The sequence below is a fragment of the Bos indicus genome, chromosome 1, assembly GCF_029378745.1.
Source record: "Bos indicus isolate NIAB-ARS_2022 breed Sahiwal x Tharparkar chromosome 1, NIAB-ARS_B.indTharparkar_mat_pri_1.0, whole genome shotgun sequence".
Lineage (NCBI taxonomy): Eukaryota > Metazoa > Chordata > Mammalia > Artiodactyla > Bovidae > Bos > Bos indicus.
In genome coordinates, this window is record NC_091760.1 from 89977646 (window position 1) to 90121824 (window position 144179).

Genomic DNA, 144179 nt, shown 5'->3' on the forward strand with positions numbered 1-144179 from the left:
ACATCCTTCCTGGTAAATGTCTGTGGAGCAGCGTCGTCCTAAGGGAGGCTCTTAGGGGATTGCTGGCAAGGCTGCATGGGGCAGTGGTGTAGGTTCTATAGGGCATCCTCTGAGGGGCCGGGCAGGGGGCTGAGATGGTGCTCAAGGCACAATGTACCCTGACGAAAGGCTCAATTAGCCTGTAGGAAGGGGACCTTTCCCTACCTGGTCCACAGAAGAGCCACATATCTGCAGTTTGTCTAGAGGGGATACATTTCCTTATCTGCAAAAAGGCACTGTATATGCTAACAGCTTGGGAGCTAGGTAAGAAATGGGATGGATAATGATATATCGTCCACAAACCTGACAATGCTGAGACGAGAGGAACCGTCACTTTTAGGTTATTATTGTTCGGTCAGTCATGTCCGACTCTGCAGCCCCATAGACTGCAGCACGCCAGGCTTCCCTGTCCTTCACTATCTCCCGAAGTTTGCTCAAAATCATGTCCATTGAGTCAATGATGCCATCCAACCATCTCATCCTTTGTCATCCCCTTCTCCTCCTACCCTCCATCTTTTTTAGCATCAGGGTCTTTTCCAATGAGTTGGCCCTTCTCATCAGATGGCCAAAGTATTAGAGCTTCAACTTCAGCATCAGTCCTTCCAATGAATATTCAGAGTTGATTTCCTTTAGGATTGACTGGTTTGATCTCCTTGCTATCCAAGGAACTCTTCAAGAGTCTTCTCCAGCACCACAGTTCAAATCTCTTGTTCACTTTAGCTCCTAAAGCCCCACCCATCTGCAACCCTGGGATATTGGAGCTTTTGGAAAAAGCCAACCAGAGATTTGATGCCAGGTCTAGGTTTCCTTCAGGAGAGGGTAGGAGTATAGAGAAGAGGGGGAAGGGCTGACATGTTTCATGTCTAAACTTTATGACGTTTGAGGGCAGGAACTCTGTATTATTCACTATTGTATTCTTAGTACCGTGCATGCAACAAACCTGTGTGGAAGGAATGCACTCAAAGCCATTTTATTCTTTTATCTTGCTTGTGTTTTCAGTAACAGAGAGATGGTTAAACCTATCTTTATTTATTTATTTTTTAATATCCACAAAATTCAATCCTATGTTAATCTGGCAAATAAGGCACCTATGTGAACATTTTTTTAAATCTTTTAAAGGATCATAGGACCTTAGCGCTAAAAGTGTCTTAGTCTAATCTGCTTAGTTGCAATAAAGGCAGCAGTGGTCTAGAGAGTTTAAGTGGCTTGTCATTGATTTCAAAACCAGTTGGAGGCAAAGCCAGAACTGGAGCTCAGAACAATAGATCCCCAAACCCAAAGTCTTTCTCCAAGATCTCTTGACCTGAGACTAAGAGATCAGCACATATAAGCCTCTAACATGAGTGTTGTCTGCTGTGTTAGGCAGTCAGCCTCCCACACTGAGAAGGTCGCACCTTCGCAAGCACCAGCCCCATTTCCCTAGTGCTAACTCTGACACTACACAATCAGCTGTATGTTTGTGTACTCTACACACTCCTGGACTCAAAAGTGAGTAATCAGATAGCAATCTGAAAACATTTACATAAATGGGCCCCAAAGAAAATACCTACTAGTCTGTCACTTTGAATTTCTTTGTGAAATGAGCCATGGAACTTTGAAAAACGATCAACACTGCAGAGCACGTAAATGTGTCATACACCATCGTTTAACATTGGAAGGGCTAGGTCAGAGCAGTAATAAACTGGGAAGCCCCATGGAGTCATAGGAAAGTGGTCTGGTTTTGCAAATACCATGCATCACAGATACTGAGGAGACCCACCATAAGGTAGCCAGGATGAAACAAGAGTCATTTCTTTCTCGGGCAAAGTATTCCAGTGACTGCCGTAGAACAAGGTGGAAATTGTTCCTAAAGAATGCTGGATTCCAGACAACTAGGGAATAACATTTAAAAGGGTAACTTTGTCTAGGGAGGAAGTACAGATTTTCTGACCTCCATTTCTAATAACTGGAATGGCATGTGTGTCTGGTAACTCAAAAGGGAAGACCATTATAATAGATGGAACATTTTAGTCAAATAATTACAAGCCATCCCTTACTCAGGCAAAGGAACCAACTGGTTGGGTGTGGTAGGAAAGTGAAAATTCAGAATCTCAATCACATGGGGTCACACAGGCATTTTTGGCACAAGATGAACTTGAAAAATATAATAAAGAAAAAATCTACATCAGGCAACAAATTTATGGGCTGAAAATGTCCCTTTGCCCTTAAAAAGACTTCTGGAAATAGATTTTCATTATATTTTGGACAACATGATGTTCTATCTTTTGTATCTAGAAAGTTCAAAATGAACCAGCTATGAAAGAAAATAACTGTCATACCTTTATGTCTCTTGTTTCTATGCAATATTTTCTCAACTGAGAATATTTCATGCCTGGTATTAATTACCATTTCATTTCTATTGAGTGCCAGTGTTAAAGATGCTGCATTGAAGACGTGATGAAAACTAACTAAATTGGCAAAATGGAGTTGAGGGTAGGTGGTTATTCAAGGAGCTTGTGCAGCTTTCTAAAACTTGAAGCTTTTCCATAGCAGGGTTCTATACATAAAGAATTTTTATAAATGGCTAAGATTATGGAAGAGAAAAGAAGGGAAGGACCTGAAAGGAAACCTTGTAAACAGCTGTCTAGAACTGAGTTGATATGGTTTAAACTCTAAACCATACCATCCAGCTTAAAATAATCAAGAATGTTAAGGGAGGGGTACTAACAAAGTATTCTTTAAAGATAAAGTTGGTTCCCCATTTGAGCAACAAAACATAGTAGTGTTGGACTATAACCAAAAATACAAAATGTATAATCATGTATACATACTGATATTAAATTTTAAAATATTAAATAGTGAATGAATGGAGGAAAATAAACCAATCTCCCTTGCAGAAGAATTTCAAATAATTTCCATAGATACTTTACCCTTAAGGAGGCTGAGCATAATTCCCCATTCACTCCTTAAGTATGAGTTGTGCACAGTAACTTCTTTCCAAAGGAAGGAAGAGTATATACTGTGAAAGAAGGGAGGTTGGGGTAGGGAGAAAAACTTTACAGTGGAGAGATCTGGCAAACACTACCTCCATCAGTTAATTAAGGCGAACACCAGTGATAAGTCACATTCACACCATGGACCCTTGGTAAGATGTAATGAGTACAGTGTATTATTTCTCTGTGTGTTTTTCTTGTTTGTTTTGTTTTTATTTTTGCATAAAACTCATAACCTAGTCTACTCATGAGGAAAACAAATACATCCCAATTGAGGGATATTCTACGAAATCCCTAGTAGGACTTTCCAAAAGTGTCAGGATCTTCAAAAACGAGAAGAGCTTTTTTTTTAAAAACAAAACCAAAAAAAAAAACTGTCACAATCAAAGGAGCCTACAGAAACATGATTTCTGAACGTAATGTGGTGTCCTGGAGGGGATTCTGGAATGGGAGAATGACATTAAGAAAAAACTAAGGTCACAGTATGGACTTTAGTTAAAAGTAACATATCAACATGGGTTCAAGTATGCCATAGTAATGTCACATTCTAACAACAGGGGAAACTGGGCCATGGAAACTCCCTGGACCATATTTCTGTTTTTTCTGTATTTTTCTAAAATAACTCTAAAATAAACATTCATTTAAAAAAATAAAACGGAAGTTGGTTTTGGCAAAAAGGACAATAGAAGAGGTGAGGAAATAGAAGTTAATAGTCAAAAAGTAGGAGCTCTCAACCCAATGGAGCCTGATGTGTCAGCATTAGAAAAACACGAAGTCAAAATTCACCTCTGAATGCCAAGGAGAACTGTTTGAAACAATGCATTAAGAAAAGTGGGGAGGTATTCATAAGCACAATGAACACTTTGCCTGAACAGGAGCAAAAAAATAAGCCGCCTGTGGGAAGGCAAACAGGCCAGGGTCACAGACACGTCTTATGTAGCATCTAAAATGAGATAAAGCACCCGATGAGAGGAAAGTGTTAAGCAAACAGGGCCCAAGTTAGCCACAAGAACTCCCATGTTATGTGTTCTCCCTAGTGTTTCTAATTATGAGGAAGTTAAATTCTTTCTACAAAAATATCACATTGACATTTTTTGTCACTTTTACAAAGGTTTTGATGTCTCGATACAGACAGGAACTGCTTCTCACTACTTTGAATTTTGCCTCGTAGGAAAGAACCTGAAAACAACATCTTGCAACACTGGATCTGACCAGCCTTCCATTTCAGCAGCAGGTTCTTAATTTGGAAGGACTGAATCATCCATTTCTCACCTTTCTCACCAGCCAAGTATTTTTAACTTACTGTCAGCTACGGAGTGAACATAGTCTATAAGAGAAAAGATAGCCCATTTTTCACTTTTCCACTTTTGGCTGCTGAACCCAAGAATGCATCACAGCAAAAAGGAGGGTCTTTTATATGAAAATAATATTGGTTTAACATTTTTTTTCCATTTTGTTAAGTACCTAAAATGAGTCCCTGCTACTGACAGGACCCACTTCTTACCTAGAGGCAGCTTTTCTGCACTCTCTGAAGTACAGAAACTGTGGGCAGCAGTCTTGAGCTCCCCAGTGGCCAGGGTAGGAAGGTCATGGGGATGCATCCAGTTCCCCATACCAGAAGGACCTGACCTGGAAGTTGAGCCTCTGTGGACCTGTTCTCCTTGACCTCCAGGTTCTGGAATGGGAAAGAGACAAATCTTGAAGTGTTGCTCAAGAGCCACTGGACACACTGATAGTCAGAAACTCAACTTCATAAAAACACTTAATTTCAACATCTAAAAGAAACAGTTGAGGTTCTATTAGATTCTTAGGTTTAAATTGAGAAAATGAAAGTAGGGAGAGGCCAAATAAAGCAAAACTTTGAATAAGAAGAGAGTGGCATTTTCTCATCATCCGTTTAAGCAGATAAAATGGCAATTAAAAACATTTACGCATGGCTTTTGTTTCTCATTTTGTCTGTTTGCATGACAGATAAAGAATAAAGAATAGATTTCATGGTCAGGGACAGAAAGGCATATGGCAATGACTGGGTGTTGCAGAATGATGAAATTCAGTTCTATTTGGTGCAATGAAGAACAAAGGAATAGATTATACCTTGGAACAGAAAGGCAAGGAGAAATATCAGAGCCAAAGAAGACAATGATGAACAGAGAGGCATGCTGAGCACATACTCCATGCCCAAAAGTGTGGGCACAAAGAAGATGAGGGAATTTAAGATGAGAAAAATTTACCCGATCAGAGTGAGGTGCTAAAGGTGGGGAGGCTTAAAGACAAGTGTTTGGGTAAAAGCCTGCATAGTCCATGCAGAAGGAAATAGTGAAAATGTTTGAAGAAAAGCCCAAAGTATCTGGTTTGTCCTCAGAGTCTTTCAAGACATGGATAGATGAGTCAAACTCAAGTCCATTAAAAAGTAAATAATCATAGCAAACACTTCTATAGCAACTGCTCTATACCAGACACATGTAAAATAATAACTCAATAATACTATGAGGCAGGGACTTAGTTGTCCTACTCTACAAATGCAGAAACTGAGACACGACAGGGTCAGGTGACTTACCCGCGGTTACACAGGTGATCACAGCTGCCATCAGACAAAAGCTGCCTGCCACCTGCAAAGAACATGCATCCTCACCTTAGAACTGTGTTGCCATCTAAAATAATTGTTTCAAAGTGAACTGTTTGGAACCACTGTATTTCTCTTACATTTGTTCTTTCACTCAATGGTGCTATAAATATCTACTGAATGCACTCTATGCACCAAGCACTGTTACAGGTTTTAGGGGTAAGAAACAAAATATCCATGCCTTTCTGAGCATACGCTTTAGTGAGGGACAACAGGTAAATTAATATCCATGAGAATGATATAGTATATTATATGGAAATGAGTATAGCAGAGTCACGCTTCCCTGGTGGCTCAGTGGTAAAGAATTCACCTGCCAATGCAGGAGAGGTGGGTTTGATCCCTTGCTCAGGAAGATCCCCTGGAGAAAGAAATTGCAACCCAGTTCGGTATTCTTGCCTGGAAAATCCCATGAACAGAGGAGTCTGGCCGGCTACCATCCACGGTATCACAAAAGAGTCAAACACAACTTAGCAACTAAACCACAATAATCCCAGGCAGAGGGATCAGCAAGCGTGAGTACCCTCAGGTCAAAATGGCACAAGATGTCCAGGGGGATTCTGTAGCCAGAGTGCATTTATCTCTGGTTAAGTCCCTAGGCCAAGCTTTAAAGTGTCTTTTACTCCATAAAAACGTGAAATACAAGTGGTCTTTAAACTACATGTACTTCACACACTGTTCTCCAGAAGGATTCCCTTCACATATCATTCTTCCAGAAATAACTTGAAGGCCACCAGCTCCTCCCAGAGTCTTCTTTTATCTCTTGCTAGAAGTGGTGCATGCCTTTTCCGAATCCCTTATGTTATGTGCCATTTCCCACCTTGCTTCTGATGAGAGTTGCCTTTCTATCTTATCCTTTCTTTAAATAATACATTCACTGAGGGCAGGAAATGGACCTGGTTAACTGTTTCATTCTCTAGAGTTTAGCCTTGCTCAGAATTAGAATTCAACAAACATTTGAGAAGGTTTGACTGTGTTCAGTTCAGTTCAGTTCAGTTCAGTCGCTCAGTCATGTCCGACTCTTTGCGACCCCATGAATTGAGCACACCAGGCCTCCCTGTCCATTACCAACTCCCAGAGTTCACCCAAACTCATGTCCATCGAGTTGGTGATCCCATCCAGCCATCTCATCCTCTGTCATCCCCTTCCCCTCCTGCCCCCAATCCCTCCCAGCATCAGGGTCTTTTCCATAGAGTCAACTCTTCGCATGCGGTGGCCAAAGTATTGGAATTTCAGCTTTAGCATCATTCCTTCCAAAGAACACCCAGGACTGATCTCCTTTAGAATGGACTGGTTGGATCTCCTTGTAGTCCAGGGGACTCTCAAGAGTCCTCTCCAACACCACAGTTCAAAAGCATCAGTTCTTCAGTGCTCAGCTTTCTTCACAGTCCAACTCTCACAACCATACATGACCACAGGAAAAACCATAGCCTTGACTAGACGAACCTTGGTTGGCAAAATAATGTCTCTGCTTTTGAATATGCTATCTAGGTTGGTCATAACTTTCCTTCCAAGGAGTAAATGTCTTTTAATTTCATGGCTGCAATCACCATGTGCAGTGATTTTGGAGCCCCAAAAAATAAAATCTGACACTGTTTCCACTATTTCCCATGTATTTCCCATGAAGTGATGGGCCCAGATGCCATGATCTTAGTTTTCTGAATGTTGAGCTTTAAGCCAACTTTTTCACTCTCCACTTTCACTTTCATCAAGAGGCTTTTTAGTTCCTCTTCACTTTCTGCCATAAGGGTGGTGTCATCTGCATATCTGAGGTTATTGATATCTCTCCCAGCAATCTTGACTCCAGCTTGTGCTTCTTCCAGCCCAGCATTTCTCATGATGTACTCTACATATAAGTTAAATAAGCAGGGTGACAATATGTTGTCACTCTGTGCTTTCCATCAAATTAAGCTCCAAATTAGAATATCATTAATTTCACATCTGTATTTTATTATAATGATGGAAACATATTGTTAACCATACTTTCTTGAATTTTTAATATTCACAAAGGTTTTTACCAAACTACTGCAACTCATCAACAAAGTTACAAGCTAATATTTTAAGCTTCAATGATCTTAAAGAGTAGCACATCTTTCCCACACAACCATAAAAGAAAAAGATTAGTTTCAACAACTTTGTTGTAAATAAATAAAATGGCAGACTGCAAAATATCTTTGCTTATGTAATCAAAAAGAAAAAAGAATAACATACTTAAATATCTCAAGTAGATAAAACATGTAAAAACTAGACCAAATTTTCTTTTTCTTTTTTTTTTTTTTTTTTTGTCTAATTTGGCATTGACTAGTGGCTTATGACGTACTACTTCCTGACTGGAAAATCAATTACACAAGATGTCTTTTGTAAGGAAATGTAAAAATCTGACATAGGGTTGTTACGATACTATAGCCAATAAGTCACCATCGAACTGCTTTCAAAAACTGAGATGTAGAGAAAAATGTAAGAAGAGCACTACAGAATTTAAAAGAATTTGCACTGAATTTCTCTTTATTCCTCTGGTGTAGAAAGTAGCCTAAAATGTCATATAACAACAACAAAAAAGAGTCATATAACCAATCTGAAGTTGACCAAGCAGACATTTCAGTTCCATGATTATTATTACTTTTAAGAGTAAGAAATAATGAGGGAAATCACGAGAGAAAAAATGCCTCTTTACTTGGGAAAACAACCTTCTTATTTAGGATTGTTTCCCTCTTTTGTGCTTTCTCTCTGTGAGGTGATTTGGGTGACACTAGGCTGGGGTCCATGACCTCTGTAGAGGAGACTCCTTTGGGGAAGCTGGCCCCTGGCTCGAGGAAGGCTATTCCATAGACCCAATCTAATCTCCAGTTGGACGGCAGATGATCACTGCTGATGCTTGGACTGGACAGCCCAGTGCCCACACAGGACTCCGTCTTATTGCAGAGGGACTGAGAGGGGAAAGCAGAGGCAGAGTTCTAGACATTAGACCTTAGAAACTTCTCAGTCCCAAGAAAACATAATTTAACACTCTGGGCCATCCTGGGTTTCAAAATATGAGCCTCTCTAAGTAGAAATCATTTCCCCCTTTCCCCTTCCCTCTTCCTAACCCATAATTGTCTTTCCTTCCAAATCATAATAGCATCACTTCCTTAATTGTCTTGGATACAATTTTTTTCCCAAAGCCAAAGCTAGTTGTCATTCTCACCATCCACAATAAGAATGTTCAGAGTACCTACCACATGACTCACTGCTAAATTTGGAAAATTCATGCTGAGCAAGACAAATATGGTCCTTGTATTCATTAAGGATAGAAGGAAAAAATGAGTGCCCAGAAGTATAGGGAGCAACAACCTTTGATCAACTTGATACAAGAATGTATCACACAATGAAAGATATTTGTAAGCACTGATAGAAAATGAGGCCCTTGGGGCTATGTCAGAATCACAGGGGGAGGCCTGTCAAGCTCCACCACCAACAGTCACCACCACCACCCCACCTCTACCCCAATGCCAGTGCTAACCACCTTTCCAGGTCCTCTCCTACCCAAGATAATGGCAACATTTGTAAATTTCTTCTCAGAATCCTTTCTTCCACCCTCCCACCCCATCCCAGTAGTCTATAGTGGGTAAGCGGGGCTGCATTGGGAAAATAGGGTACTTTTTTCCAAAGTTCATTCATGAAATTAGCAGAGGCAGGCACCCAAGGCAAACAGATAAACAAACAAAACTTCTGGAGATTCTGAAGATTTATCTTTGACTATCAAAAGTCAAATCCTGTAAGACTCAGAACAAGCATTTATAAAATGGGAAAACTTGAGCAGGGAACCGGACAGCCAAAGAGCAGTATTGGGACCACTTGGGGAAGAGCTAAAAGTCTGAGAGGCTCATGTGCCAGAGGACCTGAAGACTCACTGGGCACACTGCCCTCTCTCCGGATTGACATTTGGGAACCACAGTTGTGTCCGCACCAGAAGTCACAGGTGAGAGCAGGGATCTCAGAGCAGAAGAGGCTTTGAGATTTCCTGGCTTCCCACAATGTGTTTCAGACACTTAGCTCACAGAAAAGCCCTGTGTCCAACATGGACTGTAAGTTTCCCAGGGCTGAAGGGAGAAAACACACGGCAGACCCCCCGGTCAGTCTCCAAAGTAATGTCTTCCACAGGGCAGTACATGGAAAACAGCCGGGAGTTTCAGAGGAGGGACACCCCCACCCCCACACTACCAAAAAAACGAGTTATAAAAGTGGCTGAGGGAGGTGATGACTCATGGTTCTGGGGTAAAGGATACAGACGGCATAAACCCGGCATTTGTTACAAATGAAATATCCATAACAAATTCTACTAGAGTCACTAATAGGAGAGTTAGAAACTAAATAGTGTTCGTATCCACACCAGAAGAGGCAACATCACATCTAAATTCACTGCATTTGCCACAAGGAGTTTATAGAGTGTAGTTCTTTGGGAGACCAAAGAGCAAATGGAAGGAGACTCCACTTAGAGGACCAGAGTCATCAGAGGAAGACAGAAAACCTGATGACCTTTCTCCTATGCCATAATAATCTGCCAGCGACTAAGGGAAAGCAGAAAGAAAGGGAGGAAAATTCTGATTAGACCGAATATTAAACCAAAAGAAACAAAGATTTAAACTAGAAGGGAATGTTGTCGAAGTGACAACAGAAAGTTTCAATTAAAAGCAGAGTAAGAGATTCCAGGGTAAATTTCAGATATAAAGAAAAGTTTTGGCTTTGCATATTCAAGCTTGTGGACTTATAACACTCACATCTTTTTTGGGGAGTGTGGCACCAAAGAACAGATACTCCTCAACAAATTTATTAACAGCACATGGCAGGATCAGAGACACACCATAAATCTAAATTATCTTCTTTCTCAACACTGGAAAAATCATGGTAAACTTATAAACAAAGTTAGTAATGGGCAACCAACTGAAGATCATAAGAAACTATAGTGATTAATTAATTCCGCCAAAGACCACTGCATGGTTTTTCTCATTGCAACATTTTGTTATAAATGAATAATCCAGAGCAATTTCTAACAGAGTTACTAAAAGGAGAGTTAGAAACTAATTAATAATTGTGTCTACTCCAGAAGAGGCACTATCACATGTCAACTCACTGGACTTGCCCTGGGGAAGCATAGAGACACAGTGGTTAGAGCATGAGCTCTGGAGTTAGGGATGTGACTTCTAATTCCAACTCTGCACTGATATACACAATAACATGTGTGAATCCCAAATGCATCAATTACAACAAGTGAAAGAAGTCAAATACAAAAGACTATATACCATGTGTGCTAAGTCACTTCAGTTGTGTGCAACTCTCTGTGACCCTATGGACTGTAGCCCTCCAGAGTCCTCTGTCCATGGGTTCTCCAGGCAAGAATACTGGAGTGGGTATAATTCCATGACCTTCTCCAGCGGATCTTCCCAACCCAAAGATCAAACCCACATCTCTTACATCTCCTGCATTGGCAGGTAGATTCTTTACCACTAGCACCACCTGGTAAGCCCTATATACTGTGTGATTATTCCATCTAAATGATATTTTGGAAAAGGCAAGTTTATAAGAGCAAAACAGATCAGTGGTTGCTAGACCTGAATGCAAGAGTACAGGTTGACTAGAAAGGGTCTGGAGAATTTGCAGTGGGGATGGGAAAATTCTACATCCACAAGTCCCTTGTCATTTGTCAAAACTCATATAAATGTATGTCAAAGAAAGTGGAGTCATGTACGGATTTGAGAGTTGGACCATGAAGAAAGCTGAATGCCAAAGAATTGATTCTTTTGAATTGTGATGCTGGAGAAGACTATTGAGAGTCCCTTGGACAGCAAGGAGATCAAACCATCAATCCTAAAAGAAATCAACCCCGAATATTCACTGGAAGGACTGATGCTGAAGCTAACTTCTAATACTTTGGCCACCTGATGTGAAAAGCCAACTCAGTGAAAAAGACCCTGATGCTGCCAAAGAGGTCAGGAGGAGAAGGGGTTGACAGAGGATAAGATGGTTGGATGGCACCACCAACTTAATGTAAGTGAGTTTGAGCCAGCTCCAGGAGATAGTGAAGGACAGGGAAGCCTGGCATGCTGCAGTCCATGGGATCACAAAGAGTTGGACATGACTGAACAATAACAAAGAGAGTGAATTTGACTGGATGTAAATTTAAAAATAGGTGCTTTCTTTAAAAATAAAAAAATCCCCATTTTGCCATTAAATGGCTGTTGCTCCAGTTACCAAATCTTTTTGTGCTTCAGTTTCTTTACTGCAAAAGATTAATAGAAGCACCTTCTACACAGGAGCACTATGAGGATTAATTGAGGTAGTATGAATAAAATATTGAGTTAGCCAAAAAAGTTTGTTCAGGTTTTAGATCTCTGGAAAAAACCAAAACGAACTTCTTGGCCAACTCAGTACTTAGAGTCTGTCACATTGGAAAGCCTTGGTGAACAATCATCGTCATCATCTTCACCATCACTGTCAACACCCTGATCTGCTCTGGGTCTAGTAGATTCTGTGATGCTCTGCTAAGACCCCTCTTCAACCGTGCACCGACCAGTTCCCTAGGTGCTGAGAGTATCGGCTGCTATACCCTCCAGCTGCCTTCCTCACTGGACACTGTCCTCCAGTCCAGGCCTATCAGCCAGTCATCAGCTACTGGTGGTCCCAGGTGTAATCTCGGGTTGATGTACCAACCCCCATTCTCAAAAGTTGGGACAGTTCTGAAGGGCCATCTCAACTCCAGAACTTTCAGTAGGATTGACTTTGGCCTCAACTGCAACCACATGGTGGGTCAAACACTGCTCAGCTGTGACATCTTCTTCACAGTCAGTAAAGAAAATAAGTGTACAGACTCTGGAGACAGACTGCCTGGGTTCATTTCCTGACTTGGCTATCGCCATGGGACCTTGGAAGTCACTTACCTCCTCTGTGGCTAGGTTTCCTCATGGGGTTCTGGCAAGGATAAAATGAGTTAATGCATGTAGCAGCACTTTGAACAGTACCTGGCACATAGCAAACACTGAATTAACTGCTGTTATTACCCAGCTCCCAAGGATCCAGCCTTCATCTGAATCTCTGTGACCTTCACTGTCTGATCATTTTCTCTTAGCTTATTTCAAAACATTACTTATAGATTTTTTTTTCTTTTTTGTGTGCTTTTTTGCTTTATTTTAATTGGAGGATAATTACTTCACAATATTGTGACAGGTTTTGCCATACATGTTATTTACATTTTTAATCCAAATCCATGTTTTATGTTGTTTCATCTCAACTAAAAATATTAGTCCTATATTTTTCAGTTCACAAGATGGGAATTCAGAGAAATGATATGATTTGCCTGAGACCACACAGTCAGACAGTGTGACACCAATTTTTCATCAGAATGTGGGTTTTTCAGGTTATACCTCACTAGTTACATAAGCAGCTGTTGTAAAACCTGCTCCATTATATATATTTAAGTGTATGTGCTATGTAAAATACAGATCTCAATGAGGAGACAGTCATTACGTAAAAGTTGGAAAATATTAAAGCATGATTGTTCAACAGCCTCTCCCAAATACTGCGAAGCCTATTACATTTCCAACAAATCATTGGTTGTCTGGTCTCTGAATATTTTCAGTGACAAGGAGCTCATACTTCCCAAGACAGCTTGGTTTTGTGATGCTCTCTCCATTGGTAGGGAGCTATCTATATTAAGCTGCTTTGACTAACTACTACTTTGCTTCATTGGTTTTAGCTTTGCCTCAGGAGCCACACCAAATAAAATAAATCCTTCATCCATGTACTACCCCTCCAAATACTTGAAAACAGTTATGATATTCCCATTCTTGTTTTCAAGCTCAGTAATGAAGATTATCTTTCCCCAACCCTCCCACCACAAAGTTTTCAGCCACCTTTCCATCCCATGCACATTCCTCTGGACACACTCCAGTTTTCCAACATCCTGAAATATAATGCCTGAATCCAAACATAGATTCCTATCTCTGAATTGAGCAAGTCAGAAAAAAAAAAAAAAAAACAACACTAAAATCCACATTGATATAAATACTATGCTTTCATCAATTCAGCCAAGAAATCCTACCAGTTTTTGGAAGTCATGTCATCCTGGGGACTCGTGTGGAATTTACTTTCAGTTAGACTCACCAATGTTCATTCCAAATCTCTTTCCTGTTCCCACTCTATCCTATCACTGTGCTATTTCATTGTGATCATCCACATAAAATTTTTCTGGTTAGATGTAACTCATTATTTCAATATGCCAGGAACATTTTATTAACTAATCTTCATGTTGATATTTTACATGTTAATATTAACTTCGTCCCAGCAGCCTGCCATTGAGGCAAAACATTTATGAAAACAATGGCCTGCAAATAATGGCAATAACAGAGACCTCCCTCAAGCACGCTATTGGCAATTTATGCCTCCTTGAGGTTCTGTGTTACAAATCTCACTCAGCACTATGATCCAATCTATATCCCTCCATGTTGTTCTCAGAAATGGCCATGAGCGACTTAATCAGATGCCGGCCAAAATCTTAGCGTGCAACATCTATGTCATTCCTGTAATTTCCTGATCTACCAACTCTCTTCTGTTGTCTTGCAAATATTTCCAGCTCAAAGAAAAAATGTATTGAATATTATGCTAAAGGGCAAACAATGACCTTTGGGTGAAATTCACAAGATTTTCTGAAGACTGGCCCTGAGGACTATGAACTACCCAGAGAGAAAACACAGCCTGTGTACAGGGGTTAATGAGAACAGGACACATTTGAAAAACTAAAACAAATTCATATGTTAGAAGGGAAAAGGTACAAGAGAAGAAGAGAAGAGGTTTGAGGATGGAAGGAGAGAAGAGGGGCCAGACCTTGTAAGTCAGGTTAGGAATTTGGACTGTATCCTGAGGGTAATGGGGAGCCACTGATTGACATTAACATGAGGGTGACATGATTGAATTTACATTTTACAAAGATCACAGGTGAAGCTGTTCTGGGGACCTCTGGTTTCTCAGAGAAGTGGGAATAGTCAACAAGGCAAGGAGCCTGTAGCTCCATCACTGAGCTAACCAGGAAACCCAAAGGAGGGTTAGCTTCTTCTTGGAGGAGGCACGCTTCCTCTGTGCTCATATAATTATCTACACTCATCACTCCCACAGAGTGAGGCTGTGCGTGTGTGTGTGTGTGTGTGTGTGTGTGTGTGTGTGTGTGATGGGAGAAGGACGGGAATAGGGGGTGGCTTACATCACAATATTCGAGCATCCTTGCATGTCACTGCAGCGTTAAATTCTTACTGTCACTGAAGGTTCTTCCAGCTCAGCAAGCCAGGTTGCTAAGAGTTGCAAGGTTCAGAGAGCTTAATTCATAAGCTGCAAAGTATACAAGCACCAACTACCAATATTGAAAGAACCAAGGAAGTGACAAAGGGTTGACAGATACTTGATTAAAATGTCATTTTTACCAAGCATCCTGCTGTCAAAAAACTGTAACAGATGATTAGGTGGTAAATTGAGAATTCCTTATGTCACTTGTTAAGAAAAGTCATCCATAACTTGCAAACAAGGACAAGAGGATAAGTGCACATTGTTTCAAAGTCACACTGAAATGGTGTTTAACAAGCCTTTTTGGTCTGGGATTACTTAATTTTCTAAAATAATCTACCATGGTGAGATTTTGGTATTTAAAATCTCAATTAAAGGCCTAGGTTCTATGAAGTTACATGTTACTTTGTAGCCCTGTTTCTGGTACAGAAGCAATAATTTCTGTTTGAGAGAAAAATAACCTCAAATGTTACAGTTTCTTGTACTGTTGATGACTCACAGTTTAATTCTAATGCAGCAGTCTAACTTAACATTCCCTTATTACATTGCCTACAAACAACCAGCTCCTCACAAGTTCTTTGAAGCAGCTTTATGAGTTTACTGTCTTTCTCATTAATTAATGAGCTAGATAATATCTTTAGCATGTGATTATTCTATATTTGCATGAAAGTCATGTTTTAGTTTTTTGAAAATTATACTTTGACATTCTGAGCACTAAACATTTTAGTTGAATGCTTCACTGAACCTAGTTTCACTACTAGATTTTAAATCTGATTGTTGGGGGTGACCTTTTTTTCACTATGGGTCTTTGCTCTATTTTCTTCATTTTGAAATAGTAATTTCAAGTAAACTAATATTGGGTAGACTTTTACATCTTCATTTCTGTCATCTAAGAAAAGACACAACTTATTCGAGAGAGTATTTATACCTGGGGGCAGAAGGAAAGTAAATACCTATCTTTTCTTTTTGACCACTTTCTTTCTTCATTTTTTTACTGCTAAAAATTTTCCCAAGGCAAAAAAAATATATATTTTATAGAAATGTCTTCAAAGTTGTGAGAAAATTCTTATCCATTTGAACGAATGGTATATACATTAAAACCGACTCAAAATGCCCCTTTTTGCTTTATCATTGTGGCAGGGTCTGCAGTCATCCTTATTAGTTAGTCCTACAGAGTTCTTATGCTTAGGGGTTTCCACCTGATACAATAAATATACATGAAAGCAGGTGCTGCTGCAAGAGTATTCGCTCAGTGTTGGTTTTTTACAGATACATGAAAAACAGTAAGAAAAATAAAAGACTGAATTTTGGAAAATCTTCTCAAAATCTACCAGCTGAAAGAATCCAAACCTTTTGCTTCATTTCCTGAGGAGATTAGGCTGTCCAATTAAAATAAAGTGTGGTAGATATATTTATGACCACCACCTGAATTTTCCATGTACTCTGAGCCTGCTGTTTCTCCTCCATGTAAAAAACCATTTATCCCCCAACCACCATATAAAAATTATAGAGAGGAAATGAGCAACCCTGGTTTGGTACCATTATGCCAATTTACAGTTAAATTGCTCTTTTTGTCTAACGTCCTTTAGAATCACTTGGTCTTCTTAAAGCCCGTTTTTTGGGTTCATATGGCTTTTACAAAATATAATATTGGTTTTAATAACCCAGATTTGCAATGGTTTTCATTGTTAGCATAAATTTCGTCTCCTTTGATGCCGGAAGCATGTCTTGCTTCAAAACCATTCAGCCAATAAATTTTATGCTGTTCTGTTTCCGGCTTTTACTGGACCTGACAACTTGAGTTACTACCATCAATGTACATTATGATACCAAGTATGGTTCTCAAACATGGGTACACAGAGGTTGCCTGTTAATACGGCAGCGAGAACCTTTTTTTATTACACTGGTCTCTGAAAATACCTCTGATGGATACTGCTAAGCCAAAGACCCTCCCGCAGCTGTAGCGCTAGTCAAATTCAGGGTGGATGTTTGTCAGCAGCTGTCTGAGTTCCCGTGACAGCACCCACGGATGGCTTGCCAGGCTGGAGCAATGCTCTCAGTAGCAGCAGATGGGAGGCATGGAGGGGGCTCTGAATCAGCCCATGTAGAGTACCCTACCCAGTGCCCCACCCCCCACAGCACGAGGGCTAAGCTGGTAATGGAGAGAAGAGACTGAAAAGAGACTGACTGCCTGGCAATTAGTAAATGAGCTGTCCGAAAATCATTTGTATTGCAAGGAGAAACAGTTTTCCTTCCTCTTGATTTTCTGTGTTTTCATTTATTTACTTAATTACATAAGCCCCACCTCATTTAAAAAATGATAGGGGGAGGCTTGGCGTGATTTAAACAGAGCTCCACGGAACATGCACCCAGGAAACAATTTGCTTCTCACTGTTCCAGGTCTGTTTTTAGCTTCCAAACAATTAAGCAGGAGCCCCATAAGCTCTCCCAGGCTGAGCCTGCACCCACAGCAACCATCAGTTGGCATTTAGGGGGAGGGAGAATGAAGAGAAAGTGAGTTAACCTTTTCCACGCCCCAGACAACAGCTTCATTTCAACGAAGATCCAGGAAGAGCTAAAAGAGGTAGAGACTCCACAGTCCTTCCAAATTTACCCTTCTTCCTTGTAACTCCTGCCCTCTCAGTTCATCTGGAAGGAAAGACTGAGGACCAGGCTTCTCTCTAGAGCACCTTATCATTCTTACTAAGTTAATTAGGAGAGAAGCAGAAGGTGTGGTCAAAGCAAGCATTATATCCAGCTGCACACGTTTAAGGCACTGGTTGGAAGGGGTTAATTATTTCCTGTGGATGAACCTAAAGGGAGCAAATTGCCTGCTCAGAGAGCACAGAGTACAATGCACAAATAGAAGGTCATTTGGGTCAATAACTATCATGAGTCTAAGAGGAAGGTGGGTGAAGGGAGAGCTATTCTGAAGCTATAGAAGAGATGATCTCAGTAATCAGCCAGTGTTAATTATGACTCCTCTGTGCTAGGAGCACAGAACACAAACATGGCCGGTAATAAGGTGTGGTCCCTGCCTGTGAAGCACTCAGCATCTAGTAGATTCCAGCGGAACCGCCTTTAACTTGGGGTTGTTTTCTAGAGCCAGCGTCTACAACAAAAACTGAAACGAAAATGCTATGCGAAATTTCATTTGAAAAAAAAATCATTTAAGAAAGAACTGGGTTTTCCTCCAGTGTTAGAAATGATTATACTTTGGCTTCTTAGTGAAGCAATTCACAGTCCTGTATTCAGGTTCGTAATATGTGGAAAAGTAAATATTAAACACTAGATTCTTTTATAGCACAGAGAGACCACCAATGACAAAAGCCCAGGAAACTCCATCAGCTAACATAGGGTGAGACTCGTGTATCCCAGTGTAAACCCACTCCCCGTTTTGACAGATACACACTTTTCCAGGAGACTTGTCACTATTGCTTTCCCTTTTTCTTATCCTTTTGGTCTGCTCTCTCCCCTCACCTTCTTCCCATGACCTCCTCAAAATGCATAAGTTAAACCCATATAAGATACAACTATTCTGGACCTCACTTTAAACAATGTGAGAAGTGCTAAGGCAGAATAAAAGTTGAACCAAAATGTTGTAAAAGATGGTTTTAATGGCATATCTAGGTGTTAACCCACTCTGGCTTAATGAACCCTCCTTCATTCCAAAGGAGCCCTGTGACTGAGAATGACCCAGAACCTTCCTACCTCACACATCACCTGGAAGACTGCCAACGCCTTACTGAGGAGTCCAGCCCATCCTCTCCGTCACCATGGATGTGGTAGCCCACAGGATCACCACCACTGTGTGCTGGGAATTCCTTCATAATGAGTATTCAGTTATTATAATGCCATATTTAGGGAAAAAAATCATATGTTAATTTTTAAAATCATTTTTGGCATAATTCCAAGATGTAGATGCTTTTGATCTTCTTTATTTTAAAATCTACAGTTCTATTAAAACCTCCAAGGAGCTAGTAGGAAATTCTGCCTGAAGGGTAAGAGAAATCTTCACAGAACAGACAATCTGTGAGCTCAGCCTTGAAGAAATGGGTTGGGGAGGATTCTAGGTGGGCAGAGAAGGATATCATTACTGGAGACAGAAAGAATGGAAGAAAAGTGCAGAGATATTCTTCTTAATTAAAGAAGTACAATCACAAAGTCAAAGAAACCGGCCTTGACCATTCTCTTATCTCCACTTTGTCCCCACTTTGCTTGTCCCTCATCCCTCTTGTCACCTGCCAGAGGCACATGTCTGCATTCCATGGCCCTTCCAGTCAAGAGAAGCCCAAATTTCACAGTTCCTACTATCTCATCATCCTGGTTCAGCTAGCAAACAGTAAAACCATGAACCTAGCTATTCAGCTAAGGTGTTAAAATTAATGCCCTCACTTCTTCCATCAAAGTGTCCTCAATTTGCTGCCAAGTTAATCTTTTCCCTGTCCATAGCCCATAGCACTCTGAAACCCTAATACTACGCTTAGGCCCATAATATACCTATTCATAATGTGCTGCCCTTGTTTGTCTCTCCTACCAGGTACAACTTCCTTTTGGCAACAATGATGTATTCAGCTGAGCTGAATCAGCCTTTTCACAGATGGACTCTTTCTGTGGGAAAGTAGAGAAGAATGAGGAGATGCATTGTTTTTATTAAGTGATGACATGATGAAAATATTGGCTTCAGAAACACACTCTTTCATTAACTTTGTGCTGTCCATGTTTTGAATATCCTCTATTTTCATTTTCAGAGCTGTGTCCTGGTTAAAAATAGAAAGGTTTACAACTTCAAGTATAGAACTTGTTCAAACAACTTGCCTCCACTTTGCAAAGACTTCTGGTTCTCTAATTCATTTTATTGTTGGCAAAAACTGACAAAAATGATTGTATTAAAAAATCCAGAAGTTTCTTTTGACATGGAGCTGTCTTTACAATACCACATTGTAATGACTTAAGTGAAAATCAATTTAGAACAAATGGATTAATTTTTCCTTTATAAAAACATAAAAGGGGGTGGTCCTAAGATGGCAAAGGCAAAAGATGGGGAGACCACTTTCTCCCCCACAAATTCATTGAAAGATCATTTGAACACTGAGCAAATACCACAAAACAACTTTTGAATGCTGGCAGAGGACACCAATCACCCAGAAAGGCAGCCCATTTTCTTCTAAAGGAGGTAGGACAAAATATAAAAGAAAAAAAGAGAGACAAAAGAGTTAGAGATGGAGACCCATCCCAAGGAGGGAGTTGTAAAAGAGAAGTTTCCGAACACCAGGAAACCCTCTCACCAGCGGTTCTGTGGGGTGTTTTGGAATCTAAGAGGGCAACATAACCAGGAGGAAAAAATAAATAAATAAAACCCACAGATTACGCGCCTAACCGCAACTCCCAGCAGAGAAGTAGCCCAGACGCTTCCATCCGCCACCAGCAAGCGGGGGCTAAACAGGGAAGCTCAGGCTGCACTGCTTAGGGTAAGGACCGGGTCTGAATGCCCGGTGGGCAATCTGAAGGAACTAACCTGAGATAGCAACTCAAACTGTGGGCTAGCCAGAGAGAGAGAAAAAAAAAGGGGTGGGGGGAGGGAGGAGAGAGAGACCTTTCCCACGAAAAGCTCTAACCTAAGGCACTGCCAGGCCGCTCACAGAACAAAGGACTGAGAGAGTACCAGAGGAGAGCTAGCCGGCAGCAGACTGGCCCATCCGCCACCAGAGGCAACGCTGGAAGGCAAGGGGCAAACTCGGCCCCAGAGACAGCATCCTCCACCAAACTGCAAGTAGGCTCCCAGTTGCTAACCAAGTCTTCCTGGGATCCTGGATGGTTATCTGCCAGGAGGGTCACAGCCAGAGATCAGCTCCCCAGAGGAGACACACAGCACACCTGAGACAGTACTCCCGCCTTGCACCTGGGAAGCTGAGCAGCCAGGACTGGGGAGGTGATAAGATGCACTCCTCCACCCAGGGAGAGTGTGGTCACCAAGTACCTGGCCACCTGAGCTGCTCTGACCTGAGAAGGGCACAAAACACAGACTCTACTGAGTCTGTGCCTTTGTGGAGTACCTGAGAACCTGAACCTGAGCACGCAACCCAGGGCCTGCTTTAGACAGTTCCCCTACAGAGCAACCTGGAGCCTGAGCAGTGTAGACCAGGAAAGCACACACGCCGTGAGTGGGGGCAAACCCAGTGTGGCCCAGACACTGCAAGCACTCCCCACACATGTCAGTGATATTTGTTTGCAGTGTCCCTCCCTCCCTGCAGCACAATTGAACAAGTTAGCCTAAATAAATAAATGACCACCTTCACCACACTGGTGGCTTAGACGGTAAAGCATCTGCCTGCAATGTGGGAGACCCAGGTTCAATTCCTGGGTCGGGAAGATCCCCTGGAGAAGGAAATGGCAATCCACTCCAGCACTCTTGCCTGGAAAATCCCATGGACGGAGGAGCCTGATAGGCTACAGTCCCTGGGGTTGCAAAGAGTCAGATATGACTGAGTGACTTTACTTTCACTTTCGCCCCCTTATGTCAGGGTAGAAGTTAGATACTGAAGAGACTTGCAAACAGAGGAAGCCAAAATAAACAAAGAAGAGGGAACTGCTTTGGAAATGACAGGTGCAACAGAGTAAAACCCTGTAGTTAGCATTGACTACATTGGAAGGGTCCTATAGACCTTGAGAAGTATAAACTGGAACAAGGGACTATCTGAACTGAACTGACCCCACACTGCCCTCAACCGCTCCAGAGAAATCCCTAGATATATTTTACTATTATCATTTTTTAATTTAAAATTTTTTTTCTATTTTTAAGTTCTTTATTACTCCTTTAATTTTCATTTTTAAAACCTATTACCTTGCCAAAAAAAGACCTTATTTTTAAAGCAAATTTCATATTTTTTAATAACTTTTGCAATTTTGTTTTGTTTTTTAAATATTGTATTTTTGAGAGTCTAACCTCTACTCTAGATGTTTAATCTTTGCCTTTTGGTATCTGTTATCAATTTTGTACCTTTAAGAATCCAATCTTCAGTACCCATTTTTACTTAGGAGTGTGATTACTGGCTTGATTGCTATCTCCCCTTTTGACTCTCCTTTTTCTCCCATAGGTCACCTCTATCTCTTCCCTCCCCCTTCTCTTCTCTGCTTAACTCTGTGAATCTCTTTGGGTGTTCCAGGCTGTGTAGAACACTTAGGGAACTGACCACTGGCTAGATTGGTCTCTCTCCTTTGATTCCCCCTCCTCTGCTCCTGGTCACCTCTATCTCCTTTCTCCCTCTTCTCTTCTCTATGGAACTCCGTGAAACTCTCTGAGTGTTCCAGACTGTGGAGAGAAAACAGGGAATTGATTACTGGCTAGACTGCTCTCTCCCTTTTTGACCCCCACCCCTTCTCCTCCTGGTCATCTCTATCTCCCTCCATCCTCTTCCCTTCTCCATGTAACTTTGTGAACCTCTCTGGGTGTCCCTCACTGTAGAGAATCTTTTCACCATTAACCTAGATGTTTTATCATTGGTGCTGTACGGATGGAGAGGTCTTGAGGCTATTGCAAGAATAAGACTGAAAGCAGGAGGCTTAAATCCAAAACTTGAGAACACCAGAAAACTCCTGACTCCAGGGAACATTAATCAACAAGAGTTCATCCAAAAGCCTCCATACCTGCACTGAAACCAAGCTCCACCCAAGAGCCAACAAGTTTCAGAGCAAGACATACCAAGCTAAATCTCCTACAATGCAGGAACATAACCCTGAGCATTAAAATACAGGCAGCCAAAAGTCACACCAAACCCATAGACACCTCAAAACTCACTACTGGACACTTCATTGCACTCCAGAGAGAAGAGATCCAGCTCTACCAACCAGAACACCAACACAAGCTTCCCTAACCAGGAAACTTTAACAAGACACTTGTCCAACCCCACCCACAGGGAGGAACCTCCACAATAAAGAGGAACCACAAACTTCCAGCATACAGAAAGGCCACCCCAAACACAGCAACCTAAACAAGATGAAAAGGCAGAGAAATATTCAGCAGATAAAAGAACATGATAAAAGCCCACCAAACCAAACAAAAGAGGAGAAGATAGGGAGTCTACCTGAAAAAGAATTCAGAATGATGATAGTAAAAATGATCCAAAATCTTGAAAACAAAATGGAGTTACAGATAAATAGTCTGGAGACAAGGATTGAGAAGATGCAAGAAAAGTTTAAGAAGGACCTAGAAGAAATAAAAAGGAGTAAATCAATAATGAATAATCAAATAACTGAGATCAAAAGCACTCTGGAGGGGACCAACAGTAGAATAACTGAGGCAGAAGATAGGATAAATGAGGTGGAAGATAGAACGGTGGAAATAAATGAAGCAGAGAGGAAAAAAGAAAAAAGAATTTAAAGAAATGAGGAAAACCTCAGAGATCTCTGGGACAGTGTTAAATGCCCCAACATTCGAATCATAGGAGTCCTAGAAGAAAAAGACAAAAAGAAAGGCCATGAGAAAATACTTGAGATAATAGTTGAAAACTTCCATAAAATGGGGAAGGAAATAGCCACCCAAGCCCAAGAAATCCAGAGTCCCAAACAGGATAAACCCAAGGTGAAACACCCCAAGACACATATTAATCAAATTAATGAAGATCAAACACAAAGAACAAATATTAAAAGCAGCAAGGGAAAAACAACAAATAATTCACCAGGGGATTCCCCTAAGGATAACAGCTTATCTTTCAGTAGAAACTCTTCAAGCCAGAAGGGAATGGCAGGACATACTTAAAGTTATGAAAGAGAAAAACCTACAACCCACATTACTGTACCCAGCAAGGATCTCATTCAAATATGAAGGAGAAATCAAAAGCTTTACAGACAAGCAACAGCTGAGAAAATTCGGTACCACCAAACCAGCTCTTCAACAAATGCTAAAGGATCTTCTCTAGACAGGAAACACAGAAAATGTTTATAAACTTGAACCCAAAACAACAATGGGATCATACTTATCAATAATTACCTTAAATGTAAATGGGTTGAATGCCCCAACCAAAAAACAAAGACTGGCTGAATGGATACAAAAACAAGACCCTTATATATGCTGTCTGCAAGACACCCACTTAAAACCTAGGGACACATACAGACTAAAAGTGAAGGGCTGGAAAAAGATATTTCACGCAAATGGAGACCAAAAGAAAGCAGGAGCTACAATATTCATATCTGATAAAATAGACTTTAAAATAAAGGCTGTGAAAAGAGACAAAGAAGGACACTACATAATGATCAAAGGATCAATCCAAGAAGAAGATATAACTAATTATAAATATATATGCACCCAACACAGGAGAACCACAATATGTAAGGCAAATGCTAACAACTACGAAAGGGGAAATTATTATTAACACAATAATAGTGGCAGACTTTAATACCCAACTCACACCTATGGATAGATCAACTAAACAGAAAATTAGCAAGGAAACAAAAACTTTAAATGATACAATGGACCAGTTAGATCTAATTGATATCTATAGGACATCTCACCCCAAAACAATGTATTTCACCTTTTTCTCAAGCACACACAGAACCTTTTCCAAGAGAGATCACATCCTGGGCCATAAATCTAGCCTTGGTAAATTCAAAAAAATTGAAATAATTTCAAACATCTTTTCTGATTACAGTGCAATAAGGTTAGATGTCAACTACAGGAAAAAAAAACTATTAAATACACAAAACATATGGAGGCTAAACAACACACTTCTGAATAACCAATGAATCTCAGAAGAAATAAAAAAAGAAACTAAAATATGCATAGAAACGAATGAAAATGAAAACACAACAACCCAAAACCTATCAGATTCAGTAAAAGCAGTGCTAAGGAGAAAGTTCATAGCAATACAAGCCTACCTCAAGAAACAAGAGAAAAATCAAATAAATAACTTCACTCTACACTGTGTGGATCACACAAAACTGTGGGAAATTCTGAAAGAGATGGGAATACCAGACCACCTGACCTGCCTCTTGAGAAATCTGTATGCAGGTCAGGAAGCAACAGTTAGAACTAGACATGAAACAACAGACTGGTTCCAAATAGGAAAAGGAGTACGTCAAGGCTGTATATTGTCACCCTGCTTATTTAACTTATATGCAGAGTACATCTTGAGAAACGCTGGACTGGAAGAACAAGCTGGAATCAAGATTGCCGGGAGAAATCTCAATAACCTCAGACATGCAGATGACACCACCCTTATGGCAGAAAGTGAAGAGGAACTAAAAACCTCTTGATGAAAGTGAAAGTGGAGAGTGAAAAAGTTGGCTTAAAGCTCTACATTCAGAAAACGAAGATCACAGCATCCGGTCCCATCACTTCATGGAAAATAGATGGGGAAACAGTGGAAACAGTGTCAGACTTTATTTTGGGGGGCTCCAAAATCACTGCAGATGGTGACTGCAGCCATTAAATTAAAAAACGCTTACTCCTTGGAAGGAAAGTTATGTCCAACCTAGATAGCATATTCAAAAGCAGAGACATTACTTTGCCAACAAAGGTCCGTCTAGTCAAAGCTATGGTTTTTCCTGTGGTCATGTATGGATGTGAGAGTTGGACTGTGAAGAAGGCTGAGCACCAAAGAATTAATGCTTTTGAACTCTGGTGTTGGAGAAGACTCTTGAGAGTTCCCGTGGACTGCAAGGAGATCCAACCAGTCCATTCTGAAGGAAATCAGCCCTGGGATTTCTTTGGAAGGAATGATGCTAAAGCTGAAACTCCAATACTTTGACCACCTCATGCAAAGAGTTGACTTGTTGAAAAAGACTCTGATGCTGGGAGTGACTGGGGGCAGGAGAAGAAGGGGACGACAGAGGGTGACATGGCTGGATGGCATCACTGACTCGGTGGACGTGGGTCTGAGTGAACTCCGGGAGTTGGTGATGGACAGGGAGGCCTGGCGTGCTGCGATTCATGGGGTCGCAAAGAGTCAGACACGACTGAGCGACAGATCTGAACTGAACTGAACTGACACCTAAAGCAACTAGAAAAAGAAGAAATGAAGCACCCCAGGGTTAGTAGAAGGAAAGAAATCATAAAAGGGCAGAAATAAATGCAAAAGAATCAAAGGAGACCATAGCCAAAATCAACAAAGCTAAAAGGTGGTTCTTTGAGAAGATAAATAAAATAGACAAACCATTAGCCAGACTCATCAAGAAAAAAAGGAAGAAGAATCAAATCAACAAAATTAGAAATGAAAATGGAGAAATCACAACAGACAACACAGAAATACAAAGGATCATAAGAGACTATTATCAGCAACTATATGCCAATAAAATGGACAACTTGGAAGAAATGGACAAATTCTTAGAAAACTATAACTTGCCAAAACTGAACCAGGAAGAATTAGAAAATCTTAACAAACCCATCACAATCACAGAAATCGAAACTGTAATCAGAAATCTTCTGACAAACAAAAGCCCAGGACCAGATGGCTTCACAGCTGAATTCTACCAGAAATTCAGAGAAGAGCTAACACCTATCCTACTAAAACTCTTCCAGAAAATTGCAGAGGAAGGTAAACTTAAAAACTCATTCTATGAGGCCAGCATCACCTAATACCAAAACCAGACAAAGATGCCACAAAAAAAGAAAACTACAGATCAATATCACTGATGAACAAAGATGCAAAAACCCTTAACAAAATTCTAGCAAACAGAATCCAACAACATATTAAAAAGATCATACATCATGACCAAGTGAGCTTTATCCCAGGGATGCAAGGATTCTTCAATATTCACCAATCAATCAATATGATACACCACATTAACAAATTGAAAGATAAAACCATATGATTATCTCAATAGATGCAGAGAAAGCCTTTGACAAAATTCAACATCCATTTATGATAAAAACCCTCCAGAAAGCAGGCATAGAAGGAACATACCTCAACATAATAAAAGCCATATATGATAAACCCACAGCAAACATAATCTTCAATGGTGAAAAATTGAAAGCATTTTCCCTAAAGTCAGGAACAAGACAAGGATGCACAATCTCATCACTACTATTCAACATAGTTTTGGAAGTTTTAACCACAGCAATGAGAGAAGAAAAAGAAATAAAAGGAATCCAAATTGGAAAAGAAGAAGTAAAACTCTCACTGTTTGAAGATGACATGATCCTCTACATAGAAAACCCTAAGACTCCACCAAAAAGATTACTAGAGCTAATCAATGATTATAGTAAAGTTGAAGGATATAAAATTAACACACAGAAATCCCTTGCATTCCTATACACTAACAATGAGAAAACATAAAGAGAAATTAAGGAAACGATTCCATTCACCATTGCAATGAAAAGAATAAAATATTTAGGAATAAATCTACCTAAAGAAACAAAAGACCTATATATAGAAAACTATAAAACACTGATGGAAGAAATCAAAGATGACACAAATAGATGGAGAAATAATCCATGTTCACGGATTGGAAGAATCAATATAGTGAAAATGAGTATACTACCCAAAGCAATCTATAGATTCAATGCAATCCCTATCAAGCTACCAACGAGGAAGTCAAGAAACACCTGGAATAATAGGCAAATTTGGCGTTGGAATATGGAATGGAGCAGGGCAAAGGCTAATAGAGTTTTTCTAAGAGAACACACTGGTCTGGTCATAGCAAACACCCTCTTCCAACAACACAAGAGAAGACTCTACACATGGACATCACCAGATAGCCAATACTGAAATCAGATTGATTATATTCTTTGCAGCCAAAGATGGAGAAGCTCTATCCAGTCAGCAAAAATAAGACCAGGAGCTGACTGTGGCTCAGATCATGAACTCCTTATTGCCAAAATCAGATTTAAATTGAAGACAGTAGGGAAAACCACTAGATGATTTAGGTATGACCTAAATCAAATCCCTTATTGACTATACAGTGGAAATGACAAATAGATTTAAGGGACTAGATCTGATAGATAGAGTGCCTGATGAACTATGGATGGAGGTTTGTGACATTGTACAGGAGACAGGGATCAAGACCTGGAAAAGAAACGCAAAAAAGCAAAATGGCTGTCTGAGGAGGCCTTACAAATAGCTGTGAAAAGAAGAGAAGTGAAGAGCAAAGGAGAAAAGGAAAGACATTCCCACTTGAATGCAGAGTTCCAAAGAAATCAGGGAGAGATAAGAAAGCCTTGCTCAACGATCAATGCAAAGAAACAGAGGAAAACAACACAATGGAAAAGACTAGAGATTTCTGCAAGAAAATTAGAGATACCAAGGGAAAATTTCATGCAAAGATGGGCTCGATAAAGGACAGAAATGGTATGGACCTAACAGAAAAAGATATTAAGAAGAAGTGGCAAGAATACACAGAAGAACTATACAAAAAAAGATCTTCATGATCCAGATGATCACAATGGTGTGATCACTCACATAGAGCCAGACATCCTGGAATGTGAAGTCAAGTGGGCCTTGGAAAGCATCACTACGAACAAAGCAAGTGGAGATGATGGAATTCCAGTTGAGCTATTTCAAATCCTGAAAGATGATGCTGTGAAAGTGCCGCACTCAATCTGCCAGCAAATTTGGAAAACTCAGCAGTGGCCACAGGACTGGAAAAGTCAGTTTTCATTCCAATCCCAAAGAAAGGCAATGCCAAAGAATGCTCAAACTACTGCAAAATTGCACTCATCTCACATGCTAGTAAAGTGAAAGTGAAATTGAAGTTGCTCAGTCGTGTTCAACTCTTTGCGACCCAATGGTGTGTAGCCTACCAGGCTCCTCAGTCCATGAGATTTTCCAGGCAAGAATATTGGAGTGGGTCCCATTTCCTTCTCCAGGGGATACTCCTGACCCAGGAAACAAACCCGGGTCTCCCACATTGCAGGCAGACGCTTTACCATCTGATATGTGAAGTTGCTCAGTCGTGTCTGACTCTTTGAGACCCCATGGACTGTAGCCCACCAGGCTCCTCCGTCCATGGGATTTTCCAGGCAAGAATACTGGAGTGGGTTGCCATTTCCTATTCTAGGAGATCTTCCCCACCCAGGGATTGAACCCGGGTCTCCCGCATTGTAGACAGACGCTTTACCATCTGAGCCACCAGGGAAGTCTGAACCACCAGGTAAAGTAATGCTCAAAATTCTCCAAGCCAGGCTTCAGCAATACGTGAACCGTGAACTTCCTAATGTTCAAGCTGGTTTTAGAAAAGGCAGAGGAACCAGAGATCAAATTACCAACATCTTCTGGATCATGGAAAAAGCAAGAGAGTTCCAGAAAAACATCTATTTCTGCTTTATTGACTATGCCAAAGCCTTTGACTGTGTGGATCACAATCAACTGGGGAAAATTCTGAAAGAGATAGGAATACCAAAGCACCTGACCTTCCTCTTTAGAAACCTGTATGCAGGTCAGGAAGCAACAGTTAGAACTGGACATGGAACAACAGACAGGTTCCAAATAGGAAAAGGAGTACATCAAGGCTGTATATTGTCACTCTGCTTATTTAACTTCTATGCAGAGTACATCATGAGAAACGCTGGACTGGAAGAAGCACAAGCTGGAATCAAGATTGCTGGGAGAAATATCGATAACCTCAGATATGCAGATGACACCACTTTTATGGTAGAAAGTGAAGAGGAACTAAAAAACCTCTTGATGAAAGTGAAAGTGGAGAGTGAAAAAGTTGGCTTAAAGCTTAACTTTCAGAAAATGAAGATCACAGCATCTGGTCCCATCACTTCATGGCAAATAGTTGGGGGAAACAGGGGAAACAGTGTCAGACTTTATTTTGGGGGGCTCCAAAATCACTACAGATGCTGACTGCAGCCATGAAATTAAAAGACGCTTACTCCTTAGAAGGAAAGTTATGACCAACATAGATAGAATATTAAAAAGAAGAGATACTACTTTGCCAACAAAGGTCCATCTAGTCAAGGCTATGGTTTTTCCAGTGGTCAGGTATGGATGTGAGAGTTGGACTGTGAAGAAAGCTGAGCGATGAACAATTGATGGTTTTGAACTGTGGTGCTGGAGAAGACTCATGAGAGTCCCTTGGACTGCAAGGAGATCCAACTAGTCCATCCTAAAGGAGACCAGTCCTGGGTGTTCATTGGAAGGACTGATGCTGAGGCTGAAACTCCAATAATTTGGCCACTTCATGTGAAGAGTTGACTCACTGGAAAAGACCCTGATGCTGGGAGGGATTGGGGGCAGGAGGAAAAGGGGACAACAGAAGATGAGATGGGTGGATGGCATCACCAACTTGATGCACATGAGTTAGGGTGAACTCCAGAAGTTGGTGATGGACATGGAGGCCTGGCGTGCTGCAATTCATGGGGTCACAAAGAGTCGGACACGACTGAGCAACTGAACTGAATTGAACTGAGACCAAATAATTTCACAACTTGTATGGAAATACAAAAAACCTCAAATAGCCAAAGCAATCTTTGGAAAGAAGAATGGAACTGGAGGAATCAACCTGCCTGACTTCAGGCTCTACTACAAAGCCACAGTCATCAAGACAGTATGGTACTGGCACAAAGACAGAAATATAGATCAATAGAACAAAATAGAAAGCCCAGAGATAAATCCATGCACCTATGGACACCTTATCTTTGACAAAGGTGGCAAGAATATACAATGGAGAAAAGACAATCTCTTTAACAAGTGGTGCTGGGAAAACTGGTCAACCACTTACAAAAGAATGAAACTAGAACATTTTCTAATACCATACACAAAAGTAAACTCAAAATGGATTAAAGATCTAAATGTAAGACCAGAACGTATAAAACTCCTAGAGGAAAACATAGGCAAAACACTCTCTGACATAAATCATAGAAACATAGGCAAAACACTCTCTGACGTAAATCATAGCAGGATCCTCTATGACCCACCTCCCAGAGTAATGGAAATAAAAGCAAAAATAAACAAATGGGACCTAATTAAATTTAAAAGCTTTTGCACAACGAAGGAAATTATAAGCAAAATGAAAAGACAGCCTTCAGAATGGGAGAAAATAATAATAAATGAAGCAACTGACAAACAATTAATCTCAAAAAGTATACAAGCAACTCCTGAAGCTCAATTCCAGAAAAATAAGTGACCCAATCAAAAAATGGGCCAAAGAACTAAACAGACATTCCTCCAAAGAATACATACAGATGGCTAACAAACACATGAAAAGATGCTCAACATCACTCATTATCAGCTCAGTCACTCAGTCATGTCCGACTCTTTGCGACCCCATGAATTGCAGCATGCCAGGCCTCCCTTGTACATCACTAACTCCTGGAGTTCACCCAAACTCATGTCCATCAAGTCAGTGATCCCATCCAGCCATCTCATCCTCTGTCGTCCCATTCTCCTTCTGCCTTCAATTTTTCCCAGTATCAGGGTCTTTTCCAATGAGTCAACTCTTCACATGAGGTGGCCAAAGTACTGGAGTTTCAGCCTCAGCATCAGTCCTTCCAATGAATACGCAGGACTGGTCTCCTTTAGGATGGACTGGCTGGATCTCCTTGCAGTTCACGGGAACTCTCAAGAGTCTTCTCCAACACCACAGTTCAAAAGCATCAATTCTTTGGCGCTCAGCTTTCTTCACAGTCCAACTCTCACATCCACACATGACCACTGGAAAAACCATAGCCTTGACTAGACAGATCTTTGTTGGCAAAGTAATGTCTCTGCTTTTTAATATGCTATCTATGTTGGTCATAACTTTCCTTCCAAGGAGTAAGCGTCTTTTAATTTCATGGCTGCAATCACCATCTGCAGTGATTTTGGAGCCCCCAAAAATAAAGTCTGACAATGTTTCCCCATCTATTTCCCATGAAGTGGGACATTATCAGAGAAATGCAAATTAAAACTGCAACGAGGTACCATCTCATGCTGGTCAGAATGGCTGCTATCAAAAAGTCTACAAACAATAAATGCTGGAGAGGGTGTGGAGAAAAAGAAATGCTCTGACACTATTGGTGGGAATGCAAACTAGTATAGCCACTATGGAGAACTGTGTGGAGATTCCTTTAAAAACTGGAAATAGAACTGCCATATGACCCAGCAATCCCACTGCTGGTCATACACACTAAGAAAACCAGAATTGAAAGAGACACGTGTACCCCAATGTTCACTGCAGCACTGTTTGTAATAACCAGGACACAGAGACAACCTAGATGTCCATTGGCAGATGAATGGCTTAGAAAGCTGTGGTGCATATACACAATGGAATATTACTCAGCTTTTAAAAAGAATGCATTTGAACCAGTTCTAATGAAGTGGATGAACTGGAGCCTATTATGCAGAGTGAAGTAAGTCAGAAAGAAAAACACCACTACAGTATATTAACACATATATATGGAATTTAGAAAGATGGTAACGATGACCCTATATGCGAGACAGTGAAGGAGACACAGATGTAAAGAACAAACTTTTGGACTCTGTGGGAGAAGGCGAGGGTATGATTTGATTTGAGAGAATAGCATTGAAACATGTATATTATCATATGTGAAATAGATCGCCAGTCCAGGTTCGATGTACGAGACAGGGTGCTCAGGGCTGGTCCACTGGGACAATCCTGAGGGATGGGATGGGGAGGGACATGGGAGGGAGGTTCAGAATGGGGAACACATGTACACCCATGGCTGATTCATGTGAATGTGTGGCAGAAAACATCACAATATTGTAAAGTAATCAGCCTCCAATTAAAATTAAATAAATAAATAAAAACAAAACAAGCAAACAAAAAAACATAAAGGTTTGAAATGATATGGTCTTATGTTATTGTACTGTGATTTTCCCATTGAAAACAAAGCAGCCAGACAAAAGATGTTAATGCAGTCTATATAAAACAAGTTTCATTTGGTTTTACCAATTTTTACCTAAAATGAATAAATACTGTTAAAAGTATGATCTTTAGAAACATAAATTAAAAAAAAAGAAACATAAATTAGTTGACTGATATATTCATTAATTTATCCAATAAACCAGTATGAAATGCCTTACATAAAACTTTATCATATTTTATCCCTCAGCCTTCTTTTCTACTAACTGGAAAGGATTAGCTTTCCCTAGCTTTCCTCTTGGCATGCATTTTCATCTCTTTAAGTGTTGTTCTTATTTCTTAACCAGGATCTCTACATTTAAATTGTAGAGCTGAAGACTGATTTCAGAAGACTGACCTGATTGCTCTTTTCTAGCAAAATCATTTTCTGAAACCAAGAACTTTTTCAGAAACTATAAATTCTCCCAGAAATTCATGGTCCCTAATATGAGAAACCAACCTTAGAAATGACTGGGATATATTATTAATGTAGAAAACAGTAAAGTTATAAATCCCAGTTCTGGCAAAGATGCAATGATTCAACCACCTCATTCGTTGGTAGCAGTTATAATTTATTAAGTTCTTTAGAACGAAACATTTGATTTCAAGAACTATAAAAATGTCCAATATAGCTATTTGTTCTATTTCTGAGATATAAACATAACCTGCAAAATTTTTATAAGGATCACTGAATTTAGATTTTACCATGATTGGTCCCAGTTCTGCCCCCAAAAAAGAAAAAAAAAAGTTTTCATTGAATTTTTACAGTACAATTATTTGGAGAGAAGTAAAGACAATAGATTACTTCATTCAAGAGATAAGGATGAAGCTGTTCAAGTATTATTTATTAATAACATTGATTATTTACATCCAGCCTCATTCCCAAAGGGATTTGAGGTTACTTTCAGAGATATGTAAAGTATAAAACCATCTTTAATTAAAAAGTCAAGATTAATTATGTAAAGTATAAAAGCATTTTTAATTTAAAAATCAAGATTAATCAAAAATAAGAATGGGAAAGTAAGATGAAGTCAGAACTAAGTTGAGGACAACATGGTAGAGACTTAAATTTGGAACTAAGCTCCTTAACAGCCAAGCAACAGAAGAAAATATTCAGTGTCTTTGACAGTAGCAATCTGCTTCCTGGAAGAACCACAGCCTTGCCTGACTGAATCCAGAGAGAAATCTGCCCACACTCCTACTATGAACAGAGACTGGGCTATACAACCACAGGCACCTCTTCTGGCCATTATCTGCCCCAATTACTAAGGGAGCGACAACCACTCGGTGGCCCAGGAGCCTTTAGAATATCCACCTTCATGCAGAGATTGAGAGACTGTGAGTAATTGCAGAACTTTGTGTTCCATGGTAATAAAGTAGAACCTTGTCTTCTTTTTGTCCCCTTGATACCCTCAAATGTCTATCTTGTTGAGACGAAAAGAACCAATGTATTCTGCAGGCCAGACAACCTAGGCAGCCCGGGTCTAATTTTTTCATGAGTTAAGCAGTTAAGTTTATAACTGATGAGGAATATAATTCAAGGATTTCTTTATTTTCTGACTTCAAAGAGTGACTGGAAACATAAGCCTGGCTCGAGAAGACCAGAGGTCATCAAGGGATGGTGGAAGTTTCAAAAAAGTATAAGTACTTTCAAAAAAGTAGACTCTTCACTGACATGAACAGGCTTTGTTATTTATATGATTTCCATCAGAATGCACTGGCATTTTCTAACCCTTAATGTTAGATCTGTACCCATTCTCATAAGCCCTTCTACATTAGCCAAACCATGATTCAGAAACTATAATCCAGTCTGTGGTTCTGCCAGGTGGACCATAGTGAAGAGGTAGGAGTGCACATATGTAACAAATGGTACCAGAATGGGGCTCTGCAGAAACAGACTGAGGTCTGAAAGGACCTAGCACAGAGATGATTCTTATCAGTGGAGGACTGTGAGATGAGATGACAACACCCTATGGGTTCAGACAAACTCAAATAAAGTCCAAGTTTGGCCACTCAGTTTTATGGGGAAACTCATTTAGCTTCTTCTCACCCTAGTTTCCTCATATGTAAAACTTGGGTGATATAATACTTACTCTATAGGTGTGCTATAGTCAAAGCTATGGTTTTTGCAGTAGTCATGTATGAATGTGAGAGTTGGACCGTAAAGAAGGCTGAGTGTGGAAGAATTGACGCTTTTGAACTGTGGTGTTGGAGAAGACTCTTGAGAGTCCCTTGGACTACAAGGAGATCCAACCAGTCAATCCTAGAGGAACTCAGTCCTGAATATTCATTGGAAGGACTGATGCTGAAGCTGAAGCTCCAATACTTTGGCCACCTGATGCAAAGAACTGACTCATTGGAAAAGACCCTGATGCTGGGAAAGATTGAAGGTGGGAAGAGAAGGGGACTACAGAGAATGAGATGGCTGGATGGCATCACCGACTTGATGGACATGAGTTTGAGCAAGCTCCAGGAGCTGGTGATAGACAGGGAAACCTGGCGTGCTCCAGTCCAAGTGGTCACAAAGAGTCAGACATGACTTAATGACTGAACAACAATGTGTTATAAAGATAAAGCAATGAAATATGGAAAACATTTAGGAATAAATGCTTAACTGAGTATAAGTGCTCAATAAGTGGGAAAACTTAGGTTTTCTAGAAGAGAATAAGACATACAAAGGCTTCACTTGCAGTGGTAAAAACTTTGGTATGATTAAATGCTAACTTCATAACCAAGTGAGGAGAGGAGAAAATGATGGATTCTGCCTGCTTATTCACCACCATGTACCAACCACATGGTGGGAGTTTAATACATTTTTTTCATTTTAACTTTTCATTCCCTTCACCTGTCTTCTCCTAATGTTGGCATCTTATATCAACATAATCAATTATCAAAACCAGATATTATATATTTTTAAATTATCAAAATAAGGGTATTGTTCCATATATCTGGGCTATCTTTCAGGAAACACAGGAATAAAAAGTCCTTTTGAGTCTTACCTTACTAAAGTATCAGAATTCCAAAATTAATTTTGAGAGGCAAAAACAAATCATTTAACTGAAGTGGTTGTTGTAAAACAGACTCACTGAAGTGGACCTGTATAACTATTATATATAAAGTATAGAAGCTTTGCTCCTCTTTGATCCTTTTGATTCATCAATGTTGGACTCAAGATTCATAGTGAAGAAATGAACTTCAGCTTATTGAGCAAACCAGGATTTACAACAACAAAGTATATAGGTGCAAATTATGTAGAACATGAGTTATTCTTTCTATTGTGAGAAAAGGACATTTTTCAAATCATAATTCTTTTTTATGAATATCTTTACACACCGCATAGACATTTATCACACTCCCACCAGTTCTGTGAAGAGACAGTACATCAGGGAGTTACCTAATTTGTGTCAAGAACAAGGAAAAGATGTGTCAACAGCAGCATTTTTTCCATCCAAATGACAGGTTAGCACTCCAACTGTTGCTTATCCATTGGAATTTCCTGCTTCCCCTTTCACAGAAATGTTTTCTCTTTTCAGTTGAAGTAATAAATTGGAAACAGTGGGGCAGGGCAGGGCATGACAGTTCATAAAAACAGATGGCATCTGAAATAACTGTCCTTGGTGCACTGGATACAGTCAAATCAATCTACCCAGACTCAACAGGGCCAGATTTTCTTAAAGATTCCCAGTAATAATTAGATTTAAAAATAAGATTTTGATAATAATGCAAAATAAATTATGCTCAATTTCATTTTAGTGTTACATGATGTTTTTAAGAATTTTTTGACCATGAATGAGACAAAGGGTAGCTGTTGACCAAAATAAACATTACTAATCATTCTAGATAAACAGACATTTCATCTGTTTATCTTTTTTCTTCTCCCTCTTTGCTTTTCCTGCTCTGCTATTGGCTTTTCTTTTCCTTGTATGAGGGGATTTTCATTGCTCCCACTATCCCAGCCCCTCTGCAGAGATACCTTAATTATTGCTGAAAATCCTGAAAACCACTGGTCCATGGGTAATAATGTGCTCCAGAGAACTGAGACAGTGGAGTTATTCTCCATTGAGTCCAGAACAGGAAAACACACACTGCCCTGGGGAAAAAAAAAAAAAAGAGCTGGGGCTGGCCTCCATTCTTACTCACCTATTATGAAATTATGGGAAAATGTTTAAATGTCTTCAAGTGCTAATTGCTGTTTTTGAAAAATAAGGATAATGATACTAAGTCCAAGCTCATTCTGTGCATCACATGATAGGCAAATAAATTGGAAGAGGAATTGTTGGGGCAAGGAATAACAGCTTTATTCAGAAAGCCAGAGGACTGAGAAGATGGCAGACTAGTGTCTCAAGAACCATCTTCTTCCAGTCAGAATTCAAGCTTCTTTAATATAGAGGAAGGGGAGTGGAAGGGGGCACTGCAATGCCAAAACTGTAGTGGAGCAGGATTTATAACAGCTGTTTGCTAACAGCACCTCGCTAACAGCCGGTGCCCCCTGCCCCTGTTACAATTATATCTCCTCTTCCCAAAGATTACTCTTGACATCTTTACAGTTATAACTAGAAAGGACCACCCCACATCCTCTTTTTTGCACTGACTTTGGCCTCCTAGGGCTTCCCTGATAGCTCAGCTGGTAAAGAATCCACCTGCAATACGGGAGACCTGAGTTCAATCCCTGGGTTGGGAAGATCCCCTGGAGAAGGGAAAGGCTACCCACTCCAATATTCTGGACTGAAGAATTCCATGGATTGTATAGTCCATGGGGTTGCAAAGAGTTGGACATGACTGAGTGACTTTCACTTTCACTTTGGCCACCTAAACTTGTCTTGTCCTGTGAAGCCAACAATGACTAAGCCTGTGATCATTTTGGTTATCATTCAACTAATCATGTGTTTCCAGAAACATACTTTTCATTCAAACACTTATTTAAAGAGAATCTAATTCCAGTTGAGCTATTTCAAATCCTGAAAGATGATGCTGTGAATGTGCTGCACTCAATATGCCAGCAAATTTAGAAAACTCAGCAGTGGCCACAGGACTGGAAAAGGTCAGTTTTCATTTCAATCCCAGAGAAAGGCAATGCCAAAGAATGCTCAAACTACTGCACAATTGCACTCATCTCACACGCTAGTAATGTAATGCTCAAAATTCTCCAAGCCAGGCTTCAGCAATACGTGAACCGTGAACTTCCTAATGTTCAAGCTGGTTTTAGAAAAGGCAGAGGAACCAGAGATCAAATTGCCAACATCTGCTGGATCATCCAAAAAGCAAGAGAGTTCAAGAAAAGCATCTATTTCTGCTTTATTGACTATGCCAAAGCCTTTGACTGTGTGGATCACAATAAACTGTGGAAAATTCTTCAAGAGATGGGAATACCAGACCACCTGACCTGCTTCTTCAGAAATTTGTATGCAGGTCAGGAAGCAACAGTTAGAACTGGACATGGAACAACAGGCTGGTTCCAAATAGGAAAAGGAGTTTGTCAAGGCTATATATTGTCACCCTGCTTATTTAACTTATATGCAGAGTACATCATGAGAAATGCTGGACTGGAAGAAACACAAGCTGGAATCAAGATTGCCGGGAGAAATATCAATAACCTCAGATATGCAGATGACACCACCCTTATGGCAGAAAGTGAAGAGGAATTAAAAAGCCTCTTGATGAAAGTGAAAGTGGACAGGGAAAAAGTTGGCTTAAAGCTCAACATTCAGAAAACGAAGATCATGGCATCCAGTCCCATCACTTCATGGAAAATAGATGGGGAAACAGTGGAAACAGTGTCAGACTTTATTGTTTTGGGCTCCAAAATCACTGCAGATGGTGACTGCAGCCATTAAATTAAAAGACGCTTATCCCTTGGAAGGAAAGTTATGACCAACCTAGATAGCATATTCAAAAGCAGAGACATTACTTTGCCAATAAAGTTTTGTCTAGTCAAGGCTATGGTTTTTCCTGTGGTCATGTATGGATGTGAGAGTTGGACTGTGAAGAAGGCTGAGCACCAAAGAACTGATGCTTTTGAACTGTGGTGTTAGAGAAGACTCTTGAGAGACCCTTGGACTGCAAGGAGATCCAACAAGTCCATTCTGAAGAAGATCAGCCCTGGGATTTCTTTGGAAGGAAAGATGCTAAAGCTGAAACTCCAGTACTTTGGCCACCTCATGCAAAGACTTAACTCATTGGAAAAGACTCTGATGCTGGGAGGATTGGGGGCAGGAGGAGAAGGGGACGACAGAGGATGAGATGGCTGGATGGCATCACTGACTCGATGGGCGTGAGTCTGAGTGAACTCCGGGAGTTGGTGATGGACAGGGAGGCCTGGCATGCTGTGATGCATGGGGTTGCAGAGAGTCAGACATAACTGAGCGACTGAACTGAACTGAACTGAATGGTGAACCAGGTAAATGGAATTCATTTTCCTTGAATGACTCTTTAGGTTTCTTCCTGCTACAAGACAAAACAAAAAACCAATGATTAGGAATAATTTTTTTCTGATGGTTATTTTCTCCTTTACATAAATCCTGCCTCAATCAAATTTGAGTGCTTTAATAATCTGAAAGAAAACATTTTAACATACTTTGCATAGGTGCTGCCCAGTTATTAATTTGACAGAAAATCATTCAAAACAAATAGCAATTGAGCCTCTAAATTGAGAATCCACCAAATAGAGAATCGCTAATCCTGCTTTGTAAAGATACTCAACAAATACAAAACACAGTTCCAAATTTCAACAAATCTACAACTCATTGTGGAAATAATGTTTATTGGATTTTAGAATGAAACAGTTAATCATGTTACAGATGGAAATAGGAAGTAATTCACTGCCTAGAGAATAAAACAAAGAAAAGGATGGTTTGATCACCAGCAAAAATAAAGTAAATCCCTTCCCTGCTTTCTAGAATTGGCAAAGACAGACTGCCTTACATTTGGAAAACTCCAGATGAGTAACCAACAATGACACCACACAGAAAAGATTATCAGTAGGCAACTGCAGAACATCTTAGTACAAGCCTTAGGTAGCTGGTTGGAGGCATATTAAAAATACAAAAATGGAAACAATGGCAGAGTCCCTGAGAGGGGCCTGCTGTATACATTCCAGTATTTGATGCGTGTGATAGATGCAGGAGGAGGCGGAGCAGACACTGTGATACCGAGGTGCCAAAGGGGTCAGAGATCAGCACTTTCAGACAAGACCTGTGACACTTGTGCAGTCTGACTCCTGAATCACAAAATGACACAAAAAGATATGAGGGTGAAGGGTTTTTGCTTGTTTTTCGTTTTTCTCAGATATGGCTGACTCTCAATACTTAACACCGTCAATTCATGATAAATTTATGCATACACGGTGGTGGTGGTGGTGGTGGTGGATTAGTAGCTAAGTCGTGTCTGACTCTTGTGACCCCAAGGACTATAACCCACAGGCTCCTCTGTCCATGGGATTTCCCAGGCAAGAATACTGGAGTGAGTTGCCATTTCCTCCTCCAAGGGATCTTCCTTACCCAGAGATCGAACCCAGGTCTCCTGCATTGCAGATGGATTATTTACCATTATGTCACCAGGGAATTTATGTGTTACATGGTATTTTCTATTAATTAAACTTTTATTACAACTTCACTAAAAGATGTGTGTAGTGCATTTTTTCATATTCCCAGTAATGCAAAAGGAAAACTATGCCAACCCGTGGCAATTTTCATGGGCGAAATTATTATTGGTTGTATAAGGGTGGAAGTTCCACAAGGGATATGACTGCTAGAGGAGTGAAAAGTGGCAGAGAAGCCCCACAGATGAAGGAATACCAGAATGGGACATGACACGATAGGACTCATCTGGAGTATTAAAGGAGAAATACATTGCAACTGAACCACACGAAGATGAGAGGCCAAAAACCACAGAGAAAAACTAAGCATGAAGCAAGTGGCTGCAGCTTTGAATTCAGTGGGTATTGAGAACTGCTTGGGGACAGGAAGGGAGGCAGAGCGGCTACTGGTGAAGAGATGTTCAGTGTAGGTGGAATAGGCAAGGCTCACAGCCCAGGATATTTTTTGCTCATCTCTTGGATGATGCTTAAAATGTCTTTGACTTTAATGTTTAGAGTGCTCAGCCATAAAAAGGAAAGAAATTGGGTCATTTATAGAGATGTGGATGGACCTAGAGTCTGTCATGCAGAGTGAAGTAAGTCAGAAAGAAAAAAAAAAAATATCATATATTGACACATATATGTGGAATCTAGAAAAATGGTACAGAGAAACCTATTTCCAGGGCAGGAATAGAGACACAGACGTAGAGAAGGACATGTGGACATGCCAGGAGGTTGCGGGGGGGGCGGGGGGGGGGGGACAGGGGGCAGGGAGGCAAGGATGAAACAAACAACTGTGAAACTGTGAGAGCAGAATTGCCATATATACACTACCATGTGTAAAACAGATAGCTAGTGGAAACCTGCTATAAAGCACGGGAAGCTCAGCTCAGTGCTCTGTGATGACCTAGAGAGGTAGGATGAGGGGTGGGGATAGCAAGGGAGGTTCATTATTTTTCTGGGCTCCAAAAATCACTGCAGATGGTGACTGCAGCCATGAAATTAAAAGACGCTTACTCCTTGGAAGGAAAATTATGACCAACCTAGATAGCACATTCAAGAGCAGAGACATTACTTTGCCAACAAAGGTTCGTCTAGTCAAGGCTATGGTTTTTCCTGTGGTCATGTATGGATGTGAGAATTGGACTGTGAAGAAGGCTGAGCACCGAAGAATTGATGCTTTTGAACTGTGGTGTTAGAGAAGACTCTTGAGAGTCCCTTGGACTGCAAGGAGATCCAACCAGTCCATTCTGAAGGAGATCAGCCCTGGGATTTCTTTGGAAGGAAAGATGCTAAAGCTGAAACTCCAGTACTTTGGCCACCTCATGCGAAGAGTTGACTCATTGGAAAAGACTCTGATGCTTGGAGGGATTGGGGGCAGGAGGAGAAGGGGACGACAGAGGATGAGATGGCTGGATGGCATCTGACTCCATCTGACTCGATGGACCTGAGTCTGAGTGAACTCCTGGGAGTTGGTGATGGACAGGGAGGCCTGGCGTGCTGTGATTCATGGGGTAGCAAAGAGTCGGACACGACTGAGCAACTGATCTGATCTGATCTGATAGCTGATTCACTTCATTGCACAGCAGCAACCAACACAACACTGTAAAGCAATTATACTCTGATAAAAATACATAAATAAAATATTTAGAGTTTGCTTCAGTGCTTAACCAAGCTCCTATTTGTGTGTGTCAAAGATGCTGCCATTCTTTACCTTTCTACCAAACCGGGAAAAATAGGGTTATCCCATTCAGAAAGAGTACAACCAATCCAATAACTAAACATGTTAATTAGGCTCTAAATAGATTTGGGTATTTTGTTTGTAACTAATACCCTATGATGGTTAATTTTGTGTGTCGCTTTATTTAGGTTACAGTACCCAGACATTTGGTCAAACATCAGTCTGGATGTTGCTATGAAGTTTTCTTTAAGATGAGATTAACATTTGAATTAGAATACTTTGAATAAAGCAGATTACTTTCCATAATGTGGATGGACCTCATTTAATCAGTTAAAGGTCTTAAGAGAAAAAGACCAAGGTCCTACAGGGAAAGGGAATTCTGCCTCCAGGCTGCCATTATACTCAAGCAGCAATATCAACTCGTCACTGGGGCTCCAGTCTGCCAGTCTACCCTGAAGATTTCAGACTTGCTAGCCACACAATCACATGAACCACTTCCTTAAAAAAAATATCTCTTGATAGACAATCTCCTGCTGGTTCTGTCTCTCTGGAAAACCTTGAGTAATATGCACACCTTTAGGGTTTAGCTCCATTAACTTGAAATAAAAAGGAATTTGAGAATAATAACCTCAGACACTCTGGGTAAAGAACAATTTTTTATTAAATAATTTAAATGAAACCTAATAACTGATAACAGAAACATTAAAAACTTCTGGATTCAATTTTTAGCCTTGGATCCTAGGAACCCAATGTTATGGTCTGGATTCATGATTATCCTCTCCTTTTCTTTCATCTGTTTTATTATTTGTCATAGAGTTTTTGAAGTATAACTTGGCGTGTGTGTGTGCTAAGTTGCTTCAGTCGTGCCTAACTCTCTGCAACCCTATGGACTGTAGCCTGCCAGGCTTCTCTGTCCATAGGATTCTCCAGGCAAGAATACTGGAGTGAGTTGCCATGCCCCCTTCCAGGAGATCTTCCTGATGTAGGGATGGAACCTGTGGCTCCTGCCACTCCTGAATCGCAGGTAGATTCTATACCACTGAGCCACCGGTAAAGCCCATAGCCTGGTACCCAGTTATATTTCTTCAAGGTTTTGCTACCAATCCAGAAGAAGTACACTCCTTCTGTGTACACTCTCTGTCTTGACTGCTCTTTTCTTAAAAGGAGCACATTATAGTGAAAATAACATGAACATTGTAGTGGGGAAAAAAAAAATGCAAGTTTTAATCCTGAATCCAAAGCAAACAGTAGCTGTGTGATCCTGTCCATGTTACTTAACCTCTTTGAATCTCAGTTTCTTTATCTCTCAAGATCTTCACAGAGTCAGTGTGTTGAACAAATGAGGTTTAATGAACACCCTGGTCATACTGTTTACAGAGGAAGGGACTGTTGAGAAAACTTGTATCTTTATGTAGCTTCTGTTTTCTTACTTTAAAAGTTGCTGATAGTAAAAAAAAGAAAGAAAGAAATATGTGATTTAGAAATAAATAATGTCCCTGCCCTACTTAGCAGCTGAAGAAGGGCTTAGCTGTCAAAAGGGCTATATTATTCGAGGTAGCCTAACTTCTGTAACAACTCCCAAATGACAGCAGCTTAACATAATGAAATTATACTTCTTGCTCATATCACAGCCCACTGTGGATTAACGGGAGCTGGGGGTGGGGGTATTCCACTTCACAGAGTCATTTATGAACCCAGGTACCTTCAACCTGTGGTTCCACCCTCATATTGACCTTTAAAGTTCTTTCTTTCAAGCCAGCTGACGAGAAAGAAAGGCAGATAAAGAGATATGATCACCCACAGCAGCTTTTATGGGCCATTCCTAGAACAGAACATATCACTCCAACTGGCCAGAACTCCACTGCATGGTCTTACCTAGAAAATGTATTGCCTTGTGTGCAAGGAAATGAAAACAAAAGATGCTGATGAACCTGGATTCACATTTCTATCTCAGAAGTCATAAAAACGTAATAGATTAGTTTTTTTTAGTTAGTTTGCCTTTAACTATTTACTTCCCATTGCTTGGGTATATGCTTTGATCTGTTTCCAGGCTTTCACATCTTATATAAGATCAAATCAGTCAATCCTAAATGAAATCAACCAGGACTATTCACTGGAAGGACTGATGCTGAAGCTGAAGCTCTAGTATTTTGGCCACCAGATGTGAAGAGCCATCTCATTGGAAAAGACCCAGATGCTGGGAAAGATTGAAGGCAAAAAGACGAGAGGGGGGCAGAGGATGAGATGGTTGAACAGCATCACCAACTTAATAAACATGAATTTGAGCAAACTCTGAGAGTAGTGGAGGACAGAGGAGCCTGACATGCTGCAATCCATGGGGTTGCAAAGAGTCAGACACAACTTAGCAAATCAACAACAACAGCAAATAAATTCCTAGGAACACATGTTTTCCTATCAGCAGAATTTAATAATGGAGAAGGAGGTAGGTCATAAGTCCCGTGGTATCTAAAATGGGAAGAAAATACAGCTACCTAGAGGAAAGGAAAAAAAGGGAACTCAGAAAATTATAAATATGTTACTCTAATAAGATCATCAAAAGACTATTCAACCATAAGAACTGAGTATTAGAAATGCTATCCTCTGTGATGATGGTTACCTTGTAAGGGCTAGTAGTCCCCAGATCCTCTCAACTTTTTAAGTCCCACACTGAGAAACAGTAGAGCTGGCCAGAGCATCACAGAACATCTAGAGAAATCAGTCTGCTGGCTGCAAATGCCTATTTTAGATGAAGGCTATGATGAAAGTGCTTTCACCTTCACAGGTGATTTCAAACTCCTCAGACAGGTTGAGGTGGAAATAAACATGAGCCAGACTTCCCAGTTCACTAATGTCTTTTCTTTCTTCTGGATCTTACTCACATTTTATGTCCATGTAAAAGCCCAGATCTTCTCCTGCACCTGCCCTGTGAACTCTATCCCACTCTGTCCCATCAAAGTTGAGGTCTTTACCTGGTGCAAGGCCCCCATGTATACACGGTGGGCAGTGCCAGTGTGACACGAAGTTTGTCTCAAGGTAAGTGGAGACCAAACGATCATCCCCAAATGCCCCTTGCTAAGCTGTCAGCTTTCTGCCTGTATAGCTAAGTGTCAGAGCATTTCAGTATGAGCCGTGCATTCGGTAAGGAAATGGAGGCCTCTGAAATAGTCGAACCACTATCTATTAAGTGGTAACGATGTGTTAGCAACTTTGTATGTATTCTATGATTAATCCTACCACAATCCTAGCAGTATTAGGACCTCTATTTTAAAAAATGAAAACTGAATTTCAGTGAGGTTAAGCAAACAGCTCAAGGCAGCATAGCTAATAAAAGACAGAGCCAGGATTCAAACCTAATTCCAACTGACTCCTCCTACATGAAGGAATTACAGCTAACCTTTGTTGAGAGCTCACTACATGCCAGTCACTGTTATAAGCACTTCATTGGAGTTGGTTCATTTTATCCCCACAACAATCCAACAAAGCTGATACTGTTGCTATCATCATTTTGCTGATGAAGACACTGAGCACAGGCCATAGTGGTTTAACCCTGCTCTTCAAAAAGTACATGGGAGAACTGGGACTACAGCCAAGGGTTTTCTGACCTAAGACTGATTCAGTCTTATAAAGAATTTTATGCTTTTTAATTACAAAAATTTCAAAAATACTGCTGCTGCTGCTAAGTCACTTCAGTCATGTCCGACTCTGTGCGACCCCATAGACGGCAGCCCACCAGGCTCCCCCGTCCCTGGGATTCTCCAGGCAAGAACACTGGAGTGGGTTGCCATTTCCTTCTCCAATGCATGAAAGTGAAAAGTGAAAGTGAAGTCGCTCAGTCGTGTCCGACTCTTAGCGACCCCATGGACTACAGCCTACCAGGCTCCTCCATCCATGGGATTTTCCAGGCAGGAGTACTAGAGTAGGGTGCCATTGTCCTCTCCGTCAAAAATACTAAAAGTATAAAAACTGAATATGTATATATATATGTATGTGTGCATGCTAAGTTGCTTCAGTTGTGTCTGACTCTTTGCAACCCTATGGATTGTAGGTGGGTTGCCATTTCCCCCTCCAGGGGACACCCCTGATCCAGGGATTGAACTCACATCTCTTACACCTCCTGCACTGGCAGGTGGGTTCTTTAACACTAGCACTACCTGGGAAGCCTATGTGTATGTGTATGTATATGTATATGTGTATGTGTATGTGTATGTGTATGTATATGTGTATGTATATGTGTATGTGTATGTGTATGTGTATGTGTATGTGTATGTGTATGTATATGTATATGTGTATGTGTATGTGTATGTGTATGTGTATGTATATGTATATGTGTATGTGTATGTATACGTGTATGTAAATGTATATGTGTATGTGTATGTATATGTATATGTTTCCCAGGTGGCTCAGTAGTAAATAATCTACTTACCAATGCAGGAGATGGGGGTTTGATTCCTGGTTGGGATGATCCCCTGGAGGAGGAAATGGCCACCCACTCTTCTCGCCTGGAGAATCCCATGGACCGAGAAGCCTGGCAGGCTACAGTTCATGGGGTCACAAAGAGTCAGACATGACTGAGAGATTGAACACGCACACATATGTATATGTATACTCATACCATCATCCAGATTTATAAGTTATTAGCAGTTGGCCCTAATTGCTCTAATTTTTTGGTTAAAACATTTTAACTTAGCACACATAATATTTCACTTCCTAATATTTTAGCATGCATATCTAAATAAGGATATTTTCTTATATAAACACAATACCATTATCACACCTGACAAAACTAATTAGTAATTCCCTAACGCCATACTCAAATTTCCCAAACTGTTTCAAAAATATCTTTTCTTATAGCTGGTTTGTCCAAATCAGCATCATTTGAAGGATCATAGATGGTATTTGCTCATTGTGCAATTTTAAAACATCTCCTCCTCTCTTTTTGTAGCATGGCATTAATTGTTGAAAAGTCTACACTAATTATCTACAGAATGAGCTGCCTTTTGGATTTTATTTCCTTTGGTGCTAGTTAAGTTGTTCCTCTAGCTTCTGTATTCCCTTGGAAGTAGAAGTTATATCTGAAGCCTGAATAAATTCACTGTTGGCAAGAATATGTCATAGGTGACACTGCTACTGCATATTGTACCATATCTGGATCTTCACAAAGGCTCAGGCTTTCCATCAAAAGTGGGGTCAAGTGCACCCAGGAAGTCAAGGTGAGGACAGACAGATACCTCTACCGCACAGCCATGTTCCTCCCTTTCAATGAGGAAGCAGTCTGGGGGAGGTGTGGTGATAGTCCCCATGAAAACTTCACTCATTGGTTTCAGCATCCATTGAAGATTCTTGCTCACATTACCTGAGATTTTATTCTGAGCTGTCAAAAAGAATGCTGGGAAACCAGAGCTGAGTGAAGTGTCTCAGATCCTGTTAGAGTGAGAGGTCAGGGCCATTTCTAGGCACCAGGTCACTTGCCTACCTGTTCGACCAGCCCATACCCAAGTTGGCAATGCGGCTGATGGAACAAGCTGCTTGGTTCCTATGAGCCTGTAAGGAGAGCTCACAGATGAGGGGACAGGCTCAACACTACCTTAGAAGAAGAAAGATCATCTGAAACATTAAAAACATGCGTTTTCCTATCAATATCTCCTACATGGACTGAAAACTTTTCTTAAAAATATATATATATAATTCAAAATTTTATTTAATTGAAGTCTCTTCTAATCTAGCATCTCTCAACTGTACTCTGAGAAGTATTGGTCTTCCCACAAACCAAAATGAAAAAAAAAAAAAAACACCTCAATCTGAAACTTCAGAGGAAAATTTTGAAGTTCATGTTATTTTCCTTCAGTGATACAATGTACATTTTATGGTGTGGCTATATTTTTTTTTACAAATGCATAATAATCAAAGATAAAAGTCAGTAGAGGGCTTGGTAATAGGGATTTCTTAAAATTAAAAGCTGTTGCGCCTCCCCACTTTGCCCCCACTTTTCAAATGTTTGCTAGGTTACCTGGCCGCCCCAGACACGGACAATGTGTCATAGCCAAGGACTCATACAAAGACTACTTGTGCTACAAAGCGTGAACATGTGGAGTGTCTGTGTGTGTTGCGTGTATAGAGTGGATGGGAGTCAGTGCTTTCTTTATCTTTTCCTTAATTAAAAAAGAAAAAAGTGCTTTCCTCAGAACTCACCAGGAACAGGCACTGAGGTTTATGGAGATGACCAAAGTTGTATCACTCACCCAAATTATTTCACTGGGGGTGGTACACATAGAAACTCCCAGCCATGCCTCTTTTTAATGTGCATTAAACTTCACTTTGTAATCACATTCAGTGACTAGCATGCCTCAGTAGAATGTTGAGTGACTTAAAAAATATTTGGCTCCCAGACAAGAAAAGTAAAACAAAGCTAAGTGTGTAATGTCTAACAAAGGTACATTCAGAATCTTCCTCCTGGCAGAATCAAAGTGGCAAAGAACACCCTTGTCCTCCTCTCCCAAACACAAATTGGGGAAAACATCCTGGAAAATAAATGCCAAGAGCCAACAGTCAGTTACTATTAAGAAACACGAAGTTTTAAACCATTCATTCTCATGTTGTTCTTCTAAACCAAGGCCATTAATAACCTCTGAAAATACTGACTGATTATCTTCTTTCTGCTTGATTGGTATTTCTGTACCAAAATGTTCACATGGGAGGGAAATAAAGGCCTGGCAGCTTAGATTAAAAAAAAAAAGTTTCAACTGGAACTTATTTATTTGTATTCCAAAATCCTGAGGCAGATTAACTGGAAGACATCCAAAACCTCCAAAGCCCAAAGTTCTGCCAAACATTTTTCGGCTTGGCAATCAGTAATACAATACAGCAAGATCATTAAAGAAATCCTGTTCTGAATTCCCTTGAAGTTTCTAAGGCAAAGTTTAAACAAAAATTATTTCCTTCAGAGACTTGTATGCATGATAAGGTTCCATCTGTGCATAAGGCATTAGCGTGGTAGATTAGACGTTTTGACTGAGATAAAAACAAACACAACAAAAATAAACCTACGTTCATTTCTATCTCTAGACTTGCATGGCTGCACATTCATGAAGAAAAAAATCTGTCTCATAATTTAGAAAGGAGTTGTTTATTACCCATTGCTTTGTCATGGTTATATCATTTGTTTTCAACAATCAGGTATTAAAAACCCAGTATCAATAAGGTCCAGTGTCAGACACAGTGTGAAGAAACAAAGATAAAGATACAAAGATTCTACTTTCACGGGGCATAATATATGGTGATAGGTAGGAAGAAGAGACCCATAAAAAATAAGTTTTAACAAAGTATGGTGCTACATAGCTTACGAAAAGTAAGATAAGGTGCTCTGGGCATTCAGAGAAAGGACATATTAATTGGGAAAGGACATATTAATTACAATCAAGAAGTGAGGACAGATTTCAGGAAGCAGGCAGGATGAGAGCTGAGACTTGAAGGGTATGTGGGATTTGGACAAAGTAGAAAAGATCGCTGAGTATCATGGTGTTTCATATGGTGCCTTACTGTTTAAAATGTTTTCCCAGCTCGTTTCCACTCTGGGTCATATTTAAGTCCACTTAAACTAAAACGGATTACGTAGGAACACATGATTCTTGCCCACATGTTAAAATCAAGTTGGGTGCAATCTCACATTTCTGTGTAATCACAGTTTACTTTGTATGCTGCAGTTTATCTTTTCATCTGAATTCTTTCTAGGCAACATCTCCTTATATCTTACCAGGGCAAGTTAAATGCATGAAACCTAGTGGCATAGCCAGTATTCAACCAACATGGGAACAGGAATCTGACTTATTCAGCCTCATAAGCATATAAACACATTGTCTCTGAAGGGTGCTTACAGAAAGGAATCATCTCTTTGCCACCGTTGTATCACTATGGGAAGATCAAAATCCATTGACTTAATTCAACTTATTTAAATAAGCATTTTCCAAGAATTCACTGCAAAGACTGCAAAGACACCGCGCCAGTTTCTGAGGATAGGGGATGATAACCTACAGGGATCTCCCATTCTGCATGAGAATACATAGCACCTCTAATGCGAAGTAACAGAATAGACACAAGGGACGAGTATGTCTGATACTCACTTTCCACTTGAGAAATACAGGTTTATATATATATGGAAAATTCCCACTCAAGTTTCACAGTCCAATTCAGATATTGCTTCTTCAGTGAGGTTCTAGATTTTCTTCTCTATTTTCACCCAATTTTGTTAAGACCTATAATTTCATTGCTATAACCAAGTCTAAGATACCAATAGCTTGTGCCTTTGTTTCCTCATCTGTAAAATGGGGATTATAACAGATGGTATTTATAAAGATAAAAAGAATTCATAATATTTAAGAACAGCCTGTGAAGCATGGTATCATAAAAGTATATTTTCAGTTACACTATCATTATTGGCCCAAGTAACTGTCATATAAAAAGTCATCAGTATAATATCATTGGATAAACACATACTTTGTTTAATAGATATACCAGGATTAATACATTCCAGAGTGTGTTAGCCTCTTTCATAAAATGATCTATAGTCACAATTCATAAGTGAAAAATAAGCATTCATTGAATCTAAGACATAGCTTTATGCATTGAAAATAATACAAATAACATATTTACATAATACATAGTTTTACAAAGCATAGTGAAGAAATTAATATTATTTCTTTCATACTATGTAATTCAGTTCTAATGCCAATCATAGATGAAAAACATATAATGTATTTGTCCATTTGGCTCCCCCTTCAAATATATCTAAGCATCTAAGTTTTCAATGAAGTCTGCAGTGAGTTTTTCATCAATGAGCTTCTAATGGTCTTTTGATGATTATCAAATGCCTATGCATACATCTCTTCCTCTGAACCACACTACTCTCAGGCTTTCTGCCTCCCAAGGGGACAGATGCAGTTTACTCTTCTCTTTCTACACCAGTTCCAAGAGCTCAGTGGGGAAGGAAGGAGAAAATAAACACACACATTTCTAACTTTCTACCCTTGTGACTAGTCTACCATTCCCCTAACCAAGTAAATGAAGTGGCTTTTGTGACTAAAAGAGCGGGTCCATTTTCCTGGGCCACAGTCAAAAGAGAAAAAGGAGGTATCTACACCCAGAGGCAGTGACTGGTCCCTCTGCGCTATTTCAGGGAACTGAACCGTCTCACCTTACTTATCTGGAAGGCAGTGAAAGGAAGGGCAAAACAAAAGACTTTCCAGGTCGGTTGGCTCTGCGTAGATCCCCCAAGTAGGCTTTAAGCCTATGCTACAATAATCCTCTTTGCCAATAAAATGAAGAGAAGTGTAGGAAAAGACCTAGGCAGAACCAGTCAATCCCATTATCACAAACTCCAAGGAATGTTGAGTTCCTTCACCATTTTTATTTCAGCATATGAGAATGAATGTTAATTTGTGTGTGTGTGTGTGTGCATGTGCACTCACACGTGTGCTCAGTCACTTGGTCATGTCCAACCCTTTGTGACCCCATGGACTGCAGCCTGCCAGGCTGCCTGTCCCTGGGATTCTCCTGGCAAGAACACTGGAGTGGGTTGCCACTTCCTCCTTGGGTCAGGTTTGTCATCATGTTATATAGAGATTTGGTTATAAAGAAATAAGTCAGAGCTGGATTTTCATCTAATGGAAGACTTGGAGAAAAAATGAAAGGACATGTACATTCTAATTATTGTCTACCACTATAAACATAGTAGATGTACAGTGTTGTCACTTTCATTTAAAAACATACAATCATAGGGATCAGAGAGGTCCTCTAATCCAACCCCTCACTGTGAAGAGGAGCAAACTGAAGCCAGAGCCCCTTGCCCAGGGAGGTCTCTGCTTACACTGCCATCTTCAATGGGAATGTGTCTCTCAAGTTCTAGTAAAATTTTCTAAGACTGGTCAAACTTCCATTGAGCAATCTATTTTCTACTTATCTACACCATTTTCATGGGCTTCTCAGGTGGCTCAGTGGTAAAGAATCCACCTGCCAAGCAGCATACAGGGTTCAATCCCTGGGTCAGGAAGATCCCCTCAGGAAGGAAATGGCAACCCACTCTAGTATTATTGCCTGGGAAATCCCACAGACAGAGGAGCCTGGTGGGCTACAATCCATGGGATCGAAAAGAGTCTAACATGACTTAGCAACTAAACAACAACAATACCATTTTCTTTAGATATATCACAAACTTCAGCACATATTTATTGTGTGAATTATTTACAGTGGCTTTATGCAGGTTAGTCCTCTCTTCATATTGTCATAAGCTCCTTGAAAGCTAAAGAATTTTAATCCTCTCCTGGCAACTTCCTGGCAACAGTGCTGAAAATCCAACACTTACTAAGCCCTTTCCCTTACAACAGACCCAGAGGGGACAAAATGAGTGTAACAGGTTCAACAGAGCTCTTGTCCTCCTGAAGTTTAAAATGGAATAGGTAGAGAGTTAAAAGCTCTAATACAGTCTCTGCTGGGGTGGAGGTGTAGACTCAGTTCTTTGTGATGCAGATAACAAGGAGATTAGTTTATCTGAGCGTATCTGATTAAAGCTATTCAAAGTGTGTTCAAGGACAGGTGCTGGTTACATATGAAATAAATTCAGAAATTGAGAAAAAACATTTAGAATCATTCATAGCTATTGACAAAGTAAAATTACATCTGCTGAATCTGACAGTAAAAAATTACAACTTGTACTTTGTATGTCTGTTAAGTAGATTGGAAATTGTAAAAGAAAGGAAAAGAAAGGAGGACAAGAAAAAGAAGGAAATGGGCCTTTCCTCTCACAGACTTTGAGTATCACTGTCTTAGATGCCTCAGGCTTGACCTGGACCCTGCAGAGGGGGAGGACTTCCATAGACAAATACGTGGAAGAAGCTAGAACAAGAACTGTCAGCAGCACCAACTCAGAGGAGAGGCAGTAGGAAGCGAATGAGGAATAACAAACCAGTGAAGTGAGAAGATAGGGCATTCTCCAGCATGTGAGATGAGAACCCAGAATTACTGAATGATACCAGAGGTTGCTCCTGCTGCTGCTGCTGCTGCTAAGTCGCTTCAGTCATGTCCGACTCTGTGGGACCCCAGAGACGGCAGCCCACCAGGCTCCCTCAGCCCTGGGATTCTCCAGGCAAGAACACTGGAGTAGGTTGCCATTTCCTTCTCCAATGCATGAAAGTGAAAAGCGAAAGTGAAGTCGCTCAGTCATGTCTGACTCCTAGCGACCCCATAGACGGCAGCCCACCAGGCTCCCTCGTCCCTGGGATTCTCCAGGCAAGAACACTGGAGTGGGTTGCCATTTCCTTCTCCAATGCATGAAAGTGAAAAGCGAAAGTGAAGTTGCTCAGTCGTGTCCGACTCTCAGCGACCCCATGAACTGCAGCCTACCAGGCTCCTCCGTCCATGGGATTTTCCAAGCAAGAGTACTGGAGTGGGGTGCCATTGCCTCTCCAATACCAAAAGGTAAGAGATTTCATTTCAAACTAAAGGGTTTGGACTTCATTGTATTGGCAACAGAGAACCATGGAAAGCTTTTGACTGGAAACTACCTGGGCTTTCCATGTGGTGCTAATAGTAAAGAACCAGCCTGCCAATGCAGGAGCCATAAGAGACACAGGTTTGATCCTAGTATCAGAAAGATTGCCTGAGGGAGGAAAATGAAAACCCACTCCAGTATTCTTGCCTGGGAAATGCCATGGACAGAGAAACCTGGCGGGCTACAGTCCATAGGGTGGCAAAGAGTCGGACACAACAGAAGAGACTTAGCAGGCATGCACCCTAACAGAATTTGCACACAGGTAAAGGATGCTCAGTAGATCCTTGCTACACAAATTAATTTGCTCCAGTGTCTGTAAAATAAAATGCTTACCTAAGCAGGCAACCCTGTAGGCAGGAAGACTAGGCCTGGCAATCTACCTACCACTTCCCCCACCTGATGGACCTGTTATCTAGATCCAGCAACCAAATTTTCATCTGAAAGTATATACCCCACATGCCAGATAACTAATCTTTCAAGATAAGCTGCAAAGCAGAATTTAAACGGGAATTCCCCAATTTTAAATATTAGCACTTATGTAAAAACTTGTTAAAGGATGCTATTAAGGCCAAACCAAACAGGTCTGAAAATAGGATTTGATGTTCAGAGCCCCCATATGCATCTCTGTTTTCACATATGACAAACAGGTTGATTATGTCTGCTAAAGTGATACACTGCTCCTCACGTACTGTGTGGTCCCCAAAGCCTACAAATACTATTTTTAATACTCATCGTGTAGCGTCCATACTATTCTGTGGTCCTCTGTCTTCAGAAATGATTGCTGGCATTAGTGATTACTGTCCATGTGTGCTGACAGACCCATATCTGATGCATCCCTCAAGTTCCTTCTCTCTTGATCCAGCAGTAAAAAAATTACATGCAATTACAGTCCACCTTTCATATTCCCTGCAAGTACTTACATTACTAAGGGATAGAGTTTTGATTTTTAGTATCTTCATCTCTTAAAACCAGAGCATCCTCAATCCTGGACTGAAACTGGGCTGTTCCACCCAGGCCCTGAGGAAATAGCCTCTTATTCTGCCCAGACCGTTTCCTCTGGGGAATCTCTGCTTAGCTAAGGTTGCCTGGCTCTGGTTTCAGCCAGTGTGAAAGTGTTAGTTGCTCAGTTGTGTCTGACTCCTTTCGACCCCATGGATTGTACCCCACCAGGCTCCTCTGTCCATGGAATTCTCCAGGCAAGAATACTAAAGTGGGTAGCCATTCCCTTCTCTAGATGATCTTGCTGACCCAGGGATCAAACCTGGGTCTCCGGTACTTCAGACAGATTCTTTACCATCTGAGCCATCAGGGACCCAGCCAAAGTAAAAGCAATATCAGGGTGCGGCTCATAGGCCCCCGTTAGGGCACTCAAATTATGAGGCTCTTGGAGAGGGGGAAAGTTTTTATTCCAACAAGTTTCAGAAAATTAAAAAAAAAAAAAAAAAAACACCTGACTGCCAGTAAATTTTAAATGTGTTTGTTAGAAAGGGTGGGGGCAGGGATGAAGAGGAGAGGGAAATAAAAAGAATCAATAAAAAGTCTCTTCCCAGCTGTTCTTTCCACAGCCTGAATAAAGAATGTACATCCTTTTGATTAAAGTGCAGCTTTCATGCCCTGCTCTGGCAGGCTGCCAAAAGCTGCCTTAAGGTGAGTTCTGCTATTTTAAGGTGGAATTGTTTGCATTTGACTTGAAAAAACTTGTTATTCCACACTTAACTTTCCATACTGCTCAGAAGGGAAGCAGCAATCTGAACCTGGAGAGGCAAGATGGAGGAAATGACCCCTGGCTCCCAGGGGAAAAAAAAATTTTTTTTTAATCCAGTGACCACAATTTCAACAGCTTTCATCATTCCCAGGGGTACTTTTTACTGTTCCAAAAAAGCTGAACTAGACTTGATAGGGTTACATCGTAAACTTCCACGGTCAAAGATTAATATTCAATTACAAAAATCACTCCAGTCCCCAATTTACTTAGTTTAGGTGGACATGTATTTGACTCATTTAGCTTATAAATGTATCCATTCAGAAATCCATATAACTGCTCAGAATTTGAATGGCTTCCAAACAAGGGTAAACATTCTGGATTGTTGGCTGAGATGTTATTTTTGCTGTTGTTAGCCTGGTCATTTTTATATTTCTGTAGTAAAAATGTGTTGGTCGTTTAGCCTGGAAAGCCAACTGGGTTTGTGCTTGTGAAACAAACCACTGCCCACCTACACAGGTGGAGGAGCTGTGCAGCTAAATACGGCTCCCTTTCTCTCTGCCCTTCTAGGACACTCGCTACTGGCCCTGCTGTGGTAGGTCAGCTAAGCTCCCCTCCTCAATCCAGATGTGCTCAGTGCACTAGAATTGCCTGAACTGATTATTGTTTTTCTCAACCAACCCCTTTATAATCTGATTATCAGTCTCAGGTTTTTAAAAAATTACTAATAATTTGTCCCTGTGGGCCCAGAGTTGATGATGCATTTAATACAATTCTTGACTACTTCCTAAGAAGATTTTTTCACAAATACAAAGCAAGAATTTTGAGTTTCATTTTTCCTTGTCTTCTGAGTCTTACTTCTTTTGTTATTAGCACTTAGAACATATTGAGGGTTTCCTCATTGTGCTCTAACCATGGGGAAATAGCTGTATATATCTTGTGCAGAGTGATGATTTTCCTAAAACATGAACTTGTCTTATGACATTAAGAAAATAAAGTCAGAAATTGAAATGCCTGTCAAGGTAAACTCCTTAAAGCTACCCAGTAAAATAATACCTCATAGAATTATGTGAGTTCCTTTCCTTGCCCAAATAAGATGTGTTTTCTTTCCCTCCAGCCTCTTTCCATCTCTTCTCTCAATTTCTGGAGTTTCTTTTCATTTTTTTTTAAACTGAACAGTCTGCATTTAACCTAAGCAGGGAGAGCCTGCTCATAGCACAGTAGTGGAATCACTGGGTTTGTGAGGACAGTTCTGTAAAATGTTGCTCCAGGGCATTGGAATAATTTACTTCCTTTAAAAGACTGAATCAAGCCCTTTAGACTCCCAGAAGAGTACAATCTACCTCATCTAAAAGATGTGATAAGATGTGATGAAAGAGTCACTGATAGCTTTGGGCAGAGACTTTCCTGTGTCAGTTTCTGGAAAGAGTCCACTCCAGGCCCAGGTGTGGCCTCAGCTTCAATATGTCAGGAGATCTTCAGCTTTCAGTCTCAGGTCCCTTTTGAGAATTTAAAAAAACCCACAGATTTCTTTCTATGTAAATACATATATGTCTGTCCCCACCCTACCTCACCCCCATGCAGAGTACCTTCCTGGATCCCACTGACTGATGTTTAAGCTTTTCCAGAGATGACACATCTCTGGTGTCAGATTCATGTGAAGGAGACCTAGAGGCTGATTTACTAAACAGGATGCCAATTTATTAATTTAGATCTAGAGACACGGCTTGGTCCAGGAGCGAGACCAACGGTCTGCACACTCCCTTCCGGTAGGTAAAGCTACACAGGAAATCAAATTACAGATCAGAAGGCTCCTGGTGATTTTAGAAATAGGACAAAGGAGGTGGATGTCATTAAGCCAGAGCAGCCTAACCAATTTCCCCCCTCCAGTCCAAGGATATGTGCTTACCCGCCTATCTGAGTCCTCTCTCCTCTAGTCACTATTTCACTCAATTCTAATACACAAACAGGAGAGGGCTTAGAAAACTGGTCTGTCATCCATACACTATCACAAGTTACTCACAACTTAAATCAAATACAGATTCCAGTTACATTCCAATCATTTCTTCTTCAAGATGGATTCTTGTAAGGATCCTTGAACATTTTAAAGACTTAAGAACTACTTCATTAGAAGTGACTGCACAAACTATTTAGGTAGCTATAAGTAGAATGTTTCTTTTACATATCAAAGGGAATTTAACCTGACTTTGTTTTCAAGTTCCGGAAGCACACCACAGGGAGAATTATCAGCTACTACACACCAACTATGGCATTAACGCTATCATTTTTGTGCAGTAAAGCAGGGCAACCCCTGGCAGAGATCATCTAAGCAGTGGTTTAAATGCATGTGTATACTTCCCAAGGATGTTTGCTTCCTTGGGTTTTTCTTAGGTTGTTATTTCTTTATGTTTGCCTTCGATGAGACAATGGAGCTCAGAAACACACTGAGCTAGAAAGAGTATAGTATTCTCTCCTTGCTGCTTCACCAAAAGGAATCATTCCCCCCTCTCTCTCTCCTCACCCTTCATTCCCCCCCACCTCCCATCCCTCCTTCATCCTTCTCTCCCTCTTTCAGTAAATTATATTCAAAGCTAAGAATCTAGAATTTTTTTTTCAGCATATCACCTACCACAGCAGAGTTCTCCATCTCTTTTGGTAACACTCAAAATTTTCTCCTGAATTACGCTATTAAAACCGTTTGTACAGTGTGTGTTGTTTTTTTTTTTTTTTTTTTTTTAAGGCTAGTCTTTTGCTCTTTTCCTAGTAAGGGGCCAGATGAAGCAAGTTGTGGAAGCTTTTCCCAGCACACAATACAGAACGGCAAACATGAGAACTGTGTCTGAGGTAAAGGCCAAACCTGAACCAGAGCAGTCGGCACCACACCACCTGTCAGAACACCAAGGAGCAGACTGTGAGGTGGAGATGAACAAGTCAGAGAACGGGCTAAGGTCACAGCAGACGAAGAGGGGAGAGATTTCAGAAGGCAGGGAGAAGATGCCCTCAGCTGATGAGCTCAACTTTGTGAGAGCTCAGGTGATATGAACAAAGGTAAACTGTGGTTCACAACCGCAAACAAGAAGCACTGCATGAAGTCACACAAGGACAGCGACAGGTGAAACAAAGAATTCCAGTGTGATACGGGTGTTCACAGGAACCAGTAAGCAGCTTTCCTCCCACAAGGCTAAGTGTAAAGTCATTGCCTGGCTTCTTTCTCAACCAGGTGCTTGAGTTGAGACATCTTTAAAATCAGCACAAGGTATCACCAGGGATAACCATTATCTTCAAGTCTCCTGACAAGTTAGATTTCCTTGGAACAAATGAATAGGAAATAAGATAAAAGAGAGCCCAGATTCACAAAAGCTTCACCTTGGCTCCACAGGACTCCTGGGTGATATACTCTTATAGGATTCTGATTTGTTCTGCTTTCTTCTGAAACTAAGTGGAAGCCTCCAGCAGATCCTTCTCTCTGCTTCCAAAACATGCTGAAGTTTGCCAAGAGTTTAATTTCAATTTTGGACAAAATGGCATCACTTAATATTCTTCAAGTAAGTACTGATTAAATATCTGCTCAGGAGAAAATTTCCATTTATATAATACCAGTGAGAAACTTCTTCTGAAGATGAACACAAATTCTACAAGAAATATTTCCCATTAAATGATGCTATGGTCCTCATCTTGCAGACCCACAGAGAAGTTAAGTGCTTTCTCATCAAAATCCCACAATACGTCAAGAGCCACACTCACCACTGTTATGAAACAGGCACCACCAGCTAAACAACACTGAGAGATCTAAGTCATGATATTTTCCCTACCAATGTTATATAGGAAGTATTTTCAACTTTTAATTTAATTGCATTAAAAAGAGAGCTAATACAACAATTGCGTTAACAAGTGTTTGTGAGGTACGTGAGTGATCCTAACACTGGTGATAAAAAGACTACAGTGAAACCAAAGTTGTTAGGTATCCCTGAAACCCTGAATCAGCAGCACAGTTCAGTTCAGTTCAGTTTAGTCACTCAGTCGTGTCTGACTCTTTGCAACCTCCGACTCTTTGCAACCCCATGAATTGCAGCACGCCAGGCCTCCCTGTCCATCACCAGCTCCCGGAGTTCACTCAGACTCACGTCCATCGAGTCAGTGATGCCATCCAGCCACCTCATCCTCTGTCGTCCCCTTCTCCTCCTGCCCCTAATCCCTCCCAGCATCAGAGTCTTTTCCAATGAGTCAACTCTTTGCATGAGGTGGCCAAAGTATTGGAGTTTCAGCCTCAGCATCAGTCCTTCCAATGAACACCCAGGACTGGTCTCCTTTAGGATGGACTGGTTGGATCTTTTTGCAGTCCAAGGGACTCGCAAGAGTCTTCTCCAGCACCACAGTTCAAAAGCATCAATTCTTCGGCGCTCAGCTTTCTTTATAGTCCAACTCTCACATCCATACATGACCACTGGAAAAACCATAGACTTGACTGGATGGACCTTTGTTGGCAAAGTAATATCTCTGCTTTTCAATATGCTATCTAGGTTGGTCATAACTTTCCTTCCAAGGAGTAAGCACACAGTTTTGGAGAAAAGCCATCCTTTCACCTTTTTCCTTTTCCAGGTCTGATAATTCCAAACAGTCTTTGAACTCAGAGCTGGCAGCTACCATTCATTTTAAGGAACTGGGCATTTGCTATGGCTGACACATAATTTTCAATAAAAGCAATTATCTGTCTATAAATTGTTAATAGGTCAAGCAATATGTAAGAAATCCAGCATTTCTTTTGAGCAAGACAATATGCCAAGCTCTAGAGTGGACATAGAAGAAAAGGTAGTCTTCTCTGGTTATTGTCTGTTTGCCCTTTGTGCTTCCAAATCCATTCTCCACCTTTTTCTGCCATGGTTTGTTCTCAGGGAGGTTGACCTCTATTGACTGCATGGGTGAGTCCCCTCACTCTCAGGTTTACAGTTGGGTGTGGCCAGTGGAAGGCATTAGCAAAAGAGCCAAGGACTGCCTGAGTGGAAGTCAGTCTTTCTCTCCAGGCTCCCTCCTTGTTTGGCTCAGATTCAGACCATGGTCATGATGCTTTAGGTTATAATTGCTGTCAGAGATTCATTTTACTTCTGAGAGGCTCAAGCTTTCACTACAGCTTCAAAATAAGTAAAAGTCCCTTTTCCCTTCAGACCTAGGGCTAGTAATCATTTCCAACCGTTTCTAGTCTCTGGATGCCTCATGATTCATTGTTGATTCCCAAACTTCTGTAGACAGGTCCTTTGCTATGTCAGTCAGACCTCTTTGAGTATGCCATCTGTCTTCTGCCTTGATCTTGAGATATGTGATCTCTGCCCCGGCAGCTTTTACAATTCATACTGATGAACAAACAACACAAAAATAAAGCCAATATCTTTAATAGGAGATGGAAATGTTTCATATCTTGATCCAACTGACAGCACTGGTACTTAAGATTTGTGCACATTACTATACACATAGGTTCAGTTCAGTTGCTCAGTCATGTCCAGCTCTTTGCAACCCCATGGACTGCAGCACACCAGGCCTCCCTGTCCATCACCAACTTCTGGAGTTTACTCAAACTCATCTCCTGCCGGGGACCAGCCCCGGCTGAACCAGGGTATTCGAAGGAGAGACGGCGTAGGCGAAGATCAGGAAACAATTGCTTAATTAAATGTTAATTAAGGATATAAAGAGTAATAGAATGAGGATAGCTCAGTAAAATTCAGTGAAGAAAAGAGGCTGAAATAAGGATAGCTCAGTGAGGAAATTCAGTGGAGAAAAGAGGCTGAATAATTCAGCCAGAAGGTAAGAGAAAGAACGACATGGTGAGACCAAGTTTCGGTGAACAAGGCCCGCACTTTATTTTTCAAAGTAGTTTTTATACCTTAAGTTATGCACAGAGGATAATGGGGGAAGGGGTAGAGTCTTGCAGCAAACCAGGCTTTCTTCCTGCAAACTTATCATATGCAAAAGCTTAGGTGATTTGCATCATCTTCTGGCCCGGAGGCCTGTTAACATTTTAAGACCTTTTCTTCAGAAAACTTATTTTTCTCTAAAGGTGATTGGTCAGGAGCCACCCTCCAAAAGCATTAGATACAGTTGCATTCCTACAGCGCAAAGGTGTGGTGGGCTACAACAAGAAAAAGAATTAACTCAAGGGTCCCAGGTTACAAACATTAAAGCTACTATTTACACCAATTATATTAACCAATACACTGCCAGGGACACAGCAGGTAAGGGATATGGAAACTTAGCAGCAAACATTGGCCCAACAAGTGAAAATCCCTTCACCAATACAATTTCTAATCAATCTTTTAACTACTCAAAAGAATCTGTGTTTAGACAGTTTAGAACATCTCCTGCCTCTCACAGTTGGGAGGCTCTGAACAATCACATGAGGCCGGAAAAACCTATTCAGGCAGGCTAGAGGATTTCCAAAGGAGTTTGTAGGTTAAACACTGTCACACCCAGGAATTATTAACTGGAGCTGTAAGCTAACTTTTTTCAGAGAGGTAGTGGGGGACAGCCCCCCGTAAAGTCAGAGGTGTAGGTGAAAGCACAAAGCAGAAAGTAGGCAGATTCTGGTTTTGGGGGTATATGCTCGAGAATTTCCAGGGGGACTCCTGAAGCTCGATCCCGCCTTTGCGTATGCCGAGCCTCCTTCCTCATGACCTTTGTCATGGGCGGAGTTCCTCACGCTGGCTACCGGCAGTGATAGAATTCCAGTTGAGCTATTCCAGATCCTGAAAAGTGCTGCACTCAATATGCAATATGCACTCAATATGCAATATGCCGGCTCCCGGCATCTCCCCCTTTTTTATTTCTTAAAACAGCCAGATGCAGCTCAGTCGCGAGCTTTTGAATGTTCTGCCGAAGAATCCTGACAATACAAGGAAGAATGATTATGAGAAGCAGAACTAAAGATATTAGACAGAATGTTTTTTCCAGAAATAAAAGTTAGAGAAGGTGAGAAAAAAGTCATTAGCTGCTCCAGCGGTGGTAAAATCCAGTCGACAGTGTTCCAGGGTCTGTATTTGATTATGAAATTTCCCTAAGTCCAGGCCAATGTCAGAGCTGTTCCAAACACCTGAGATACGATTTTTGATTTTTTCCCATTCATAATCTGTCTCGTTTACCTTTAAAGGTGTCACGCATATCCACCAGTAATCAGCGTGGCAAGACAGAGCCATTTTCACTTTTAAAGCCTGTAACTCAGTCCCAATATGCATTATTGCCTCTTTTAAGGCGTCTACTCTCATCTCTAATTTCTTATCTATAGCTTCCTGTGTTGCTAGAGTTAAAGAAACACTTTTAGACATGGTATCAACATATTGGGCAGTATGCACTTGTTGAGTCAATGATATTGCTGCCACAGTAACAGAAGTAATTGCTGCTATTAAAGCTGATATTCCTAAAATAAGTACTCACAAATTGTCATGATCACATTAAATCTTGTAGTTGTTGTAACACAGCAAGACTATAGTTAACATATCAATAAGTGGTTACATCATAAGATAAGGTGGACGTTGTAACACTACAAAGGAGCAAACATTATATTGAGGGTTTAAACAAGATAAGAGCATGCATTGTTCACAAGTCACTACATTGGGTCCACCAGTGAAAGTCACATGTACATTAAGTTTTCCAGAATCATTGGTAAAGAGAAAAACATAAGGAGAGGGTAGACAAGCCAAAACAGAATAAGTAGAATTATTTTCTGGTTGGAGTTCGCACTGCAGCAGCCCCGTCGGTCGTGCCAGGATCTCGATGTTTATCTTGCCTCCCCTTCTGGCGGGCTTCTCTTTTGTGATCGAAGCAATGGGGGAACTGGATGTCTGGGGGTCTGCAACATGGCGAATCAACCTGTCTTGGATCTAAATTGGAGAATCTGCATCCTGTGGAAAAATACAAGCACATCCTCGACCGCTAGTTAATAATGGGTCAGGACCCTTCCATTGTCCTGAGAGGAGGTCCTTCCATTTGACTAATGGTTTTGCATTTAATTGCTCCAGGCACCAATGACGAAGCATTGCAGTAGTCCAGCCAGATCAGTATTTAGAATATTTATTACGAAAAGAGCATGTTGCAAGATTTGATGGGGAGAACTATACTTAAACTCCCCTTCTTTTAGTTTTTGAATTTGGATTTTTAATGTTTAATGTGCTCTTTCAACAATGGCCTATCCCTGGGGATTATAAGGGATGCCTGTATTATGTTTAATTTGAAACTTTATACAAAATTCCTGAAAAGACTTAGACGCAGGAGCATTGTCAGTTTTCAGAGCTTTTAGCAGGCTCAAATATGAAAAACAAGTAAAGAGATGTTGTATTACATCTTTAATTGCTTCCCCTGTATGAGCAGTTGCAATAATAACATGAGAAAAGGTGTCTACAGTTAAAGAACAAAGGACAGTTTTCCAAATGAAGAGACATGAGTTACATCCATTTGCCAGAGTACGTTAGGTTTGAGACCGCGAGTATTAACTCCCATAGGTAGACTATTATAAACAGTGAGGCAATATAAGCAAGAACACACAATCTCTTGAGCAGCCTCTCTGGGAATTTGGAATTGATATCTTAAGGCAGTAGCATATTGACGATAAAGTAAGTGAGAGGCTCTGGCCTCCTCAATCACAGTAGCCACTGTATTTCAGGTTAACAAGTCAGCCAAATCATTAAAGGCATTTTAAGGGCCGGGCAATCTGGAATGAGCCCGAATGTGTCCAATGAAAAATATTTTCTTTCTTTTCCAAATTTGTTGCTGTAATTTAGTTAACAAATGAAATATGGTAGTTTTATTTTCAGGCAAAACCGCAGTTTCAATGTGTGGAAACAACCTGACAATATACTGAGAATCAGAATAAAGGTTAAATTCCTCATCTGCAAACATAGGAAAAGCCTCTATGACTGCTGTTATTTCAGCGCTTTGAGATGAAGTTTCCCGTGTTTCTAAAACCTTTTGGTGATTTTTAGTAACTATGGAGGCTTTACCATTTGCTGACCCGTCAGTAAAGGCTATCTGAGCATTTGGACTAGGAGATTGTTTACATCTGACAGGAAAAATAACTGGATGTCTGGATATAAAATTCAGCAAAACATGTGAGGGTAAATGATGCAAAATTTTGACCAAAATGGTTTCCTATAGCAATCTGCCAATTTTTATCAAACATTAGAAGAGCAACAAGTTGTTCCTTATTATATGGAATTACAATTTCTGATGGCTCTTTACCAAATAATTCAATGTTCCGCTTTTTTCCTTTAATATCAAAGTAGCTATCAATCCCGGATAAGAAGCCACTACAGTTTTAGTTTGAGCAGGAAGATGTACCCACTCTAGGGGGCTGTTTTGCTATAAAACCACGCCAGGACACCTGGTCACAGCGTCTCTTACAGTCTCTCTCTCTCTTCCTCTCTTCCTGCTTTTCTCACTTTTCTCTCCCCCTTCCTTTTTCGCTACCCTTCTCTTTCCTTCGTTTCTTTCCCTTTACCCTCTTCTCTTCCCTAATCTTTTTTTTTTTCTTTCTCCCTATCTTTTTCTCTGTTATCTCCTTTTTTAACTTCCTTTCTCTATCTTGCTGCGTTCCCTGATTCCTTCCTTCTCCGTTCCTCTCCTTTTCACTCTTTAGCTCTTTCTCTATCTTTAGATCTTTCTTTATTTTCTTTCCTTTTTTCTTTTTCACTTTTTTTGTTTTTGTTTTTCTTTTTTTGCTTGGGTGAGGCCCCCCTGAGGGGGTTTTCTGCAAGGAGCAGGCTCTGTATATTGTGTATTTTTTAAAAGCTCCTTTGTTTAAGAGAAATCTTTTTTATCTTTTTCAGCTTTAGGCAATGCTCTGGGAGACTTTGGATGTAAACTGGGGAATTTTTAGGCCCTGGGAGGTGCAAGCGGAGGTGGAGTAGTCACCTTAAATCAGAAATTGTTGGATAATTTTTAAAGGTTTGTGTAGAGGGGGAGGGAGCTCTCCAGGGCGCCCGGCCGCAGCGTCCTGTAAGCCCTCTCCTTCCTCCGGAGGTAGAGCACAGTCTCCCTCCTTTTCTTCGTCAATGGCAGAAAATATGATCTGTGCAGAAGGTGGAGACCCACTACCATCCACCGCTATAGCCTCTCCCATAGACTATCCCACAGCCTCATGATGAGGGTCCAGAACATTTTTAATCATATTTATAGGATAAGTTTTTAGTTGTTTTTTTTTACCTTCACCCAAGTATCTAAATTAACAGTAGCCTCTTTAACAGTTTCAAGATTACTTGTATAAAGAGTTGCCATTCTTAATTTCAGTGTTACCCATGTCAGAAAATTAAGTATAATAGAAGATAAAGCTTTTAGCTTTTAAAAGATCAGGCTCTTCTTTGGCCTTTTAACTTCAGAAAACCGTTTTCTTTCTCTAAGTCTAACTCTTTAACACTTTCAACACTTCCCACTCCTCTCGCCCTGTCTATCCTACAGGGGGGTCCGCGGCACCCTTGAGTGGGGTCCTAGCCGTCCCGAACACTGGAAGAACAATAGGGCTGGTGACCCAGATTGTTCCGGGGGAGGAACAGTAGGCTGGTGACCCGAACTGTTCCAAGGGAGGAGCAGTAGGGCTGGTCACCCAAACTGCTCCGTGGGGGAACAAGAGGGCTGGTCACCCAGTTGTTCCGAGAACGGGGAGCAATAGGGCTGATGGCTCTGATTGCTTTGGGGAGCTTACCTTCGAAAGTCCCTGTTTCGGGCGCCACCTGCCGGGGACCAGCCCCGGCTGAACCAGGGTATTCGAAGGAGAGACGGCGTAGGCGAAGATCAGGAAACAATTGCTTAATTAAATGTTAATTAAGGATATAAAGAGTAATAGAATGAGGATAGCTCAGTAAAATTCAGTGAAGAAAAGAGGCTGAAATAAGGATAGCTCAGTGAGGAAATTCAGTGGAGAAAAGAGGCTGAATAATTCAGCCAGAAGGTAAGAGAAAGAACGACATGGTGAGACCAAGTTTCGGTGAACAAGGCCCGCACTTTATTTTTCAAAGTAGTTTTTATACCTTAAGTTATGCACAGAGGATAATGGGGGAAGGGGTAGAGTCTTGCAGCAAACCAGGCTTTCTTCCTGCAAACTTATCATATGCAAAAGCTTAGGTGATTTGCATCATCTTCTGGCCCGGAGGCCTGTTAACATTTTAAGACCTTTTCTTCAGAAAACTTATTTTTCTCTAAAGGTGATTGGTCAGGAGCCACCCTCCAAAAGCATTAGATACAGTTGCATTCCTACAGCGCAAAGGTGTGGTGGGCTACAACAAGAAAAAGAATTAACTCAAGGGTCCCAGGTTACAAACATTAAAGCTACTATTTACACCAATTATATTAACCAATACACTGCCAGGGACACAGCAGGTAAGGGATATGGAAACTTAGCAGCAAACATTGGCCCAACAAGTGAAAATCCCTTCACCAATACAATTTCTAATCAATCTTTTAACTACTCAAAAGAATCTGTGTTTAGACAGTTTAGAACATCTCCTGCCTCTCACAGTTGGGAGGCTCTGAACAATCACATGAGGCCGGAAAAACCTATTCAGGCAGGCTAGAGGATTTCCAAAGGAGTTTGTAGGTTAAACACTGTCACACCCAGGAATTATTAACTGGAGCTGTAAGCTAACTTTTTTCAGAGAGGTAGTGGGGGACAGCCCCCCGTAAAGTCAGAGGTGTAGGTGAAAGCACAAAGCAGAAAGTAGGCAGATTCTGGTTTTGGGGGTATATGCTCGAGAATTTCCAGGGGGACTCCTGAAGCTCGATCCCGCCTTTGCGTATGCCGAGCCTCCTTCCTCATGACCTTTGTCATGGGCGGAGTTCCTCACGCTGGCTACCGGCAGTGATAGAATTCCAGTTGAGCTATTCCAGATCCTGAAAAGTGCTGCACTCAATATGCAATATGCACTCAATATGCAATATGCCGGCTCCCGGCAATCTCCACTGAGTCAGTGATACCATCCAACCATCTCATCCTCTGTTGTCCGCTTTTCTTCCTGCCTTCAATCTTTCCCAGCATCAGAGTCTTTTCCAATGAGTCAGTTCTTCACATCAGGTGGCCAAAGTATTGGAGTTTCAGCTTCAGCGTCAGTCCTTCCAATGAATATTCAGGACTGATTTCCTTTAGGATGGACTGGTTGGATCTCCTTGCAGTCCAAGGGACTCTCAAGAATCTTCTCCAACACCACAGTTCAAAAGCCTCAATTCTTAGGCGCTCAGCTTTCTTTGTAGCCAACTCTCACATCCATACATGACTACTGGAAAAACTACAGCTTTGAATAGATGGACCTTTGTTGGCAAAATAATGTCTCTGCTTTTTAATATGTTGTCTAGGTTGGTCATAGCTTTTCTTCCAAGGAGCAAGCATCTTTTAATTTCATGGCTGCAGTCACCATCTGCAGTAATTTTGGAGCCCCAAAAAATAAATTCTGTCACTGTTTTCAGTGTTTCCCCATCTAGTCACCATGAAGTGATGGGGCCAGATACCATGATCTTAGTTTTCTTAATGTTGAGTTTTAAGCCAACTTTTTCATCCTCCTCCTTCACTTTCATCAAGAGGCTCTTTAGTTCTTCTTCGCTTTCTCCCATAAGGGTGGCATCATCTGCATATCTGAGGTTATTGATATTTCTCCCGGCAATCTTGATTCTGGGATGTGCTTCATCCAGCCCAGTATTTCTCATGATGTACTCTGCATATAAGTTAAATAAGCAGAGTGACAATGTATAGCCTTGATGTATTCCTTTCCCTATTTGGAACCAGTCTGTTGTTCCAGGTAATAGTCGAATAATATAATGTCATAAAAGTCAAATATCAGAGGAATTCTAAGGATAATAGGGCTGTAAGTGTTTCAAAGAGGAAAATAATCACATTGAGGGAGACAATAGGAGAAGGCTTTAGAGGACAGATCTAAACTGACATTGAGAAATGGGTAACACCTGCACTAGCAGAAAGAGAGAGAATTTCTAAGATAAGGCATTGAGTTCATGTCCAGAGGTGTTAGAAGTGGGAAATAGCATAGGAGACAATAAATAACTGGTCAGCATGTGATGACTTCAAGTCTTATTCTGAAGAAATATCCTTGATCATATGACCTATGCTTTTCCATAAGATGTCAAACCAAACAAACAAAAAATCTCTAATATGCAGAGTGTCACCTTAGTATCTCCACAGCATGACATCATCTCAGATAATCTCTGGCAGTAGAATCTTTGCAGCACTCCTTTTCCAATGAGCCTTAAACAATCATTTATTTTCCACTTAATCAGCTTAGTTCTTGGAGCCTGCACTTCACTAGGAAACCATTTGGGAGACTATGTTAGTTCATTGATCCAGTGAAGAATCAGAAAAGATAGGGGTCCTCATTCTTGCTGATGCCTTACCATACTGGTTCTGGGCAAATCAAATTTGAAGAGGATCTCTGATTCATGAGTGTGACATCTTTTTCTCAGTTCACTTCAAAAGTTGTTCAGAAGACTCCTGCATGCCAAAATAACCTTACCCAGTTCTGCACAGGGCCAAGAGAGTTCTTGAGGTCCTTCACAGAGAACTTTCTTTTTAGTCATGAAATGGTGAGATAATGACAGGAAGACTGAGCACCTGAGAGGTAGTAGTTGATTAATGGAACTACTCTGAAAGTTTAGGGTTAGTCAGTTGAACTAAGTTAAAATTATAGAAAAGTTGCTGACAAGGGAAAAAAAATCTATGTAAAACCAGGCACTTCCCTCATGCAATTTGAAATGTAAATAGACTTAGCACCCAGAGAGGTGCAGGGGAATCAAGCTATTTTGGGCTATTCTGAACAAGGACAGCTGTATGTTCTGAAACATATGGTTCAACATTTATAAAGTGGAGTGGGGAGATGGGGGAACAAGAAACCACTAAATAGAATATTTGAGTTGGCTATTTTAGGATTCCTTAAAAGTTCTGACATGCAAACATGATTCCCTAATAACTAACATATTAAGTATCAATCATTGGGCAACAATTCTGTTAACTGATTTTTGGATTGGAATATGTAGAGATGGAGTTCTTTCTATAGAACAGACCAGTTTAGTTCACCCCATCTCACTTCATCTCTTACTGTGCATATGTTTGGAAGAGGGGGTTATGGCAAGGTGGGGGAGGGGGGAGGCAGGGCGGGGCTCACTCCCTATGTATAAGGAGGGTTCTACCAAGCTAGCTAAGAGCTTATGGACTCACTTTGCTGGTTTTCTCATTGTTTTCAGTGGCAAAAAAAAAAAAAAAAAGACTGTACAACCTCTAAGTAATAAACTGCTCATTTCAAAGGGCAAATCTGATGTTTGCCTTTTCCACTAATAAGTATTAGATACTAAATCTGTTCATAAGAATTTAATGAACTCTTATCATGATCTCAGCACTGTGTGAGGGGCTTTGGAAGAAACTAAAACATGATCCCTGACCTCAAAGAGCTTACAGAATAGTTTGCTGGAACAAGACCAAAGCACATGAAATAAATCTAGCAAAGATATAGGAATCTACAGAAATATAGTTCAACTCTCAATAGAGGATCAGCTTTCCAGACGCTCCAACACCACACCTATTATTAAGGATTTCCCCCATTTAACTAAAAACGGTTCGTTTTCAGAGCTTTGTGAAAGTATTTCCTCGTACATTCCTACTGTCCCAGCACACAATTGTTGGATTCCAGCCTACTGCATATCCTCCTTCCTCCCTCTTTTATCTCTCCCTGATGCCTGATTTACCCTCCCCTGGAGCTCCCACCATCTGGATCAGACTTTCTGCCTCCTTGGACCTAATTATTTCCCTGATTCTCTAGAGTGATCTCTTCCCTTTTGCCAATGACTCAACCTTTTATTAGTGAATGGTTAATTCTTTGCTCTTCCAATGTTCTCTGCTCTATTTTCCTTTCCTGCAATCTTCTAAGTGTGCACTAACAAATACAAAAGTATGTTATGCTGTTACTCACCCCAATACACACACACACACACACACACACACAGTAATTTTCTTAAATTCACTAGAGTCACTGTGCAAGTAACACTCAACACAGAGACTGAAACTTCAATGAAGATGAAATATGGTTAAATTTCACAAGGTAAATGAGAATGAAAGAAACATAAATGAATAACAATCTGACAATGAAGGAAGCCAAAGTAGAACAGAAATCTGAATACAGAATGCCAGATACTAAAGAACAAGAGAAAATAAGGATGAGATAACAAGGAAGAGAAATATAGTGTCTTAAAAGAGGTGGAGGTTAAGATGCCTTTTTACGATTTCAAAATTGTAGGCCTGGGACCTAAAAGAGGACAGAGTATCAGAATTCTTTGAATCACCTATCACCTGCTATATCCTGTGGCAAGTCATTTATTCTCTCTTGTGTCTCAGTTTCAACATCTATAAAACTATATTTAACAAATGAACTATGGCTCACATACAGTCTATGCTATGCTATGCTATGCTATGCTATGCTAAGTCACTTCAGTCGTGTCCGACTCTGTGTGACCCCATAGACGGCAGCCCACCAGGCTCCCCCGTCCCTGGGATTCTCCAGGCAAGAACAATGGAGTGGGTTGCCATTTCCTTCTCCAATGCATGAAAGTAAAAAGAGAAAGTGAAGTCGCTCAGTCGTGTCCGACTCTTAGTGACCCCATGGACTGCAGCCTACCAGGCTCCTCCGTCCATGGGATTTTCCAGGCAAGAGTACTGGAGTGGGGTGCCATTGCCTTCTCTGCACATACAGTCTAAGGAATACCTAATTTAAAATTATACAGGGTGATACTAATGTTCCAGGTTATTCCTGCAATGGTTGATATTGTCAGAAAAGTTTAGGAAAAAAAAAATGCTTGAAAGGATTCAATTACTATGAGGGGTGGAGAGGGTATGTGTTGATACTCAGAGACTTCAAAGAGATACTCCCAAAGAGATGCTATCAGGGAATTACAGCTGATGCATTTTACTTATATTTTTTTTGTATGATACAAGCAGCCTTTATTGTTTGCAACAGAAAGTGGAAGAGGGGATTCAGCAGCTCTGGCTCCTGGAGCAGCTCCACAGACTCAGTCTCCACCCTCGAAAAAGCCAGGACGCATTTCAGAGAGGATGATAAATTTCCCAGTTACCCGGAAGTGATTAGGTCTTGGTGCTGTCTGAAAGTGTTTCCTCTTATATTCCTACCTTCAGGACGGGTTCAAACTGAAAAGCAGCTTGCTGGCGAGGGTGTGTGCTGGCTGCAACAGAGGAACAGTGTTTGTTAATTAAAAAAAGGACCAAGTAACAGGAAGTCACAAGTCTCTTGGTACCACAGACACACTTGACTACTTGCCTTGGCAGTCCCTTTAAACTCTTGAGCCAGTTCTGCCTGTTGGACCTCAAAGAGTTATTTTAATTAGTACAGAAATGTTTGAGAAATTCTCCTGAAACAAAATGGCTTCTATTTCCTAGAGAGTTGTAACATGGGGAATCATCATTTGAAAACTGATCACATGTTTTTGAGCAATTCATCTGAAACATCTCCAAGGAAAAATGTATTTTCATAGTTGAAGATAACAAGAATACTTTACATCAGTACAATACTTATCAGTTTGCTTTTGACCCACATATGTCCTCTCATTTGCTGTACCCTCCAACTCCCTTCCTATCCCAGAAAACCTTTAGAGTGAGCTTTATCATCCCCAGTTTACAGATGACAAATCTGTGGCCCAGATAAATTTGCTCATTTGGCTGCAAGTCCTAAAGCTCTTAAGTAACCTAACCAGGACTTAATCTCAGATTCTCTGACTCCAAGTTCACTGTAACTTCTCTTATCTTACTATTGCTGCAAGAGATAAAAATGTATCAATTTAGAGAAAATTGTAGAAGTTGAGGGGAAAAAACTTAAAAGCCAGATAGTGCATATTTTGTGCTTACACAGTGTCTCTGGTTTGCGATATTAAGATTAAGCTGACTGGGATATCACCAAAACAGTAGAGTAGGAGACACCAGCCTCCATCCTCACAAAGATCAACAATTAGACATCTGTTCATGAACAAAAATAGGTCTGGGAGAGCTCAGGAGTCCACTCAGGGAACCTCGGCAAAATAGTCTAACAACAACACTTAAGAAAAACTGCACAGAAAACAAAGAATAGCTTCATTTTCCCTTTCCCAACCTATCCCCCAGGAAGGCATTGCTCAGTATCAAGAGGGAACTTCCTGACTGGAGAGATTTCTCCTCACTGGGAAAGGGAGAGTGGGGTTGAGTGACCAACTTCCCCAGCCTTCCCAGACACTGCATAAGGGATTCACATAAGTTTTACCATGCTCTGAGACCAACAAAGTTAAGATGTATAGAGGCAGCTTGGAGCAAGGAAGGAAGGCATGGGCTACCAATATCAGCCACAGGATGAGATAGCAAGGAAGAGAATAACTAAGTTCTCCAGTCAAACAGTGTAGAGTGGCTAAATAGATTTAAAATACACACACACAACACCATACTATATGCTGCCAGTTAGAGACTCACTTCAGCCCAAAAAATATACATAAGTGTACATGCAAATGGAAAGCAAAAGAGAAGAGGGTTAGCTATATATATATCAGACAAAAATATACACTAAGTCAAAAACTGCAATGAGAGACAAAGAAGATCATTATAAATGATAAAAGGACCAATTCATCAAGAGGATATACAATTATAAATACATATAACACCCAACATGAAAGCACCAAAGACATACAGATGATCAACAGGTACATGAAAAAGTGTTCAACATCATTAATTATCAGAGAAATGCAAATCAAAACCACATCTGTTAGAAAGGCTATTATCAAAAAAAGACACGGATAAAAAGTACTGAGAAGGATGCGGAGAAAAGGTAATCCTTGTGCACTATGGGAAGAAATGTAAACTGGTACAGCTGCTAAGAAAAAATAGTATGGAGGTTCCTCAAAAAAATTAACACTAGAAATATCATAACATCAAGAAATTCTACTTCTGGGTACATGACCGAAGGAAATGAAATCACTATATTAAAGAGATATCTGTATTCCCATGTTCACTACAGTATTATTCATAATAGCCAAGACATGGAAACAACCCAGGTGTCCATTGACAGATGCATGGATAAAGAAAATGTGGCAAATTTTATATTCTTGGGTTCCAAAATCACTGCAGAAGGCGACTGCAGCCACAAAATTAAACGACACTTGCTCCTTGGAGGAAAAGTTATGACAAACCTAGACAGTGTCTTAAAAGGCAGAACACCACTTTGCCAACAAAGGCCTGTATAGTCAAAGCTATGGTTTACCGATATGGGAGTTAGACCATAAAGAAGGCTGAGCTCCAAAGAATTGGTGCTTTCGAATTGTGGTGCTGGAGAAGACTCTTGAGAGTCCCTTGGACAGCAAGAAGATCAAACCAGTAAATCCTAAAGAAAATCAACTCTGAATACTCTTTGGAAGGATTGATGCTGAGGCTGAAGCCCCAATACTTGGCCACCTGATGCAAATAGCCAACTTTTTGGAAAAGACCCTGATGCTGGGAAAAATTGAAGTCAGCAGGAGAAGGGGGTAACAGAGGATGAGATGGCTGGATGGCATCACTGACTCAATGGACATGACTTTGAGCAAACTCCTCAAGATGGTTAAGGACAGGGAAGCCTGGTATGCTGTAGTCCATGAGGTCACAAAGTGTCAGACATGACTTAGTGACTGAACAACAATATACATTTAATGGACTAATGGATTTCTCCAGTGGCTCAGCAGAAAAGAATCAGCTTGCAACACAGGAGACATGGGTTCTATCTCTGGGTCAGGAAGACCCCCTGGAGAAGGAAATGGCCACCCACTACAGAATTCTTGCCAGGAAAATCCTATGGACAGAGGAGCCTGGAGGGTGACAGTCCATCCACAGGGTGGCAAAGAGTTGGACATAACTGAGCAACACAAGCAAGTACACACATATAATGGGCTATTATTCAGCCAAATAAAAGAAGAAGAAAAAACTCCTGCCATTTGCAACAACATGGATAAACTTTGAGGACATTGTGCTAAGTGAAATAGGTCAGACAAGAAAAATCAAATACCATATGATACCATATGATCCCACATTTACGGAAAATCAAAAAAAGCTAAACTCATAGAAGCAAAGAGTAGAAAGGTGGTTGCCAGGAGCTAGGGATGGAGGGAGTGAGAAGATGCTGGTCAGTGGGAACAAACTTCCAGATAAAAGAGGAATAAAATCCAGTCTTCTAGTTTACAGAATGATGACTATCATTAATAATTCTACATTGTACACTTGAAAGTTTCTATGACAATAGATTTAAATTTTTTCAACATAACAACAATAGCAACTAAGTGGAAATTATGTGAAGTGAAGAATGTGTTAAGTATCCTTATTGTGCTAAACATTTCACAACATATACCTGTATCAAATCATCCCATTGTACACCCTAAACTTACACAATGAAAGTGAAACTGACAGTGTTAGTTGCTCAGTTGTGTCCTACTCTTTGTGACCCCATGGCCTATAGCCCACCAGGCTCCTCTATTCTTGGGATTCTCCAGGCAAGACTACTGGAGTGTGTTGCCATTCCCTTTTCCAGGGGATCTTCCTAGTTCAGGGATCAAACCTGGGTCTCCTGCATTGCAGGCAGATTCTTTACCATCTGAACCACCAGGGAAGCCCTGAACTTACACAATATTACATGTCAGTTATATGCCAATAAAATTGGGAGGAAGAGGAATAAGCTGACTGATTTCCCCAAAGAATGATGACTGCAGGTATCTTTGGTTTCCTAAAAGGATTTGCAAATTCCACTAAAGTCTACTGAGCAAGTAATTAATAAACATTTTATAGTCACTTGGAGCTCACTGGTTAAAGTCATTTTATCCATTTTAGCCAAAATGTTAGTCACTCAGTCATGTCTGACTCTGCGCAACCCTATGGGCTATAGCCTGTCAGGCTCCTATGTCCATGGAATTCTCCAGGAAAGAATACTGGAGTGGATTGCCATTTCCTTCTCCAGAAATTTTAGCCAAAGGATAAAAATATCATCAAAATGAATTGGGTAAGCGAAAGAAAATATAACCATAGACTGGCAAGGTAAATGAAAAATCTTAACAGTGGATATTGCTGAAAGTGGGTGATTTTACTTCTTAGCTGGACTTTTCTGAATTTTTCAAATGTCCTACAACAAGTAAGCATTTTCTCTGGAATTAAGAAGAAAATTATATGTTTCAATAAATTTAAAGAATGATGCCATGTTAGATGATAAATAAAATATAAAATTAAGATCAAGAAGTCATCATGTAAGTTAGTAACACAAGAAACTAGCTTAAGATACCTCTCCCCAAGTCTATCAAAGATCATTAGGGGACCTCATCCCCCAGATCATTCTAGAGGTAATTTTTCTAGAGGACCCTGGGGAAACAGCAACATATACTTACTCCCTTTCCCACCTCAGTGCAAACTACAGGCAAACTTTAATAGATTTTTAATCTTCTTTTGCTGTGATATTCCTTTAAACTCAGTATTTCAGAGACATTCATTTGATACATTACAGGTACATGTGTCAGGAGGTATGGAAATCTTCTTAAAGGTAGAGGAGACACAAAGAGCTATGATGAGCTTGTGCAGAAAGGAAACAGTACTTGTTATGGGCTTTACCCAAATGTTGAAACATTTACCCAAATGTTTCTCAAACTATCCTAAGATCCACCCCTCAGGACAGACCCACACATGGCATTTCCCCTTCTTCCATCTCCTATCCTAACTTTTCCTTTTTCAGCTCTTTCCCACCAACTTTTCCTGTCTGTCCTTTGCTTACAATCATGGGTTCACTTGTCAAGGATCATAAATGAGGATTTATTGAGTCAATTTAAAGACTTGCAAGGGTTTCAATATTAAAATATAAAATGAACAAGAGCTGACTTGTGTTCATAAAATATGTTTCTTCCCTCAGAAGAGGGAGTGGTTTAAAAACTTAATCAGCAGAGTAGTTTCCAACATAACTGCATTCTGGAAGTCAGGCTAGAGGAAACAAGTTTTTGGATGTGGAATTAACAGCCCTTGCCAACAATGGTTTCTGAACCAAAAAGAATGGAGCTTTTTGTTTTGTTTCCAGTCTGCTTTGTAATAACTACTTGAAGTGGGTTTTTTGGTATACTCCCTGCTCTCATTCAGTCCTTACCTCATTTCTTCCTTCATCTTTATTTCCAACAGTTGGAGAAGGCTCTCTCACATTTGATTACTAGCAAGTATTCCTATAATTTATTAGTTGAGTTCGATTTCACATAATACTCATAACATGAATTAGTTTACATTTCTGATTATAGAACAGACAGGCCGAGTCTATTTTAAAACACTCATGTAATACAATTGAACTATTCTGGATGGAAGGACATGCAATTTTAGCACTACAGGATGGCATCTTACTTTGTCAGGGCCAAGTTTATAAATATGAAAAAATTAAGCTTGCTCTAAATTCCATGAGAGTAAGGACTATGCTTCTTTTCTTCCCACTGCCAGTGTTTAACACAAGCCTGGCACCTGGAAGGCAGCAATATATAAGTTGCAATGTAACTGAATTGAAATGGAAGTTCATTGATATCGCCAGGTATAACAAGGCTATAGTATCATTAAAAACTGGGTAACTGTGGCAGTGGAGAAGACTCTTAAGAGTCCCTTGGATAACAAGGAGACAAATTAGAGGATCCTAAAGGAAATCAACCCTGAATATTCATTGGAAGGACTGATGTTGAAGCTGAAGCTCCAATACTTTGGCCACCTGATGTGATGAGCCAACACATTGGAAAAGACCCTGATGCTGGGAAAGATTGAGGGTAGGAGGAGAAGGGGATGACGGGGGATGAGATGGTTGGATGGCATCACCGACTCAATGGGCATGAGTTTAAGCAAACTCAGGGAGATAGTAAAGGACAGGAGAGCCTGGCGCACTGGAGTTCATGGGATCGCAAAGTCAGACACAACTTAGCGACTGAAGAGTAACAACCCCAATAGGCTTGCCAGTTCAGAAAAGTGTCTGAAGGGTAAACAGATAATTGCATCGATGCAGAGAGAGCAGTGAGTGATGGAGTTGCCTGTGCAAAGCTGACAGAACTGGCACTCTCCACAACTGGGTGTGAAACCTGGTGAGATCTGGCAGTCAGTCCTAGCCAAGGGAGAAAGAAGCCATTCTATCTTTGAGGACAACCTTTCTGGAGAGGCCTGTTCTCAAAAGTCTCAAAGACATGACAAGTCACCACAAATCTGCCCTTCACTAAACAGACTCCCAAGTGAAGCCAGGCATAAGATAAAAGACACTCCAACGTAGATGTGGAAATATTGCCACAAGATATTATTGCAGGAACCAGAGTTTGCACCTCATGACTGAAGAGGTCCAGTCTCCTCCTTGGTTCACCAAACCTTGCTACAGGGCAGCAAGAGGCTGTGTGGCTACCCCCTGAGATGTCAGGAGACTAATAACCTACTTTAAAAATGTGTGTAAGGTTGGAGTTATTCCATGATATCAATTTTCAACTGGAAGCATTTTAAATGACCCCTGCCTATAGATGCAAAGACTATACACCAGAAGAGCTCACGGTAAAAAGAGCTACTCAGCAGAAAATGAACGCCTTTCAAAGTCAAGGACAAAGTGGCCCAAACAAGAGGCTTCCCTAAGGCTCATTTACCCCAGCATGGTCCTACCCTGCAGTGTTCTAAGATCTTTTACATATTCAAGAGTCTTTTTCATATTCAGTAGCTTCAGAAAGATCTTTTTGTTTTTTCTTTTTCTTTTCCATTTTAGAGATTTTTGCTTAGACTGGCAAATAAAATCATCCTTCATCATTTTAATGTGTAAAATGTTTCCAGCCAAAATGTGATTGAACTGCGTCAGAGCAAAGCTTCCAACACAGCTTTTCCAACCCAGTAGGAAAGTAGAGTATTAAACACGAGAAACCTATTCTGAAAGAAAAGACAAGTCCCCTTCCACGGAGTTACAAGAAAGAGAAGACCAGGAAACCTAAAAAAAATATGTCCAGGAAAAAAACAAAAATGAAAATATTCAAAAGCCCAGGGAAGAACTGTGAAGGGCTGGAAAGGAGCTAGAAAAACCAAGGACAGCATTATACTAATGAGGAGTGGGGCTGAAGAGAAAACCTTTAAGAAGGCAGAGGATGCTAGAAGTCAACAGGAAATGAACTGTGGCTTTGGAAGGTCTGAGAGTTACATGTGCCCTAAATGTGACCCCTGGCAAAGCAGGCCAGGTCTCCACAGGAGACACTAAGAGAATGTCTTAAGAAATGCATTAGGTTCCAGAGTTTGTCAATATCTGATCTGAGAATTGCCTCGGAGGGTCACCTCCTCTATGAAGCCAGCCTCACATACCAACGACGCACATTGTTGCCTATGTGTGAGAGACCTGCAGGTATACACATCCTATCCTACTCTTGCCTGAGTGTGTTTTTAATGGACCGACAAAAATGGCAAGGCTCCAGTCATAAGGGTGAAGAGCACCTCTTTGTCTTCAGCAACCAAACACCCACTTCCTGTGAAGTCAGATGGATAATTACGAGGAAAGCAAAACCGTATTTCAGGGTCATTGGTCCAGCCTTGCAACTTCTCAACAGGAATCAATGTAGTGAGTCAGAAAGGCTTGTCTGGATGTGTCTGAGTAGCGAAACTATACCTGGAGCATTCAGCAACATCTGAAGCATTTCTAGAAGCCATCTACAGGGAAGGGGAAGCCACCACCCAAAGTCAGGCATAGACTTTCACAACAGTCCGTTCTCCCTAGGCTGCCGAGTGTAAAAGCGGCTGATGAGCCAGAACACAAAATCAAATTGGCTTAAGCAATACTGAATCCTCTTAGATTGCAGGCCTCTACTGCCTAACTTTGGGAAAACCAATTAAATTACGGCCCTAATGTCTCTTGTCAGAACACAAAGGGTCAAAGTCTTCCCCCACTTCCTGGGAAGAAACCAGTAGCTGGGACAGCTGGAATCACACTGGAGTGTGCAAGCCACAAACGTCTAAATGACCCAGCCAAGTGAGTCCATCCAGTTCTCGTCAGAAAGGTGCCCTGGAGCAAGACAGACAAGCAGAGCAGATTCCCACTGACAGACCTAGCAGGGCAGAAAGCCCAGGAAGCCGGTGTGATTAAAACCGATGAATGTGCACGGGAGTTGTGTATGTGGGCAAAAGGTGTGGTTTTTGATACAATCTCGTTCTATTGGTATGGAACATTTACACTTCTGGTTCTCATTTGCAAAAAGAAAAAAAAAGCAAAAGAATAAACAGAACCCATGCTTTGATTGCTTCCGTCAGCATCTGAGCAAACTTTTAAGGAGCTCTCAGGCAATAGAACTTGGCACTGCTTCACAAGTTGGTACAAAAATCTTGGTGCTAAATGTCTAAGGAGAATACGCCCATGACTTACAGGAAAACCCTAGCAATGTCCACTCCCCTGTAGAGGAGTCTTCAGTGATGCCGTTGCTGTGGATATCCAATACAATTCCAGGGCACTGGGAGCCTGCACCTTGTCCTGGCATAGACCCTGACCTAGTGCCCTATGTGTATACCAGGTACTTAAGTTAATGAGCATGCACTCATATTCTCTCTGAGTCTTCAGTTTAATAAGGCTTGGATATTTAAGGCTGTGTTGGACAATCACAACATGGTTTGGAGACGCGGAGAGTGTTCTCTTCCCAAAAAGAACCCAGCGGTTTCACATACTGGACAATGCCACCCTGATGGAGCCAAGGCCTGAGCCACATAGCCTGTGGCCTGTACAAGTGACCAGGCCCCTAGATTGTCAGGAGGGCTTGAGTACAGTCTCCCTCAGAAACAGAATTGCTCCCATTTCCATCTCAAGCACAGCGCTAACCCTGGACAGCAAATCTGTTCTCCATTCAGTAGACAACGAATGTCCATCTAAGAGCCAAGAGGAGGGACAAAACGGGGAAAATCTCTGAGGCAACGCTGATATCGGGGGCTTACCTAAGGACACATGTACAGCTGAGGAAAAACTCCAAAATGGGTCTCAGGTCAAATTGGTCTTCATCTTTAGAGATATGGACAAAGTCATCCCTTATCCACCTATTCATTGACACAGTACAGGGTCAGTTGCTAAGATTGCATAGGAGAAACAATACTCTCAGCCCACTGATCTCAAGAAGCTTACAGTAATCATTATAATGAGTAATACTTGCAACAAAATTCTGTTGCATATATCAATAAGAAAATAAATAAAAAGAAGCATAAATTAAGTGAGAATAAAAAAGAGATCACAGAACCTAGATGGGTAGGATGGGGTGGGAGGTCGGAGGGAGGTTCAAGAGGGAGGTGACATATGTATACCTATGGCTGATTCACGTTGATGGATGGCAGAAACCAATACAACATTGTAAAGCAATTATCCTCCAATTAAAGATACATAATTTTTTTAAAGAGATTACAGATTGGTATATAATAGTACATTGAATAATAAGACCAGCAGTAACCACTGAGATATTAGAGGAGAGAAGAGCAGCTTAAGGCTAAGATGAATGTGATTTAATGAGGCAGAGGTTTGAAAAATGGGAAAAGTGGGAGAATCAGGTAATATTCTCTTACCAGAAAATATAAGCATCTTTTCTTGAGTCAGATAAAAAACTGTATTTTGAAATCTCTGTGTTCCAGGTAATGTGCCAGGTGCTAGTTTTATAGTAATAAAAAAAAAAAGTCTCTGCATTTCCAGTGGACAAGATAGACAGTGTGTAAAGAAACAAACAAACAAGATAATTAGATAATGCAATAAGTGCTGTGAAGGAAATAACCGATAATGCGACAGGATTCTTTTTTTTTAGTTTTCCACTGTGCAACTCTGCATGTAGCAAGTGCTCAGTCAGTTAATTTAATTAAACACGTAGTAACAACACTATACGATTCTTCAGAATAAAAGATCCAGTGACAAGTTCACTAACTCTTTTGCAGTTGGGATCCACCAAATGAAAATCAACTTTAGCTGGCTGGTTATCCTAAAAATAGCAAAGGCCTCCTCACTCAGTGTTTCCCTCCAGCCTGAGCCAAACATACAATCAAATTATAACAATGAGGGCAGAAGAGTCAAATGATGTGTTTAAAAAATGAATAAAACATTATTATACTATTGTTGAGGCAAAATTATTATTTAAATGGAAAATTCCTAATATATTCCCTAGTCATGACTTTGAAGAGGCAGAAAATAATGTTGGAAAGACAACCAGAGACTGTGTCCCTGAGGTCAGGATGCAACTTCCTGAAAAATGAGATAATTCAAATGAAATAATAGTCATGTAATTGGATATATATATATAGTGCCAAAATACCAATCTGATAGATCCCTTGTCACTTATTGGTTAAATAAGTTGATTTTATTTTCATTATATGATCTCACAGTCTGAGTCTTAGGCACATGGTGCCAGTTAGTTATTTAGGTCCTATTACCACAGTATTAACCCTTAAGAAGAGAATAGCTAGAGGTGATTCCTGTGAAAGAAGCAGGGATCAGTGTAAACAGGCAAAATGTGCTAACAGGGAAACAGAATAAAAAACGTTAATGTGCTTTTCCCTTCTGCATTTCCAGTAGATGATCCTCTCCTCAGGCTCTGAGGCTGCCTTTTATGGTATTACATAAGGAAAGGAAAGAGAAAAATCAAGATACTATTCAGCTTCTGATATTCAAAATAAGATTTTTCATCAGGGCAACAGACTTGAGAGCAGGATATATCAAGAAAAAGGGAGAGCATTTTCTTTAATTTTGTAGAATATCAAAATGCAAGCCTTAAGAACTCAGATTATACGATGTCTTATAAATTCAGAAAAGAAAATCCTTTGATCTACTGATAACCAGGCCCTAAAGTTAGTATGACAGAGTGGAGAGAAACTCCTGAAGGCTTTTCCTTCTGTCCTGCAAGATTCCTGGAGGGCTTGTCTGTGGGGTCGCACAGAGTTGGACACGACTGAAGCGACTTAGCAGCAGCATCAGCAGCTGGCTTAATGGAGATGATACAGTGGAAAATTCCAAGGAACCCTAGGACAGCGCTGTCCAATATGGTAACCACCAGACATATTTCATTCCTGAGCACTTAAGATCTAATACAGTTCGGTTCAGTCGCTCAGTCGTGTCCAGCTCTTTGTGACCCCATGGACTGCAGCATGCCAGGCTTCCCTGTCAATCACCAACTCCCGGAGCCTACTCAAATTCATGTCCATCGCATCGGTGATGCCATCTAATAATTTCATCCTCTGTCGTCCTCTTTTCCTCCTGCCTTCAATCTTTCCCAGCATCAGGGTCTTTTCAAATGAGTCAGTTCTTCACATCAGGTGGCCAAAGTAATTGACTTTCAGCTTCAGCATTAGTCCTTCCAATGAATATTCAGGTCTGATTTCTTTTAGGATGGACTAGTTGGATCTCCTTGCAGCCCAAGGTACTCTCAAGAGTCTTCTCCAACACCACAGTTCAAAAGCATCAATTCTTCGGCGCTCAGCTTTCTTTACAGTCCAACTTTCACATCCATTCAAGACTACTGGAAAAACTATAGCTTTGAATAGACAGATCTTTGTTGGCAAAGTAACGTCTCTGCTGTTTAATATGCTGTCTAGGTTGGACATAGCTTTTTTTCCAAGGAGTAAGCGTCTTTTAATTTCATGGCTGCAGTGACCATCTGTAGTGATTTTGGAGCCCCCCAAAAATAAAGTCTCTCACCGTTTCCATTTTTTCCCCATCTATTTGCCATGAAGTGATGCAACAGGATGCCATGATCTTAGTTTTCTGAATGTTGAGTTTTAAGCCAACTTTTTCACTCTCCTCTTTCACTTTCATCAAGAGGCTCTTTAGTTCTTTTTCACTTTCTGCCATTAAGGGTGGTGTCATCTGCATATCTGAGGCTATTGATATTTCTCCCAGCAATCTTGATTTCAGCTTGTGCTTCATTCAGCCCAATTTCTCATGATGTACTCTGCCTATAAGTTAAATAAGCAGGGTGACAATATACAGCCTTGACATACTCCTTTCCCAATTTGGAACCAGTCTGTTGTTCCATGTCCAGTTCTAACTGTTGCTTCTTGACCTGCATACAGATTTCTCAGAAGGCAGGTAAGGTGTTCTGGTACTCCCATCTCTTGAAGAATTTTCCACAGTTTGTTGCAATCCATACAGTCAAAGGCTTTGGCATAGTCAATAAAGCAAAAGTAGATGTTTTTCTGGGAACTCTCTTGCTTTTTCAATGACCCAGCAGATGTTGGCAATTTGATCTCTGGTTCCTCTGCCTTTTCTAAATTCAGCTTGAGTATCTGGAAATTCACAGTTCACTTACTGTGGAAGCCTGGCTCAGAAAATTTTGAGCATTACTTTGCTAGCGTGTGAGATGAGTACAATTGTGTGGTAGTTTGAACATTCTTTGGCATTGCTTTACTTTGGGATTGGAATGAAAACTGACCTTTTCCAGTCCTGTGGCCACTGCTGAGTTTTCCAAATTTGCTGGCATATTTGAGTGCAGCACTTTCACAGCATCACCTTTCAGGATTTGAAATAGCTCAACTGGAATTCCATCACCTCCACTAGCTTTGTTCATAGTGATGCTTTCTAAGGCCCACTTGACTTCACATTCCAGGATGTCTGGCTCTAGGTCAGTGATCACACCATCGTGGTTATCTGGGTCGTGAAGATCTCTTTTGTACAGTTCTTCTGTGTATTCTTGCCACCTCTTCTTAATATCTTCTGCTTCTGTTAGGTCCATACAATTTCTGTCCTTTACTATGCCCATCTTTGCATGAAATGTTCTCCTGGTATCTCTAATTTTTTTAAAGAGATCTCTAGTCTTTCCCATTCTATTGTTTTCTTCTATTTATTTGCATTGATCGCTGAGGAAGGCTTTCTTATCTCTCCTTGTTATTCTTTGGAACTCTGCATTCAAATGGGTATATCTTTTTTTTTCCTTTGCCTTTAGCTTCTCTTCTTTTCTCAGCTATTTGTAAACCTCCTCAGATAATCATTTTGCGTTTTGCATTTCTTTTTCTTAGGGATGGTCTTGATCACTGCCTCCTGTACAATGTCACGAACCTCCGTCCATAGTTCTTCAGGCACTTTCTCAGATCTAATCTCTTGAATCTATTTCTCACTTCCACTGTATAATCATAAGGGATTTTAAGTCATACCTGAATGGTCTAGTGGTTTTCCCTACTTTCTTCAATTTAAGTCTGAATTTGGGAATAAGGAGTTCATGGTCTGAGCCACAGTCAGGTCCCGGTCTTGTTTTTACTGACTGTATAGAGCTTCTCCATCTTTGGCCGCAAAAAACATTATGAATTTGACTTTGGTATTGACCATCTGATGATGTCATGTGTAGAGTTGTCTCTTGTGTTGTTGGAAGAGGGTGTTTGCTATGACCTCTGCATTCTTGGCAAAACTCTGTTAGCCTTTGATCTGCTTTGTTTTGTCCTCCAAGGCTAAATTTGCCTGTTACTCCAGGTAGCTCTTGACTTCCTACTTTTGTATTCCAGTACCCTATAATGAAGAGGACATCTTTTTTGGGTGTTAGTTCTAGAAGGTCTTATAGGTCCTCATAGAACTGTTCAACTTCAGCTTCTTCAGCGCTACTGAAGAAGCATTACTGATCTAATTAGCATAACTCAATTTTAATATTTTAATTACTTTAGATTTAAATAGATGGCATGACCGTAGTGAATGATGCAAGTCCCATAATGGAAGATGTCTAGATCCAATCACTTCTTGGAAGGCAGCAACCCAGGATAAACTTGTGACTCCCATTAGGCTGTGATGTGAGCAAGAAATAAACATTTACTGTTCTAAGATTTGGGAGGTACTGCCAAAGGTAGTGTTAATTAATCAAATAATACTGGCAGGTACTCTACTCAACCTTTCTATAGATGAGAAAACTGGGGCAGAGAGGAACTAATTAATTAATTTGTCCAAGGTCACATGGCTACTAAGTGCTGGAACTAGGAGACAGCCAGATATAGTCTTAGAATCCTTGCTGACTGCAGTCCCTCAGTGTATATGTGAGCAAAAGAAAGGGGATAGACATGGATTAGACATCACAACGTAACACTAAAAAAGAAGAACTGTAACTTTGCTATATTATATCATCTCTTGGCCATGCAAATCACAAGTAATCAAATCCTTAGACAGCCTTATCAATTTCAAAGAGTGGGCATGCACATTACTCATGCACACAACCTGCTGTTTGGTTCCTTCAGAAATGACAAGACACTGTGCCATAGGAACACAATGAAAAGTGAGTCAGTTGTGCCCAGACCAAAGGAACTAGGAGTTCTGTAAATATAAAACAGATGGGATTTCCGGAGCTATTCTCATGCATTTTAGCAGTTTTCAAATGAGCTAGGGTTTTCAAATCTATTTAATTTTTTACCAGGATCTGAGTTGACTTGAACTAATAACAGTTGTCCAGGGCTCTGAAACTGTCCTCAGTATTGCTCATGCACAGACAGTGGATGTATTTTTCTCTCCTTAGAGGAGGTATAGTGCTTGATACTTTCAGCTGGAGTATGACTGATAAACTGGGCTTGAGAAAGACCCTTCTCAACATTCCTTTTTCCTGGGGTCTCTTAAGTAGTTCAGTAATTAGTCAGCAATATAATAATAAGGTCTCATATAGACCATTGTTAGGTAGCCTGCTTTTAATAAGGATATACTGTTTATTGAGCATCAGTTTCATAACAGGTAATTTATCTACATTATCTTATATGCACAAACCTTAACCAAAGATGAAAACATAATATCATCATCCATTGTCTAATATGAACTGCAAGTGCCTATATGGTCTTTACAATGAATCAGGTACATTTCTGAGTAAATTAATGTAATAACTCAGTCTTCATAAAAATGAGAAAAGTTCTCTAATCATCATACTGCTTTATAGGTTGGAAATGGTAGTGAAAAATTAAATAGCTTGCCTATTGTCACAGGCCTGCAAAGAACTGAATCAAGATTTCAAACCCAGGCACTCTAGCTCCACAAGCTACACCCTTGACCTCTTCACAGTACGGCCTCTCAGTTACAGTCCTGAAAACTCTAGTTCAAGATTATAAAGCACCTACTGGATGAAGCTGGCTTCAAAACTCAGGTTCGTTGGATCCCAAGGCCCAGGCTCCTCCTTCTTCATCAGTGTTCCCCTAAACATGCTTCATTCTCAGAATCATTTTCATTGCTTGCTAAAGGAGATGCCCAAGCCCCATCAGTTCCTCCCAAGACTTGGGAAATGGTAGAAACTGCATGCCGGGCAAGAGGTACACGTGGTTCCCATTCTGGGGGACTTGGAAACCATGCAGACCAGACCATGCAGGGTTCCCTCCTGGACTCCATGCTCTTCTGCAGAGGGTTGTGGATCTCCAAGGTGGTGGAGTACATGCCAGGTTAGCCACCTTCATGGCGGTGCTGGAGAAGGTAACATGAGTTCGGAAGTACCACGGCCTAGGGGGCTCTCCCTGCCTCCCACTGCTGTGTGTGAGTGTACTGGTGAGAGTGTGAGATGTGTCAGGACATGCGTCATCTGAGTGCGTGTCTCTGCATCTCCCTGCCAGGGCCACTGTTCATGCTCTGGTTCACTTTCCAGCCACAAAGCTCATCTGTTCCCTACTTGGCCTCCTTCCCTTTGTTCCTCCCCATTACCAGATGTCAGGAACCTGAGGCTGACTAGACGGCTCCAGCAGTTACAAGTTGGTTCCTGGCAGAACCTGAAAGGTCTGAGAGGAGGTGTTGGTGGGGACTTATAAGTGACAAACCCTCCACCTCCAGGTCCCAGGACAAAGCAGCAAAGCAGAGGAGGCAGCTGGTTCACCTCCCTGGGCACCCCATGGAAAGACTTAAAATATATCACTGTCTTGACTGAGCCAATGGATCTGCATCCGTGTCAGTGAGAATTCTGTCACCTTCAGCAACCTACGCTCTGGTCCGTATTATGCCTCTGTCTTTCCCTTCCTTTCCAGGGTTTGTTTTTTGTGCTTTGTTGGTTTGTTTTGCCACACCCTGAGCACTTTTAGATCCCTGTATGCAGATCATGTCCCGGGATGAGTATGTTGGGAACAACAGTGCTTATTTGGAACAAACAGATGGAATGAGGCCAACTGAGAACATCAGAGGTGTCCAAGGACAAACCACCAAACAGGAAGCAGCCTGGAAAAGGATTCTGAATCAAGCAATCAACTTAGAATCAGGAACTGGGCCTTTCAGGCCTGACTCTTCCACTTAGCAGCTCTGTGGCCCTGAGCTGAGTCAAGGAAGTCTTCTCTGTGTGTCTCCCCTCACCTTGAAAGAGTGAGTTGAATTATTTAACCTCTTGGTTCTATTCCCATACTAATATTCTGCTTTTTTAAGGCAAATTCCATTAAATATGAGGCACTAAGAACTGAAAAAATTCAAGTGTGACATAAATCTAAATCATGAACAAGAAAACTTGAGCTAAGAGCTCAGTAGGTCCTTTCCCAAAGTACAAACAACTACCGCGGAATACTGTAGCCAGCCAGGCATGATCTCGTCATCTGCCCTCAAGCAAAGCAACCTCAATTTTGGGCTTTCTGCCTTCCCACCCACTCCCAGGACAACATCTGACCTGAATTACAGGGGACACTTGGAATTTGCAACCTTATTACCTAGTAATGTGGCTAACCATTTCCAGAAATATAAATATCAGGCACAGCATGACAGGTCAGGGTTGAGTCAGCTGGGAAAGCAGACACAATAGCTGGTACAGCCGCAGGAAGCTTTGATTGAGAAACCTGAAACCTTTGTCTGCCTCTCTCATTTTCTGGGCCACTCATGGGTTCAGACCAGAATCGCTTGAGCCTGGCCTTGAAGCAGCTGTACTCAGTTAAAATGAGTCTGACCAGCCTGGCAAAGAAGACACATCCCCAAAGAGATTGCCTAATAAAAAGCCGTGGCTCCTGACAGTATAGATTTGAAAGGGTTGGAAGGAACCTTAGCAATAATTGAGGACAAACCCTTATTTCATAGGTGAGAAAGAGGCTCAAACACAGAAATATACATCTCACTAAGACTTGAAATACGAAACTTCATTTTACACCAAATTTGGAATCTTTCCTCATTGTAGTTTGGGTGCACTGTTGGTGCTATCTTTGTCACATACAGAGAACTGGAACTCCTGAATCACAACTAATTTCTCTCCTTATGAAGCAATTCCATAGAAAAATCTCTTTGGGGTCTCACCAAAAACAAACCAACCAACCCTGGAAAGTACATATGATAATGCTCCTTTAGAAATGAGAAAACTGAGGCCTGAATTACACAGCTAGGAAATGGCAGAGCCAGGATTTGAATATAATGTTTTCAAATCTCAGATTCTTTCCACCACCCCACAGCTACTAGCACAAAGGTACATTGCCCAGATAACAGAGTAAAGAACTCAAGGGTCTGTAAAGTGATTTACCAAGGTCAACATACATCCACTACAGACTGTCTGGCCAAACTAGTTGTTTTCTGTCAACATCCAGGCTGATGAGGAAGAACCAGTTGGTTAAATATTTTGAAGACCAACCTTGTTATTATTGGCCATCATGGAAAACTCATGCACGGTAAGCAAGGTAAATAAATCCCCTAAATCCCCACTGACTGGGGATAAATCTCACCAGCCCAATGCCAAACATCTGAAATTCCAGTCAGAACATCACCTACTACCTGTTAAAATGTTCTTCAAGCACCTAATAACTACTGACATGTGTAGTACTGAAGGAAGGAGCTGAAAGCTGGGCTTTTCATAGTGAGGATAAATATAGGCTCCCTGGGGACCAGAGAAAAACAAGAAAAGAATTGACAAAGCAGGGAGGAGAGAAAATAAAAACTCAGAGCAGGACGGTAGGACAGTAGTATCTGCTGATGTCTTTTTAGATGTCAGTCTCAGTGGCTGATACTTTCTCATTCTTATTCTAATATCTGTCCTCATTACACTCTTATGATACTGATATTAATCCCAAGTTACAGATGAGAAAGCTGAGTCTCAAAAGTCAGTTTCTCCTATTTTGCAATTTGTCTCAGGGCAATCCTTTGATTCTCACCTCCTAAATTACTGTCTCAAGTATTTTTCAATCCCATACACCACTCCTGTGTAGTGTTCTGGGTAAATTTAGTGTCTTGCTTTCCTAGGCGGAAATGAATAGCCAAGTCTGAGAAAGGATGACTAGCTGACATTCTGAAAACCATTCCTCAACTCACTAATATTTTATGTATTTCTGAAGCTACACTGAAGCATAATTGCACAGTAAAACCCTGTGCAGCATTAGATCGTCATTAGAGGTGATACTCTGTGTGTTTTTGATGATATTGAAACTTCTATGATACGGGATAAAGAGTTCAATTCTACTGCAGTTTACACAACAAAGCACACATTATACATGAGTGCATACATGTGTAAGAGAAAGAGAGAAAGAAAAAGGGAAGGGAAATAAAAACAGGAGGAGTTGGTGAAGAAAAGGAAATAATAGGATATTCAGTCAGTTCAGTTCAGTCGCCCAGTCGTGTCCGACTCTTTGCGAGCCCATAAATCGCAGCACGCCAGGCCTCCCTGTCCATCACCAGCTCTCGGAGTTCACTCAGACTCACGTACATCAAGTCAGTGATGCCATCCAGCCATCTCATCCTCTGTCGTCCCCTTCTCCTCCTGCCCCCAATCCCTCCCAGCATCAGAGTCTTTTCCAGTGAGTCAACTCTTCACATGAGGTGGCCAAAGGACTGGAGTTTCAGCTTTAGCATCATTCCTTCCAAAGAAATCCCAGGGCTGATCTCCTTCAGAATGGAGTGGTTGGATCTCCTTGCAGTCCAAGGGACTCTCAAGAGTCTTCTCCAACACCACAGTTCAAAAGCATCAATTCTTCGGCGCTCAGCCTTCTTCACAGTCCAACTCTCACATCCATACATGACCACAGGAAAAACCATAGCCTTGACTAGACAGACCTTTGTTGTCAAAGTAATGTCTCTGCTTTTCAATATGCTATCTAGGTTGGTCATAACTTTCCTTCCAAGGAGTAAGCGTCTTTTAATTTCATGGCTGCAGTCACCATCTGCAGTGATTTTGGAGCCCCCCAAAAATAAAGTCTGCCACTGTTTCCACTGTTTCTCCATCTATTTCCCATGAAGTGATGGGACTGGATGCCATGATCTTCGTTTTCTGAATGTTGAGCTTTAAGCCAACTTTTTCACTCTCCACTTTCACTTTCATCAAGAGGCTTTTTAATTCCTCTTCATATTAACCTTACTAATAGGTTAACAACAGACATCACTGGGTACGGAAATGAGGAGTGATTTATTTTTTTAGTTCATTTCTTCACATTTATACAATGACAAAAGTATTACTTGTATTATTAAAAAAATGATGAGGGGGAAAGGGGTATTAATCACAGCTAGATTCTCACTGGAGAGAGAGAGATGGAGAAGTAAGGTATTCTAATATCAGCAAAAAGTCTTAGGCAGGATAACACTTTGATAAATATGATAAATGTGACAAACATGGTACTTCGGTATACAAAATACGGGGATCCTCTAGACTGATGAGCTATAAAAGTTCTTATCAGACACTATTATTTAGGCAAAAGTGGAGAAACAATTTTTCATTTACTCCAAAAGAGGAAAAAACAACAAAATTTTAAAACTTTTGCAAAAGCATATTTTTTCATGATGTTATAAATTTCTAAAGAATATCTTAATAAGTTTAGAGGCTGAAGTAGCTTTATATGTGAATATCAGTTACAGATTTTCTAACTACATCTCACTTCGTAGATGTTTATTAACTACCGATTCTTTGTTTATTAGCACTCTACCCTGCCACAATCTAATCATTCCTAAGATGTTTTCCTCGGGGCTATTCAACCTGCATGAGGGGTAAGAGGGACTGTTTAGAAGCAGCACCACACTCTAGAAAAAGGGCCCTCCAATGGCAGGGAAGACCTATTTTTACCCCTTAAACCACTGAGAAAAATAATCCATCAGCTGCAATATACAACACAAAAGGCAAATTAAAAACAAAACAAAAACACTGTAAGGAAGAGCTACAACATGTGCTGGATTTCTTTACCTCCCACTGGTTTGCAACAACAGAGGAAGAAATGGATGACTGAATTCAGAGTGTTTTATTAAATTAAAATTCCTCGGAACCAAAAAACATTCTCTTGATTATGGTGTACATTACCATAAAAGATAAAGTCTAGGAACCAGTTTCTAGTCCACAGTTGATTTAGAATCCAAAGGATTCTAAGAAAATAAAAGTTATCATTGGATGCTTCTCATTTCCCTGTGGTCACATAATTCTAATGAGTTCAATTTGGGGTTTCATCTCTTTTTTTTCAGCAATGTACACCTGGGAGTTTTGCTGCAAAATTATTTACAGTGGGGAGCCTCAAAATTACTTAGTTGTTCAAAATTGAGTGGCTGCTTAAATGCACTCCTGATAAGAATGTCTTTCAGCAAAAAACAGAATGCCTTGGGCTTAGTGGGTATTTCATAAACATATTAAAGGAAAGTGTTGATTTGGTAAAACCCATACCAATTGTTGACTCAGTATTATCCCAAGATCTCAGGCACTGAAAGAAAGGGATATTAGAAATCACTTTCTTAAATACATAGTAAACTGTTAAAGTATTTAGTATGAGAGAAGCCTAATTTAAAGTAACTTGACAAATGAGGAAGTTAATAGCACACAGAGTATAAGAAAAGAGAAAAAAAGAAAGGTCAGGCCTATCACTGGTTCTCAGGAACAACTGGACTCAACCAGAATCTCAAGCAAAGCCAATTCTCTCCCTAGCTCTCATGTCTGCTTTTCTGGGTGGTGACTTTAGTCTCCTCCATGATTTCCTCCATATGGAAGGAAATATGGGGATTCCCCCCACCATTGAAGATACACTCAAAGAGGTTGTCAGGCACCTCCAAGGGTCTCCTTCTTTGTAACAAGGTGTAGCAATTTTCTCCAAGCAATAAACTGAACTCACCTCATTTGTTTCCCATCATTCAGGGATCACTGTTCTTCATTGCCTGGTAATTCATAGTCTTAAAAACCAAATATACATTCAGAGGTTTTTTTTTTTTCCTCTTAATTGTTTCATTTTGGAAGATAAAACCAGCCCCTGTTATTCCTTTTTCTTTTTTTTCTAGAAGTGGAAGTCTATGGTTTCTTTTTCAATATATTATACACATTTATATGTTAAAAACTATTTGTAAGTAGGAGACTTTCTATCAGCCTAGAATCCAAAGTCTCTGCCATATGAAATTTCTGTATTGCTTAAACAGGGATTGGTAAACTTTTTCTATAAAGAGCCAGACAGTAAATATTTTAGATTTTGTGGGCCACATATGGTCTCTGTTGTATATTCTTTTTTATAAAACAACCTTTTAAAAATATAAAGACTCACATTCAGAGAAAACAATGGTTACCAAAAGGGAGAGGGAGGGAGAGATGATCAAATTAGCAGTGTGGGATTAACAGATACAAACTACTGGACATAAAGTAGATAAGCAACAAAGATTGTATAGCACAGGGAACTATATTCAATATCTTGCAATAACCTATAATGGAATATATTCTGAAAAAAAACTTAATCACTTTGCTGTATACCTGAAATTAATTTATACAATATCTTAAATAGATGATATTTCAATTTTTTTTAATGTAAAAAAAAAACAGTTTTTCACAGACTGAAAAAGCAAGCCATAAGCCAGATTTGACCTGTGGGCCATAGACTATTGACCTCTGAATTAGGATAATTAGCCTTTATAAAAACAAACTTAAAATCTTAGTTATTAACAAAACAGACATTTCTTTCTCACACATGAGCCAAATAGGTATTCTCGATTGTGTTGTGTGTGTGTGTTCTCAGTTTTGACTGAGTCTTTATGACCCCATGGACTGCAGCCCGCCAGGATCCTCTGTCCATGGGATTCTCCAGACAACTGGAGTGGGTTGCCATTTCTTACTCCAGGGGATCTTCCCAACCCAAGGATCAAATCTGAGCCTCTTGCATCTCCTACACTGGCAGGTGGATTCTTTACCACTGAGCCACCTGAAAAGTAGACATCTATTCCTAGTCTCTGGCTTCCCTGGTGGCTCAGTGATAAAGAATCTGCCTGCAATGCTAGAGACATGGGTTCAATCCTCGGGTCAGGAAGATACCCTGAAGAAGAAAATGATAACCCACTCCAGTATTCCTGCCTAGAAAATGGCATGGACAGAGGAGCCTGGAGGGCCACAGCTCATGGAGTCACAAAGGAGTCTGACATGACTAAACAATAACAGCAAATTCTTAATCTCCAAGTTGTGGTTCAGGGACACAGATGCCTTCTACTGACTATCTCATTCATTACCTTGCAAAACTTTCAAGACTTCCTTTGCAGCAAAAAGAATATGAAGCATTCCATGTGGGTAGTTCTTACAAGCAAGTCCTTCTGGATACACCTTCCATTGTTCAGGGCTCATTCAGATCAGCATATTCAAGAGCAAGACAGGCTGGGAAACCATTCTACTGTGTGTTCAAGGGGAAGAGGAAACAGTCTTGGATAACAGCTAGCTAATCTCCATTACAATGGCCAGTGAATTTAAGTAACCAAGGCCCAATTATCCAAAGTATACATATCCTCTGCCAGCATATTACTCAACCTGTTGGTACCACATATAACATGCCAGATGATGAGTTTCAATAGCTCCCATGACAATTACAGGCTATGAATCCTTCATCTTCCTCTATCTTCCACACAAGATTCACATTCCTGCAGGAATGATCATGACACATACTCCCTTCCTCACTTCTCTGTCACTCCATGAAAGAAGCCATTGCAAATGTGACTTTACCAAGCTCATACCTCTAGTTAATGGCAAGATTTCTAAAAGAATTTTGGATCTCCTTACTACAGTGATTTTTCCATCCTATCCTATTGCCTTGCCCCCAAATACTGATATAGCCACTAACTGGTCTGTTTTCTCTATGAGGGAAGAATTTTTGTCTTATTAATATTATTTTTATTGCTAATGTCTAGAACAGGGCCAAGGCTCAGAAAGATTTTCTGTATAAATTAATTTTGTACCTAACAATGATTGGTCCATTAAATTCCTTCCCATAAAAGGTATTATCATTCTTCACTTTGAGAATCAGTCACCATTCCCATTAGTTCAAATTCCCTAATAATTTTCTCATATCCATCAGGAACTTTCCTATAATGCACCATGTTATCAGTCTGAATTATTCAGGCATATAATTATATTAGTGAACATTATTAAAACAATGAGTATCCCAATTTGATTGGAGCATAGAAGGCATGAAAATAAATAGTATTTCATTTGTTAATTTATTTTAAAAAGAACTGATAATACAAAGGAGTCTCTTGAGAGCTGTAGATAAGATTGACTCAACCCCATCCACCCCTGATACCCACACCCCCAATTCAATTCTGTAAGGAGGTCCAAAGCCCTCTCCACATTTCTGCTAATTAATGGGAGCTTGAGTTCTCATACCAGCTCCTCTCCCCACTTCCTGGTTCCTACATTCAGCAGCTGTACGTGGTCTCTGCTTTGCAACATCTAAACCCACACATCCCACTCAGTCCTTCATATACCAGATCCTCTCAGAGGGGGATTTACCTTAAAGCTGATGAGCTGATGATGCTTAACCTTCAGAACCTCTAACTTATGCAAGCGCCTTTTAAGACTCTGTTCCTATTTGCTTCATTTGGAACTTTATGCTCTTTTTCAGAAAGAAGGCCTCCAGAATGATAAAACCTTCAGGGCTCTCAGAACCTGGTTTTTCTCACACCAAGTGCTCCTGGATACCTCAGGAGACACCACCAGAAGCTTTGGGAGTTGAAAATCATGGAACTGACCTAGAGTCTGCCCTGAGCATCCATGTTAACATCCCTTCCTCTTCCCTCTATTTCCCTTTATGTTTTCTTTCTCTCTCTCTCTCTCTCTCTTTTTTTTTTTTTTTTTTGATTCTCAGAAAAGGGGGGTGGATACCTTTCTTAATCTAATAATTAGAATATTTTACTTTTTGAATATATCCCTGAGGTCTCTGTTTACACTCCCTAGCAGCTTATAAATATATTTCTTCCAAACAATTTATTCACCGCTTATTACATAAACATTGACCGAGAAGCTACAGGCTATACAACTCAATCCTGCATTATAAAGAGGGCATAACCCTCAGAGTCAGACTAGGTTCCAGCCTGGCTTTGATCTTACTAACTGGCTGACCATGGAAGGGACACTTAGATTCTTATAGCTTCATTGTCTTTATCTACAAAATGAGTTGTCCTGCTTACTGAACTTAGGCTCTTTAAGGCCAGGACTCTGGTACATAGCAGGAGTTCAATTAATATCTGTTGATTGATTGACTTTAAAATAAATAGCATCAAAAAAATGTTGTACTGTTGTTATTGTTCAGTTACTAACTCTTGTCCAACTCTTTGCAACCCCAAGGACTGCAGCACGCCAGGCTTCCCTGTCCTTATCTGTCTCCTGGAGTTTGCACAAACTCATGTCCATTGAGTCAATGATGCCATCCAACCATCTCATCCTCTGTCACCCCCTTCTCTTCCTGCCCTCAATTTTTCTCAGCATCAGGGTCTTTTCCAATGAGTTGGCCCTTCGCATAAGGTGGTCAAAGAAGCAACTCATTGGAACTCTGTTGTACAACATCACAAATATGTTAAAGTGATTAATGCAAAATGAGATGACACATACAAAAAGCCCCAAAAGTACTCAATGAAAAAACCCAGTGCCCACCCTCAAATGTCTCATATTGTAGCTAAAGAAAAAGTGAATAAAGTAATAGGACCTCTAAAATTACTGACGCAAAGACAGTAGAAACGAGGTCTGAATTTTAACTTCAAATCTCTTTTAAGACAAAACGATGTCTATCTCCTAAGAAACTCTGAGATAATTTAGCTTTATCACCTGAAATATAAATTCAGAAACCTAAACTTAAACTAGGCAATGTAACTAAAAGAATAAGACAATTCTTTTGAAACAGTACGCTCCATAAAACTTGGAATCTAAATAACAGTACTCTTTTCTGAATTTGTTAAAAAAAAAAAAAAAAAAAAAAGGTTTTCCGTTTTTATCTACTTAAAATACAGAAAGATATACACACCAAACATGTGCACATGTATACATATATACATATGTATTCATTTTAACTCTTCCCACAACTGTCTCCACCTTTCAATATAGCACATGATTTATCCTTGGAGGAAGTCCCCTGTTTTGCTTGAGAAAACACTGAAACGAGACTTGTGATTATAGGTGGCTGAGGCCTAGAGGGAGAAGCTGAGCTAAGAGAGATAAAGTGCCCAGGAAAATGGACTGGGGACAAAGGAGGTTATGATGTTAATGCGGGGCATACTCTGAGGGTATCAGAGGCAGAAGACTTAAAGCCCTAGGTTTTAAGAGGAAAACATATGAAAAAGGTGACTTTAATTTGAGTTACAAGTAGACCCTAAAAACACAGCATTAAACTAAGGTTTAAGGAGAGAGACAGCCACTATAGGATCTTATAAAATGCCTGGGCAAGGTTGCGAGCAGGGATGCCCTAAATCTACTCTTTGGTTTTCCACCTTAGTCCCTAGAAGCCCTTAGTTCGCTACCCCATCAACAGGGACAAGGAAGCCCCTGGCCCATGCTTGGGACAAAGAAGGACAAGGAAAGAACATCTTTGTGAGATGCCAAAAGGTGACCCGGAACAGAGCTTCTCGAACTTAAATGTAGGTGCAAATCCCTGGGGAACCAGCTGAAATTCAGATTCTGATTCAGCAGGGTGAGGTGGGACCATGAAATACCAACCTACTGGTGACGGTGGGGCACACTGAGTAACAAGAATCCATTGAACTGAAACGGGGACAGCGGTTCAGAGTATGGCTAGCGGAGGAGGAGGAAGACAGTGAGGAGAGAGGATCAGGACATGAAAACACTCCCAAGGAATCCTCAGACATCCAATAGCGTATGGAATTTCCTGCAAAAGGGAACTCGGGATTGAAAACCTAGCACTCAGATTACTCAGTCTTTTTCATAATTTTTCAAAACTTCAGTGCCTGCTGGCAAATTAATAAACATCAGAAAACAAAAGGCAGCAAATACACATTAATAGGAAAAAAAAAGTTTTGTAGCTTGGGTTATATTCATACTTGTGGTCATGGTTTTATAACATATGCATATAAGACAGTCATAGGGATTCCCTGGTAGTTCAGCTGGTAAAGAATCAGCCTGCAATGCAGGAGACCCGGTTTGATTTCTGGGTTGGGAAGATCCACTAGAGGAGGGATAGGCTACCCACTCAAGTATTCTTGGGCCTCACTGGTGGCTCAGCTGGTAAAAAATCTGCCTGCAATGTGTGAGACCTGGGTTCGATCCCTGGGTTAAGAAGATCCCCTGGAGAAAGGAACGGCTACCCCACTCCAGTATTCTGGCCTGGAGAATTCAATTGACCATATATTCCATGCAGTCGCAGAGTCGGACACGACTGAGTGACTTTCACATAAGACAGTCATACTTCCTGACCTTGAAATTGTTTGTAGCTCATCTAATGGAATCAAGTACATCATCATATCACTGTGTCCCATAAATAGCAACAAAACTCCCAAATCCTCTACACCCTGAAGGTGTTCTAATGTTTTCGGTCAAGATGGGTGTTTACATTCCTAGGGACTACAGAGTTATTAATGTTTTCACAATTTCCTCTCTGAGAGTTTGGGTAACATATGTAATTATAAATACTTTTAATATATTTAATGTGAGTTTACTTAAGTAAAACAAAAAGATTTGAAACTTTACCTGTTAACCTAGACCTAGCCTCTCAGAAATTTGTTATTATCCACCCAGATCAAAAGCACCCCCCTTGACACACTAACAGCCCAGAAAATCACTCCCCTTACCTCATCAGCACTGCTCCTAATCCCATAGCCCCTGATTAGGTCAGTAACCAACGCCTGTAAAGTGAAACACATACTAAGAAAGAACATCCTTTCTGGAAAAATGTGGACTTTGATATCAATATCCTGCAGTATGCACTGTCAGAAATTAGTTTTTTTTTTTTTTTAAATCAGGCATATAATTTGTTGTTTATTATACAATTGGCCAATACTCTGGGCACCTGACATGAAAAGCCAACTCACTGGAAAAGACCCTGATGCTGGGAAAGACTGAGGGCAGGAGGAGAAGGGGGCGACAGAGGATGAGATGGTTAGATAGCAACATGACTCAGTGGACATAGTTTAAGCAAACTCCAGGAGATGGTGAAGTACAGTGAAGCTTCAAGTGCTACATGGGGTCGCAAAGCTTCGGATACAACAGTGACTGAACAAACGAATGATACAATTGGCTAATTTTATATTTATAGAGACAAATATAAACTAGTGGATCAACAGCTCATCATTAAATTGATATATTTTGAATGAGGTTAACCAGTTTAAATACAAACAGAATCATAGATGGCAAAACTCTTAAAGGTTATCTAGTTCAAGCACTCAGCTATTTTCACCAAGTAGCCATGGCATTTACAGTCCTTTACTTCCAATAATGGGTCTAGTTCATTTTTTGGCAGTTGTGTTAGGAAGTTCCTAAGTAAAACCAAAATCTACTTCCCTGTGTCATCTAAGCACTGGCTCTATTTCTACCCCTTATAGACCGTGGAGGGCTTCCCCAGTGGCTTAGCAGTAAAGAATCCACCTGTAATGCAGGAGACGCAGGAGACATGGGTTTGATCCCTGGGTGGGGAAGATCCCCTGGAGGAGGGCAACGCACTCCATTATTGGAGTGCAACCCACTCCAGGAATGGCAAGCCACTTCAGTATTCTTCCTGGAGAATCCCATGGACCGAGGAGCCTCCCCAGCTACATGGAGTCACAGAGAGTCAGACATGACTGAAGCAACTAAGCATGCATGCAGGCATGGACTTTTTTGATGCAATCTAGTCCTCTTGCCTGGAAAATCCCATGGACGGAGGAGCCTGGTGGGCTGCAGTCCATGGGGTCACGAAGAGTGGGACACGACTGAGCGACTTCACTTTCACTTTTCACTTTCATGTTTTGGAGAAGGAAATAGCAACCCACTCCAGTGTTCTTGCCTGGAGAATCCCAGGGACGGGGGAGCCTGGTGGGCTGCCATCTATGGGGTCACACAGAGTCAGACACGACTGAAGCGACTTAGCAGCAGCAGCAGCAGTCTTTCACATGACAGCATTTCAGATATTTCAAAATATTACCATATTTTTCTTGCTCCTTAATTTTCTTTTCTATATTGCAGTTCTTCCTCTTAAAGTCATTAATTGAGCCTCCAATGGCAGTGTGTTAAGTCTTCTGTAATCCTGGATATACCCATGGCCCCTACCATGGGAGGGGTAAAGTAATTGCATACTTGGTCCCTACAGTGTTAATAGATGTACCCTTTAAAAACAAAAAAAACTTCTTTCATCAAAAAAGTTCTATATGCAAACTCTGAGCTTCAAAAAGTCAAATAGGACTTCCATGGTGACTCAGTGGTAAAGAATCTACCTGCCAGTGCAGGAGACATGGGTTTGCTCCCTGGTCCAGGAGGATTCCACTAAACAACTAAGCCCACGCACCACAACTACTGAGCCTGTGCACTAGAGCCCAGGGCCGCAACTACAGAGCCCAAATGCCACAACCACTGAAGCCCACGTGCTCTAGAGCCATGCTGTACAGTAAGAGAAGCCACCTTAATGAGAAGCCCGTACACTGCAACTAAAGAGTAGGCCCCACTCACTACAGCTAGCGAAAAGCCCACTCAGCAACAAAGACCCAGCACAGCCAAAAATAAATAAATAAATAAATTTTTAAAAGTCCAATAGACTTCTTTGTTGCAGGAATTTTAGAGTCTTTAACATGCTGATGGACATTGTTAAAGTCTAAGAGGAGAGAAAGTATTTCCATAAACATAAACTACACAACTTCTTTTTAAACAGTATTTGGAAAGCATACTGACTTTCAAGTTGGACTGCTCCAAGTCGAATACTCAACCTTTCCACTTCCTATATGCTCATGGTGAAATTCCTTAACCCTTCAGAGACTCACATTTTCTATGTTGTGAAACTGGGACAAAAATAGCTACATTTCCGCAGTTGTTGGAAACTAGAAGTAGACTAGGTAACACATCTTACATAGTGTCTAGCCCATAGTTCAATTCAGTTCAGTCCCTCAGTCGTGTCCGACTCTTTGCAACCCCATGAATCACAGCACGCCAGGCCTCCCTGTCCATCATCAACTCCCGGAGTTCACTCAAACTCATGTCCATCGAGTCGGTGATGCCATCCAGCCATCTCATCCTCTGTTATCCCCTTCTCCTCCTGCCCCCAATCCCTCCTAGCATCAAGGTCTTTTCCAATGAGTCAACTCTTGACATGAGGTGGCCAAAGTATTGGAGTTTCAGCTTTAGCATCATTCCTTCCAAAGAACACCCAGGACTGATCTCCTTTAGGATGGACTGGTTGGATCTCCTTGCAGTCCAAGGGACTCTCAAGAGTCTTCTCCAACACCACAGTTCAAAAGCATCAATTCTTTGGTGCTCAGCTTTCTTCACAGTCCAACTCTCACATCCATACATGACCACAGGAAAGGCCTTAGCCTTGACTAGACGGACCTTTGTTGTCAAAGTAATGTCTCTGCTTTTCAATATGCTATCTAGGTTGGTCATAACTTTCCTTCCAAGGAGTAAGCGTCTTTTAATTTCATAGCTTCAATCACCATCTGCAGTGATTTTGGAGCCCAGAAAAATAAAATCTGACACTGTTTCCACTGTTTCCCCATCTATTTACCATGAAGTGATGACCCCAGATGTCATGATCTTCGTTTTCTGAATGTTGAGCTTTAAGCCAACTTTTTCACTCTCCACTTTCACTTTCATCAAGAGGCTTTTTAGTTCCTCTTCACTTTCTGCCTTAAAGGTGGTGTCATCTGCATATCTGAGGTTATTGATATTTCTCCTGGCAATCTTGATTCCAGCTTGTGCTTCTTCCAGCCCAGCGTTTCTCATGATGTACTCTGTATAGAAGTTAAATAAGCAGGGTGACAATATACAGCCTTGACATATTCCTTTTCCCATTTGGAACCAGTCTGTTGTTCCATGTCCAGTTCTAACCGTTGTTTCCTGACCTGCATATAGGTTTCTCAAGAGGCAGGTCAGGTGGTCTGGTATTCTCATCTCTTGAAGAATTTTCCCCAGTTGATTGTGATCCACACAGTCAAAGGCTTTGGCATAGTCTTAATAAAGCAGAAATAGATGTTTTTCTGGAACTCTCTTGCTTTTTCAGTGATCCAGCAGATACTCAATAAATGGTAGTAACCATTATATTCCCATGTGGTCCAATAAATTGTAAGTTCTTTCCAAATTAATCATGTGATTAAGGAAGTATTAGTCACTCAATTATGTCTGACTCTTTGTGACCCCATGGACTGTGGCCAGGCTTCTCTGTCCATGGATTTCTTCAGGTAAGAATATTGGAGTGGGTTGCCATTCCCTTCCCCAGGGGATCTTCAAGACCTAGGGATCGAACCTGGGTCTCCTGCATTACAGGCAGATTCTTTACTGTCTGAGCCACAAGAGAAGCCATATTCTATAAATTAATCATATCAAACAAAATTATTTGCAAATGTGTAACATAAAAGAAATTCTTCTGAGTGTTTGTATTATATTCTTCCTTAAAAACAATACACACTCAAATATCTTCAATTTTTCAAAGCAATAAAATAAATACACACAAGTTGCAAAGCATGCTGGTGTAAACAGAAAATGAAAGGAGGGAAGTCTAGGGAGCCTCTGAGGACTGTGCATGTCGGCTCAGTACCAGAGTTAGATAGGCTGCCTCTCCAACTGCGGTATCGACCCACTCCTTGGAAACAAGAAGCTGAAAGAGTTGTCAGGCTTAACAAGCACAAATACATACTTCTCAAACGCTCTGCAAATTACTGTAACTTATTTCAAGATGGGCTCTGTTGTTCTTGAGGTATTCTTGGGGAGAGTAAAAATGAGAGTTAGCAGCATGAAAATCTAGTGGATCAAACTTAGCAACTCACAGCATTTAACTTACCCGTTATACGAACTATTAGATGAAAAAAAATGTATAAAATCCTTAGGACTGAAGAGATCAATTATTGTCGTAATAGTTATCATCATCACCATCAGAGAAGGGGATATAAGCAGAGAAGTAGAACTTGTCCCACAGTGTGGTAAAGCAGAGTCACCCAAAGCAGAAAAATTCCTGGCTGACCATCAGTTCCCACAGCAGTCCTGCCTCTTTCTAGCTGTGCAACTTATAATAAACAATGCATGTGTATGTATGTATGAGGCCCTCAGTTTCCTCACTGTGAAACAATATCCATGAGTCTTTCCAGTTCCAAATACTGACCCCAGCCTTATGCATAATCAGTACCAAATGCGAAGGCAGTAATGCGCGTATTTAGGGTTAGGGAGAGAAATACAGATGAGAGAGAAATAGGAGGAGAAACAAGCATTGTTGGCAACATGCAACTCTCCAACCAGGGAGCTCCAAGTGGGAGAGAGGAGGTGCTAGGAAAGACCAGTCCAAGGCAAGACCCCCCACATTGCTGTCCTCCAGGGAATTGCTCTGGATCACAGGTGTATTTGGGAGAGCTGTGTATGTGATATGTTTTTTCTGCTCTTCACCAGAGTAATAGGGCTCATTATTAGGCAAGACAGTGAAGAAGAAGGAAGCACATGCTTTGGAGTGACTGAATCTAGTCCCTGTAGTGCCTGATAAAATGCAGGACACCCAGTAAAATTTGAATTTCAGATAAATAATGATTTTTTTAAAATATAAGTATATCCCAAATATTGCAAAGAAGATACATACACTAAGCATTTTTTGTTGTTTATCTGAAATTTAAATGCTCACCTTGTCATTTTATTTGCTAAATCCAGCAGTTCTGAGTCCCAGGGTTGCTGCTCATAAACAAACAGTATATTCACAGCTATTTCATACAATGGACAGAAAGATGAATCTCACTATTGGAAGTTTATGTAGGATCAGGTTCTTTTACACACATGTGACTTGTACCTCTGTATGCATGAGCTTCATTTGATCATTTGCCAAGGTCAGAGTGTCCCTGGACATGGCATTGGAAGGCATGTGCTTAATTAGGGAAATAATTTCTCTTCCCTGATCATGCAGACAGCATAGACAGTAACTGAATAAAGATCTTTAGCATTCAACTGATCTGGATCCAAATCCCAGAACTTTAGTGACTCAGTGTGTAGCGTTAACTGAGGTACATACATTTTCAAGCCTAGATTCCTTCATTTGTAAGATGAGGGCAATGGCATCTACTTCCTAGGGTGTTCTTAATGAGATCATCAGAGTACATGGAATATGACAGAAGGAAATGGTAACCCACTCCAGTATTCTTGCCTGGAGAATTCCATGGACAGAGGAGCCTAGTGTGCTACAGTCTATGGGGTCACAAAGAGTCAGACATGACTGAGGGATCTTTAAACCTACCTATGCACTCTTGTCGGAGAAGGCAAGAGCACCCCACTCCAGTACTGTTGCCTGGCAAATCCCATGGATGGAGGAGCCTGGTGGGCTACAGTCCATGGGGTCTCGAAGAGTCAGACACGACTGAGTGACTTCACTTTCACTTTTCACTTTCATGCATTGGAAAAGGAAATGGCAACCCGCTCCAGTATTCTTGCCTGGAGAATCCCAGGGATGGGGGAGCCTGGTGGGCTGTCGCCTCTGGGGTCACACAGAGTCGGACATGACTGAAGCGACTTAGCAGCAGCAGCAGCAGCAAGCACCCAATAAGGGTCACTGAGATGATTTTCCAATTTTTATGTATCTATTCACTCATTTTGCTTAAATGATTAATATAACAGAATAGAATAAATGCATTTATTCTTACCCCCATTCATTCCCAGAAAGGATGATGTACATAAGAAGTATATGCCTATGTTCAGGCTAGAGAAACTGTCTGGGGCAGGTGATAATGAGGTTAAAGAAGCAAATGCAGTCATGGGTGTAGCACTGAGAATTTTCAATTGAGCAACTTGTTTCTGCATTTGGAGAAGGTGAGAAAAGTATATGGATTTCCAAACCAGCTTACAGGAATAAGGCTAGTATCCAGCTCATTTCTCCTTTGATCCTTTTAGGGAAAGTCCCACTTTTTATTTCTTGGCTTTACAGTTGCTATTGTTGGTTTTGTTTTGTTTTGTTTAATTTGGTAGGTGTTCCTTCATTGCCCTCTATTACTTTTGACAATAATATGAATCTCTTGTCCATAAACTCAAAATTCAAAACATGTAACTCTGTTTTTCCTTATAGGCAAAACACAGGACCTGTTTCTGGTCCTGAGGCCCATTTTACTGACTGCTAGAAAATTAATCTTGGTCACTTCAGAGTTTCGTCCCTTTCCCCTCCATTCCCAACAGCTTCATCTAAATTGCATCCAGGAGTCTTAAAATAACACCAAGAGAAGGTGGGGAATGAAGAAGATGGCTTCAGGTTCTGAGTCTCTTGCTGTTGCTTGGTCACTAAGTCATAGCTGACTGTGACCCCATGGACTACAGCACACCAGGCTCCTCTGCCCTTCACTATCTCCTGGAGTTTGCTCAAATTCATGTCCATTGAATCAGTAATGCTATCTAATCATCTCATCCTCTGCCACCCCCTTCTCCTTTGGCCTTCAGTTTTTTCCAGCATCAGGGTCTTTTCCAATGAGTCAGCTCTTCACATCCGGTGGCCAAACTATTGGAGCATCAGTCCTTAGAATGAATATTCAGGGTGGATTTCCTTTAGGATTAATTGGTTGGATCTCCTTGCAGTCCAACGAACTCTCAGGAGTCCTCTCAAGAGTCCTCTCAAGAGTCCCACAGTTCGAAAGCATCAATTCTTCAGTGCTCAGCCTTTTTTATGATCCAACTCTCATATTCATACATGAATATGTAAAAAAAAACATAGCTTTGACTATATGGACCTTTGTGGGCAAAGTGATGTCTCTGCTTTTTAATAAGCTGTCTAGGTTTGCCACAACTCTCCTTCCAAAACATTTCATCCCCTCTGAGACATTCTTCATCCAGCTACTTGCAGTCCATGGTCCACTTCAGCTATTTGCTTAGAAGGTTATTAAACTACAGAGCATAGCAAAGAAGCGATTTAATGTTAATTGAATATTGATAAAGGAGGAGGGGAAAAGTTAATTGAGTCAATTAGTTGCTTAGTTGCTAAGGTAACTTTTCTCCCAGTTGGAGAGAAATTATCTCAGGATTAGAGACAGCTTTTAGAGAAAGAAATACATTATCAGCTTTTCTCTTTCGGTCTTAGGAAAAGTCTGAATAATCAAAGCAAGGTGGAGTGCAAGAAAGAGACTCTAGAAATAAAAGACAGTGTGGAGCTTCCTAGCTCGGGGAGTGACATCAGCCCCAAGAAAAAGCAATGAGCTCTCTTGCAGGAGAGAGCTAGCTAATTAGCGAGATCCTGAGCACAATAGCTGAGTAAGGAAGACATTGGCCCATGAGCCTAGATGAATTTAAGCAGCAAGAAAAAGGGCAACAAATGTTTTTAATACTCAAATTACAAAGGCCTCCCGGGCTGAGGGAAAATGCTGAGAAATTTTATAGGTGAGAGATAGCAGATGTTTTCAAGAGGCAGAAAGAAAACTAAAGTTATGTTATGTTGAGAAGATGCTTGTAAGGTTAAAGGAAGTGGTCTTTCACTTGCCTTTTCCAGAAGTATTTTAATCTTGATCTGTGATACAAAACAAAAACAAACAAAAAACAGTAACTAGGGATCACTAATTACTCACCCTGTTATTTTTAGTAATATATTTCATGGAAAAATTAAAAATTGTTGAATTGCGGTCCATTTCCCTGGTGGCTCAGATTTCCCTGGTGGTTGCAATGCAGCAACCTGGGTTTGATTGCTGGGTCAGGAAGATCCCCTGGAAAAGGGAATGGCAACCCATTCCAGTATTCTTGACTGGCTACAGTCCATGGGGTCTCGAAGAGTTGGACATTACTAAGCAACTTTCACTTTCACTTTCCATCCCCTGAGTTAGCCATGTCTAAAACATTCCACTCATTGGGCCTTTTTACCCCTTAGCAGACTCTCCCAAACATTGTCCAATGGTAGCTGCCAGAATTACACTTATTATAGCTAGAAGGGAATGATCTGTCTTGTGTTTTTAAAATCTGTTTTGGAAGCCTTGAGGCTCAGAATCCTCCCCTTGGCTTGAGAAGGATAAACCAGACTTCCACCCAATATATTTGTTCAGGGCTGTACAAAATTTCAGTTACTGAACAAATTGTTAGCTGCCTCAAACAAGGCCCTGTATATCCAGGGCCCGCTTGCTGTCTCTTGTTGGATGTCTTAATGTCACTTCAAAAGAAGCTCCTTTCATAATCTTCCTTCCCCAGTGGGGTCATCTTCCAGGGCTCCCTCCCTCACCAGATTTCTCAGGTCAGGAACCTTCACACCAACCTTAACTAGGTTCTCTTCATGTCCAATTGACCCCCAATTTCTATTTTGCTTCATCCTTCAAGTATGTTTTTTTTTTTTTTCCAAAATCTTTCCTCTTTACAGATGGTTATGACATGCAAATCGGATGAGTTCACCCTTAAGGCATCATTGCCTCCCAACCTCCAGCATAGCTTAAACCCTTCACCAGCTTCTTGCCTGTCTTAGGATGAGGATACAGATGCCCAGCATTGATCTCCAGGCCCTGCATGGTCTGATAATGGCTCACCTCTTGAGCACTGATCATCCTCATCTCAGCCCTTTGCTCTCTCCATTCCAATCCCATTAGTTTCTTTGGTGTTTACATCCTTCTCTTGGGGTATTGCCACATATGCTGATTGCTCTGCCTTCCCCTGTGCCCCTAGTTAATACTTACTCAGCCCAAGCCTACTTGCCCCAGAAACCAGACCAGGTCTAATCCTCATTGTATGAGATGCTAGAGCACCCTGTCACTCTCCTCTGTAAGTCCTCTTGGTTATACTCTATCTGTCTCTCTGATGATTTGAATAAATGTCTGTCTGCCCCACTGGAGTAAAACCTTAGACTCTGTTATGAGTTGCATTGTGTTCCCTCAAAAAAAATAAATAAATTGAAGTTCTTCCCACTCAACACCTACAAATGTGATCTTATTTGTGTCTGGGACTTTGCAAATTTAAATAAGTTAAGATGAGGTCACCAGAGTTAGCCTTAATCCAATACAACCAGTGTCCTTATTAGAGAGAATTTTGCTCACAGGACACAGAGAGAGCACCAGTGAAGACAGAGATGCAAAGGGAAGATGTTCATGTGAAGATGGAGACAGATTGGTGTTATGCTACCAGAAGCCAAGGAACATCTGGGGCTTCCAGACATGAAGACAGACAAGTATATGTCCTGCCCTAGAGGCCTTAGAGGGAGCATGGCCCCTATGACAGTTTGGTTTTGGAATTTTTCACCTCCAGGAATGTGAGAGGATAAATTTCTGTTGTTTAAATGAACAAATATAACAAAACAGAAATAAACTTATAGATACAGAGAACAAATCAGTGGTTCCGAGAATGACAGTAGAGGGCCAAAATAGGTGAAGAATATTAACAGGTACAAACTACTAGGTATAAAATAAATAAGTTACAGTGATGTAATGTATGGCACAGGAAATACAGCCAATATTTTATAATAATTTTGCATGGAATGGAATCTATAAAAATATTGAATTACCACGTCATACACCTGAAATTAATATAATATTGTAACTCTACCATACTCTGCCTTAATTTAAAAAAATAAAAAGACATCTGTTGTTTTAAGCTACCCAGTTTGTAGCACTTTGTTACAGCAACTCTAGGAAACTCATACAGACTGTAAGCCTTATGAGAACAGACACCTTATGTGTTTTTTACTCACAACTGCCTTCCCAACCACCAGCACAGTGCCAGCCTTCATAATCACTTTCTGTGACAATAATCTTCAAATAGAGAAGGTGACTTTCACAATTACCTGGGAAGCCTTTAACAAAGAATTCTTGCTTACCCACAAAATTCACTCCACCCCCAAGAGGGTTCATCCCCATACTTTGAAACATCTTAATAAAGGAAAGAATTTGCTTCCTTTAATATACGATACAGTAGCCAGGATCACCTGAGTCATTCAGGCAGACTCCTGTCTTCCTGTGAATTATCTGAGTAATTGTATAATTATCTGCTTCACTTTGGGTGCACAAATATTTAGCTCTACAAGTAGGTGTGGTAATTGGTTCATGGCCAGAGAATACAAAACGCATGACTTCAAAGCGTGTGCCTACAAAAAGGAACCTGTTTAAATTAAACTGAAATTCAGCCCTAAGAGTTGGTTAAAAACAGCTCTAAACGATCAGTTACTAAGTGGTAAGCACTGAGAGAAGGATGATGCCATCTTTGTCCTTAAATCCGGTTGGAGAGAGAAAACAAGAGCACAACTGAAGTAGTGAACATGGAACACAGTAGGTCCACAAAAGCCAGATTCACGGCAGAGCACAGGTCCCATAACGGAGTTCAGAAAAGAGAACACTGCAGAAATCCAAGACATTAAGCTAATGAGCAGATAGAGAGATAAGTGGCTAAATAAACAAATGAAGCAAGTTACAGTATGTTTAGTATGAGCCTCTTATATAAATATTTTTAAATAGAAAGAAAACAAAGATGCCATATATGTGCCGATAATTACAACAAAATAAAACTTAGAAGAGTATATGATGGCATATGAGTGGGAGAGGAGGCAACTTAGAAGACGTTTTAAAAAAATCTTCAGTGACTCTGTTTATTTTTGATGGCACTGGGTCTTCGTTGCTGCACAAGCTTCTCTCTGGTTGTGGTCAACAGGGGCTACTCTTCATTGCGATGCACGATCTTCTCATTGTGGTGGCTTCTCTTGGTGCAGAGCACGGGCTCTAGGGTATATGTGCTTCAGGAACTGGGACACCTGGGCTCAGTAGCTGCAGCTCCCAGATTCCATAGTTGTGGAATATGGGTTTAGTTGCTCCATGGCATGTGGGATCTTCCCAGACCATGGATCAAACTTCTGTCTTCTGCATTGGCAATCAGATTCTTTACCACTGAGCCACCAGGGAAGCCCAAGAAGACTTTTGTTACCTTAGAGATATCTGCAGTATTTGAATTGTTAAAGTGAGAGATAATCACTTTCTAATTCAAGTGACTGAAGTTTTAAAATCATCACCATCCAAAAAGTAAAATAAAACATTGTTTAAGCATTTATCTTCACATCCCACCCCAAAATGATACAAGTCTGAGAGTGGCAGTCTTGGCTCCATCAACCCTTCTATTATTCACTTCCCCCATGTCAGAGGCCCACCAGTCATTCTCCAGACGGGAGTGCTCAGTTGCTCAGTGGCGTCCAACTCTGCAACCCTGTAGCCTGCCAGGCTCCTCTGTCCGTGGGATTCTCTAGGCAAGAACACTGGAGTGCCTCTCTGCAAATGTGCATGCTCCAGCACATAGGCTGCAGAGAAACCAGGCATTTGGGTTCCATGCCCTCTATCCCAGAAAATAAACAGATAAATAATACATTTGATGCCAAAAGAAAATCCTATCGCCCTGATTCAGAGGTTTACATTTAGCAAAAGGCTGCCAGGGTGTGCAATATTTAGGTGGTTGGTAAGGGTGACTAAAGTCTTAATATATCTGATAATGCCAAGTGTGAGGAATTAGTCAGAACTGGGCTTGTGAGCAGAAGCATTTTAATGATTCATTGAATTTCTCTTAAGGTCAATAGTTTATGATTTGCCATTTTAAAAATGCACTGTAAAAAAATAGATAGGTATTTTGCTGTACAGGAACTGAATCATTTTCTAAATGCATTTTTTTTAAAAGGAGAAATCAGTACAAATAGCCACTGCCAGCATAGCCCATTTCTAACCTAATCACATGAACTCCAGCCCAGATAAGCAGCTTTCTGAATGTTATTGGTGGAAATATGGTTTCCAGAAGGAAAAGAGACCATCCTTAGGTCAGAAAGTTAGTGTTATCAGCTTGCAACATTATTCCTGTTGTATAATTTTACCTCTGGGACTATTATTTCAATTCTAGTGTACTGGAAATTCAGAGTTAGCCTAATCAGTCATCTCACTCAGGGGCCTTCAGATACTTTTTTTTTTTTTTCATATTTTGAGGGGCATGCAAGAGCATTCACATTTTCCCTTCATAGTTAGAGCCACAGGTAGAAAATGTGAGAGTGAATCAAAATGAGCTGCTGAGCACTGCCTCCAGAGTTCAGCTCTCAGCCAGGCATCCCTGACTAAGGACCAGATTCTACCCCAACAGGGAGTGACCCTCCTCCAGGAGGAAAATTAATATAGCATCTTACACACAAGTCATACAGGGAGTGAAAAAAAAATCACAGAATTTATACCTCCTGACTGTCAGTGAAAACTCTCTCCCCTGGACCATGCTGCCTTCCAAGACATATTAATGTATTTGCTACAGTAAATACGTAATGGGTGTCCATTATGTACCAGGTGGGTTCTAACCTCTGGGAGCACGACAGTGCCAGAGCAGACATAGCTGGTGTCTTCATGCAGCTCACTGTCTTGTTGGCAGGAAAGGCAATTTGAAGAGTAATGATGAACAGGGTGTTGTGGTAGAGAACACAGAGGATCCATGGTAGGGGCATTTCAGCCCAGCTGGGGGATGTCAGAAATCTGAACCTAGGTAGAAATATATATAATGTGAAGGAAGGGGATCTGAGGAGTGACATTTCCAGAGAATAGAACTGCACAATCAATGGGTCCAGAAGTCAGTCCAGGGCCCTATATAAAAGTGAGGGCTTGGTATAAGCAGAACAATGATTGTGATAAAGGAAATAGTGAGAGACAGGTGAGAGAGATGAGAAAGATGCTGCACTATTTCTGGAATCCTGCCTGAAGAAAATGAGAAGCCACCTGTAAGTTGTATGTAAGGAAATCACATGATCACATCTGCACTTCAGTGAAAGCTATGGCAAACCTAGATAACATATTAAAAAGCAGAGACATTACTTTGCCAACAAAGGTCTGTCTAGTCAAAGCTTTTTTTTTTTTTCCGGTAGTCATGTATGGATGTGAGAGTTGGACCATAGAGAAGACTGAGAGTGGAAGAATTGATGCTTTTGAACTGTGGTGTGTTGGAGAAGACTCTTGAGAGTCCCTTGGACTGCAAGGAGATCAAACCACTCAATCCTAAAGGAAATCCACCCTGAATATTCATTGGAAGCACTGATGCTGAAGCTGAAGCTCCAATACTTTGGCCACCTGATGCTGGGAAAGATTGAAAGCAGGAGAAGGGGACGACAGAGGATGAGATGGTTGGATGGCATCACCGAATAGATGGACATGAGTTTGAGCAAGCTCCAGGAGCTGGTGATGGACAGGGAAGCCTGCTGTGCTAAAGTCCATGGAGTCACAAAGAGTCAGACACGACTGAGCGACTAAACTGAACTGAACTGAAAGCCCAGCTGCACTATGGACACTGGGTCAGAAGGACCTGTCGTAGCAATCCAGAGGAGAGATTAAGTTTGTGTGAATGGGGATGGAAGGAAATGGAATCAGTTGATAATGGGAAGAAGAAATGACAACACTTGCTAATGGCTTGAATGAAGTTAGGAAGTTGAAAAGAAAGAAGACTCAGATCTGACTTCCAGCTTTTGCCTTGGTCATCTTGGTAGGAAGAGATACCATTCATTCATAAACATGGGGAACACGTCAGGGGGTGCAACCTTGAGGCAGAAATCCAGGTTTACCTTTGTGTTAAGAGGATGCCCAGAGAGGGAGATTTTTTTAAAGAATTATGCCAGTCTTCCACCATCTCAAAAGAGAAACTCTCCTTGGGGAAAATGTTGCTGTTCTTATAAGAGTAGCCTGGCTGTTCTGTAAAAATTAAAAGTTAAAAAGTATCCCCTTGCCCTGAGAAAAAAATGTCCCCTTCACAAAGACCTGAGAAGGAAAAGCAATTCCTCTCTTGAGTATATGATAAGATAAATCAATTCACTTTAAAAATGCCTTCTGAGAGAAAAGCACTCAGGTTCCTACCAAAACTCAAAGGTATAGACACTACTGGGCAAAGACTGCAGGGCATGCTCAAGGTCTAGTATCAAGGGAGGACCCCAAGATTCCCAGAGGAGAACTTACCAGAAACAGAGGCTATGGTATTATAATCTACCCTGTTGGCCAAAAACCCCATAGGAAACCCCAGCTCCTGCACGGCATTAAACTGAAATTGGAAATCATTCCTTCCTGGCCTAAGTGTTAATAAATAGTATTTGTGCATGTGAGCTGGAACTCTGGAGTCTGAGACAACCCACTGAAGCTCTGGCAAGGGTGAAGCAGCAGATTTAATACAAGGAAGAGACAAATATCACTGGTTTGTGTGCGACCAGTCCTCCACAATAACACTATATGGTAATAAGAGAAAAAGCAAGAAAGAATACCTAAGGATATCGAGGACTGACTCTCTTTGGTCAGAGGCAATTTTGGAACATTCTGGACAAATCAAGATTGATAGGAAATCAAAGAGAAATGTACCGGGACTTTTCTTCTTAAAAGCTAGTTGGCATCTGACCTAGTGCATTAAAAACAGTTAAGATGGGCTCGATAAAGGACAGAAATCGTATGGACCTAACAGAAGCAGAAGATATTAAGAAGAGGTGGCAAGAATACACAGAAGAACTGTACAAAAAAGATCTTCATGACCAAGATAATCACAATGGTGTGATCACTGACCTAGAGCCAGACATCCTGGAATGTTAAGTCAAGTGGGCCTTAGAAAGCATCACTATGAACAAAGCTAGTGGAGGTGATGGAATTCCAGTTGAGCTATTTCAAATCCTGAAAGATGATGCTGTGAAAGTGCTGCACTCAATATGCCAGCAAATTTGGAAAACTCAGCAGTGGCCACAGGACTGGAAAAGGTCAGTTTTCATTCCAATCCCAGAGAAAGGCAATGCCAAAGAATGCTCAAACTACTGCACAATTGCACTCATCTCACACGCTAGTAAAGTAATGCTCAAAATTCTCCGAGCCAGGCTTCAGCAATATGTGAACCGTGAACTTCCTGATGTTCAAGCTGGTTTTAGAAAAGGCAGAGGAACCAGAGATCAAATTGCCAACATCCACTGAATCATCAAAAAAGCAAGAGAGTTCCAGAAAAACATCTATTTCTGCTTTATTGACTATGCCAAAGCCTTTGACTGTGTGGATCACAATCAACTGGGGAAAATTCTTCAAGAGATGGGAATACCAGACCACCTGACCTGCCTCTTGAGAAACCTATATGCAGGTCAGGAAGCAACAGTTAGAACTGGACATGGAACAACAGACTGGTTCCAAATAGGAAAAGGAGTACATCAAGGCTGTATATTGTCACCCTGCTTATTTAACTTCTATGCAGAGTACATCATGAGAAACGCTGGCCTGGAAGAAGCACAAGCTGGAATCAAGAATGGTGGGAGAAATATCAATAACCTCAGACATGCAGATGACACCACCCTTATGGCAGAAAGTGAAGAGGAACTAAAAAGCCTGTTGATGAAAGTGAAAGAGGAGAGTGAAAAAGTTGGCTTACAGCTCAACATTCAGAAAAAGAAGATCATGGCATCTGGTCCCATCACTTCATGGTAAATAGATGGGGAAACAGTGGAAACAGTGTCAGACTTTATTTTGGGGGGCTCCAAAATCACTGCAGATGGTGACTGCAGCCATGAAATTAAAAGATGCTTACTCCTTGGAAGGAAAGTTATGACCAACCCAGATAGCATATTCAAAAGCAGAGACATTAGTTTGCCAACAAAGGTCCATCTAGTCAAAGCTATGGTTTTTCCAGTAGTCATGTATGGATGTGAGAGTTGGACTGTGAAGAAAGCTGAGCGCCGAAGAATTGATGCTTTTGAACTGTGGTGTTGGAGAAGACTCTTGAGAGTCCCTTGGACTGCAAGGAGATCCAACCAGTCCATCCTAAAGGAGATCAGTCCTGGGTGTTCTTTGGAAGGAATGATGCTAAAGCTGAAACTCCAATACTTTGGCCACCTCATGTGAAAAGTTGACTCATTGGAAAAGACTCTGATGCTGGGAGGGATTGGGGGCAGGAGGAGAAGGGGATGACAGAGGATGGGATGGCTGGATGGCATCACCGACTTGATGGACGTGAGTTTGAGTGAACTCTGGGAGATGGTGATGTACAGGGAGGCCTGGTGTGCTGCAATTCATGGGGTCGCAAAGAGTCGGACACAACTGAGCAACTGAACTGAACTGAACTGAACTGAACGGGGAGCACAATGTTAACATGTATGCTACACTGAACATAATTGCTTGATTTTTAAGCATTATTTTAAATCTATAGCAGAACAAAAGAAGGAAATCGATGCTATGCATTTGTATATTGTTACATCATTTTTCAAAGCACTTTTGTAAATGTGGGTAAACATACACTTTTTTGCCAGCTCATCATCACATCTCCTTTATTCTGGTTAAAAGAATTGCTTTTTTTTTTGTCTGAGCCCCATTCTATGTGGTTCAGTTTGGGCTGATTCTGCCCAGAGAGCTGAATCTGACTTTTGAGGAATGAACGGGTATGTGACCCAAATTAATAAGAATCTTTCCCATAACTTTCCTGAGTATGGGGAGGAGGGAGTTCTTTCTCTAGGATCATGGCTTGAAAGGATGATATAAATCTGAAATCTGCTATCATTTAGGAATTCATGAACATTTTTAGGCTGAAAAGTGCATCATTCATATCTCAAAAGATTGGAAACCCTTGGCTTAAAAGAGGATCAAATTTTGAAGGGAAGAGCTCTGGACTACAAGACTTATCAAGTTTCCTCTTGAGGGGAGCAGGCCATTTGATGTAAAAGAAAAGGGTAGGAAATAGCAACCTCCCCTTTTGGCCTGACCCTCTCCCCAGAGGTAGCCCCTTCTCTGAGATTCTGGCCAACTGGGGGGCTACAATTCCTGCTGGAAGTAGAGTTTCAAGTTTGAGGGAAAAAAAAAAAAGTAAAATCCAGTGTAGATGACGCCAGTAAAAAAAAAAATGGCATATTTTTTGGCAGAAGACTTGCCACCACTGATGTGTGTCAGAAAAGGACAATGTAGTGTATGAGTCCATCTAGTTTTCAATTTCATTTTATTATAAAGATTTTTTTGGCTAAGTTTCCCAATGTATATTAATGCATTGTGCATTGTGCATGCTCAGATGCTCAATTGTGTCTGATTTCATGTGACCCCATGGACTGTAGCCCACCAGGCTCCTCTGTCCATGGGTTTATCCAAGAGAGAATACTGGAAAGTGTTGCCATTTCCTCCTCCAGGGGATCTTCCAGACCCAGAGATGGAACCTGTGTCTCCAGCATCCCCTGCATTGCCAGGCAGATTCTTTACCACTGAATAACTGGGAATACCATTAATACTTACTAAATAAATGAAAATCTGTTTTCCATAAGTATGTTTTATTGTGCAAGCCACACATTTCCAGGACCATAAATTCATGTTGTTGACTCTGCATCCAAGTGTAGAGCTTTAAACAAATAACAGCCCCTTACTGTGGAAATGCAGACTGAAATCTGATTACTAGATTTGCTTCTTCTCTTGCATTAGCTGTAACAGAACAGACATTATGCATCACACAACCCTAAGCATGTGCAGGATGTGCACTGTATATTCTTAATATCCATATGTTTGCATACATGAATATCTTTGGAAATATATCATGTGTATAACAAATGAATGCATATGTACATTATTTATCTGTCAATAGCATCAAACAACAAAGAAAAACCACTAAGTTTATAACTCTTAACTGGTACATTTTCTTGCTCCCAACTGCCCAGTTTTCCAGGTTTCCTAACAAGCAGAAAATAAGCTTTACTGTTTTGTTTTCATTTATTTTTTCATCTTTCTCCCTGAAGAGGTAGATGTGAGCTGTAAAGTAGTCAGAGGAAAAGGAGCTGTAAAGAGCTTGGATAATCCATGTACTGGATAATCCCTTTCTTTGTAATTACTTTAATTCTTAATACTTATATAGCAACCAATAAACAAATACAAATGATGCACAGTAGATTATATATTCCCTACTCTTACTCATCTCCAGTCCCTAATGGAATGCTCTGCACATGGCAGGCATTTAATAAGAAGTATTTAATTAAATCCAATAAATGATATAACCAACCTCATTAATTCATAAGTAACCTGAGTTTCTCAGTTGATTCCATAGCTAACAAGGTCTTCCCCTCCCCCTTCCACATCTTCCAAGTCACCAATGTTAGCAAGAAATTACATCTGAGATGGTCCTACTCACTTGTAACCTGAGGCCTAATATCCCAATGACGCTTAAAATAGTATGTGTAATGGAGCAAGTGTGCCTATGATTGGTCACTGACAGAGGCATTTTTCCCTGGTCAACAAGCATCAGATAGAGGCAACCCCCTAGAATTTACATTTATTTTTACAGTGGCTAAGTTTTATTAAAATACAGCAAAATTGGAGTTAATTTTATTTAGTAGAAATAGGTTTAAAAATAGCCTCCCAAGTGAGCACAGTTCTGTAATTTTACCATCCCATAGTGATAAAGAAAAAATTCTGTTCGTTAGTTTTCCTCTTGCATTTGGTTAAAACCCCCTCCACCATATAAAATTAGATTCTATACTGATAGTATAATTACCGTATAATAGAGTTTGCTCAACTACTCAACACAAAATGCTTTGCTTTCATAGCATTTTAATATGAGCAGCATAATGGGCACCAGCTTGAAAATCAGCATGCCAGGAAGGAATCTAGGACCCCAAACGAGCTCAAGTTTGTAAAATCTGGCTCAGCTGCTCAGCAAACTAGTTAATTCTAACCGACTTGACATGTGGATATCAAAATTTTTTCTGTTCCCAATTGTGTGTTTTGGTTCAAGAGAAAATGGCCTCGCTCCAAAAGCATCAGAACATGGATACTACCCTGTAGGTCTTTGAGGGCTCATCTCTGAGTGGGCCTCACTGCTTCACATGCATCAGGGGACCCTTGCCTGCTCCACTTCATGGCTCTGAAGCATGATATGGAAAAGCCAGATGCTCCCCAGGATGCATTGGTTTTAAATTAAATTAGACTTTCCTATTTCTCTCAGTAAATACTGCTTTCACGGACTTAATGGTTCTGTGTTGTATACCATACACTAAAACCATTTACTCCTTTGGAGATAAGAGATTAACACAAGTAATATAGTGAAACTCCCTATTTACATAATTGTAATTTTCCTTTTACCATAATAGAGACTTTTTTTGACCTTTTAAATGTCCAATGCTGCCAGAGTTAGCATAATTTGCACCACATGTCCAATTTATTCACTCATTTCTCTGAAATAACTAGTAAATCTCTTCATTGTTTGCTGAGAAACTACTAAAAGGCAACCAGTTTCTTTTAGAGCAAGAGCCCCAGGGAGGGCCTTTCGTCGCCCATTTCCACAGGGTTAGCCAGTCCAGGAGTCCCATCAGATAACAAAATTAGTAAACGAGCTGGGTAAATCAGGAGTCACTGGGCTGTGCCGTGCTGTAGGAAGCACAGCCCACCTACAACTTTATACACGCACATATGATGCATACACACATATACCACTGACCAGTGAGCAACACAGAACTGCACGGGTCCACTCATATGTGAACTTTTTTCAGTACTTAAGTGCTAAGTGCTTCATGATCTGGGATTGGTTGAATTTGCAGGTGTGCAGGAACTGGGATGTGAAAGGCTGATTATAAATTATACAGGGGGAGGGGGTTACTGCATGCAGGGCTGGTGCCCCTAACCTCTATATTGTTCAAGGGTCAACTGTATACACACATATACATACATGCGTATACATACATGTATCTACATGTATCGATGTGGCCTGAAGCACCACTGTTGCTGCTTAGTCGTTCAGTCCTGCCCCACTCTTCTGCAGCCCCATGGACTGTAGACCACCAGGCTCTCTGTCCATGGGCTTTCCCAGAAAAGAATACTGGAGTGGGTTGCCCTTTTCTTCTCCAGGGGATCTTCTGGACCCAGGGATAGAACCCACGTCTCCTGCACCGGCAGGCATGTTCTTTACCGCTGAGCCACCTGGGAAGCCCTTAACCACTACTGCTAAACTAATGCACCTCCCAGATACAGTTCATAATCCCTTCCTAGAGCACTTCCTGGCAAAGTGGGCACTCTGAAAAGAATATCCCTAAATTGCTCCCTTTCAAGATGTTCTCTGAACAAAAGTTCAAAGGACATTCCTGGAAATAGGAAATATCCACATCCATTATTTGAAAGCTTTTGTGCCTGGGGTAAGGAAGGTCCATGTAACTATTTTGCTTGATGGTTTAAATATGTTCTAATAATTGGGCTGAATTAAAACTACAACAAGACACATCTAAGAATTAAGCCTTTTCCTGTTCTTGTGCTCCATATTTGCAATATTTCTTTTGACCTTGCTCCTAAAGGCAACGGAAGGCATGTATAACATACATGTATAAGTGTAAATATAGAACACACAACAATCCTCATTAAGTGAACTTCTAAATCCGCCTGCAATGCAGGAGGCCAGGGTTTGATCCCTGGGTTGGAAAGATCCCCTGGCGAAGGGAAAAGCTGTTACTGTTAGTCATTCAGTCATGTCCGACTCTTTGCGACCTCATGGATTTTGGCCCACTAGGCTCCTCTATCCATGAGACTCTTCAGTCAAGAATACTAGAGTGGGTTGCCATTTCCTTCTCCAGAGGATCTTCTGGACCCAGGGATCAAACCCTGGTCTCCTGCATTGCAGGCAGATTCTTTACCATGTGAACCACCAGACCTGAAGAATAGGTGGTATTAATTTACCTGAGGTGATCGAAGATGTAGAGGAACGGGTATCAGCTAACACACTGAAATGTGGAGTTGGAGGAGGCCCCATTGCCATGGGTCGACTTTTTGGATCCAATTGGTAATTAGCAAGCCCCCACTTCTCTAAAAAGGCATGAATCCTCCCCACAGCACACACTACCCACTCCAGTATTCTGGCCTGGAGAATTCCATGGACTGTATAGTCCATGGGGTCAAAAACAGTTGGACACAACTGAGGGACTTTCACTATCACATACTCTTCCCAGCTCCCAGGTCTAATATTAGGTGAGGTGATGTAACTGCTACTGCTGCTAAGTCACTTCAGTCGTGTCCGACTCTGTGCGACCCCATAGACAGCAGCCCAGTCCCCCATCCCTGGGATTCTCCAGGCAAGAACATTAGAGTGGGTTGTCATTTCCTTCTCCAATGCATGAAAGTGAAAAGTGAAAGGGAAGTCATTCAGTCATGTACGACTCTTCACGACCCCATGGACTGCAGCCTACCAGGCTCCTCCGTCCATGGGATTTTCCAGGCAAGAGTACTGGAGTGGGGTGCCATCGTGGGGTGATGTAACTGGTTCTAGCCAATGAGTTGTGAGAGGAAGTGGCCGTGTCCCTTCTGGGTGAGTCAATGAAAAGCCTTTGCACAGCTCTCTAGTCTCTTCCCCTGCCCTGGGAACCAAAGGGGAGAGACTGTTCCAGAAAATGCAGTTGTAAGATTGTAGGGAGCTCCCTGGCAATCCAGCGCTTTCCCTACCATGGCCCAGGTTCAGTCCCTGGTTTGGGAACTCAGATCCTGCTGCAAGCCACATAGTGCAGCCAAAAAAAAAAAAAAAAAAAATCAATTAAAATAAAAAAAGAAAAAGGTTGTATCTGCTAAGTTCTGTGAGTGACTGTATACACCAACTTTCTCCTTTCCCACCCACATACAAAGGTCAGCAAGAAAGAAAAAAAAACAAATTTTAACCACAATATATTAAAGCAATCTAGCCCAGTTAAAGCCATAATCAGACATCTTTGCAGCGACAAAATTCTGTCCTTGATGAAACTTTAATGGGGCTCCTCTGAGCCCTCTGGGCCTCAGTCCTGGCGTCCCTCCTTCTTGTGCCTGAACCATCAGTTTTAGCAAGAGTCTTGCTTAAGTCAATTTAGAGAATCCCTCATCCTCATATCTGATCACCCTCTCTATCTGATCAAATTCTTCATTCACTGAGTGATACCTGATCGCCCTGGCCTGCCTTCAAGAATCCTGTCAGGTCTGTTTAACCAACATCCTTCCCCATCCCAGGCTTGCTCTCAGTAATTTTCCACCCACTGACCCCACCCTGCTCCTTGGCTATAAATCCTGCCTTGTCCATGATGTCTTTAGAACTGAGCCCAGTTCTATATTGAGGTCTCTTTACCCCTACTGCAATAGTTGCTGAATAAAATCTGTTTGGGCCATTTTCCTGTCAAGCTGTGCTTTCTCTTTAGCAGCAGTCACTCTTTACACTGCCTCTCTCTGTCCATCCGCTCGGGCCACCGGGTTTCAGCTACAACTTCTAACCTAGATCAATACCTAACCACAATTACTCGGGCAATTCTCTAAAGCACAATTTTTGTGAACCTCTGTTCTCCCAAATTTATCAACATGAAATCAAATATAGAATCCCAAAATTAAGTTTACAGAAAAATGTTCCTTGAAATTATCTTATGGGAAGGAGAGTTACTGGCTTGTATCCTTTACATTCTGTGGATTGTTTTGAACTACCCCTGTTAATATGTGATACTGCATCTGAGTGGTAATGATTAATTATTACTTTATTAGGAGCATACACAGGTTCACCACTGACACACTGCGAAAGGTGCAGGATTGACTGATTTAGGAGAGTAAGTGATAATTCTGTTTTCAAGACGCAGTCCTCCAGAGAGAGTATCTCTGTGTGGGGCACCCCACATAGGTGCTTCAGGTTCCAGTATTGATGAACACTGCAGAACTCAGGCTGTCTCCCATTTGTTCATAAAAGCTGGCAACGCAGAGAAAATTTGCTGAAAGAGCCACAGAAGAGAGAATTCCAGAGAAATGTAAAACAACATGACAGAGAAGCACTGTGGCCAAAAATAAAGCAACCAAATTCCACGAACCTAAAAGAGTGATCTTTTTTTTTTTTTGGCCAAACGGTACATTCAGATGTAGATTCAAACAGCAAGCCTGCTGGTTCTCTGTCAGCAAAGATGCTAAATATGGGCGAACTTGTCTTCCTGGAGAGAGAGGAGCAGAGTCAAACTGAAAAACCACCTGAAGTTTGAACCAAAAGCCAATTTAGATCAAGCTGAGCAAACAGACAGGTCTGCTGGTCAATTCAAAACCAAGTTATTAAAAAAAGAAAAAGAAAAAAGTATATAAGTACAAAAAAGAACCATACAGGCCAAGGAAAACCCAGAGAGCAATTTCAGGGACTAATAGCCCACTTCCCATTCAGATCTGGGCCTAGAGTGCGGCCTGGGGCAGTTCCCACCTTGCCTCCCAGCGCCCTGTCTTTGTTCTGTGCTGGTAAAATCAGAATGAATGAAAGTCAAGGGCAGCCAGAGGACTGCGGGGGCTAGGGGGGAGGGGCAGTTCCACCCACTTGGCCCAGGTTAAAATGATGGAGGCTATTACTTGCTGAGAACAGACTTGCACTCTATTTTTTTTTTTCAAGGCACCAGCTGAGCTTCTCTCTCAATTGCCCTCTACACTGAATCACTAACCAGCCACTGGGTGTGGGGTTTTAGCAGCAGCAGCAGCTCTTATCTCTGACACTCCCCACCCCCGCCTGCTCCTCCTCCTCTCACAGGGCTTTCTTTGGTAAAGGAGAAAAAAAAAAAAAAACCTTTGAAATCCTTTTCACAGTTCTGAAAATTGTTTACAAGTGACTCTTTCTGAAGGGGCCCTAGGTGTTTGCAAAGCACAGTCGGGTTACGTGAGATTTTAAAAGGTTACTGAACATATTTACTCATGTGCACGATGCATGCATAATGTCACTGAAGACTTCAGGGGAGAGGGTATTTTCTGTACTTTCATTACATATTTATTGGAAGTGATAAGCAACAGCATGCATGAACACAATTATTTTTCAGAATTTACCTTTTTCAGATTACATATTACTATATTTACTCACACTGAGAAGGCAATGGCACCCCACTCCAGTACTCTTGCCTGGAAACTCCCATGGACGAAGGAGCCTGGAAAGCTGCGGTCCATGGGGTCGCTGAGGGTTGGACATGACTGAGCAACTTCCCTTTCACTTTTCACTTTCATGCATTGGAGAAGGAAATGGCAACCCACTCCAGTGTTCTTGCCTGGAGAACCCCAGGGACGGGGGAGCCTGGTGGGCTGCCGTCTATGGGGTTGCATAGAGTCGGACACGACTGAACTGACTTAGCAGCAGCAGCATATATACTCACAACTTCTAATTTTCTATTGGAAATGCGTTATACTATAGTTATGTGAACGAAATAACGTATTTTCTCTTCTGATGACATAACTGCTCTAAAGCAAATTTGATATTTACATCTTCCTTCAGTCAGCAACCATGACTCATAAGATGCGAGGAAATTTTTGCTTGCTACACTGGGGAAGGATGTCTCTTACACACCAGCAAATGCAGCTATGTGTCTGGATCTGAATGTCCTTATCTACAAAAAGAACTGAACTCCAAGTCCCCTTAGCTCTGAGAGTCTACAATTAGCAATGACTGTGCCACAAAGACAAAACAAGGTGATTCAATAGAGTTTAAAAAAACTAAGTCACTGAAATTGGATTAACTTGACAGGCAGAAGGAACTCTTCCACTAATCACCCAAAAGTCATTCTGCAAACATTAACTAAAGAATATTGAGGTCTGTTTTTTTTCCTTAAAATAGGAAGATCTTAAAGGTGAGGACCAGTGTTTTTAATTAAAAAGGAAATTTCCCAAGATAAAATCAAGAGCCATCTCTCAACCTACCAGACAAATGGCCTAACAATGAAAAAATATATATATTTAATCCATCAAAAACAATGTTGGTCTCAGAGCTCCCAGCCCAAAGATTGTTCCTTTGCATTACAATGTTCTACCATCAAGAGATTCAATGTAAGAGGCTTCTAGCGAGAGACAAGGAATGGCAATTAAGAGGGAGAGATCCAAGACCACTGCAATGGACATGAGCTATATAAGCATCCTAAAATCTTGGCACTGGCTCTTTCATGTCAACAATATTTCTGCCAGCAAATGCTCCATCTCTGGGAATCCTTATAGAACCCTTGAGCTGAGCACTTGGGGATGGAGCCTGGGTGGGAGGGCTGTGCTGTCTCACCTGTGTCGCAAGATCTTTTCCCTGGCGGCACCCAGGTGAGCACTCATCTTAAACAGACAAAGCTGGCTCAGTCCTGCAAGGCAGTCCTGGGGACCTGGGGACCAGAGCAGCAATCCTCATTCTCAGTTTGCAATCCTATTTTGTCAGAACTAAAGGGAAATGGTGAGAAAAAATGGTTTGGTCATTTTTCCAGATGCTTTTGACCAAGCAAGGTGCTTAAAAAAAAAAAAAAAAAAATCTGATTTGACAAATGCTACAAAGAGAGAAATAGGTTCTATTTACCCACTAACTTTAGCTGGGATGTGGCCTACGGATTATTAAAAACGAACAAGCAAAAACTACTAACATAGTTTTTCTGTTTCCCTGTAGTATGCTAGCAGTTTCATCCTGTCCAAGAGCCTAAGACTGGCTGTTAGAAGCCTTGGGGCTTTGTCCTCAAACACCACCATTTCCTGACCTCAGTCCTTGATTTCTTCCTGCTTCACTGTGTCTCTCTATGATGTCATTTTTTAACTCTTGTCCTTCCCTACCTCAAACTAATGCTGTGAGGATAAATGAGATGGCTCAATGTTACCTTCTTCCCTATCCATATGGCACTCTGATTTGCAAGGGCTGCTTTGGGTTCTGGACTGGAAAACAACAGAGTTGTGCCAGAAATGAAAGGAGGCAGGATGGATCCAGGCGGAAGCTCAACAGGACACCAGGGGCAGAGATCCAGGACGGGGTTGGAACACTGGACTGGCCACAGTCTCATTATGCCCTGGACCCCAGAGTACACATTTGTGTGGTTATAAGAACATCTTTGAGTCATTCAGGTCTCATTGTTTGAACTCTCAGGTACAAAATCGTAAGCATTGTACTACTGACATTTGCTTCCTTTTACCATGGAATATTTTTCCTTGTGTGGCCTTGAGTGCCTCTTTTCTTGTCAAAGTCCTGATAATGACTGAACTAATCATTCTAACTCACGTGGGTCCAACTAAGGTATTTTTGCAACATTTCCTGGCTTTGTTGTTGTTGTTTAGTTGCTAAGTCATGTTGGAATCTTTGTGACCCTATGGACTATAGCCCACCAGGCTCCTCTATCCGTGGGATTTTTCAGACAAGAATGCAAGAGTTGGTTGCTATTTCCTTCTCCAGGGGATCTTCTTCTTTTTTTTTCACAGGGGATCTTCTGACCCAGGGATCGAACCTGCATATCCTGCATTGGCAGGCAGATTCTTTACTGCTGAGCCACCTGAGAAGTCCCAAAAGGGACACCCACAGGGAAACCAATAGAAGGGGCAGGACTGGAGCAATGCTGCTCTTTGTCACTGTTAATTGTGAGCCAGTTATCCGAGCCACTTTGACTTACTCTTTCTGGAAAGGTCTGCATAATTTGGCAGTAGAATTCCAAGATTCTCATTTATTATAAACCGTGCCTTTGTCAATTGCTTTTGTCAGGACTCCCCATTTCACCTCATGTCTCTGCTCTCCACTCTTGCAAATGCACTGATCTGTGAAAATGAATTAAATAGATTAAAAAGCAGCTTTTCTTATTCATTGGAATAAAAATGGATAAATGTGGACATGGCACACATCCTTATATACAAACCACAAAAAAACATTACTTCAGTCAAGAGGGTGGCCTGACTCTCTGGGAAAAACAAATTCAGAAAATGCTCTTTGACTCAAGTTAAGTCACTGCTGTAATCTAGAGCGATGTTCTACTTAATGACAGCCCACAATGATAATCCAATTATTAGGCTTTCAACAAACCCATATCATAATGACATCATATGTTCTTCTAATTAAGGTTGATCTTTATACAAAGCAGTTCCTCTTTACATAGAGAAAAATATTTATAAGATTAAATAACTCATCTTACAGACACCTCCCAGTTTACAAATTTCTAGAGCAAAACACTCAAAGGGAATGTTTACAGATTCCTGTTATATTTAACACATGAAGATTCTGGGAGCCATCTTGACCCCATCTGCCAGATCAGGACCAAGCTTCAAGCAGTCTCCACAGTATGGCTGGGAGTATCCCAGAGAATCATCGAGATACATCACGCAGTACGTGCTGGAGTCAGAAACCTGGTACGTTTCAGACAAATGATACCATTAGGGATTCCAGGGAATGTCACACCACACTGCTCCAGGGAGCCCTGATCAAACCAAGGCCTCACATGTTGGGTGATCTCCAGAAACAGGAAGAACACTATATATGTGCAGACTAAACTGGTGGCCCTGAATGCCTTTATTAAAGAGCTCACACTTTGGTTTTCTTGCTTATTTGCTTAATCTTGTTTGTTTTTAGTAGGGGAAGGGCTAGGGGAAGCAAAGAGAGGAGAGGAACCACACTTTGTCGCCCAAGGAACGAGCCACCCTCTCCACCCCTTGAAACTCTGATTCTTGATTGGAAATAAAGTTAGCAAGATTTGGTAGCCAAAACTTCCTCATCTGCACTAGATAATCTTATCATCTGCTCCAAGGTTTGTCCTGAAGAAGAAATGGGTTAAAGCATGAAAATTTCCTTGTTCTGTACCTAGAGAATGATTATGTGCTCCTTGAAGAATAGTTACTTTTATCATAGTGATTACTAGAAGTGTCATTTTCTTAAATGAGCTTAGATGAATAGAAGATGAACCCACTGGTCTCACAACAAGTAGCAAGAAAGAGGTGTCCTCTTGCAGATGGGTAAGAGTGTAACTGAAGTCAGTCTCATTACAAGGCATCAGTACTTGACATGAGCTATGAACCGCATTCAAATGCCATGCTAAACTTTTCACAAAATGTTCATATCTGTTCGCAATGTTCTTATTTGGAGTGCAACCAGTTATTATGTGGGACTGTCCTGTGCATTGCTGAATATTAAGCATCTTTGGCCCCTTCCCACTAATATCAATAGATACCCAATCCTTGGAACAACTCAACAACATCCCACATTTCCAATTTCCATGAAGGACACAGAACTACCCCACTATTTGGTACAGCAGGTATCATTAGGTCCATCTTACAAGGTATAAAGAGTGACTGACCAAGTTAATCAGAGAACAGAGACGGTGGAAGCAAACTGTTGTTCAGTCACTAAGTCATATCCAGCTCTTTGTGACCCCATGGACTGCAGCACACCAGGCTTCCCTGTCCTTCACAATCTCCCAGAGTTTGCTCAAACTCATGTCCCCTAAGTTGGTAATGCCATCCAACCATCTTATCCTTTGTCACCCTCTTCTCCTCCTGCCCTCACTCCTTCCCAGCATCAGGGTCTTTTCCAATGAGCTGGCTCTTTGCATCAAATACAAAATAAACATGAAATGATTTATACATGTCAACAACAGCGATCACATGCGGTGGGGGAAGGGAAGTTACTCTTTTCTAACTACACAGGAACCCCCTGTAGACATTCACCCAGGGAAAAATCAGTCACTGTGATTTATTGATAATGACAAGAATGTGTTATATTCCTCAAGGTTTGAAGATAGAAAAAAGGTCTCAAGTGCTGAAAAGAACTCAGAAATGTTCTTGCAATGTACCTGGCTGGACCAATGGGAGGTAAAGAGAAAGGAGAAATCAAAATTCTGAAACACTTCAATAGCAGGAAAGCAAATCCCTGGGCTGACCCTACCCCAGTTTTGTCCCTGGGATTTTAATACAGATCAGCAATACGTCACAAAACAACATCTATGGATCAGCATCCAAGGAAAGCCTTTACGATCTGTAATTCTTTTTAAGTGCTATTAACACCCTATTTCTTCTCTCTTGCTGTCATGTGGTATTACATCATTTAGAGGCCACACATTTTTTCAAAAGTCTCTTCCAGTCTTTTATTGAAGTCAGTGAAAAAGGACAATTCTACATGATGAAATTTATGACACAGCCAAGTCTTTTTCTTTTTTAAGACTTGGGAGGATTTTCTTTAGGCCAAGTTCTTAGCGCACAGCAACAATTAATTCCAAATACAATTTCAAAATTTAAAAGTGGATGTTGGCACAGCAAACTCTTCAGGAACGGGTCTATGTTAAATAGGAGAGACTCTGTGTTCAGCCATGTCCCCTCAGCTTTGTGTAAAGAGGAGTGCCCTGTGCCTATACATGGAGCACAGCTGGCTCAGTCCTGCGGCTTCATTCTGAGCTGCTGAATACATTTTTAAGCTTGAAAGGAAACTGTGGCTTCTGCTGTGCAACAAGCTCAGATGTCTGTGCTGGAAGTCTTCAGAGCTGAAAGCTAGGTTTGACCTAAGGTGATCTGTGACTCTTTCCTGGGTACTTTGGATCCTAAATATAAAAGAATACCTGAGTGCTTGCTAAGGGACACAGACACTTCTGAATTCCTCTGTGTGCCAGAGAAGGCTCAGCTTCCATACAAGATCGTCTAATATTAGGCTAACTTTTCAAGTATTTTTCTCTCCACATCTAACAGTTCTTTTCATTGCTTAGTAAAAAAAAAAAAAAAAATCAAAAGTATCCAAAATTGGAAATGTAATACCAGGATCATAGCAAACATTTAAAATGATTTCAGCAAATACACTACACACACACATACACAATGGCTGTGGGGACAGACGGTGGGGGAAGAAAGGGTAGTGATTATGTCTGCATTTAATTCTGAAATATAAAAAGGTTTTAAATCACAAGCCTCATCTTCAAGTCAAGCAGTATTCTAGGAACACAAGCCAGCCATGTGCCAACCCCTGGGGGTGGGTGGGGGGAGGTAAGGTGTTGAGGAAGAGCGTTGGAGGGGACAATTAGCACCAGTCCCTGGAACACGCAGGTCACTATGTCTTCCTGGTTTGGAAAGCGCCAGGACACCTCTAATACTTCTCCAGGCTTCCAGGAGCCTGCCATCTAACTGGAGGATGAGAAATGCAGAGGGGGAAAAACTCCTGGACAAGAGAAGGAAAGATTTCCTAACAGCCATTTAGGACATCTGACCTACAGCATCCCTCAGGAGGCTCCTAACATCTAATAATAAAGGGGCCAGACAACTTTTGAAAAAATGGGAACATGAACCACTTTATTATAAGAAAATCCTATTTTAGAGGTATTCATTCATTTTTCACACAGTTATGGGGCACCTAATATGCCGGTGCTGGAGAAATATGGATACACTTGTTTGGGTCTGGACACAGATTACTTACTGACTTCATAGATTGAATAGTGGTCCCAGGCCTTACTCCCTCTTTATTGAAGGCATATCCATCCATGAACTTTGCCACATGACTAAACAGGATATGGCATCATTAAAAGTGGGGTATGTTTCTCTACCCCATTGATACTGAGTTTGGCCACATGACTTTGCTTAAGCCAATGGAACTTTAGTGTATTTGACACAAGCCAAGGCTTTAAGCATATCTGCACAATTTGCATTGGCCTCTTGTCCAATCCATTTCTATAAGAAGAAATTGTTCTAAAAGTCATAGGTGCAAAGAGAATGACAGTCACACAGCGGAAACCTGTAGTTCTCAAACTACAGTCTGCCTGAGTCCAAACTGCAGCAGGTCTATAGAACCAAAAAAGAGAAGTGCTGGTGGTTTCAAACCACTAAGAATTGGGGGGTTGTTTGGTATGTAGCATGATCACAGCAATAGCTTGATAATGCACTGACCAAATAGTGTGTTCACTTAAAGCTATGACATAGGCCAAAGTTCTGTTTGTGCTTTCCAGTATAGCCAATCCATCTAGTTTGCCCGGGACTACCACTGTGTTAAAACTGGGACAATCGGTCACTCTAGCACCTCCCCACCTCTGATTTCTGAATCCTTTCTGCTTGTTGGCACTAGCCACAGCTCTGCTATAGACCAAGGCACTCGTTCCGCACTGACAGTTCTTGCTGGCCCAGATTCCCACCCATCACTTCTGCCTTTCCCCAACTGAGTCTGTCATCTGAGAGCAACTTCAAGTGCCAGATCCATAGGTCTCCTTCTTCTTCAAATCTCACCTAGCTCCAGTAGTTACTAACAGATGATAAGATATATGTACAAGTTAACATTAATGTATTATTCTGAACGATGTTTCTTAAAAAAAAAACAACTGGCGTGGCACTGCCTTACCCCAGGATTGGCAGATACAGATGCTGCCACTATTCCCAACCTATACTCAGACACCAGAAAACGATTATGACACCTTTTCACATTAAGCTCAGGTGTACATTCAAAATTCTGCTCAACATAGTGCTTTTGGTAACCATTTCAAATATATTCAAGTTGGAACATAAAATGAATCCCATATGTCAATGCTGCCTTAGACCAGAAAAAAAAATTTAACTCCAATGGTGGGAATTTCACCTACCTCTACTTTTGAGACGGAGAAGGCAGTGGCACTCCACTCCAGTACTCTTGCCTGGAAAATCCCATGGATGGAGGAGCTTGGTAGGCTGCAGTCCATGGGGTTGCTAGGAGTCTGACACGACTGAGCAACTTCCCTTTCACTTTTCACTTTCATGCATTGGAGAAGGAAATGGCAACCCACTCCAGTGTTCTTGCCTGGAGAATCCCAGGGACAGAGGAGCCTTGGTGGGCTGCCATCTATGGGGTCGCACAGAGTCAGACTTAGCAGCTACTTCTGAGAGGTGGGATGGAAGCATAGAACAGGCAGGAAATTGAGAACCAGTCAGTCAGGAAGCAGTTTCTATGACTCTGATCAAGTTATGGAAATTTCCCTGGCTTCAGCTTCTTCATTTGTTTAAAAAAAATAATTTTATTAATTCCACTGTCTTCAGGCTAAGATGTTTCTCTCTGAAATGTTATGATGTTAAAAACAAAGGAACTTCTCTGGTGTCTTCCAGTTACACAGGACCCATATTGGAGGGTTTCCTTTAGAAAGATCAATACAAACTGTGCTTAGAGGGAAAAAATGAGACCACAAATTTTTAAATATCTTATTTGTTGTAGTATGTTCTAGAAAAAAAGGCAGGAAGTGATTTTATGTTTATCATTTATCATCATTAGCATCTCATCCTCCATCTTCTTCCTCGTCATAGGCTCAGGGCAGCTTGACCTCTGTTGAAGGCAAGGATGGGGGGAATTCATGAAGATGATTTTCATGACACCTCTAAAGTAAACAATGAGAAAATCTGGGAAGTCCAATATCACATTAGGTTGTCTGTATCAGAAAATAAGTTTGAATATAAAAAGGATGTAAGAGTTGGGCAAATGCCTCAAGCACATTAAACTTCCATTTATGTGTTTCCAAAAGCAGAGAAATACATACATACAAAATTAGAGAGACATTGCGTTGTCAACAAAGGTCCATATAGTCAAAGCTATAGTTTTTCTAGTAGTCACGTACAGATGTGAGAGCTGGACCATAAAGAAGATTAAGCGCCTAAGAATTGATGCTTTTGAATTGTGCTGGAGAAGGCCCTTGAGAGTCCCTTGAACAGCAAGAAGATCAAACCAGCCAATCCTAAAGAAAATCTACCATGAATATTCGTTGGAAGGACTGATGCCAAAGCCGAAGCTCCAATACTTTGATCACCTGATGCGAAGAGCTAGTTCATTGGAAAATGCCCTGATGCAGGAGAAGATTGAGGGCAGGAGAAGAAGAGAGTGACAGAGGATGAGCTGGTTGGATGGCATCATTGACTCAACGGACGTAACTTTGAGCAAACTCTGGGAGATAATGAAGGACAGGGACGCCTGGTATGCTGCAGTCCCTGGGGGTGCAAAAAGTCAGACACAACTGAATGCCTGAGCAACAACAAATTTTAATAAGACCCAGCTAAATGAGAAAAATTATACTAGTGCAGGAATTCACTATAACTTACCTAAAAGCATTTGAACTGATATCTGTCATGTTATGAATAGTCTGCAAATGGCAATGGCCATTAGTATTATTTAAGATATAATTTCATCAATCACCTTATCTGAAGAAAGACCTCTTACAAGGAGGATGATATCCTTGGCCCCGAAGAAAGGGGCAGTCAGTGAAGATTGCCCAGCCCTCTGGATACTGGAAATGTGCACCTTTTTGAGAAAGGTTGACCACTAGGCTTTTCTTGCCTAGACCAGAATCAGCTACTCAACTTCACCTAGCAACCTTATTGTCATCACCCCATCTTTCTTCCAGGTACCTTGACACTAGGAGGGATGTCTGTGCTGAGTAACCCAGGAGGTAGACATGTGGCTGACACAGCTAGCTGGTCCTGGTGAGACAGTGTATGTGTGTGTCCAGCTCAGCAACCCAGCCAACTCTGAAGACACTCACAGTGCTGGGGTCTGGACCCCCATCTGCATGTGTGTGGTCCTACACTAGGGAGACCCCTGCACCAGGATGCTGCCACTGCTCCCATGTGGCAGGCAAGTAAGCCTCGGCACAGACAGCTGGGAAACACAGACTATAGGGATGGGAAATATCAATGAATTGTCAAGGGCTGGGCTCAGGAAAGAGGACTGACTGGAAAGGGGCACAAGGGAACTTTCTGGGCTGATGGAAAAATGATGAGCTAAACTATCCTACCACAAATGTGTTGAAGAGCTTCCAGAACTGAGAAGACACACTTCCTTTGTTTAAGTCACCTAATCTGTGGTACTATGGAGTGGCAGCCTGAGGAAACTAATTACAGACATAGTCTAGATTTTTATTGTGATGATGATTACATGACTATTTTACATTTGTCAAAACTCATTGAACTGTATATGTACAATGGGCAGCTTTCCCTATACATAGATCATATCTTAATAAGCTTGACTTTAAAAATGCTACTAATCAGACTTTTAAAATTTGGCAGAAATAATGATATCTCTTTGAAGAATTTCCTAAACAGGACTGTTTTTGGAAAAAATGCACATTTAAATAATACGTGAACCGTGAACTTCCAGATGTTCAACCTGGTTTTAGAAAAGGCAGAGGAACCAGAGATCAAATTGCCAACATCCGCTGGATCATCAAAAAAAGCAAGAGAATTCCAGAAAAACATCTATTTCTGCTTTATTGACTATGCCAAAGCCTTTGACTGTGTGGATCACAATCAACTGGGGAAAATTCTTCAAGAGATGGGAATACCAGACCACCTGACCTGCCTCTTGAGAAATTTGTATGCAGGTCAGGAAGCAACAGTTAGAACTGGACATGGAACAACAGACTGGTTCCAAATTGGAGTACATGAAGCCTGTATAGTCACCCTGCTTATTTAACTTATATGCAGAGTACATCATGAGAAATGCTGAGCTGGAAGAAGCACAAGCTGGAATCAAGATTGCCAGGAGAAATATCAGTAATCTCAGATATGCAGATGACACCACCCTTATGGCAGAAAGTAAGGAGAAACTAAAAAGCCTCTTGATGAAAGTGAAAGTGGAGAGTGAAAAAGTTGGCTTAAAACTCAACATTCAGAAAACGAAGATCATGGCATCTGGTCCCATCACTTCCTGGGAAATAGATGGGGAAACAGTGGAAACAGTGTCAGACTTTATTTTTTGGGCTCTAAAATCACTGCAGATGGTGACTGCAGCCATGAAATTAAAAGACACTTACTCTTTGGAAGGAAAGTTATGTCCAGCCTAGATAGCATATTCAAAAGCAGAGACATTAGTTTGCCAACAAAGGTCCATCTAGTCAAAGCTATGGTTTTTCCAGTGGTCATGTATGGATGTGAGAGTTGGACTGTGAAGAAAGCTGAGCGCCGAAGAATTGATGCTTTTGAACTGTGGTGTTGGAGAAGATTCTTGAGAGTCCCTTGGACTGCAAGGAGATCCAACCAGTCCATCCTAAAGGAGATCAGTCCTGGGTGTTCATTGAAAGGACTAATGCTGAGGCTGAAACTCCAATACTTTGGCCACCTCGTGTGAAGAGTTGACTCACTGGAAAAGACCCTGATGCTGGGAGGGATTGGGGGCAGGAGGAGAAGGGGACGACAGAGGATAAGATGGCTGGATGGCATCACCAACTCAATGGACGTGAGTTTGAGTGAACTCCTGGAGTTGGTGATGGACAGGGAGGCCTGGCGTGCTGCGATTCATGGGGTTGCAAAGAGTTGGACACAACTGAGCGACCAAACTGAACTGAACTGAAATAACTAAAAATCAAATACCGAGACTGGAATGGAAGATGGCGGAGGAGTAGGACCGGGAGAACACTTTCTCCCCCACAAATTCATCAAAAGAGCATTTAAACGTCGAGTAAATTCCACAAAACAACTTCTGAATGCCGGCAGAGGACATCAGGCACCCAGAAAAGCAACCCAACTCTTCGAAAGGAGGTAGGAAAAAATATTAAAAACAAAAAAAAAGAGACAAAAGAGGGAGGGACGGAGTTCCGTCCAGGGAAGGGAATCTTAAAAAGAGAGAAGTTTCCAAACATCAGGAAACGTTCTCACTGCCGAATCTGTGCCGAGCTTTGGAAGCACAGAGGGCAACATAACAGGGAGAAAAAATAAATAAACAATTTAAAACTCGCAGATTGCGAGCCCTACGGTAACTCCCCCAGCAGAGAAGCAGCGCAGACGCCTGCATCCGCCATTAGCAAACCGGGGCTGGGCAGGGAGGCGCGGCGTGGGCTGCATCGCTGAGAGTAAGAATCTGGCCTGAATACCCTGAGCGCTATCTGAGCGAAATAATTTGGGCTAGCAAACCAGACTGTGGGATACCTACCACGCGAAAAGCCAGCCCTAACCTAAGACCGCCAGGCCCGCGCACGGAACAAAGGACTGAACAGAGATAGCCGGCTGCAGACCTTCCCCCTCCGGTGACAGGCAGCCAGAGCCGGAAGGGGGCAATCGCAGCCCCAGAGAGACATTATCTATAAAATTGTAAGCAGGCTTCTTTGCTAACTAAAACTTCTTGGGGGTCTGGATGGTCAACATCTGCCTGAGAAGGTGCGCCGGTTTTACATCCAGATAACCGAGTGGCGGGGAGGCGATAAGTCGCAGCATTGGTGCTCGCCTAGGAAGAGCAAATTGGCGCTCGGACCTGGGAAGAGCACAAAACGCAGGCCCAACTGAGTCTGCGCCTCTGAGGACTACCTGAGTGCCTGAACCTGAGCGGCTTGGACCTGGGAGGTGCATGCAGCCCAGGGCCAGCCTCGGATTGTTCCCGGCGGAACAACCTAGAGTCCGAGCAGTGTGGACAGGGAGGCTACACGCGCCGTGAGCGGGGGCAGACCCAGGGTGGCTGAGGCACTGCGAGCCCACGCCTGTGTTGTTTGTTTGCAGCATCCCTCCCTCCCTCCCCACAGCGCGACTGAACAAGTAAGCCTAAAAAAAAAAAAAAAAAAAGTGTCCTCCACCATGCCTTTTGAGTCAGGGCGGAAACCAGATACTGAAGAGACTAGCAAACAGAAGAAGATATAACAGAGGGAAACGCCTTGGAAGCTACAGGCAATAGATCAAAACCCTGTGGTTACTATGGACTACATAGGAAGGGGCCTATAGATCTTGAGAAATATAAATCTGACCAAGGAACTAGCCAAAAATGAACTGAACCCACAACACCCACAAAAAAAAAAACCAAAAAAGTCCTAGATATATTTTTATTATTTTTACGATCATTCTTTCTTTTTTTTTTAATTAAAAAAAAAAAAATTTTAAGTCCTCTATTGTTCCTTTAATTTTCACTTTTATAACCTATTACTTTGCAAAAAAAAAAAAAAAAAAAGACCCTATTTTTTTCTTCTTCAGCAAACTTCATATATATATATTTTATAATTTTTTGACCTTGTTTCTTTTGTTTGTTTGTTTTTGTTTTTTTCTTCTTTTCTTTAACATTGTATTTTTGAAATTCCAAACTCTACTCTAGATTTTTAATTTTCGCTTTTTGGTATATGTTATCAATTTTGTACCTATAGTTTCTTTTTATATAATTTCTGTGACTTTTTTTTTTTTTTTCCTTCTTCTCTGTTTCTTTCTCTTCTTCTTTTATATAACATTGTATATCTGAAATTCCAAACTTTACTCTAGATTTTTAATTTATGCTTTTTGGTATTTGATATCAATTTTGTACCTGTATTTTCTGTATAATTTTTGTGACATTGTTCGTATTTGTTTGTTTGTTTTCTCTCTTTATTTTTCTTCTTCTTCTTTTTTTTTTTTTAACATTGTATTTTTGAAATTCCAAACTCTACTCTAGATTTTTAATTTTTGCTTTCTGGTATTAGTTATCAATTTTGTACCTGTACTTTCTTTATAATTTTCGCGACCTTGTTTGTTTTTGTTTGTTCGTTTTTTCTCTCTTTCTTTTCCTTCTTCTTTTCTTTAACATCGTATTTTTGAAATTCCAAACTCTACTCTAGATTTTTAATTTTCGCTTTCTGGTATTAGTTATCAATTTTGTACCTGTACTTTCTTTATAATTTTCGCGACCTTGTTTGTTTTTGTTTGTTCGTTCTCTCTTTCTTTTCCTTCTTCTTTTCTTTAACATCGTATTTTTGAAATTCCAAACTCTACTCCAGATTTTTAATTTTTGCTTTTATGTATTTGTTACCAATTTTGTACCTTTAAGGACCCAATCTTCAGGACCCATTTTTCACTAGGGAGTGAGATTACTGGCTTGAGTGCTCTCTCTCCCTTTGGACTCTCCTTTTTCTCCACCAGGTCGCCTGTGTCTCCTCCCTAACCCCTCTCTACTCTACCCAACTCTGTGAATTTCTGTGTGTTCCAGACGGTGGAGAACACTTAGGGAACTGATTACTGGCTGGATCTGTCTCCCTCCTTTTCATTCCCCCCTTTTATCCTTCTGGCCACCTCTGTTACCCTCCTCCTTCTTCTCTTCTCTGTATAACCCCGTGAACATCTCTGAGTGGTCCAGTTGTGGAGTGCACATAAGGAAGTGACTACTGGCTAGCCCACTCTCTCCACTATTGATTCACCTCATCTCATTTGGGTCACCTCTAACTCCCTCCTCCCTCTTCTCTTCTCCATGTAACCCTGTGAACCTCTCTGAGTGACCCTCACTGTAGAGAAACTTATCATCTTTAATGTAGATGTTTTATCAATGGTGCTGTATAGAAGGAGAAGTTTTGAAAGTACTGTAAAAATAAGACCGATAATCGGAAGCAGGAGACTTAAGTCCAAACCCTGACTCCAGGGAACTCCTGACTCCAAGGAACGTTCATTCACAGGAGCTCATCAAATGCCTCCATACCGACACTGAAACCAAGCACCACACAAGGGCCAATAAGTTCCAGGGCAAGACATACCAAGCAAATTCTCCAGCAACAAAGAAACACAGCCCTGAGCTTCAAGATACAGGCTGCCCAAAGTCACCCCAAAACTATAGACATCTCATAACTCATTACTGGACATTTCATTGCACTCCAGAGAGAAGAAATACAGCTCCACCCACCAGAACACCGACACAAGCTTCCCTAACCAGGAAACCTTGACAAGCCACCTGTACAAACCCACACACAGCGAGGAAACACCACAATAAAGAGAACTCCACAAACTGCCAGAATACAGAAAGGACACCCCAAACTCAGCAATTTAAACAAGATGAAGAGACAGAGGAATACTCAGCAGATAAAGGAACAGGATAAATGCCCACCAAACCAAACAAAAGAGGAAGAGATAGGGAATCTACCTGATAAAGAATTCTGAATAATGATAGTGAAATTGATCCAAAATCTTGAAACTAAAATGGAATCACAGATAAATAGCCTGGAGACAAGGATTGAGAAGATGCAAGAAAGGTTTAACAAGGACCTAGAAGAAATAAAAAAGAGTCAATATATAATGAATAATGCAATAAGTGAAATTAAAAACACTCTGGAGGCAACAAATAGTAGAATAACAGAGGCAGAAGACAGGATTAGTGAATTAGAAGACAGAATGGTAGAAATAAATGAATCAGAGAGGATAAAAGAAAAACGAATTAAAAGAAATGAGGACAATCTCAGAGACCTCCAGGACAATATTAAACGCTACAACATTCGAATCATAGGGGTTCCAGAAGAAGAAGACAAAAAGAAAGACCATGAGAAAATACTTGAGGAGATAATAGTGGAAAACTTCCCTAAAATGGGGAAGGAAATAATCACCCAAGTCCAAGAAACCCAGAGAGTCCCAAACAGGATAAACCCAAGGAGAAACACCCCAAGACACATATTAATCAAATTAATGAAGATCAAACACAAAGAACAAATATTAAAAGCAGCAAGGGAAAAACAACAAATAACACACAAGGGAATTCCCATAAGGATAACAGCTGATCTTTCAATAGAAACTCTTCAAGCCAGGAGGGAATGGCAAGACATACTTAAAATGATGAAAGAAAATAACCTACAGCCCAGATTATTGTACCCAGCAAGGATCTCATTCAAGTATGAAGGAGAAATCAAAAGCTTTTCAGACAAGCAAAAGCTGAGAGAATTCTGCACCACCAAACCAGCTCTCCAACAAATACTAAAGGATATTCTCTAAACAGGAAACACAAAAACGGTGCATAAACTCGAACCCAAAACAATAAAGTAAATGGCAACGGGAACATACTTATCAGTAATTACCTTAAACGTAAATGGGTTGAATGCCCCAACCAAAAGACAAAGACTGGCTGAATGGATACAAAAACAAGACCCCTACATATGTTGTCTACAAGAGACCCACCTCAAAACAGGGGACACATACAGACTGAAAGTGAAGGGCTGGAAAAAGATTTTCCATGCAAATAGGGACCAAAAGAAAGCAGGAGTAGCAATACTCATATCAGATAAAATAGACTTTAAAACAAAGGCTGTGAAAAGAGACAAAGAAGGTCACTACATAATGATCAAAGGATCAATCCAAGAAGAAGATATAACAATTATAAATATATATGCACCCAACACGGGAGCACCACAGTACGTAAGACAAATGCTAACAAGTATGAAAGGAGAAATTAACAATAACACAATAATAGTGGGAGACTTTAATACCCCACTTACACCTATGGATAGATCAACTAAACAGAAAATTAACAAGGAAACACAAACTTTAAACGATACAATAGACCAGTTAGACCTAATTGATATCTATAGGTCATTTCATCCCAAAACAATGAATTTCACCTTTTTCTCAAGCGCACATGGAACCTTCTCCAGGATAGATCACATCCTGGGCCATAAAGCTAGCCTTGGTAAATTCAAAAAGATAGAAATCATTCCAAGCATTTTTTCTGACCACAATGCAGTAAGATTAGATCTCAATTACAGGAGAAAAACTATTAAAAATTCCAACATATGGAGGCTGAACAACACGCTGCTGAATAACCAACAAATCACAGAAGAAATCAAAAAAGAAATCAAAATTTGCATAGAAACGAATGAAAATGAAAACACATCAACCCAAAACCTGTGGGACACGGTAAAAGCAGTCCTAAGGGGAAAGTTCATAGCAATACAGGCACACCTCAAGAAACAAGAAAAAAGTCAAATAAATAACCTAACTCTACACCTAAAGCAACTAGAAAAGGAAGAAATGAAGAACCCCAGGGTTAGTAGAAGGAAAGAAATCTTAAAAATTAGAGCAGAAATAAATGCAAAAGAAACAAAAGAGACCATAGCAAAAATCAACAAAACCAAAAGCTGGTTCTTTGAAAGGATAAATAAAATTGACAAACCATTAGCCAGACTCATCAAGAAACAAAGGGAGAAAAATCAAATCAACAAAATTAGAAACGAAAATGGAGAGATCACAACAGACAACACAGAAATACAAAGGATCATAAGAGACTACTATCAACAATTATATGCCAATAAAATGGACAACATGGAAGAAATGGCCAAATTCTTAGAAAAGTACAACTTTCCAAAACTGGACCAGGAAGAAATAGAAAATCTTAACAGACCCATCACAAGCACGGAAATTGAAACTGTAATCAAAAATCTTCCAGCAAACAAAAGCCCCGGTCCAGACGGCTTCACAGCTGAATTCTACCAAAAATTTAGAGAAGAGCTAACACCTATCCTGCTCAAACTCTTCCAGAAAATTACAGAGGAAGGTAAACTTCCAAACTCATTCTATGAGGCCACCATCACCCTAATACCAAAACCTGACAAAGATCCCACAAAAAAAGAAAACTACAGGCCAATATCACTGATGAACATAGATGCAAAAATCCTTAACAAAATTCTAGCAATCAGAATCCAACAACACATTAAAAAGATCATACACCATGATCAAGTGGGCTTTATCCCAGGGATGCAAGGATTCTTCAATATCCGCAAATCAATCAATGTAATACACCACATTAACAAATTGAAAAATAAAAACCATATGATTATCTCAATAGATGCAGAGAAAGCCTTTGACAAAATTCAACATCCATTTATGATAAAAACTCTCCAGAAAGCAGGAATAGAAGGAACATACCTCAACATAATAAAAGCTATATATGACAAACCCACTGCAAATATTATCCTCAATGGTGAAAAATTGAAAGCATTTCCTCTAAAGTCAGGAACAAGACAAGGGTGCCCACTTTCACCATTACTATTCAACATAGTTTTGGAAGTTTTGGCCACAGCAATCAGAGCAGAAAAAGAAATAAAAGGAATCCAAATTGGAAAAGAAGAAGTAAAACTCTCACTATTTGCAGATGACATGATCCTCTACATAGAAAACCCTAAAGACTCCACCAGAAAATTACTAGAAATAATCAATGACTACAGTAAAGTTGCAGGATATAAAATCAACACACAGAAATCCCTTGCATTCCTATACACTAATAATGAGAAAACAGAAAGAGAAATTAAGGAAACAATTCCATTCACCATTGCAACAGAAAGAATAAAATACTTAGGAATATATCTACCTAAAGAAACTAAAGACCTATATATAGAAAACTATAAAACACTGGGGAAAGAAATCAAAGAGGACACTAATAGATGGAGAAATATACCATGTTCATGGATTGGAAGAATCAATATAGTGAAAATGAGTATACTACCCAAAGCAATTTATAGATTCAACGCAATCCCTATCAAGCTACCAACAGTATTCTTCACAGAGCTAGAACAAATAATTTCACAATTTGTATGGAAATACAAAAAACCTCGAATAGCCAAAGCGATCTTGAGAAAGAATAATGGAACTGGAGGAATCAACCTACCTGACTTCAGGCTCTACTACAAAGCCACAGTTATCAAGACAGTATGGTACTGGCACAAAGACAGAAATATTGATCAATGGAATAAAATAGAAAGCCCAGAGATAAATCCACGCACATATGGACACCTTATCTTCGACAAAGGAGGCAAGAATATACAATGGATTAAAGACAATCTCTTTAACAAGTGGTGCTGGGAAATCTGGTCAACCACTTGTAAAAGAATGAAACTGGACCACTTTCTAACACCATACACAAAAATAAACTCAAAATGGATTAAAGATCTAAACGTAAGACCAGAAACTATAAAACTCCTAGAGGAGAACATAGGCAAAACACTCTCCGACATACATCACAGCAGGATCCTCTATGACCCACCTCCCAGAATATTGGAAATAAAAGCAAAAATAAACAAATGGGACCTAATTAACCTTAAAAGCTTTTGCACATCAAAGGAAACTATTAGCAAGGTGAAAAGACAGCCTTCAGAATGGGAGAAAATAATAGCAAATGAAGCAACCGACAAACAACTAATCTCAAAAATATACAAGCAACTCCTACAGCTCAACTCCAGAAAAATAAACGACCCAATCAAAAAATGGGCCAAAGAACTAAATAGACATTTCTCCAAAAAAGACATACAGATGGCTAACAAACACATGAAAAGATGCTCAACATCACTCATTATCAGAGAAATGCAAATCAAAACCACTATGAGGTACCATTTCACACCAGTCAGAATGGCTGCGATCCAAAAGTCTACAAATAATAAATGCTGGAGAGGGTGTGGAGAAAAGGGAACCCTCTTACACTGTTGGTGGGAATGCAAACTAGTACAGCCACTATGGAGAACAGTGTGGAGATTCCTTAAAAAACTGGAAATAGAACTGCCTTATGATCCAGCAACCCCACTGCTGGGCATACACACTGAGGAAACCAGAAGGGAAAGAGACACGTGTACCCCAATGTTCATCGCAGCACTGTTTATAATAGCCAAGACATGGAAGCAACCTAGATGTCCATCAGCAGATGAATGGATAAGAAAGCAGTGGTACATATACACAATGGAGTATTACTCAGCCATTAAAAAGAATACATTTGAATCAGTTCTAATGAGGTGGATGAAACTGGAGCCTATTATACAGAGTGAAGTAAGCCAGAAGGAAAAACATAAATACAGTATTCTAACGCATATATATGGAATTTAGAAAGATGGTAACAATAACCCTGTATACGAGACAGCAAAAGAGACACTGATGTATAGAACAGTCTTATGGACTCTGTGGGAGAGGGAGAGGGTGGGAAGATTTGGGAGAATGACATTGTAACATGTAAAATATCATGTAAGAAACGAGTTGCCAGTCCAGGTTCGATGCACGATACTGGATGCTTGGGGCTAGTGCACTGGGACGACCCAGAGGGATGGTATGGGGAGGGAGGAGGGAGGAGGGTTCAGGATGGGGAACACATGTATACCTGTGGTGGATTCATTTTGATGTTTGGCAAAACTAATACAATTATGTAAAGTTTAAAAATAAAATAAAATTAAAAAAATAAATAAAAATCAAATACCATTGTTAAAGTTTTGTTTAGTTTTTGCAATGCAAACAGTTCTACAAAGAAGCTAACTATGATATAATGCAACCTTTATTCTTATGTTTTTTTGTATCATTTATTTGCCTATAAACATATGCTGGTTCAAATAGCATATAAACCCTTAAAGCCAGGGAGCTAATCTACTGTCTGTTAACTGTCAATTTATAGCCCTAGTTATTGGAAGGTTCTTAGCTGTTTTGTTCATGAAATTATCAATATTTATGATCAATAACTGAAATATTCTTATGATAATTAACATACACTTGTATTTTAAGTGGAAATTTCAATATATAAAGTCCCTTACGTATAGCATACTTATCTGTATCTTAATGAGGTTATTCAGATAGACATGCTTTGTGCCTACTACTGATTTTATCATGTACATTATACATGATGATAACTAATACAGTCACTCAGTCATTGATCATCCCAACTTCAGAGATTTCATCAGCAACATTAAAGACCCTGGTTACTTAGCCTTAAAGGTCAAGGCCAAAGTTGAAACCAAATAGACAATTTGACCAGATGTTGTACTGAGACTAAAGCAAAAATTTACTACATACCTATAGGAACTGAACTGAATTACAGTATAAGTTAATCAGACTTAAAAATTAAAAGTGAATCTATAAATACAAAAAGACATATTCCATCATTTCATCAGACAAGAAAAAGCACCTGACATTGAACACACTTAGTTCTCAATCATATAAATGAACAAGTATATAAAAATCCATGCTCAGGATACCATCACTGAAGTAATGCTAAATATCCAGTCTTCCAATCCCCAAAGCTCAACCTCCCACATGTAACTGACCCTTTCCTTGAAAGGTTTCAGAAGCTACAGTTCAGAAACTATTGAAGCAGACTTGCAAGGGAGTCATTCAGCCCTTCCCTTTCTCCTGCCTAGAGAGTTCTTCTGGGGACTCTTGAACATTTACAAGAAGTTTTCATCCAGACAGCCCTGGCAAGACTGGTACCCTTCCTGGGCCTGCCTGCAATTGTATGATGAATGCTTTAATAATCTGCCGCTTTGCTGCCTCTCACCCTTCAGTGCTTTGCTCTAAGGATGTTTGTTTTTAAATCCAGTTGAGGAAAAAGCCCAGAACAAAACTGCTTTTTCCATGTTTCTTTCCCTGGCCTGCTCATGGGTCAGCATCTAGCTATGCCAATGTCTCAAAGCATAATTATTAGATGAGATGTTTCCTCCTGAGGCAGCACAAGCTGTTTCTTTTTTTCATAAGGTAAAATGTGTGTGCTATTCCATAATCAAACAAGTAGGGAAAATTGCTACTTAGCATATGCACAGCCCAGAACACAAATTCTAAGGCCAGTTAGTAACAATATGAATTTAAGACAGAACAGCCAATTTGCTAGTATGAAAATCCCACTTAGGAAAACATTTCTTCCTTTTCTTACCATAACAGTCCTCATGCACAAAGAATTGAGAGTCTGAGAGTTAGAGATCTTTTATTAATATATTTAATCACTTCCATGGATAGCCATTATCTTTAATGGCACTACCTAGGGTAGGCGAATGTGCATAATTGTTTCAGCAGGTCATCTAACATGGATCGTCGTGACATGGAGGCTAGTGAGAACAACCCCGAAGCTGAGAGAGAGCTCAGAGAAAGAGCAATGCAGCTGATCAAGTTCTAGTCTCTCTCTTTCTATGACTGGTCTGTGAAGTATTGAGCAATGACAAAAACTCACCTCCTCTGAGCCTCAGGTTTCCCATGATAAAATAAGAATAGTACCATGTGGAAGTCCTTTGGGAACTAAGTGCTCTTCAAATGGAGGAGACGCTCAGTAACAGAATCACAGCATAGTTTCCCATCAAGCCTAAATACAAGTGTGAACAACGGAGTTCCTAGTCTGGTTTCTACGTGTGTGAGTGTGGCTAACAGCTCCATAGTAATAGACTCCTTACTGTTTCACCCTTATGTCTTCACAAGAGTAGTTTTCCTTTCTCTGTACCTTATGCCTTTGGAAACAAAGTTTTCCAAAAATTATTTGAAGTCACAGAAAGAAGTCCCAGCCAGAGTATATATTTATCTCTCTGTATAAGTGCTTCTTCTCTTACAGGCACTGAATTCAAGATCTGAAGGCTTGAAGACAGGTGGACATTCTCCTCATATTCTCTGAGGAGTACACAGTGGCATCCTTCATGGAAAATGGATTTGCTAACTGACTCCCTTGGACAGCAAGGAGATCAAACCAGTCCATCCTAAGGGAAATCAACCCTGAATCTTCACTGGAAGGA